Source organism: Syngnathus typhle, linkage group LG1, assembly GCF_033458585.1.
Source record: "Syngnathus typhle isolate RoL2023-S1 ecotype Sweden linkage group LG1, RoL_Styp_1.0, whole genome shotgun sequence".
NCBI lineage: Eukaryota > Metazoa > Chordata > Actinopteri > Syngnathiformes > Syngnathidae > Syngnathus > Syngnathus typhle.
Window position 1 is genome coordinate 21451422 of NC_083738.1, and position 139685 is coordinate 21591106.

The 139685-nt window shown below is 42.3% G+C and overlaps 4 protein-coding genes across 24 annotated transcripts; 1 reads left to right on the forward strand and 3 right to left on the reverse strand.

Moving 5' to 3' along the window:
• Positions 1-1152: 1152 nt before the first annotated feature.
• On the reverse strand, positions 1153-60756 carry fgf13a (fibroblast growth factor 13a). 6 transcript variants are annotated; one of them, XM_061288342.1, is made up of 7 exons: positions 60565-60756; positions 59015-59173; positions 30827-30994; positions 13992-14102; positions 9680-9783; positions 4256-4454; positions 1153-3002 (listed from the first exon to the last, which is right to left on the reverse strand). In XM_061288342.1, the coding sequence occupies exons 2-7, from the start codon at positions 59061-59063 to the stop codon at positions 2866-2868; spliced, it is 768 nt and encodes a 255-aa protein (XP_061144326.1). In that variant the 5' UTR covers positions 59064-59173; positions 60565-60756; the 3' UTR covers positions 1153-2865. The 6 variants fall into 6 exon arrangements, with proteins under 6 accessions (XP_061144326.1, XP_061144316.1, XP_061144343.1 ...); XM_061288332.1 differs by lacking the exon at positions 60565-60756 and adding an exon at positions 59393-59873; XM_061288359.1 differs by lacking the exons at positions 30827-30994; positions 60565-60756 and adding an exon at positions 59393-59875.
• Positions 60757-64575: 3819 nt separating this feature from the next.
• On the forward strand, positions 64576-67645 carry f9a (coagulation factor IXa). Its single transcript, XM_061284093.1, has 8 exons — positions 64576-64689; positions 64778-64947; positions 65040-65064; positions 65215-65328; positions 65403-65537; positions 66010-66146; positions 66338-66461; positions 66689-67645. The coding sequence occupies exons 1-8, from the start codon at positions 64632-64634 to the stop codon at positions 67300-67302; spliced, it is 1377 nt and encodes a 458-aa protein (XP_061140077.1). The 5' UTR covers positions 64576-64631; the 3' UTR covers positions 67303-67645.
• A 176-nt stretch (positions 67646-67821) lies between these two features.
• mcf2a (MCF.2 cell line derived transforming sequence a) lies at positions 67822-87244 on the reverse strand. Of its 6 annotated transcripts, none has more exons than XM_061284045.1 (30): positions 86870-87244; positions 86556-86811; positions 83268-83336; positions 83071-83185; positions 82238-82328; positions 79646-79765; positions 79277-79393; positions 78828-78977; positions 78168-78289; positions 77967-78081; positions 77764-77883; positions 77504-77695; positions 76848-77039; positions 76602-76773; positions 76141-76217; positions 75975-76060; positions 75400-75466; positions 75211-75326; positions 74969-75038; positions 74605-74871; positions 74160-74285; positions 73864-74085; positions 72921-73013; positions 72771-72849; positions 72531-72594; positions 71171-71271; positions 70995-71101; positions 70069-70181; positions 69795-69925; positions 67822-69617 (listed from the first exon to the last, which is right to left on the reverse strand). In XM_061284045.1, the coding sequence occupies exons 2-30, from the start codon at positions 86662-86664 to the stop codon at positions 69577-69579; spliced, it is 3444 nt and encodes a 1147-aa protein (XP_061140029.1). In that variant the 5' UTR covers positions 86665-86811; positions 86870-87244; the 3' UTR covers positions 67822-69576. The 6 variants fall into 6 exon arrangements, with proteins under 6 accessions (XP_061140029.1, XP_061140042.1, XP_061140053.1 ...); XM_061284058.1 differs by having other exon boundaries at positions 74605-74697; positions 74779-74886; positions 86556-87243; XM_061284069.1 differs by having other exon boundaries at positions 74605-74697; positions 74779-74871; positions 86556-87242.
• A 684-nt stretch (positions 87245-87928) lies between these two features.
• Positions 87929-118201, reverse strand: atp11c (ATPase phospholipid transporting 11C). Of its 11 annotated transcripts, none has more exons than XR_009713717.1 (31): positions 117607-118201; positions 108801-108920; positions 107755-107844; positions 103816-103896; positions 103011-103118; positions 102648-102776; positions 101676-101764; positions 101293-101343; positions 100922-100986; positions 100764-100845; positions 100516-100666; positions 99987-100184; positions 98931-99128; positions 98445-98641; positions 98285-98356; positions 98122-98195; positions 97935-98038; positions 97668-97849; positions 97217-97483; positions 96830-97004; positions 96630-96732; positions 96415-96560; positions 96275-96334; positions 95369-95496; positions 94910-95045; positions 94767-94832; positions 94580-94683; positions 94345-94501; positions 91962-92092; positions 90924-90955; positions 87929-90103 (listed from the first exon to the last, which is right to left on the reverse strand). XR_009713717.1 is itself a non-coding variant. In XM_061272272.1 (31 exons), exons 1-29 carry the CDS (start codon positions 117631-117633, stop codon positions 92097-92099), a joined length of 3465 nt encoding a protein of 1154 aa, XP_061128256.1. In that variant the 5' UTR covers positions 117634-118200; the 3' UTR covers positions 87929-90103; positions 90924-90955; positions 92093-92096. The 11 variants fall into 11 exon arrangements, 4 of the variants coding, with proteins under 4 accessions (XP_061128256.1, XP_061128306.1, XP_061128290.1 ...); XR_009713718.1 differs by having other exon boundaries at positions 90884-90955; XR_009713715.1 differs by lacking the exon at positions 91962-92092 and adding an exon at positions 92093-92201 and having other exon boundaries at positions 90884-90955; positions 117607-118200.
• Between the last annotated feature and the right edge of the window lie 21484 nt (positions 118202-139685).

Here is a 139685-nt window from a genome sequence, read left to right on the forward strand (position 1 = left end):
TCCAACCCTCAGAGGAGGGGGAGGTGCTACGGTGAGGATGTGGAAGCGCCACATCGACCAGCTACTTTTTTACTCATTTATTATTGCCTCTAACACCGAGGTGATGTTGGCACCGCCATTTATTTGCCTGTAAGCAAAAAAATTATTGTGTGAAATGTTTTGTGATTTTGTTCCACAGGAAAACATTCTATGGATCATGGCAAAAGATTTTGGAATATATATATATATATATTATATATATATAATATATATATATATATATTTATTATAATATATATTTATATATTTATAAAATATTTATAATATATATATATATATATTTATAAAATATATATATAGCATTTATTTTTAGATAATTATGTGTTAGTACAAGAAAGACTATAAGAAAGACTTTAGATAAAGTAGCATGCATTTTTGTGGATCATAGTATTGGTATTTGATTGACAGCATACATCCAAACCAATAGACCAGCACCAGAAATTCTGTGACCACACTGCGTGTAATACTCTTCAATGTGCAATTTAATGTTAACATAATGGCAAAAGACATTAAATGTCTCTTTCACACCTTTTTGAAGATAGCCAAAAGCTCTCAATATTTCCAGTTGATTCTCTATGCACTTTTCCCACACTCTTCCTCTTTGCATGCCATTTTGACAGCCTTCTACCCTCCTTATGGCTGACATTTAGAGTGGTCATCCACCCGAGGGGGACTCATCATGAACAAAGCCCCCAATTAGCGAAAGTGCTCCTCACCGCGACAAGACAGAGCGAGCTGACCTCAAACAAAACCTGACCTCCTTTACATGTCCTGCCTCGCCTTTGCGACGGCAAGTCCCATAATTGCCACCCTGAAACGTATCGCCCGTCTCCGCTTTTAAAATACACTTTTAAGTAGCACTCAAGTGTAATTCTCCTAATTATAATACTGGTAACACTGTTGTGTGGAGACATTATTGCAATGCGTTGAAAAAGAGTTAGCTTACTTTTAACAGCTCACAAGGCAGGCTTTGACTTGGCTTCGGGGGAAAAAATAATAATTGATAATACAGACAGCTAAATATTATTTCCCAGGGTAATATCATAATTAGCTTGAGCAAGAGGCAACGTGTGCAGAGTCAGCAAAGAGAATCAAATAAGAAACGGTGACACGTTTTAAAAGTATATCTTAATATAAACCTTTAATTTAGTGCATTTTTTGTGTATACAACAAATAATAAACAACTGGAAGTCATCAGGCAGCATGGATGTCTGCCTGCATAATGTTGTTTAAGTTTATCCTGGTAGCTTGGAACAAATGATCCAACATGGGTTAATTACATTTAGCCTACATCATGCAGCTCTAGACCAGATGTCCCCTGCGTTCTCCCATGCAACAGATAGATTCACCCAAAACAAACCACCCGGAGGGAACCGAGAACAGGAAGTCCTGCAAAAAGCATGGATCAGAAAGAAGTCATACGTAGCTTCGACGGACACAAAAAGGTCCTTTTTTTGTACATCATTAAGTTTGTACATGCCCTGTGCAAGAGAGGGAAGAAGTCAATTTAAGAAGCCCATCCCACCCATCTTCTTTTCATACTTTTACAAATATGACATCCCTATAAAATGTTAAGCCACCTAAAAGTCCACAGTATTTTTTTTTTTTAATTATAGAAAATATCATCACCACAACAAGTTACTCAAACATAGAACGAGCATTCTGGGGAGCCATATTTCAATGGTCAAGCCAGAAGACGTTGAGCAAAAAGGATGACGAGGAGTTATGACACGAGCACGGAGGAAACAAACCACGAGGACGAGAGACAGACTTTGTGACAGAACAAGAAGAGAAACGGGGCCTGGGATGGAGGAGGGGGGGCACATAATACTCATTTTGTACCTCGATCGTAGAGCGGATCCTCTCATAAAAAAATCAAACACTCCAGTGTGACTGACATCATCATTTCCTTTTGCCATGTTTGCACTAGTCCCCCCAAAAATGTACATTGGGGTGAAAAACAAAAAACTAAACAAAAAAGTCCAGTTTTGCCTTCGTACTGGCTTTGTCGGCTTAAAGGGACACTCTTTCGCTCAGTCTTTGGTTTGCCGGAATCCTTTCAACGGTGTGACCAAAAATACTGAACAACGGCGAGGGTGGGACAACAAGAGGGGACAAATCAATGAAACGTTCTTGGCTAGTTGTGGGATTAGCAGAGAGAAGGGCAACTGCGGCGTCTCCACGCCAGGACCTGGCGTGTCAGGTCAGCCGAGCGTAGGCTGGGCTTCCCCATGCTAGAGAGCTCGCTCTCTGAGCATGTGCACGAAGACGCAAGGAGAGCTACTGTCTGGCCGAAGCCTCGGGTCACCGGCAGAACCGGGTCGGGCCAGGTTTATAGGCTTTGTATTCACAGAAGCATGGATGGGACACCGATCGGGGCTTGTACTGTACGCCCGCAGCCTCCGAGACCCGCGCCCGGTTGCCCCGAATGGCCGCTCACCGCCGGTCCCTGTCTGACGGACGCACAAGTGCCTGCAGCCGAGCGAGGTGAGCTCCGAGATGTTGTTACGTGCGATGTAATAAGAACAAATAGATGAGCTAAGTGGTGAGTAAATAGATCATAAATTAGCCCCAAAGTGACTGGATTTGTGTTCAGAATGGGTAATGTGCCATGGCGTCTTGCTATTAATGCGCTTGTGTTGGAAACCGTGATAAATGCTTCTAAGTGTGCGTGTGCCTTTTTGTAATTATAGTTATTGATGTTTTCTAGCTGTTAATGTGTGGTATGTGGCAGCGAGTGCTGAACCGCTTATACAAGAGAGAGGGTCTGCTTGGATTCACGCTCTGCTGGAGGTAAGGTTTCAAGGTGGAGTCCGGCGGGCGGCGCTACGTCGACTCGTTCTGGCTCACAGCTTTGCCGCCGTTCAGCATGGCCGAGGCACTCCGACTCTTGGTGGGCGTGCCGCTACCGGAGCGGGAGAATTCCGTTAGGTCGTGGAGGGACGGCTCTCGGTACATCGCCACTGTGGGAAGTGGAGGGGGAAGAAAAGTCCATTTGAATTCATGCATGGCGACTGGCTGCAAAGTGCTGAATCAAGACGTCACAACAGATCAAGTTGGTGCTGCACTTAAAAACAAATCCGATATTCACAGCCCGGCATTTTAAATTCAGCACTCGCATGTGCTTTGCCTCTGCTGTGTGTGCAGCATTGGCCCAATTTGCATCTCAGCAGCCACAGAAATCGCTGGAATCTTGCAGATCTTCCGCGGTATTTGGTTTCAGGATGCCGTCAACATCCTCCTGCCTAGAATGCTACTCCATGCTCATCCCAAAGGGAGGCTACGGCGGAAACAGCAGACGCGTTCCTTCGCTCGCTTCACTTAGCCCAGCATTTTGGGGTGAGAGCAGAGATCTTGACAACATTGCGTAATCACATCACTCAATGTGTACAAGCCACCGGGAGAATACTGATGACGGCGACGTCTCTCGTTACCCGTGCCGACTCAGCTCGCCACACTAGCGGCTCTTCATTTCAAAAGATGTTTCAAGATCCTACACCTCGTTGAGCACCAATTTGAATCTTTTTTTATTGTGCAAGTGTATTTAATGGAATGTTCGCTCAGGAGATCCGTAACATGATTATTTTGATACAGGACAAACTAATAAGAGCTGCATAAAATGCCTTTTTTTTTTTATATACATAACCAGAAATAAATATTAGCTTGTAGTAATGAAGATAACTGACATTTTTTGTCCTTGTGCATTTCCCGCATATGACACTTCCCTGCCTTCATCTCATCTCAGTGTTTTCTGTTCTTTTCCTGAAGTTGCCCTCTCGCAGTATAAGGAAAGGCAAACATTTCATGGCCATTAATCCTTAAATGTATTTGGGACCCCCTGGATGGCCGGTTAAATGAAAGCGAAAGGCTATTACAGCCGTATCAAGGGGTGCGCACGTGGACTCCTAATGAGAGGCCGACCAGAAGAGACGAGGACGCGGCATCACAAAATAATCTCTTACATTCATAGAGTGGCTTATGTAGTATGTCAAAACAGGATGTTGTGTTGGATTAATGACTTACTGGTTGATTTATTACCCCTTGTAAAACAATAAAAAAAAAAATTTACAAAAGTGTTAACTCCTTTTGTGAATAAGAAAAAGTATGTTTAGATTTTAGAATTCAACGTTGATCCAAAATGAAGTAGGAAAATCGATAGAAAATCCAATCGCGATCATGACGTTAGGCAAGATGTCGAACGAGAAGGTTTTGTCACCTTTTAGAGGTTTTGGAAGGAAGTGGGCCGCCGGCTTGTTCTTCTTGACGTGATTGCCCTTCATGATTTCTCCCTCCTTGTTCAGACCAAGGTACCAGCCCCTGCCTGACTGCTGCTGGCGGTAGATCATGGAGGAGTACGTCACATAGTAGTTCTCAAACACAGACTCCTTGAATTTGCATTCCGGCGTGAAGTGTTCCTAGAAGGGGAGGGGGGGGGGGGGGGGGGGGGGCGGTGAGCGGCACAATTTAATAGCCTGTATAAGCACAAAGAGCCGAAAAGCAATCAATTGAACTGCATTGAATTGTGCTACGTCATACAATACATGGACACATTTGCATTCAAGCCGTTGCCTCTTGAGAATCTCTATTCATAGCATTTACCGTAGAGAATAATGCGGCACATTACTGCACAGATAACACAAATGACAGATACAGATGCGCATTAATAAAACATAGAGTAGCGATAATGACCACATTCTTATTTTGCTCCGAGCTGTTAATTATGCATGGCTACTTCATTATGATCCAGGCTCAATGAATTTTTGATTTCACAGGACACTATCATTTATCTTCATATGACATTTCCCAAAAACGAAACATTACTGGATATGTAATTCTGCAGTTGCCGTTAGTCATTATTTTGCTTGACGTAAACATATCCTGGATTGATAAATGATGGAAGACAAAACCTTTCCCTCAAAAAATATTTTTTTAATTTTATTTTTATATTTATGTATTTTTATTTTTTTAAGTGTTATTTAAGACCTTGCAAGGCACAAGACAAACATTCGAAAACTCTTACTTGTCTAACTGCATTTTAGCGCACTCTCGGGAAGAGAGAGACTTTTGCCCGCCAAAATCCAGCGCGAGAAATCTACCATGCGTCGCCGCTCTCGGAGATGTTCGCCATGCACGAGTGGAGGTTGGAAACGCAGCAAAAAGATTCTCAGTTCTCAAGCCAGTCGTGCTGCTCTACCTCTGGTTATTAGCTTATGTAGATTTGGCTGCTTCCATTCAACGGGCCCAAAGAAACAGATCCATATCCAGGCTCGATTGAAGACGAGCTGCGTCTTTTTGGACAGGCTTAGGGTGACACACTTGCTCTGACTGACAAGGAGGGGACAAAATGGCGGGGATCCCCATTTCTATTCTGAGATGCACCGTGGTAGCCAGAAACTGTGAAATTCTTTGGAACACAAGCCAGCAGAGTGACGGTTTGCCAGTGGAGGTAAAAATAAATAAATCAAATCACGTACATCAGTGGCAGATGGAGCAAGGGCAAATTATTTAAAGGAGGACAGAACAATATAGTCATTGTAATAATATTAGCCAAGTGCTTTCCCTCCCTCTCAAGTTTGTCTGCTTTGTTGAGATGGACTTTTAATGAGCCCCATTACATCAACTAGATGCGTAAATAAAAAGTCTTGCAGGGCCGCAGCCAAATGGTGGAATGCTGCTAAACCTAACATCAAGGCCCGGATATCATTTTACTTATTATGTCGATGAGCTGCATTTGAAAAATGAGAGTCGAATGTTACAGTGGTGCTTTAACAGCCAATTTGTTCTGTGGCTTTAATCATATGGCAAATATTTCCCCAATGAAATGAACAGAACACGATTGTTCCATTTCAGCCATCCATAAATAAATTAATAAAAAAAGCAGTCAGTAATAAAAAATATATATACATATATTTTATTTAAAAAAAACAGACCTAGTATTTACCTAATTGAAAAAATGTCAAGAACTTAAACAGTTCTTACTTCAGTTCAATAGTAATTGTTTTACTCTTCTACGTGTTGGTCACAGCTGCTCTTCACAGAGGATAAATAATACATGCCGGTGATTAATGAAATATATTTCCCATCTGTTCAAATATGGATTTCTTTTATAATAGACAGCCTATAATAGTTTAAACTACATGGCTCACTTTCAGCCTTTTCTGTCCTACTTGTGATTTTGGCGGCTGCAGCAGCTTGTTTTCTCCCCCTCTGTACTAGCTTGTTGTTATCAACACCCAGCGGCATTTCTCCAACACTCGAGTCTTTTTGGGCCAGTACAGGCGCATCAATGTCGGCTTCCAGTATGACTCACTCCAAGTCAATTACAATCTCACTTCCTCTTTCTTTTGCATTGCCTGTGCTGCTCTAACACGCAATTAGCATTTAGCAGCCGACTGTTAAGTGGATGCTGTGGTATCAATTATAATCCACTCTTAAGCCCCGTTATGTTGCCTTCTGGGGAGTAATTACTGCCCAGTAATATTTTCCTGATCCAATCAGAGGCAGGAGAAATACCTGGATTTGATCGCCTCGAAGGAGATAACGGCCGCTCGGCTAATCTTCCACAACATTGGCCAAATCGATGCCCAGCGAGGCCCCGTGTGTATTCGGCTGCCATATCCGAGATGAAATGACACCCATCGCGCCATTGGAACCAGCTCGGTGTGCAATTCCAGACAAACAATGAAAGATAAACCTTGCCAAGTCTGGTTTTTTTAATTCCCTGTCTGCAATGTAGTGGATTAGAATGTAACTTTAGTGAGCTTTTAAAAAAAATAAAAAATAAAATCCACACTCCTCATTCCAGCCAATACACATGAATGACACAGATCACTGGAGTGGAACGTGACAGCGATGCTTATTTACCAAACCTTGCACGGTTGAGAAGGCATGGATGTGAGCAAAGTACATATTTAACAAGATGGGAAAACAAGGCCAGAGCACAATGACGGGCGCTTTGTTTTGGAATGAAGTCGGGATGCTGTATTGATACAGCTCCACATACACGGTATGTATCATGAAAGGGGGAAGTTCAAGCACACCGATAGAACCATTTTCGGTCTAAAAACAATATTAAAAATGAAAATTTGCATATTTATTGAACATATTACAATGTTTAACGCAAGATGTCTTCATTGGTGATGTTGATAAAGCTAATTTGGGTAATTTTTCAGTTTTGTTTGTGTGTTATTGATTTTGTTAGTTGAGTGTCTTTAGAAAATGCTTTTGGAGATGACTAAATGTATTTAGAACCAGTTGTGGGGAACTTTTGTTTAACGTATTATGTTATCATTCAATAAATGGTTTGTCATTTTGTTCACGAGATGATATTTACATTTTTAATTTCATTTTACAAAAACTATCAGTAGTTATTTTTCATCACAGCTACGTTAATGTTTAGCCTGCGCATTAAAGGTTTTAGGCGTTCAATAATTGCACAATTTCTAGTGAGTGTAATTATATCAATTGCTCTGTTGCAATTAAGTTTTAACAACTGTGGCTGAGCAAAAAAAAAAAAAAACTTCTTACTCAAACCTTGCGACTCATATAGACTTTGTCTATATTTACTGACTGGATTAAACTCAAAAGTAGTCTTAGCCAAATAGTGAGCATGCATCAGTCACATTGACCCACGTCACCTCATAAAGATCTCCTTCCAGAAGGCCTTCACTCTCATTTTTTCATTCGGTCCAGACGAAACAAGAGCATCGGTGAGTCAGTGTAATTGAAAAATGACAAGAACTTAATAACACCATGTGAAACGTGGGCGCTAAGCACCACTTAGCTCATAATTGAACAAAACTACATATTAAGCCTAATCAGCTTGCTTTTCTATATTGAGTGCATTTGAATTTTTTTCTACTTGTTGCAAAAGTCCAAGGTAGAGAATGCAGTAGTAAAGTGAAATACATATTAATTGCCGTTTTTTTTCTCCCACACATTGACGCTGCTGGATGAATATATTTTCACTGGTACATTCTGCCTCTCCCACACATGCTCTCTTCTCACGGCTCATGCTCTCTCACGCTCTTGCTCTTTTTACTTCATGTATGCTTCTACAGCATATGTGCAAAAAACTTACATATAGCATAGCAAGCTCACATATGACAGCAAAATAAATTTGAAATGGCCCAAAAGAAGATCATGGGAATTATTCATTTTGGAAATTTATAATTACAATCCGAACAACTCACTCCCTGAAATATTGGCCACATTAATGCGTGGTTTCAAGAGAACATTTATATTCTCCTGCACCGCATAGATGACGAGCATAATCGGTGCCACCCATTACACGGTGGAAAATGTGAGCTCCAATTTAGCTTATTTAATTAGACGAAGACTTAGCATGGAACCTTGCAGAACTCCAAAATGTGTTCTTGAGTAGGATCAAACTAATTAATACTCTCAAGACTTCTCTGTTTTATTCTTTGTATGACAGGAATGGCAGGAAACCGCTTGATGCCACCATACGACGCTAGCGTGTAAAAAAAACAACAATCAGCCGAACGACAGCTCATATCCGAAGGCACCTTGTAAAACTACTTCATCGTAAAACAAATGAAACAAAACCAGTGATGCACATCGCTGTTCGCCATAAGGATTTTTATCTCGTAAATCTTATATTATGCAGCATAAGTTTTTTTTTTATATACACACTCAGCACACATTATTGAATCTCACTCACTGGGATACGTGGACTCCTGTAGAGCTAAAATATAAATAGTGTGTAAATGTGTGGGAGGGGCTTCAGATAGTGAAGTCTATCGAAATGAGTGTGATATTTTGCTCATAGGTGAGCTAATTTGTCAAGCAATTGCTCACTCCTGTCAATAATCATACATTTGATTTATTTTCTCGTAAAACATTTAACTTTTAAATTGAAGTCACTCAAATCGAATGAGTGCCGGAAGCCAAATTAAATTAGGGTGTATATAAATCAATTTAAACATAAATGAAAAGGGCGTGGGAATCCCTGAAGGCAACTATTTCCTGGAAAAGAATATAAACAAAAGAAACTTTGTTAAGCTTGTGTGCTTCAACAGAAGATTGACGCAGCCAATTGCGACCTTTAGTGGAGCAGAACAATCTTTACTAATTTGACTACAAGGATTGTCTGTCAAGTGCATGTTTGTGTCTCGTCTACGCGCTTGTTTACCCAAACACAAACTCGTTACATATGGCAGAAATGAAAGATACTTTTTTGCTCTTTTTTTCCCCCCTTTGCAGTCATGCTGACAGCTGCATACAAATGAATTGTAGCATCTGAGCATTTCCCGATAAAAGACACCCCAAAAGAAATCTACATGCAATACTCCACTTTGGCCTCTTTAACATTGTTTACGATAACACACAGCAGCTGCCATGTTGTTCGAGGCATAAACGCCAACACAGTGCGAGCATGAACCGTCTGATCTCATTAGCATGACTGTGCTAACAACGGCAGATGACATTTAACAGCCCGACACACAAGAAAGTCCATCTGTTAGTCCTTTGTGATGTACAGTATGTTAGTCTGTAAAACTGTTTGAATGCAAGTACAGTTGACGCCAAGCAGCAGATGTCCTCGAACGCAACATGTTTTCAAATCCAACAGTTATTTGTCAACACACACAAACTCGGGTGCACGTGGCCCGACACTCACCGACGTGTAAAGGTAGCCCTCACTGTTCATAGCCAGGTAGAGTTTGGTCTGCACCCCCTGGATGGCCACCACTCGCAGACCCACCGGAATAAGGTTGAACACGGCTGGAGGGAAACACACAAGAGAACCATATGTAGAGGCAATTGTAAAAGGACTTAGTGCAGAACCCTGCGGAACACCACCAATAAATAAAATATGACATGAAAAAACAATATCAATAAACCAATGACCGAGTTTATGTATTAATTAAAAAAAAAAAAGCTTTTGCAAAACTAAAAATGATTTTTTTTAATATGATCCTCTAGAAAATGGTTCAGGTGTCATTTGATGGGGAAAAACTGGAGAAGAAAAAGTAATTTAAAAGAATCAATAGAATGAGAATCGAAAATAGAGCTCAAACATTAGATTGGAGAATGTTTATTTCAAGACTCGCGACCTTGACATTTGTAAACAATTGGGTTATGGCCAGCAAGTAAACGGAGCATGTCTTTCCCCATAAAAACAACTTTTTTTGTGGTTTAGTAGCGAGTGGGTATCAAACGAATTTCAACAAACATGCAATGACTGCAGTCAATCCATATTTACAATAGCAGTATGAAATCAAAGTACACCTCACAGCCCCAAGGCTAACACAAATACAACTATTGCTTACTCGTGCTTTAAAAGGCCCCATTAAAGGCTTTAGTACATGTTGCTAGTTTATGACCCTGAATGCAAATGTGTCTACAAAAGCTCAACAGTGTCATGGATGCATGTAATAATTTTTTTTTTTTAATATATATCTATATAATTGTGTGTGATTAATCTGTTAGCTTTGTTTTGTTAGGTTTTGTGTGCATAGTCACAAAACGATTACCAACTTGTTCAAATCTTTTTTTTTGTGCTTTTTACACACTAAAGCGCAAACGCATTGTGTGTGAGTTCTGTTTGTGTCATCGAGAGCGCAACTCGTGCGGCTGAGAGCAGCAACAGCATCCTCGCCAGTCAATGAGGTACATCTAATTAATATCGGTCGGCCTTGGGTTGTATAAGAGCGTCTGTGCTCCATAAAATGCTGGCAGGGAACCTGCAAGCTGAATAAAGGCAACAAAACACAACCAACAAAGAGTGAAACTTCACTGCTGTGGGTTCTTTTCTGGATACGCTCCAAAACAGTGCTGCTTTAAAAAATGATGATGAGAACAGTCGCATTGTGAGTTGGATTGAGGTTTTCAAAAAAATAAAAAATAATGATAAAAAAAATAAAAAAACAGCAACAAAGAAAAATGATAATTTGCAACCAGAACAATATCTTGTGGCTTTAAAATCTGACTTGAATAATTATTATTATCTTCAAGTTTAGCATTGAAATAAACATGCAACAATATATGCGTTCCATTCCGCTTCTCATATCAGTTGAGCCATAGGTCATGCATGGCGTGTCCTTGCAATGGTGTGCGTCTTTAGATATCTCAGAGCAAAGTGGCCCCTAGAAGCTTTTAGATGGGCCATTACATTCATCCTTATCGCTTGAACGGCGCAGACACCCACAAACTGCAAAGGCTCGTCAACGGTCAACTCTTGGTGGGCCGAGAGGCTCGATAGCCGTCACCCGGCCCTTCCACTCTCTCGGCTCCACATGTCTCCACGTCCAGCTGGAATGGAGCATGACACGAAGCCTTGATTGCTCCGGGGGGGGGGGGGCGGCACTGCGACAATCGCCAACACAGCACAATCGTGAGGAAAAGGGGATAGAGGGCATACCGAACCGGGAAAAGTGACCAGACAAAAAAAAGTATTGGGACACACTTTTTTGAAACAGGAAAAGAATTATAATTTCATTTGATGTCATTTATGTAATTTCAGGTTGGCATTGATCCTTTCAGTAAGCTTCCGTTGGGACGAACCTGTTGCGTAAGAAGTCGACCTTTCCGTAAGAATGGAAGCATGTTGTTCTCCATTTTCTCTTCCTTGATAACATGTCAACATCTCTCAACGAGGAGTCTTTTTATAAATGCCCTCCTCCTCACTGAGGTGACTGCGCTCATGTTGCAACACACGCACGCACACCATCGGTCCTCTTCAGTTCACATGGATTACCAGCCGCTCAATCTCAAGACGGGGGAGCCCAATTAGTTCCTGGCTCCGGGAAAACACCTGAAAACCCTGAAGGAGGGGAGCCGGTGCTGGCCTCTAACTAAACACTGACCTTTGCAGGTGCAGATATTGCTGAGGGGGGTGCTAGAGGACACATAGATAGGTTGATTGCGCAAAAAGTCCATCTCATACTCTGGACTTGAGCAACTTGTGTCTGTTGATGACGTCACGCTAAGTTATTAGAGTTTGTAGCTAATTTTATTCATGATGTTGAGTCTGTGATTATTTATTTATTGGACCAAATATCAGTTGCAATATTTATGCTTGAAAAAAATAGTTATTGTGATATTAGTATCAATCAAAGGCCCTTGAAGACCCTTGGTATGGGTTCTCAACTGGTTTTGTCGGAATATTATTTTATTTTGCACCAAAGGAGTGTACATCTATACAGCTTCTTGGGGTCTATTTCGGGAATCTCAGCTACGTTTGACACCATTTGGATGGGTAAATGATTCACAAAATTAGCTGGGATAAAAATCATATCTAAATAATAAATCAATTTTATTTTTGAAAATGTTAAAATTGTTTTCCATTTCCAATTTCGCGGACCACCTGCGATACTACCATGGACCACTAGAGGGCCGCGGACCACTGGTGGACAATCATTCTCTTTTTGGGCTCCATTATTCTGAAATGGAGTATCTCTGTCAAAATCTCGATTTGAGACGTCTTTCTCCTCTCTCACATTTCGAATGCAGCAAGTCCTTCTTCCTGCCTTCCCCACAGACATATAGAATTTCATCCTGTCTAATTGCCACTTCTCCAGACGCCTGCCACTCCAAAATAGTTTGTTTGAACTAAATTGATGGGCTATGTTGGAATCTAATTTGCTCCTTCTGACTTTGTTCTAGCGACGGGAAGTGCGCCACGCTGGCGAGGATCAAACCCTTGTTCTTACTTGTATGTGCGTGTGCGTTTGAGTAGGTCCTCTCCCACCATCACAAGACACCAATAGCTCCAAGAGGACTGCGCTCCCCGTCACCATGGAGACAAGCGCACCCAGCACCCAACAACGCTATTTTTGGAGTCCTGCAAAGTCTTCACTCTTCCTCCTTTTTCCAATTCAAGCAGTACTCTTTCATTTGATCCTCACAACTATCGCAAGGTCACTTTTTACAATGCAGGTGTAGTGTAGTATAATTGTATGTCTTTTTTTTTCATTGGCACTCCCGCTGCTTGCTGTTTACTAAATGTTGCTGCCATTTCATTTAGGCAGAAGATTGGACAAAGTGTTATTTCAGTGCGGATTGCCGATCTTTTCCTCGGCAATCTCTCACGGCGGCCAAAGTGAATGTATCAGACAGGTTCATTAAACAGTGTGCTGGTGGAAGAGCACAGCGGCCCATTGCTGCTGCTGCATTATGGCCACGGCAGACAAGTGGCTACGCTGTTGCTTTTCCATTGATCTGCTTTTTAATCTGTTTATTGGAAAACAACGAGTAGGTGGGTGGAGAGGCAGTCATCGGGACGTATTGGTTTACACAAGAGTGTGGCACACAAAAGAACTTTCTCGCGGCAGTAGAAAACACCCAAACACACGCACACACACATAAGTTTCAAAGATAAAGAAAAAAGAATGTGGAAAATAAAAAAATTACATGACGTGAGATCAGGTGAACGGTATGCCCATTGGAGCGACCCACTAACTTGGGTCAATTCGACCCAACTTTCCAAAACAACCCAATTCCTTTGCAAGAAAAACAACCCAAAGTTAGTCGCTCGGTCCAAGTTTGAAAAAGTGTAAAAACAGTTGGGTCAAAAATAACCTTAATGAGACCAAAAATGAGATTCAATTTATCAGTTTTTTTTTATTTAACGCAAACAGTTGGGTCGAATGAACAACCCAAAACAGCAGAAAATGTTGGGCTGTTTCTGGGGTGAGTCATCGGCCCCAATTTTTTAGATTAAATGAATAGCCCCCAAAATTAGCTTAGTCTTTTTTTTTTTTTTAACTTTTCTTTGAACCCAACTCTTTATGAAATCTGTGTGCCAAGACTGTCCGCTGTAGCATTTCCCAACAAGCTGATGAGGTGAGCTTCCTGTTTAGCCATCATCAACTGAGCAGCCACCACTGTTTTTGTATTTGTGTAGTTTTCTCACAAATGAAAATGAAAAGTAAATAAACAAAATATAATTTAAGAGACATTTACATAGCTGGCGTTCCTCGGAGACTTACTGTAGCCGTTGTCTTCCTCCTTGGTTCCATCAATGGTTCCGTCTGCCTGCAGCTGCAGGTGGAAACCTTGTCGACTGTACAGCTTGGTCACGATCCCCTTCAGCTGGGGCTCTGTGGAAGCAATGGAAGATGGGGCTTTAGGTTTTTATCGCCAGCGGGCTTTATGTGAGAACACTCTGTTGTGATGACTTCATTTTTACCTTCATAGTCACCAAAGCAACAACATTTCATTTGCCAGGGCATGAGTGCTAAAGACAAGAAGCCGCCCGACTGTCTTCCATCAGCATGTTGTCTGATAAGAGCCAAATGCTCTCTACGCTTTTGTTAGTGTCCCAAGTGTAGGTGCGGTTAACCAGGCCTTTCATCTTACTGATACTCCCGTTTGACTTTCACTCAAAGCTTTCTTGCCATTCCATCTCGGTGGCGGGGGAAACTGTAAATATTCTATTAGATGCAAATGAAAGAAGTACTCGTGTTGGAGGATGTTCTCAAACAAACTTGGAGTGATTAGTCAGCAATTTGTTGAGTATATTTCAAAACAAACTACAAGTAATGCTGCGGTTTAATATTAACATATGCAAAGTGGATCTGCTTCAAGTCTCCTTGTGTGTGGGTTCACCAGTGAAGTGGACCAGAAATGGATTTGGATTCGCTTCCAAGAGCAATGTAAATGCACATGGTCACATTTCTTCCGGCTCTCGTGTTGAGGATTGAGTTCGACAGGATCAGTGTTTGAGGACAGTGCATATAAAAAGTCAACACACCCCTGTTCAAATGGCAGGGTAAAGTGAGATTTCAAAACGTTTTCCATTATTATTATTACCGATACAGCGTTTTAAAATCTTTGAGAGGAAGTAAAGTATAAATTGGAGTAATGTGGTTGCACAAGTGTGCACACCCGCTTAGAACTGGCATGTTTCTGAGAATGAACCAGTCACATTCAAATTGTCAATCTCAAATGCTTCATTTTACACAAGAAAGAAATGAAAGTCAATTAAACTTGAACCGATCTTTGTGAGTAACGTAATTATTTTTAACAGTTATTCGACTTGCATTATTATTTCTTTTTTGCTGATAACTTAAATTACTCATCATGAAGGTTACACACTGAATAAGGATTTTCTCAGCAAACTGAGACCAGATTATCATGATTTTGTTCCACAAAGTATATATAATGTGATGGTGAGCCGAGAGATTTTTGTTAAATTAAATTTATATCTTGACCCAATAAAAGTTGGTAAACACCGAGTATGGTGAGTGTAAAGCAATTGCAATGTCTTAAATGATAATCTTCTTGTTTCCAACTAAAGTAAACAATTAAATGTTTTCCAAAATAAAGGCAACAAATTCAGCATCAAGTATATGAGCAGGCTGTATCTAGGGTGATTTTTTTTTTTTTTTGGTGACGCAGGTTGACTTCTCAGTGGACCCTTAACACCAGGCGGGATTTCTTTGACTCCAGCCCCAACTTTGTCAGATGATTAACAGTTTCACTCACGGATATAAATGAGTCCTATATTTCACATTTCTCCCGATAGTCGAAGAGAATGTTACGCAACAGACCTGGCCGTCTCCTGCGCCTCTTCTTGGATCCGAAGAGTTTGACTCGGGAGAATACATTGAGCCGGCCGGGCTTGTCGCAGCTTCCTTTGCTCTTACTGGGGCTGCTGACGCAGCGGCAGGCGTTGGACTTTTCCCGCTCCCTCGCCTGCCTTTTCTGCCTGATGAGGGAGCTGGCGATGGCTGCCGCCATGGCCACTTTGGCAGCTGGAAGATTGTCTTGAGTCCAAGTCACAAGCTGAGATGGAGGTCCCGCTGCTTGCTAACTAAATCTCAGTGAAGCAGCTTCAGTCAGTCAAATGAAATCCGGATCCCAAGTCGGGAATTGACTTCACCTAGAAGGTGTTCCATCGTGGACCATCATTTTCTCCGCAAATGTTCTCTGAAGCTCTTTTGCATCATCCTGCGGCTGCACTCGCTCTCCTGCAAAGCGAGGCTCCACCGTGCCGCCGCACTGGCAAACACCTGTTTGCAATGTGCTTGTCTTCACGAGTTGATGAAGATGAAGCTCAAAGCGGGAGAGAGGCTCAACCTATAAGCGACATGGCTTTTTGGTTGCTCTCTCGAAAGGAGGTGAGGCCAAGTAGCAGCGGTGCGCGTCTCATGTTGGAGGCGAAGCGCAGACTGCCGAGCGCTGCCTGAGAGCATCCCACCTCCAACTCGCACAATGAGCAGCAAGAGGGGAGGGGGGGGGGTATGTGAGAGCGCACTCAGATGCAGCCGGCACGTGTGCGAGGAATGGTCATTATAAGGAATATCTGATTTGATCCTTTTGGAAATGAGCAGAAAGGTGGCTAGGTAGCAGATTGAGCAGAAACCCTAAATTATGTGGACTGTATTTATGTTTTTGAGAAACAGGGGGGGTGGGGGGTGTAATATTTAAAGTGTACATGCCATATGTACTTCTCATAACAGAAGATTCTTGGAACCGTCCCAAGAACTGTCTGTATTCCCACCACGATTGCGCTGGCTCCCGCAGTAGCATGCACTTGGTCTTTGAGAAGTCATTATTAATCTTGAATCAATAAAAATACATGAGGAAGATCAAACACACAAAATACTATAAATTATTCAATAATTCAAAATACGTGTGGAGTAAAACTGTACGTTCAAATTTGACCATTCAAATGTGTTAATTGATTGAAGACATGTTATTAGTACGGTTTGAAAACATCCAGAGTTACTAAGTTGAGGCACACTGTGATGTTGAATTTACTCATTTTTCTTCATCACGTAGTTTTATGATTTTTGTTTATTTATGTAAATCATTAGATCATTTATTATATGTAAGTAGCTGTATTGTCTAGTTTAAAACATATCTGGAATCAGATGATGTTATCTCAGAGAATCTGTGCTAACCACTACGTCACAATGTTGCCCATGGATTAAGAAAAAACATACAAAATTCGAAAATTATAACCAATGACCATTCTCATCAAATATGACTGGCCACTGAAAAATGTTACGTGCAAATTGTGGTAGTTTTGTTCCTTGAAATAAAGAATAATCATTCTGAAAATGATTACAAAGTGATTCTACCGCACTCACTCGCTGAGACTGACACTCAGAGCTTGACTAACTGACGGACGGCTCCCTCTGGTGTCCATAGGTAGAACTGGAGTAATTGACCCTCCACACCCCGACTACCAGCAATAGGAAAAAAGGGTTCCATTTCAATTTCCAAGCATAGGGGTTGTCTTAATGTGTTAAAATTACTAAAATGACTGAACCGATTTGAACGCTAATCCATGATCAAGCGATCCGCTCACTGAGAGATCCAGCCAGCATTCCAAAAACGTTTGGGATATATATTTATCAAATAAATATCAAATAACACAATTTTAGGCGAAGGATTTTGGGTCAAGTGAGGAATTTGGGTTAAATAAACCCAAATTCCTCACTTTTTTTTTTTTGGTACAAAATGACCTTTGGGGTCGCTTTATGCAAAATTTGGGTCAAATTCTTGATTCCTTCTTGACTTTTTTTTGCCAACTGTTTTTTTTGCGTGTATAACATGTCCTGCAAACATTGTCTTTATTTTACTCCAACTTCACTACACAGCAAAAGTGTCAAAAATGGCGACCAGCTTCAGGCCATCCAAATCCAATCTTCAGCCTATTCATCTGCGTCAACATTAACCCAATCTGCTCAAAATCTACAGCAACCCAGCAAGTGGGTTAGGAAACAAGCATGAACATTTTCTGTGTTTAGAGCAATTACCACTCACATTCGCAACTAAGAACAATTAAGCATCGGACCCAACATTCAAGTTTTTACTATGTTTAAGGAGGCCAAAGTATCTGGAGAAACCCCATTTTAAAATGTAAACCCACACAGTGAGGTCAAAGTCGAGATTCAAATCCTCAATTTGAAAACCACTAAATTCACCATGCGGCCTAAATCGCAGTGTCTCATAAAGCAACCAATATTTGATTTATTTCACAGAGGTTTATTTATGCTCAATCTGTAAAAATTAAGAGCCAAGTATACCTTAAAAGCAGTATTGACCTAGAAAAGCTACGCACGTTGGGCGTGAAACACAATAAACGTAAACACAAAGTTTAACCAGCCACAATCAGCCATAGATTCACATTTCAGCACCAAGGACAGCGCACACACATTTCGAAAGACACTCCGATTTGCAGCGCTAAAAATACAACACTATAAAAACATAATCAAGGATGCTAAAAATATACACCCCGCAGCCTACCTGAGACTGTTTTTCTTAAAGGGAAACTCATGGTCTGAAGACTTGTGGCGGATTGCAGTCGGCAGGCGTTGGGCGGAATGGAGCAGTAAAGTTGGAGCGGGCAGCCGACAACAACTATCAGAAGATGCGCGTGAGAAAGGAGCAAGCGTCGGTCGAGGCGTGGCCACCGACAGGAAGATCATTAAGCGACATTAGGACTTAAAGGCTCATTAAACATTCATTTGGAGGGCTGATGCGGGCGTGCGTGCGCGGGCATGGGCGGGGTGGGGTGTTCAGGCTGAGAGTGAAAGTGGTCGAAAAATGGACACTTTTTGTCATGCCGGGGAGCAGACAAGACTTTGCTCTCACGTTACACAGAGACTGTAAAGTGATCCGATAATGCGCCGACTAAACCGGTTATTGTGGGCCTTTCCACTCTGGACCGAACAAATATCGACGCAATCGAGTGAGACAACAATAGGGCGGCGTGTACCTTCCTCAAAGAGCGTTTATAAGGACATTTATCTCCTCTGGCAAAGCTGCAATGAGGACCTAACAAAACGCAGCCTGCTTCTGTAAACTTTGACAAATTGATGACAGGCAACTATTACACTCTAATCCATCATGTACTGGCTTTATTGCATCCCATAAACGTACTTATTGGTAGTTATAATCGTTACTTTGATGTTTTTTATTGATAGACTTATAAAGGTGACAAGAACTTTTAAATCTTCTGATTTTTTTTAAGCTTCATGCGCATTGGGTTGGGGATTTGACCTAGTAATTCACGATTTTGATCCAACAAGGGGTCTGCAAATATGCAGAGGTTGACTGTATTCTGGTTATCTCTGTCTGTGTTGCAGGTTGTCATGTTTTTTGCTTTGCCAATCTCCCAGGCTTCTTTGCATACACTAGCTGACAATAACAACCAGCTCGGTTCACTTTAGCGCCGGAGAAGCTGAAGGATGATGCCAGATTATTGCATTACTTGACACCATTTGTCATTTCTTGCTTCCTATGCTTAGTTATGTTTGCGTCTGGCTTGGTTACAAGCTGTGCGTTAATGTGGGTGTTTTGATAGCTTTTGTTACTTTCTATCTTTCTGTTGTTGCCACCTTTTAGTTTAGATTTGTACTGTTACACCTATTTAGGTTCGGGTTTGTTTGGAGAACAGGCATTTATTACTTATTAAATGAGTTTCTCAATTGGTTTTGATATGTGAGGTTCTATGCTTGCATTTATGTGATTTTGCTTTATTTATGCTCTCCTGTTCTGTCAAAGCGCTAGATGATCATGTATTTAAGGTGGGACATTATTAATGATTATCATTATTCTCGCCGAGCCATTTACCACTGCGAATAGATTGATCGGCACCGACAGTTATTACACCTTAACCCTTGTGACCACTAGATGGCAGAAGACAACTATCTACCAAGAGTTCATCTTGCAGCGAGCACACTGGCCACTTTATACAGGTTGTTCTCTTTCCTTTTTTTTTTAAATTAAATTTTAACAGGACTTATTCTCATTCGGGAGACGTTGTGAATGTGACATTGGTACACCAAAGACTGGTCGCCACTCAGGGCACACTTGAGATTCACACCGATGGACGAAAGCATTCAATGAAGCTGTCGTGCTGGATTACGGCAATGAAGTGAACTTTACGACTAATTAATTGCAAGTAGACATCAGGCCAAAATCTATCCCTGAACGGGAGAGGGAAAGAAATTCTACTGCCAAAGAAACGACACCGTTTCCGCTATTATTTGCTCTGTGTGTTTTTCAACCCATCAAACCACCGAAAGCTTTGCCTTCTCTCATTCTTGCTGCAAGCTCTGTTTTGAAATAAAATATGCCGAGCTATATTTGTCTCGTTTGAATTCTCTACTACAAACACCCAGACCGACGCGTCTTCATCTGCAGGTTGTCTGCCGTCAAATAAATAAATACAAAACATGGGCTCAGCTGTCACATAAAGTCAAACGATCAAGCCTGAAAATTATTCATTTAAATGCAAATAACATTAGAAGGAGTGATGACCACTCATAGTGACATTTCTGGAAGTCATCATTTAAATCAATAAGATGACAGACTGCTCTGTGTTTGCGTAAATTCCCAAGAATTACGGTCCATCTGCTGTAAGAGTCTGGACTTAACTTAAACTACAACATTCCTCACTTCTAGTGATTTAACACCAAGATGCCACAATATGGCAGCAAAGCACTACTTTTATCTAATCAAAGGACCCCAACTCGCCTCAACATGGTTCTTTGGGACACAGATACCACAAGATGGCATCAAATCATACCTTTTGTCCAGATGATGCTTCTGCACTTGATTCAACATAGTACCAATATGGTACAAGATCACAGCAAAGTGCTACTTTTGTCTAAAGGAAGCTCCTCAATTGACCATAACCTTTGTTCGACAATGGTGCCTTGTCCTTCTTGAGTGTTTCCAAATTATTGTGGCATTTAAATTTCAGCTGAAATATTTATTGTACAATGCTGCTTTTTCATGAATCCAAAATAAGTTGGGGTTTTTTTGGCTTTCATTTTGCGGGTCATTTCATTGCTGTATTTTAAAATGTTCCTGATTTTATGCTGGGATTCATCCCGATTTTAATCTTGAAAATGTATTTTTTGCTACAGATTAGCCTTGGGAATGAATGGTGCTCCAAAGATAAAGCTGCCTTGCCTTAAATATTCACCTTAGTTGGCCTCCGATGTCAAACCTACATTCCAAGTCAACCTAATGTGAAGGACAACACACCGGCTCCAAGCACGCTGTAGACTATGGATCCGCTTCTGTGTGCAAGACAAGACGCTACACCGCTGTGCACTACCGCGTGATACGCGTTACCATGGAGACTGCACATGCATCAGAGGGTGTGTGAGACATGGGCGGAGGGGCAAGGCAACATAACGTTGAAAGGATGGGGGTTGGGTATTGCCATGGAGAGCACCAGTCACTTAAGGTTCCACTGGAGGAGACGGGTGGCGGGGACTGTTATACACACTCAAGCTGACTGGGAGGTTCCTAGTAATCACGTCAACGCATGACCCGAAAACACACAAGAGCAGCAAGGTTACATCAAAAAAGGAGTAACTGCGTTTTGTATATCAAACACATGATTCATTTTATGCCCATCTCTTCTGCATATATTTTGCTAGCGCCACTGAAAAAAAACAACAAAAAAAACTCAAAATTAACCTGAACTAAGATTTATGTATACTTAGTGAATGTATTCACTTTAACGGATCATATCTCCTTCATTATTCAGTGGTTTTGTGCCACGGGGCAAAGCCATGTCTAATGCGAAAAATATTGCTTTGGCCCCATCTTCTGGCAACAAGCATCCATGTTGAAGTTTGGGGAGGAGCATCGTTTTGTCAAGCCATAGCTTTGTCTAACTAAAACAGTGCTTTGCTGCCTTTTGGTGGCATTTAAAAGGGTGTGCTTCAATTAGACAGACAGACAGACAGACAATCAGACAGACAGACAGGCAGACAGACAGACAGCTACGCTGCAGCTAATTAGGGACCGACAGAATTTATGGCATCCGTCACGTAACTTCTAAACTTTAGTTCAGCGCTGACTTCAAAGTGCTCATGATCAGGACTGCTTGCTTTTTTTCCCCCTCCGGCACAAAAACAACCAAAATATTTTTCACAGATCATCAATAGAGGCTAAATATGGCAGCGAGACAAAGAGCTGGCTGGAGCGCTTTCAGGATGCATGGCCGCTGCCAGACATTTGTTTTCAGCGAGTTTGCCTCATCGTCGCTCAAATTGTGGAAGAAGTATGAAAATAATAGTAGTCTGGACCTTTACTGACCACAAGCAAGGCAAACACAATCACATCTAACACTATCCACATGAACGAGATATATGACATTGTTCATGCGTGCGGCAATTTGCTGACCTTGCATTTATGGACAGAGATATACTTTATTAATCCCATGAGGGAAATTAAGGGATTGACGCAATAGGTAATGGGTGCCCGGAGGTTTTGTGGGTGACTGACTGATAGTTTCTGCTGGCATGCTCCCAGTACAATTGCGTGTAGAGAGACAGATGAATTAAAGCATGCACACACAAGCGCGCGCACACACACACACACACACACACAGCTAAAATAGTTGTAATATAAAATAGTACATTCGCTTACCTAGCTATAAACTGCATACACGTAAGCTACACTGAGGGATGGATCCATAAAATGTTTGTACACATGCAGGCAATTGGACAACATGCACAATCGAAACACACACAGTCCACCTTCCAAAAAGAACACACGTCTCTAAATGAGTGTTGTCAGAAGCGTGTCCAGTCTGGCTCGTGCCAGCAACACAACAGGAGCTAGCTGGAGGAGGGACATCAATAGCAGGAGATGGTCACTTGCCAAAGAGTGAGCAATAATAAGTGTGAATTATAGCTGGTGAGTCAAATGAGGGCCTTTGGCAAAGCTGGTTGGATTTTTTAAGAATTGAAAAGATCGTTGAAATAGCCCAGTCACTTTTATTCCCTTTTTCTCCTTCCGTTAATTGCTAAGAAACGGGCTCTCGGCTCGGCACAGTAAACGGGACAAAACGATAAAATGAAGGAATCTGAGGGGGCTGCTGTCAAAGAGTGCTTGTATTAATAAAACGGTGCTAATTTTACCTCAGCAATGGCCCAAAAATACAGCGAGTGAGATGATGCTGACCTATATGTGTTCCACTATTGTGTTACATCACAGAGAAGATAAAAGATATCATCTCAGACGCAAACCTGGTGTAAATGTTCTACTTAGGGCTCAATACACCAAGGGATGCGCGATTCGCTGGTGTTTGTAGACTATTTTTGAGAACTTTTTAAACTCTGTCAAACTTTTTTCAGCAAATCATACCTGACACGTCCCACATAGGAAAATGATAAATATATATATACTGCACTGAGAAAACAAAGTCGTGCCTTGTATGATCTTCGTTCAGTGACCAACTGACTTGTACTTCTCAAATCATCTTTCCCAATTTGAATGATTGGAAACATCCTTAAACTGTTCCAGCCTCAAGCCTCCCCTAAAAAAATGTAAATCTGTTTTTTAAATAAAAATGTAACTTGCAACTTGTAATTCAAACTTGGATGTGATGTCCACGACTTTTCTCAGTGGATTGTCTCACTGAGAAGATGTTTATTTTCACTTCACGAGGACTTTGAATTCTGAGGTTAATGGGAAAAAATTTCACCCTGTCATCAACAGCAAATCTTCATAAAAAGTGTGGGAACATGACCCATATGCTTATTAACAGCATATCCTCTACGTAATACAATTAATATAAAGTTCAGCACATAAAAGAATCAACTTTTTAGTGGCACCTTCTGGTGATATTATCATCCCGCCATGCTTGCTGATGACGTCAGCCTGGAGAGCAATCAATAGAAGCGTAATGGTGATGGATGGCGCGAGGTGAGTGTTTGGGAGGAGCAGTGCAGCACTGATAGAGAACCATCCAGAGCAGAGGAATGAAAAGTAGGGCAAAACGCAGCAGTGAGGAAAAAGTGGGTCTCTGTCTGCACATAGTGTGAAACGCCGCTAAAAAACAGATTGGCGATATTGCAGCTCGGGCTTAAATCCCAACACATTGTTCCAATCTAATCCCTTTGTCTACGTTACACGGCGATGGGATCTTAACAAGCCGCCTGAGGCGAGATGCTGGAAAAACAGGTCATTTTGAGGCCAACTGTTCCGTACTCAGACGGTACCAGAGCAAGACCAGGCGCAAACTGGATGTGATGTTGTTCGACACGTTGCGAGGACCTGCGTGCAAGCGGAAAGAGCGAGAGGCCGCTGCGGATGGTGACATCAGTAATCCGTTGACGCTCTCACGCAGCATCATAATCGACTGCGTCAACGGTTAAATAGGAACAAACCCCGTATGCTTCTTCGGTCCCGCTCTGCTAATGATGTCATCAAATAGCGAGAAAGACAAGCCAAATGATCCGATGGTACAAGTAAGTGCGTTATTACTATTTAGTTTGTTTGTCAATGTGTTAGTGTGTGTTGTATTTTGCCTCCTTCACAAGTGTCTTTTTTTTCCAATCTTCACATCTGCTACTCAGCTAACCCTAAACCACTCAGTGCAATCCTCGTCGTCTTTCGCTCACGCTGGTGTCCATTTGCCCGCATGGGAGTCCAACCCGCCCCATCAGAAAACACTTTATTTTGCCATGAGCAGCAATTCTGAAAACCTAGTCAAGAACACAGAGCACAAAGCACTTTTGGAAAATTTAAAGGGGGGGTTGCAAAATCCAAGGAATTTTAATGGCTGTCAATTATATGCTGATTTTTGTGATTTGCAGGCCGGTCGCTGTCCCCTGCTGATAGCAAATTTCCTCTGTCTAGATCTAACTTGTTATAACATCATTCACCACTAGATGGCAGACATGGTTAATTGCTTTTGCACCTGGTCTTACGATATTGCCCTATACTACAATGTGAACGTACAATAGGATGTATTTGGTCCATATTTGAAATGCGATGTTTGTCATGCAGCTGGTTAGGACGTATATGTGGGGCCCCCAGTAACACTGACGAAAACTTGTGCCCGCCCCCCTCATTTCTGAACCAATCTTTTTGCGCTGTGTGCAGAGGTCTCCGTGGCAATGGCACAGATACTACAGTATTCTCTTTAGTACCATTCAGTCTAGCGTAATTATTAAAGCTGTTATTTTAGTCGACGTGTTGTTGCCTTACAAGAAGAAAGCTCCGCAAGCACAATGTAGGATTACAATCAAATACGTGTCCTCCGCTGGGGCCTTCATAACAGTAGGCTCCATATCTTTGTTTGACCAGAGGGGGAGTAATTACACGATGTCGCCCGTTCCCTCCGGGCCCCTCCCATCTAAAGCCAGCTCCGTAAATTGTTCGGGGTAACGCTCTGCAGGTAAAGCAGGTTGCTGCTGTGCGTATTTACAAATTCACGGCTCCTCGTAGGGCAGGGATGTCAAACTCATTTTTATCGTGGGCTGCATCGTAGTCATAGTTGTGAGGGCCATTATGACTGTCAATGCCTTATATTATTTACAGTACACAACAAACTAATGATACCTAGTTTTGAAATCACAGACTAGTAAAAACTGTTCAAATATTTTTAAAATACGAATGCACAATTTGTATTTGCGGGCCACATAAAATTATGCAGCGGGCCGTATCTGACCCCCGCGCCTTGTGTTTGACACCTATGTCATAGGGTACGAAAACGGGGAAGTTCCTGGATCTCCAGGCTTGACCTGCGATCTGCACCGTCATCGTGCTGGGTCAAAGAGATTAGGACGTAATCAGCAACACGCTGGCATTCAAGAGCAGATTAGAGATGGTGGCTTTGTGATAATAATGATGATGAGGAAGAGGAGGAGGATGAAGATGATTTGCATGCGAACATCGGCACGCCCAGTTGGCGCATTACAACACATTCCTCGCAAACACGCAACAGAAGCCCACCGGATCACACGTGTCCGTGCACGCCCGGGAGCCTTTTTGGTGGCATTTCCATGATTACACTGAAGAGCCTCTGTTTCTCATCAAAACCCGCATGTTGCCCTTTTCCTTTCACATTATTAGCACATGACAGAATCCTACGCTAACAGTTTATATTAATTTTCCTGCCGGAGAATATGTGTGCAAACACAAGCAAAGAAAGTGCGAGTTTTAAAAAACAGTTTACGTCGGTCGATATGACGGGCTGTGATTAGATGTGTGATTAAAGTGGTCCAACTTTAGTCATTTTTAAGTTAGGGGCCGAAATGAATCGAGACACACACAAGGTTTTAATTTAGAACCACACAGGGCACCCAGTTATTGCACTCAGTATTTTTCTTGATTTATCAGTGTAACACTGGCCCAATTCCAATTTCCAAGATGGCAGAAAAGAAATCCCAGAGAGGGACAGAGATGAACAGAAAGCTCATAAATTAAACATTATTAAATATATATTTAATATATTGAATATTAGCTTGGGTGCAATGTCATCTACATGTCACTATAAGTGGATTTTGAATCACCTTTTGCGAAATATTGATTTGACAAATGTTTGGATTTAGACCACTATTGCATTCAATTTTTTCATTGGTATCTCAGCTATCTTTCTAGCGAATACAGTCAAAACACTATTAGCATTTGTTTTTCTTTCATGCAAACTTGATGATACCCAAACCAGGGTTGAATCTATAAAATCTATCTACTGCGAAATAACAACAAAAAACATCGGTAGCCATATCTCACTGGCACAAATATATTGGCACCTCTAAAGTCAAACAATCTGAATCTGGGATTTATAATACAAATTTGCAGTTTAGCATTTGCAAATTCACCTATTTGGGAATTTTTCAGGGAAATTTGGCTCTAGCTCTAGCTCGATCGTTTACCTGCCGGTTGAAGCCGAGCTGTGTCAGGGTTTCTATGTTCTGGACCTGCATTTGACCCCTCTGACAATTTTAAATGATTAGCATGTCAACCTTACCCAACAAAAGCGGCAGAACATTCCGCTGGGACTTGGTGTCACGGGTGAAGGGCACGTCACGCGACCCAAATGAGTAAGTCGCATCGGGGCTCATTTGCCAAATAACCTGCGGAGGCAAATAGCGTAGCGCTGCGGGCCCGGGTGAAGCTCGCCGCATGAGACACGCAGCCGGTTGGCAGACTTGAAGAATGAGCCTTTCATTAACACTATGCAGTATTTATATCTAACCTCTCCATTGTCTTGGCGAGGCATTTAAAATGACCTTGATCACAGCGGGCTCTTAATGATGCTGTGAAAGGGAATGAATATTTGACAAGACCACTCCACGTGAGCTCTGTTGAGTATTTTCACTCGTAAAGTTATCGAAGCGGCTAATTTACAGGACACATCTTTGTACATCATCTTAATGGGATCATAAATTGCTTGTATGCTTCTGTTATTCCCTACGAAGCTACAGAAGGGAAAATAGATTCTCCCACAGATCACTTGAGTCGACAGAATTGGCAAAAGCAAGCGTGGAACACCCTGGATACGCTCCAGACAATTAAGCACCATTATCAAGCAAGTAAACAAACAATCAGTGTCAAGGGCAGCACATTAAAAGGAAATGGGCCGAAGTTGCAGCCAGAACGCTATGGACTGGTGAACCTGACATTAAAGTCCCAATGATCGTCACACACACACCTGGGTGTGGTGAAATTTGTCCTCTGCATTTAACCCATCCCCGTGTGATTTTAATCCATCCCCTGGGGGAGAGGGGAGCAGTGAGCAGCAGCGGTGCCGCGCTCGGGAATCAGTTGGTGATCTAACCCCCCAATTCCAACCCTTAATGCTGAGTGCCAAGCAGGGAGGCAATGGGTCCCATTTTTATAGTCTTTGGTATGACCCGGCCGGGGTTTGAACCCACAACCTTCCAGTCTCAGGGCGGACACTCTACCACTAGGCTACTGAGCTGGACTCGCTAGTCAAATTCAAATGAGGCCCATTACAAAAGCTGAGATATCAATGCTCAAAATGATATCATTGGTGACTTGTAATACAACTTCAAATATGAATCGGAACGTTGTATATTTCTCCTTGAGTCTTTAAATAAAGCAGAGTCATGATTTTCAAGGATGTGATCAAATTGTCAAATGTTCCATTTTTACTGGCTTTTTTTAAATCTATTGTCTTAGATCAGGGGTGTCAAACAATTTTTTTCTGCGGGCCGCATTGTAGTCATAGCTTCTTTCAGAGGACCATTATGACTGTCTGCCCAAATAAATGTATGAGCACCTCATATTATATACAGTAAAAGCTACAAAACAAACTGACAAATAACTCGTTTTCAAATAAGACGAGTAAAAACTGGTCAATTAAAAAGAAAAAAAGATATTAAAAGTGAAGACAATTTGCAATTCTAGTAATGACACACAAATATGATGAACAATTTGTCTTCGCAGGACACATAAAAAGATGTGGCGGGCCGTATCTGGCCCCCGGGCCTTGACTTTGACACGTGTGTCTTAGATTATTTGGAACAAGACGTCTGAATTTTTAATGTTTAAAAACTTAGGTAACCTTCAACATGATGAAAAAGGCCCGAGTAAGCTTTGAGATGGTCCCCTAAAAAGGTCAGAGTAGCGCTGCCAGACTGCAGATGTGACATTGACACTTTTCTGCCAAGCTAGCCGAGCTTCTCCAGGCACCAAATCACATTAACGCGCACATTATTTATTCATCAGTACATAGACTTTGACAAACAAGAGTCGGCGCTGAGAAACAAAGGTCAACGGAAAAACGAAGCAAGTTATTATGCGCCTGTCCTAAGTTCCGAGGCCCGCGGTTGCCATGCGGGACCGGATCAGACAGTCCTGCAGCAGCCGTGGGAAATGAATCGAGATGGGCCTCACTTGCGGCGTACGACTGCTTACATTGTCGCGGCTGAGTGAGCAGCCAATGAGCTAGTTTTCTCGGTAGGGATGAGACTAATTAACGTGGACTGTGAACTGAATACGAAGCACAGCAGATGCTTAACTACATTCGGCCTTTAGGGAAAATAACTTATAGCTTTGATTTAGATTAACAAAATAATAATGATAAAAAGTTTAGCACTCACTTGATTTAATATTATAAGATTTTGACGGTTATGTAACAATTGCTATATTGGAAGAATACTGGGAAGGATAAGTCAGGGAGAAAAACTTCAAACTTCACTTCAAAACTATTTCTTTACTATTCAACTATTCAAAATGTGAACCATGATGAAACAATCACCGATGACGTTATATGGTCTGCCATGTGTCTGTACCGTGCACATCAAACAATCACAAAGACAGAGCAAAACGCCAGCCAAATTTTAAATTAGAATTGAAAAACATATATATATATATATATATATACATATATATACATATATATATATATATATATATATATACATATATATATATATACATATATATATATATATACATATATATATATATATTTTTTTTTTCAAACATAAGCTATAGCTTACACAAATACCAGTAGGTGAATTTGGGAATCTGGGAATCGACAGGGCTTCACTCTGAATGTTAACAAAAGCGTGCGAACAGTAATGGAGTTCCACAGGGCTGTGTACTCTGACCAATGAGGATTGAGTTGTTAATCAAAGTGGCAAAAGATTAGGGCTACTAAGTACAGCCATGGTTGGAGATCAGCATTTAAAACAAATGACCTTATAGAATGAGCATGGCAGGCTTGTTCCTAGCTTGCAGTGTTTGACGGCGGGAACTACTCATCTCATATGCTTCCGTGTTTACACGTCAATGTGGATATTTGTCGAACTATAAATCACAGAGCTTGCACATTGAAACACAAAGTCTCTCAGTCTCCTGCATTATGAATGCGCTATTTACACAAATCTGCCCCTTCAGGCGTGCGGTTTTGTTTCAGATGTGGAGAGACGGCGCATCGTAAAAGAGTGACACGCACCAATTCTCGAAGAAAGCTGACGAATCCAGAGGAGGTAAAACTCAAGAGAATGATGCAGAGAGCTGATTGATCGCAGGGGAGTCTGGTTGACTCTCAGATTTGTGTCCCTGCGTTTCTTTGCAGCTTCGATGCTGCTGTGACTCATCTGTGGTGCCACAGGTTCAAACCTGATTCACTCATTTGGGCACCATAATGGAAGCACAGAGTCGAGCAACCGTATTAGCTCTTGGATCCAATTGCCTACTGCAGGGAAACTTGATTACCCAAACTCCAAAACAGTACAGCCTGTATCTGTTTTTTTCCGATGATATAGTTTTAAGTATGACTTGATTTTTGCCACAGTCACATACTTGAAACTTAAAAGTTCAGCTTTTCAGTATATCTGCAGTTACATCTCCAAAACACTAGTTGGCAGCGGGATTTTACCAAAATTAGTAAATGATAGCAAGTGTGACAATTCATTGACAAGGAACTTCCATCTGAACGGGCCTATAAAAGGACGGGTGGAATTTGAAAGTGAAAATGGAGTGAGCAAACTAACGTATAGATTTTGGGAGCAACACACTAAAAGCGTTAATATAAACAAATGTGTTAATTGCATCTTAAAGGGTATATTTGATGATTGACATGGATACGGAACATCTAGATAAACATTATGGCAGAAGCCCTTTACTTCCTGATTGTAAAACAGCCACACGTTGGTATCTGTGACTGGTATCGGCTGCCATTGCAACAACCCGCTACGTTGAAATATTGTCCCGATACATCTATCGGTATTTGCCCACCCATGCTCCAAAACATCATTTTCACACCAAACCACATTTTGTTTTGCCCCCATCTGTTTTCACTTAAAAATGGTGTCACTCTGCAGGCTCTCTGCAAGGAATCATCAGCTAAACACTGACATGCACGCATATTTGAAAACAAACACACAAGGAAGAGGACAGCAGTTTCTTTCTACAAAATGGGGCAGGAATTAGAGTCTGGAGGAGAGTGAGCTATCAGTTCACACAGAATACGAGAGAGGGGTTGGTGGTGGGAAGAGGGGGAGGGGGCAGGACGGATACGGGCGAGGGGGGGGGAGGAGCATCAGCAAATTAAAACAACGAGGGGGTGCGAACAAACCTTCGGGCTCAGCGTTCTCTTTGTGGACGGCTTGCTTCAGCGGGCAGCAGAAGATTTCGTGACACTTAGCACGAAACGGGGACCCTTTACTCCTTATATCCGCAGAGTGGATGGAGTCCTGCCGTAACATAATGTACTCCTGGGTACCTGGGGCGGCATCATCCTGGACTGCGGCGATGCCATAACAGAATGAACTGAAGTTAGAAAACTCACCACACACATAGAAAGAAAAACAAAACAACAACAACAGAAAATTTACTGGAGAAAAAAAAACACAGGCTAAGAAAGAGTTCAACCAATGCAGTTTTAAATAAAGCAATGCAGGGGTTATTGATCGATCCCAGCTTGCCTTCATTTTAATATTTGAGCAGATCTTTCAAGGACTAAGGGAGGCCAGCCATTGGTTCCCTGGCGGCTAACCTAAAAATTGAAACCTGCTCGTCAGCAGGTGCCTTTGTTGATGGGCATGTTTTTATTTCATTTCCACAGGCTTGGGCACCAATTTAGTTTGCTGCACGGACCCACTGCCTGTTGATTTGAGCAAAGCATCTTTGCTAATGCTAATGGAAAAACGCATGATCGCTAATGCTTCAAATTTAGTCTAATTAAGTTTTAGTTTAAATTAGTTAAAATTTAGTTTAATTTTGTCTCTTTTTTTAACTATTTGAGTTGTGTTAATGCGAAATGTATTGCCACTTTCTAAGGGATGTTTTGTCAGATATGGTCATTTCCAACTTCACCTGCATACATCAATAATATATATTGTTTACATCAAAATCTACTTTTGACCAATTGAAACCAATTAAAAAAATACTTTTATGTAGTGGATTGAATCTTACATGAAGTGGGATCTCCCCTGCAGCAGTATTCAAAATGTCACACTGAGAATACATAACAAAATATATTTTGGGAGTTGTTTAACAACCCAACTGGAATTTGAAGGGTTTAAAATAAAGACGTAATAGATATTTTATATTGGTAATAAAATTTGTTAGTTAAGAACTTTAGGCAGTGAAATAATCTAAAATGTCCGGATGTGGAACCTAGAAGGACAGTAAATTCAATCAAGGCCTGACAGTTTATAAAAATAAAAAAATAAATAAAAAAGCACATCTAAAATGAAGGGACATAAACAGCAAAATATCCGACTTGAATGTTCATGTTACGGCAGTCATTGAAAACAGGGCTGCAGCAAAAGTTGCAACAAGCTGCAAGGCAAGCGTGCAAACTGCATGGTCAAGTCATTAGTAAGTCGCTAGTTCTCCCCACTTGGACTTCCACACGCATCCCATTTGCAAGCAGGCAGGCAGGTGCAAAAGCATGCACGGGACCCCCAGGTCACACCAGGCAACGATGTCATGCTCACCCATAGTGATGCTAAGCCCTTATTGTACACGCAACATATATGAACCTATGTGTCTAATCCTCTCCAGGGAGGCTGTAAAAAGCCCTGCGTGCTTGCGTGTGTGTTACATCTGTCCTCTTGTGGGCACAGGCCCAGCTTGGCGCCAATCACTGACCCATTTTTGAGCTGTTGGTGGATTAGCAACTAACAAAATCAGGGCAAATAAATGTGGTCCTCTCTTTTTCTAATGGGTTTAAGTGGGCCTCCCTCTGAATGGAAATGACCACTGAGGAACTAAAGAGTCGCCATAACCAACAACAATGCCACATTTCACCTCCATTTACAACACGTATGAATAATGCATTTATTTTCGTACTTGGGAGAGAAAGACTGAAAGAGTTCCTTGTGATACAAGTGATGCAATTTACGTGTTTTTCTATACCCCCCCACCCCACCCCCCCATGATCGTTCACTGAATATTACCTCTATTGATGTTTGTTTGTTTGTTTGTTTGTTTTACACATCTCGGGCTTTGGATCTAATAAAGGCACCTAAGAAAAACTGCAAGGTAAGACTAATACAATTATTGAAAAAAATAAACTCTCCTTATAAATACAATATGTATTTGTCACAAATTATAAACTTAATTATTGTTTGTTCCATCAGTAACAGCATGCAGAGAATTTCTGCTACTTTATCAGAAATAAAATCCCAACAACTTTACATTTGATATTCATCTTACTTTTGATCTTTTTAGGCTAACTACAAAATCATTGAGTTTAAATCACAGCAAGGCACGCATAAAAAAAAAAAGGAACGCCCAATTAAGAGCAACCCAGGCACAAAATTTACTTGCGCTCTCGTCATTAATAATGATGTCAAAAAATGTCTGACAGCTAATGTCAGAAAGAAAGAAGTCCCTAATAAAATCTCAAGTCCTTGCTACAGTGAGAGGAGACCAGTCGATGCTCAATATCAGCATCCTTTATGGGTACACTGTATAAAACATTCACAGACAGATAATCAGGGTTGCACAGGCGAAAACATTTCATCACTTAATCCATTGCACAATAAATCATCTGCATCTCCTGTTCCTCATACAGGCTTCTTAACCCAAAACCTAAATTCTGCACAGGCAGAAGGTCAAAACAAAGTGAGACTACAAAACTTGAATGGAGGTGAGGAAGGACTGAGAATGTTCCATAGTTTCTCCTCCATGTATTTGACCCCATTCAGCTCCAACTGAGTTGCTGGCAGCTGGTAGGTCCGCAGCCATCCATCAAGGTGAACTAATTCTCACACATCTCGCGAATTGATCGGGAAAAAAAAACTCAAATGCAATCTTTCCAGAAACTGGGAACACGTTACTACCACGTCCATAAAAAGCTCAGTAGACATTCAGAATCAAACTCCCTGGTGGACGATTGCTTCAATCTCATTAGCTTGAATTGCAATAGACAACGGAAGTCAATTCGAAAGGTTCCTGGACAAATGTGCCCGTGGACAGAAATCCGAAGCTGGAATTGCACTCGTGCATCTTGTTACGTGAAATGGGAAATGGGCAAAACACGACTCTGTACGGACTGCTCGATACAATATGGTTCAAGTGACAATCATGATTTATTAAGAAGACTGAAATGTACAGTTAAGTTAATAAAAAGGTTTTATGGCAGCGGACAACTTGGAGGTCAGCCAAGATCTTCTGCCTTAACTGTGTTTCATTGCAACCTTGCATTTCTCTCTTGTATCCGGGCACAACCCATCAGCAGGAGGCCTCCGGGGAAGAGCCAGGACAAGTTGGAGAGTCTCTCAGCTGGACTGGAGACATCTCCGGATCCCTTCAGAAAAACTGGATGAAGCGGCTGGGGAAAGTGAAATCTAGTTTGATTTCCCCTGCGACCAGAACAAGCAAACACCAGACAGGAAGGTCCGAGCCAGGATTCAAATCCACACTCACTGATGGCGATGCAAACATGGACGCTCCAATCTCGCTGCCCATCTTGATTCTTGAATCCCTAAACGCAAGTCTCATCAAATCAAGCTTAAGTCCAGCTTGTCTGCACGGACACGTGACGAAGTAGGCTCAAACGAGATGGAGGGTGGCGGCCATCAATTACAGCCCGTCTCCTTCATCTTTTGCCACAGCCTTGATGAAGAGCACATATTGCGATTGACGGATGACGTCGGAGTGCCCGCCATCTCACTCTCGATCAGCACAAGCGCTCTGGAGTGAGCCGTCACCAGGGTTCATTATAGTCGATGATCTACCGGCACCCGCGTTGCTCCTCTGGACCTTCAGCAGACTGCAAAACACATCCTTGCACCTCTGACAGAAATAAATCGCTCTTTAAGGGCGAGCTGAGTCCAAATAGAAGAAGCAGACTTGAGCTATATGTCACTTGGCTTACTGGCTCATTTATTCAAACCTCCCACGTTTGACAGAGAAGGCCTCTACTAGTTTTATTTATTGCCATAGCAGCTCTGATGTGATGGGTGCAAGCAATATTGACGACATGGAGTATAGAGCAAGTGATATGCAATAACTATCCTGCCCGAGAACGCTTGATTGTGTGTAGACAAGGTGTTACGTAAGGGGCCAACGAGAGTTCAAACCTGTCTTATCTTCAAGTGGAGTTCAAGGACGTGTCTTATCAAGTGGAGCCCCGCCGGCGCCACGGGAATGCCTTTCAATTTATAACGTGCAATCGGCTCAATTTACCTAAGTCATGGCTTCTAAGCAGCGGGAACATCCGTCAAGCGCTTGACAAATGGAACTCGCCAAAATAAAATGACAACGCTTGTGCGGTTTACCTAAGTAGGAGAATTAAGTATGGTGTCTTGTGGAATGGTTTTGGTGGAGTGAGGGTCCTCGGGAGAAAGTTGGACAAAAATCTGGTTGCCTGTCACCTTGCCGTTTGTTGTTACGCATAGCGGAGGTGTGATTGATACCAGCGCCTGCTTGCCAAGATGGATGTGATGAAATTGTCATGATGGACACTCATATGAAAGCATATTGATCCGGCATCAGAGAGAGGCCTTAGAGAGAGCCCAATTTGGCACACAGTCACACACAAACACACGCACACACACCAGTTGATGAGTCATAAATGCATGTCATCAGTCTATGAACCTGGTGGATGATGGAAGATGTGTGGGATTGAATTGTAAAACATCACACAAAGGCCCACTCGCAAATGGGACAAAAGTGTGTGTGACATGATTTAAAATAAATAAATTAAAAAAACAACTGTGGATGCATTCAAAGAGGGATTTGACAAATGTGGTGCCAAACATAATGCATGTGACTCTATGAATGATGGCTGCTGTGCTTCGATATTTTCACTCATGCTAATGTGGATAACGGAATTTCAGGTTTTGAATGTATTTCTTTAATACGTATTTAATTCAGTGATTTAGCGCATGGTATATTTGATCAATTTGCCTCAGTTTCATAAGAAATCATTTGCTCCAGGAATTTGTTTTCTGACACACTGCTAAAGGGATGCTTGACTAAAGAGGGTTTAAATATATATATATATATGAATAAATAAATATATATATATATATATATAAATATAAGACAAATAAAATAAAATAAATAAAAATTTATTAAAAATATACAATAAATAATACAATGCTAAATGGGCTTAACTCGTGCCACGTAGAATAAAGAATAATTTTGGGTTTGAAAATCAACCTTGGCCGAAACCTTTCATCGATGTTACACTCAGTTGATGCATGTATTGAATTTTCTCAAATCAGCAAGATGAGAGAACCCAGCCCAGTGACCACTCATGGGTCAAAACATTAAATACACAATCCAGTATGATCCAAATATGACAGATTATTATGTATTGATGACGTCCCGCGATCCCCGTGGGGACTAAGCGGTTCAGAAAATGGATGGATGGATGTATTGATGACGTCAATACCTATTGTCCACAAAAAGCAGCAGAATAGATGGAATGAGATCAACAAAACCTACAGCTTAAGTAAGCAACGTGCAGTGTTGCAAATCCACATCAAAAATCGTATAATGTACCAGTCCTATTTGTACCATTATCGCCGTCTGCTCATCACACAATTATTAAACCACAATGGCTAGCCTGCTGTTGGAGGATAATGTTTATAAATTGCATTCATCAAAGGTTTTTGCAGGGAACATCTGTCATCTTTTTATGCATAAGATGATTAGTGCAGTGACTCCTCCGCACAAAGAACACAACAGCATGGTCACACGTTACCTATAAATAATATTTGCTATTTGGAGGGCGGTGACATTTCTCTCCAAGCGGCTCATTTCTCGCTTCAACGCATATACGTCGGCCGTATGGGCTAATGTTAGATAACCATGAAAGCCAAATGAGTTGCTTTGCATCCCGTTATTAGATTTTGCATGGCGCAGAGAGATTGACAATATTACAAATGAATACATTATACTGTATTAATACAATATTTGCTATGTACATATATTGACACTTGGAATAGAAATTGGGGATGGGCCAATTATCAGATGGACTGATCATCGGGGCTGATATTTGATATTTTGATGCATATTAGCATCGGCTGGCCGATAAGCGATTCGAGAGAACTATTTCATGTTTAGAAGGGTGAACCTATTTAAAAAACAAGCTATATAAACTGAGCTTGTTCATTTTGTGAATCACTAACCGGGTGACACATTACGAGTGGAAAAGAGGCAAACAAACAAACAAAAGCGGTGTCAACGGGTCAATTCCGACCCACGAGTGCCAGCCAGCCTGGCCTCCGTGCAGAATTACATAAAGCATCCAAAGAGTCAAATTATCACCGTTTTTTTTGCCACTCCGAAGACATCATGACAAAAAAGCTCTAGTGCTCTGATTCAGAAGATGAATTGAAAAGCATTTAACAATCACATAGTGGTCTGATATCCTGTTGACACGCTGCCGCTCCTCCGTGTAAACATTTACTACTTCATCAGCCAAGCCATCACAGCTGTTAACACTCATGGACACGCAAACACACACGCACGCAAACACACGCACGCAAACACGTATATGAGAACGATAAAGGGGCGGAGCCATTGGTGGTAATCAGATGCACAGTTCCTTATTATTTAGTCGGAGGAGGCGGATGCTCATTTTCAATACATTTCTTTCCTAAGCTATGTGTTAAACAACTAGAAACAAACTAGAAACGGTTTCAAGTGAAGTGGCAAAATGTGTCAATTGAGTTTATTACAGTGTTTGAGTTGTCACTGCTGTTCTCTCAATAAAAAATGTAAACAACCAAAACAAAACACTGCATTAGGTACACCTGTATAATCTGAGAAAAAATAAATTCTAATACATTTTTGTAGAACTATAGTCTTACAATTTCTTCTGTGTGTGGTGGTCAAATTATGACTCCATGGAAGCCATTCTATAGTTGGAGAGTACATCAAGCAACGAGGGGGGGTGCGGCAGGATTTAGCTCAACGCCGCCACATGAATTATGCAGGTGGCCCATCCAGACATGTTGCTGTGTCTTTCACAAATGCTCGACAGCGCTGTTGATAGTTTACTGTAACAAGAACGAGGCGCAAGGATGGAGAAGCTCCTCGCGTCACCTGATGAGAAAATGTCACATCCAAGTGTGACATTAAAATGAAAATATTTCAATGTGTTTCATTGCTCCCATGCCGGCGCTGCATTTGAAGGAATTTCACATGACACAGAATTTGCTGTCAAGCGCTTCATAGTACACAAGCCCATCTATGAAAATTCAAATTGTTTGGAGAGGACAGAGCTTCGATCATATTTACCGTATTTTCCGCACTATCCGGTGCGCCTTATATATGGACCAATATTGAGCCACCACAGCAGGTGTGTTCAAATATATAGATTTATATATGGACAAAGTTTTAAAATGGGCTGTTTATTGAAGGTGCGCCTTATAATCCGGTGCGCCCTATAGTGCGGAAAATACGGTAGGTCAAATTTGACCGGACATCTGATAGCCAGACTAAAAGTCTGTTCGTATTCCCACCACATTTGCACAGGTTGTGTAAAACTACCCTTTGTGGGTGAATGTGTTCATCCAGGTAAGTATGTGCGGGTATTTTTTAGTCCCCCCCCCCCCAGCTCTGGGCTGGGTTTATGATTCGGTGTTTATCGGGAGGCTGATCAGAGAGATTACATAGGAACTGGTTAAGACAGCTGCTTTACTCAGCGCTATCAAACCACCCACGCACAGCAGACGCTGATGCCTAACAGCACACACACGATACACACACACATATATACACAGACGTGACATGGAAATCTACACTCCTCCAGGGACCTCGAAGCACTTCCATGAGCAATTGGGCGACTAACCCGGGCTGTTGCTAATCGCGATGCTTCTTCAATATAGGTTTGCTTTCACTTGTAGTGCAAATCCCTCATCGACTGACAACCACAATCCATAAGGAACAATATTTGTAGCTGAGTTTTATAATAAACATTTCCATAAAGTCAATTGGCCTTTTTTTATTTTTCATTTTCAGTGGTTTGCATGTTCTTCCCTGTGTTGAAATAAATGGTACATTAAAAATAGGGTGGACCATGCGACTTCTCTCAGCCAATCAGCAAACACAAGGATAGTTAATTGAGAAAAAAAAAAGATCGGTAATGTGGAACTGATTGTTGTTTAATTGCATATTGGAGCGAGTGAGGGGGAAAAATTGAGTGCGCTGCGAGCAGATGGCTGTTAATTCACTATCAACTAGTTTGCTGTGTAAATAAGATTAACATGATGTCAGCTATGGGAAGTTGTGCTACATCCAAGAAAACCTCCACTATGGAAACTCCAGCAGCATTATTCGAATGGCAATGACAAAGACACGGAAAAAAAAAACATCTGAATAGCTATGGAGGGAAGTTTGTGGGAAAACAGTATGTCGTATATTAGGAAGAAAAATATTGGAGTCAAGTATATAAATAGATTACCCTTTATATTCTAGATGGCTTAAAAGCAAAAAAAAAAAAGTACTTAAAAAAAGTAGCCACACAATAATTTAGGACATGTTACGCAATGTTTATTTACTTTCCACATTAATCAGTCGATCTGGCACAAACTACAGCCTCTTCACCCTCCTGACGCATGACTGCACTGCAACCTACAGCGACAACCGTATCGTGAAGTTTGCTGACGACACGACTCTGGTGGGTCTCATCACCAAGGGAGACGAGACTCAATACAGGCTGGAGGTTGACCTTCTGACCACGTGGTGCAGGGACAACAACCTCCTGCTGAACATCGACAAGACCAAGGAGATTGTTGTGGACTTCCGGAAGGGTCACACCCAACACCTGCCGCTGACCATCGACGGTGCTGTGGTGGAGAGAGTGAGCAGCGCCGAGTTCCTGGGGGTGCACATCAGTGAGGATCTCTCCTGGTCCACCAACACCGCATCACTGGCAAAGAAAGCCCAGCGCCGCCTGTACTTCCTGCGGAAACTCAGGCGAGCGAGCGCTCCTCCGGCCGTCATGACTGCATTTTACCGCGGCACCATTGAGAGCGTCCTCTCCAGCTGTATTGCTGTTTGGGGTGGCGGCTGCACTGACTACAACTTGAAGGCCCTGCAGCGCATAGTGAACACGGCTGGTAAGATTGCTGGTGCTTCACTCCCCTCCTTGAAGGACATTTACACCTCCCATCTCACCCGCAAGGCGACCACGATTGTGAGTGATGTGAGTCACCCCGCTCACTCTTTGCTCGAGCTTCTGCCCTCTGGGAAGAGGTACAGAAGCCTGCGCTCCCGCACCACCAGACTCTCAAACAGCTTCATACTCCAGGCTGTTAGGATCCTGAACTCGCTCCCCCGTTCTGCGTAGCGTCCTGTACTTTTACTGTCTGTACTGTCTGTATGCACACTGGCTCTTATTTGTTGTGTTATCTGTTTATTTATTATTTATTATTACTCTTATTATTTATTGTTTGTGCCTTTTCGTTTATGATGTTTTTTACTTTTGCGCTATGGTTGCTGGCTCCGTTTTGCTCCTCTTATTTATTGTGTTATCTGTTTATTTATTATTTATTCATCACTCTTACTATTGATTGTTTGAATTTTTGCCTTCTTGTTTTTATATTGTGTCGCGTACTTGTATGTCTATCGTGTTATGTGTCTCGTCACCGTGGGATAGAGAAAAACTTAATTTCGGTCTCTTTGTGTGTTGTGACGTGGAGAGATTGACAATAAAGCTGACTTTGACTTTGATGATTCAAAATGTTGGCCCCAATCAAATATTAGCTTTGGTGAGAAAAAGGAAACCACTTGAGACTGATTAACCATCAAGATATGTGGTGAAATCAGCTCCCAAATTGTTTTAGTAACCAAAGCAGCACATTACCCCGCGGGGCCTTTCCAGAGATAGCGTAGGTCAGTGGGTCACAGTGTCATATATGGCTCTGGTTTCTGTTCTGATTGGATCAATTTATTAAGGCAAAGTTCACATATCCCAGGAGTAAAATCTCACGGCACAACACCGCATATGTATTTTGGTGGGATTTCGGTGAAAATGATGCGTATATTACATAATGACATTTTTATTGTTACCAGGTACTGGCAATTCATTATCAGCTTCCAGGTCCAAACAATGAAAGCAAAATAATTAAAACCAAGTCAAATGAAAGAATAAAATAAGTTAATTAGTGTTGAGCGAGAAAACTGATTGTCAACTGGTCCTCACCAGGAGCACCAGAAAACGCCGGCCTGGGGGGGCATCAGGACAAACTTTGTGGAAAGATGTTCTTTTTGGTTGAAAGCGTTCATTTTTTTTTCAGCCACCTGTTTTGTCCTAATGAGAGCCCAAGTCTCTCCGCTTGACTCCAATTAGTTTGGAACGGCCTTCTCTTTAATTGACAACCCATTGAGTCAACAGGATTAAAGCATGAAGACTTTTTTAGGGGAAAATAAATGAGGATTTTCAGACCACTTAAGTGAAACTACGTAATTTCCCACTACACAACTGATTCCTCACGTCACGTTAATATGATTGGAAAACTGCTCAACGATTTCATGCGTCTTTCAGCGTCTGCACGGAGCGATTACTAAAGCTGCAGCACGTGCACGACTGAACCACAAGGGAGCGAACCGCTTGCTCTGTGTCGCCGATAATCACCATGACGACATCGACAAAAGCAACGCCGCAACGTTGCCAAAATGAAGCGCTTTGTTCCCGCGGGACGCCGGCGAGTTAGTGCTCCGCTCAATACAGGTTTAATAGATTATATACAAGTATAACAATCCTACATTAATTGCGACATGATCTTGTTATCTGTCTGTGTTGTCAAGTTGGATCTAAGTGGGCCTCACCTATGTAGTCATTAATGTCAAAGAGATGTCACACACTTTTTTCTTTTGGAGAGAAGTCAATGGATCTATTGAACCTTCGTGGGTAATTTCAGTACTAGCCTAGAATGCACTACAAGCTTTAGGAATTGACTTGGCTCGACTTTGTCTAGACTTTTGGGTAAACACATCAAATCATAAATGGAAAAATAGTTGCTTCTCTTCAGGAGAAATATTTCCCAATGACATATTGCGAGTGCTCAATATTTGAAGGTCACGTGCTGCAGCAATGTGTTGGCTCAATCACCGGCTGTGCACTTATTCGCAATACCTTTAAAACACTGAGAAAATAAAGTGCTAATGGCACACATCAAATATTATTGCTCATTAATATGCTACCTCTTAAAATGTTAAAACTCGTCCAGCTTTTGAATTTAAAGTATGGCTTACTGCTTGTACAGTCACTCGTACTAGTCACCTTGTACCCACAAGGGGTGGGCTCTTAACAAGAAAGCTGCAGCTGCAAGACACTGGAGATAAATGCCACAATTGCTTGAGAGGCAACACGCAGTCTTCATTTCCGTACGCAATCATTGCATTGCCACAAGGCCAGATGTCCCATTCAGCTGAGACGAAGCGGTGCTAAGAATAAACCCAAGACAGCATGCAAACGCAAACAGGGACTGTGGCATCTGAAATCAGGTCGCGACACTCGGGCTGATCCGTAGCAGCACTTGTTAACGAGTCAAAAAGATGCCCTCATCCATGTCACCGTTCATAGAAGCGACACAGCCCAGCTGAAATCAATGCCATCCGCTGGTAGGTCAAAAGTATTGACAAAATAGATGTGTTGTTCTTTTTGAAGTTCAAAGAATTTTGATTGCTAGGAATCATTCATTTGCTTACCTATTGATTCCTTTTACAGTTCAAACGAGTCATGACGTAACACGCAAGAAGGGTATTTTGGTTTCAGAACCTTTCTAATGAGTCAATACAATCGTGTGAAACGTCCAAAATGGTCCTCGTGCAATCCTATTGTTATTTTCATTTTTCATTTATGACCCTTACCCTAACCTCAACCCAAACCCTAACATGAGTCTACCGACAAAGCTAACACTGGCTTGTAAACGTGATCGGATCGCCTCTGTCTGTCATCGAAATGATTCAGATAGACCCTCGTGGCCGTGTAACCCCAATGACGTTTTTCGGCTTGCTTTATCATGCCTTCGCCAGCACCTCAGAGGTCCTGTGCAGCCCTCGCACTGCAGCCAAACTAAAACTTCCCAACCAAACCATTCTCTCCATCCGCCCCCATGCCTTGGAGTTTAACACGTCGGCCTGCCCCTTGACTCGACTTGTAAACGAGGATTTGGACTCATGAAAGAGCAGGAGTGTGAAAATGCCACTCCAAGGCCGAGTGCGTGATGACAGCTTAGCTAGCAAGCGAGCAAGCAATCAAAGCCTCAAATGAAAGGCAACTCAACAGCTGACCACAAGCAGGGGGCTGACAAGTAGGATTGATGTCAGGGTGCGGCAGGTGGAGGTTTACTATGGGTCAGGGGGGGACTCTGTTAGCTGATGACATGGTAGCAATTAGGCTTCTGACCTTGGAAAAGCAGTAATTCATAGACATAGTTGGGTACTGAGCATGTGAGACTCAGGGTGAGCTACCCTGCAATGCACTCATGGCAGTGACTCTGGTTAAAGTACGAGTACTGATTCAACTCCCAAATTTAAACCCATTCACTGTCATCGATGCTTATATTCGTTAACTGAAATCTGAAACCAAATGCCTCTTCCGTACATATTTGTCAAGTATGTAACATTTTGAACTGGCTAGCATTAATGTTAAATGAGCTAATATTAAAAGAACCAATTCATCTCACTTTGATGTGCTTTTCAACATCAGAATTTGGTTTTGGGCTAGCAAACATTGCATTCTTCTTGTAGCTGACATCAATCAACACCCCCCCAATTAAGCCAACGGATGGTGAATATCTCTTGCCGATATCAGGATCGGACTTTGCCTTTCTCTTTTGAAGTATTTTTTGCTTTGCTACTTCGCTTGTAGTGATCGCAAATCAAGTGGCCATAGTAATGGTCTTTGGGACCAAGCCCATATCCCAAAGAGGTCTTGGTGACCTTTTGTGACCTCGAACGAACCCTGATGAAAAAAACAACATTTGCAACACACGCAAAGCCTAAGAAAGATGGGCTTTGCTCTCTCAGTAACCCTTACAACTCTTCTCCACCGCAACCCGGTGTCATGGCTCATAAATAATGCAAGGACTCATGCAGCTAGACCTTATAAATGAGGCTGGCTCAGTCAGAACCATACGACCTTTACGTATAACTCAGGCGGTTGAGAGCTATGGCTTTCTCGCATAACGTAACCAATGGCACTCCGGTTGCTAGCCACTGAGGGGTAAGGAAGTGGCAATCCACTTTGGTAGAGACATTATATATATATATACACACATATATGACATATATATGTCAGGGTTTTCCAAAACTATCTTGATCATATGATTATGTTGGAATGTATGTAACCAGTAATAAATAACCTTGGTAGATTAGTTTTATGCTTATGTTGGTGTGTAACCAGTAATAAATAACCTAGCTTGTTCCATCCTACACAATGTCGTAAAACATCCCCTGCTCTGCTAATCTAGAGGTCAAGGGCTTTTTAACTTGTCTATTCAGTCTACTGTCACCCCCACCCTTTTTCTCTTAAGATGCTCTTGTGGGAAGCGAGAGTCAGACGTCATTCGATCATTGCTGTACGCACAGTGACGAATGGACTCTCCGCCTGCAGGTGCCCAAAAAGACTTAACTGTCTCCCATGTGGTTCTTGCAAAATAAGTTAGAGTATATACATATACATATATATATATATACACACATTTGTTTAAAAAAATGTTTTTATTATTAATAATAATAACCGACACCCCCAAATATAACTGACGTTACACCTTCAAAGAACCGTCTCCTCCATTCAAATAATAATGATGATGATGATAATAATAATATAAATTTAATACATTTGTTTGGGTGTGTCAAATCTTGGTTTAGGTGGATCTAAATCTGAGCCAGTTCTGGGTCTGTCTGTCTGTCTGCATGTCTGTCCATCTGTCCGTTGACTGGCTGGCCTTGCTCTGCTCTGCTTTTCCAGTCGCTACCCGGAGGCCCTGTTATTTTGGGAGCTCAGCTGAGAGCAGATGACAACATCACAGATATTTAAGCTGCTTACAGTTCTTCAAGCACTCCCACTGTGCCCTGGGATCCACACCCCGATGTTGTTCATATCATTTTCGTTTGTCACAATAAGAAAATGCTGAAAGAATGCAAAATTTGTGTTGAGGTTATTGACATGTTTTGTTGTTTAAAGTGCTAGGACACCAAAAACGTTCTTTTGAATTAGCCGGCCCATTTATCGGTTACTATCGGCCTTAAAAAGAAAAGCCTTATTACAAAGCGTAGCAAATTAAGTAGACTTCCTCGATCCTCGACATAATTCACACAACTAATAGTCGATGTAAAAAGTGTAAGCCTCAACTGACCGAGCGGCTCTGCTTTATCACACAAATCCAAGTAATGTTTGTCATCATTTGTGGCCCGCGCCGCACTCTTGACAAGCCACCCGATGCAAACGGCTCAGTATAAACCTCGGGCCGACTCCATTACGACCTCGTTGGCCACCGAGGCGATGTCACAACTTGACATTGTGAATTATAAGTATTGCTGAGCCAGGGAGCAGAGCATTTTAGCAGAGTGTTAACTTTGAGAGGCAAAGTAGACAGGCGCAATGATTTTAAGCCTTTCTTGAAAATCAAAAAAATGCTGGAGTGCATCGCAGGTAATGACGCAGAGGAAACTCAGCGAGGAAAAAAGACATGTATTGAATTTCGTTGTTACTGTTGAGGGAAAAATCCATGATCATCAATGACACGCTGCACAAATCGCATTCATGCTTTTGTCACCATGATGGAATATTTCATCACACTGCTGGCTGCTCACAAGAAAGCATTTTCAATCATTTCCGCAGTATGCGGGGAAAGTTAATACTGAATGACGTCCCGAATGTTCCTTCATACATGAACAAGTCTCGATAGGCACAAGGTGATGTTTGAGGACCAACACACAAGACTGACCTGAGCATAATCCGTCCACGTTATACTTGTAGCAGCTCGAGTCTGCCCCTCACACACACACACAAACAAACACACCCCAGATGGGAAATGCATTCGTTCAAGATGAACACCAATGAGGGAGGGTGTGTTTTTACACTGTCGCAAATACACACCCTTCAAACCAAAGGCTCTGATTTCGCTCACACAACCTGGTCCAAAAAGTCATTTCAGGTAAGAACATGTTCAGATAATGAGACAGTGGTGCTTGTTCTGTTGCGTGACCAGGCCCGTAACTTCATTTAGAATATCAAGTCGATGTTCCTTATTGCAATGAATTGAAATTCCTGCCAGTTGATGTTTTGATTAGTCAACTGAAATGATGGAACCTTGCCTGTGAAATTCAAGCTTAAGTATAATAATAAACATTCGAGCAGATGACAGTGTTGTATTATTTCGGATTTAATATCATAACAGCTTTTTTATTAACGACAAAGATTAGGGGATAAATTCAGTGTTACTTTTTTTTTTTTAATTAATTTATTCAATCAACTTTTGTAAAAGCAAAACGGAAACACTAGGTCCAGACTTTTTCCAGCGAAAGTAGAAACCGTTCCACAGTGCTTCTAATCGAGCTAGCTTCCAGGAACTCGTGAATAGCAGTAAGGAGTGGTGAGTCAGCAATGCAAATTTAGGAAAAAGTAGTAATGCAGTTCAGAGCACAAGCCATCGCTTATGGGCAAGTTTATTGCAAACTGCTCCTCTTTGAGGTTTTCTTTACCTCTAAATCAAAGGACTAAAAGTTTCAGCGAATCTCAACAGAATGACGCCTATAAAGCAGCCAGACAACTTTGCATTAACAAGCAGGAGCAACTGCATGAATATCCGCCACCATCGGGCCATTCTTCTTCCGTTTGTCGCCTTTTATCCCTCCTCCTTCAATCGTGGCGCTGCGACCCGAGCGCTCATTAACCGCCAGGCAGCGGCGGGCTTTGCAAAGACAAACGCCTCAATTAGACGCTGCCTAGTTGTAATAAGTTCAGAGCCAAACAGTTTTGAAAGGGGAGGCTCAAAACATACCAACAGCAACACGGCAATTAAATGCCTGCTGCATTTGGATTTCGGTTAATGAGGCCATACGTCTGGATTGTCATTCTGGTATAATGACATGCTGCGGGATTTCTTCAACACTGGCTACATGGGCAAATCTAACCTCGTTTCTTTTGTTTTGTTAACTCGAGTTAGGTGATTCAAATTATAAATGTATGGCTGTGATGGATGCGTTTGCTTCATATTGATCCAGATTACCAAGCCTGTTTGTGTGGGGGCCATTTGGAGTAAAAACTAGAAACAAAGCAAGCACATTATCTGTTACACCCATCGATAGAGAGGAAACACTTTGTGATGGAATGGAAAATACTTATGCACATGCGAACCTCTAAAATGGAACACCCTAAATAAAGGTCGTATGGTTTGGAGTCCATCCAGAAGAAAAAAAAAAACGGGAAAAATGTGTTGCTTAAAAGGTTACCACATTTTGCATTGTGTCTTAGCACGAAGCTAGCAGACCGCTTTAAGGCAAAGTTATGTGGTTTACTTGAATACACGCTGTGTATTTCGCTTTTATTTGTAAATGTATCGTAAACTTGAGACTACAAGCCTCTTTTTGGATGATTTGTTCAATAATTTCATGACGCCAATCCGCTGCTTGCTTGGATGGATGAATGGATGGATGGAATTTCCATGATTTCCTATGGGGAAATTCAAATCAAATGCCAGGATGTATTGCGCTTAACTTTAGAGATTCCACTGTCAGCTTTTTTTTTTTTTTTTTTCTCACCTGAGGAGAAATTAGGATGAACGAGAGCTGGAGAAGCCATCATAAATTTCAGCAAGAGCTACGGCCCTTTTCTCATCACCCAGCTGTCTCCCTCCGCTCCAAGATCGATAAGGTGAAATTTACGCCCCACACATTTTTCGAACACATCTTTCATTCATTTGTTTGCAGTCAGTGGATAATTATTGTCTGATTATTAAGGTCTGGCCTGACCACTTGAGATAATGTTTGTAAGATTACAGGTCGGAGAGTGATTTTCAAAAGCTGCCCTTTTGTAGCAAAACGTCCAAAAAAGGATTGATTTCGACGTTCTTGTTGCACTGCATCCTACTGATGGTTGTTTCTAATATTTTGCCTGTCTTGTGTCGCCTAACAAATTGATCAAAATCTGTGCATGACTCGAAATATTTCATAAAACATGCCTCAAAGCACAAATGATAAATAATAAGCTCCCTAAAAGCCATGCTCCTTTGATTGCTTTGAGTGTTATTGTGCCGTCAAGAGAGCTGAAAAACAATTAAAACACGTCACCCGGTTATTCGCATGATTGCTTGAAATTAATTGCAATTGTCCTCTGTTCACCTTAAAAGGACATTTACACTTACTCTGATCACAAAAGACAATAAATTTGCTATGAAAGGAAGGTTTCTCAATGACACTTGATACAAGTGACTCGTCTTCTACAAAGCTAATTTGACAGAATGCTGTCGTGCAGCAGGCGGGACCTTCTTGTTAACATGTTGCCGTGTGTCAGTATCAGAAGTTTTGGTTCCTTACATGACGTGGGATTTTACTGTTCCTGTGTTACTGATCATTTTAAAAATACTCATAAAGTCAAGTGGAATTAGTAAATGTCTCGGATTTTGTAGAAAACACAGTTAACAGCTTGCAATACATTTTTTTAATGATTTACTACTTTGGAATGGTGGTGTTAAAATATTTATTTGTACAACAATTTGACTGTTATTTACATTAACATATAAGGCAAAAATATTGGGAAAAAAATTGACACATTTTTTTAGTTTTTTGTAAAACAAATGAAATGTAGTCTTTTTTTTTGCTTGATCGGTTATCAGAATTTCATTCTGATAGATATCAGAATCTGCTTCAAAGAAGAAGAAAAAAATCCAACTGAGGCCCTAAACTGAGGAGAGAAGCAATCTTCTGAAGTCCAATGCAAGTATTTTGTACATTCTCCAACTATATTCTTATGAGAAGACTTTTCTCTCAGTTGCATGGTTTTACTGCTAGCACACGTTAATTTATTTAATTCCAGCATAGGTCAGGTAGAGGCAGCAGGATTTAAAGTATATCCATCCCAGTTAGCCTACACGCTATTTTGGGGGGTAGTGAAAAAAGGTGAAATGCCAGATACTCCACAAGACCTTCTGCGTGTGTGTGTGCGTGCGTGTGTATATTTATTAAGGTTGTGATGCTGCAGCCAAGACAGGATGGAGACCTGCAGCCAAACAGAAGTCCGGTACAATAAGTCACACTGAGCCCGAGTTGCCATCTGTCCCTCAAAGATTTTACAGCACTGAGCATACACCCACACACACACACACTGAATAACTTCACAGTTGTCAGTACCAGCTAACGCAAAACCTGCCCACAACCCATTTTACAATTTGCGAGTGAACACATGTATAAAAGTGAAATCAATATTTGTGCGTAATATTGTAGGGCTAAGTCACATTTGTGAATATTGCATCAAAGCTGAGCTGACGTTCTTTTTTTTATTTTTTTTTTTTATGGGCGCTACGTGTCGGTGGACAGGCAAGACTATACCGGTGTTCAAATACTTGTGCTGGGGGGGCTGATGAACAACATTTTTGTAGTAGTTGACATTCATTTTTAAGTTACCAATTTGCTATCGACACAACTATTTGCCATCGGCCCCTTCTGATGAGCTCCAACCCCAAAAATCGAGTTTGTGTGACTACTTTTGCCAAGATAAGGCTTCAGACATGTTCCCCATGTTTAGTTTCTTCATAACACATAAAGCAAAGAAAACCAAACACAAAGTCGTTCAAAAGGTGACAGTGACCTGTCAAGACACAAATAGAAACCGTTTTACACCCTCACGAGGAAAGAGGCACCTAAGTGTATCTATTAAGCGACTATGATGACTAATTGCGGCACAAGTGCCAGGACAGCCTCCACACCTTCTGCTCAAACCAACCTAAAGACCAACTTGCATAAAGACGTGTCTGAAATTCACTTGCGTGAGCATACTGGCAATATAAGGAATCATAGTACCTTTTATTATTCATGCCGCCAAGTGAATATGCGATTTCAAGTGCATTAAGACATTTCATTGTGTGGTATAGTGTCACCTTGATTTAAATTGAATTCATTCCATGACCAAGTTTGGAACTCAATTTATTGGAATATTAAATGAATTTCTCCAGCTGGAATACGGTTAAATGGAGTGCTGATGTAATTTTTGTGCTGATGTCATGGAGCACATCATCAATAGTCAGAACGTATTGTAACGCCATTGCTGAACTTGAAATCGCTTTATTGAACAAAAAGGTAAGAAAATATACAATTATACACAAGCTGATGGTGGCTTCAACTCGTGCCAGTCACTCAATACATTAGCCAATTAGCAGCTGGCTAATTTACTGGCGCCCACGTCACTCACCAAGCCAAGCCCCGCCTTTTAAAGCCATACACACTGAACATTTTTTCCTGGTGACTCAATGAGTGAATGGGATAGTCAGTGGAATACTTGATTCTAAAAATAGAATGTTTTTAAGATACTTGGGATTTGTTTTCGATGTAATTAGAAATTAAGAGCAAAAACATTTGAAAATAAGCGCAAGAAGCACTTGTAACACGCTCCTCCCAATTTCTCGTTTCGACATAAATATATCATATCACGGCCTTTGTATCATCCAACTGACAGTTGACAAATGGAAAACAGCCAAAGTAATAAATCAATATGAGGGCAATGGACGGTGACTATTGACCGATCAGTGCCGAGACGCCTGGCCGATCGTCTTTATTGATAGAATCATCTTTCTGACAGTGTCCCATAAGTCGACGCAATGGTGACATTTAAGCAGATGATCAAGTCATTATTTTACATACGATGTTTTCATCTTGCCCTTTATGCAAAGTAAACTCTACCACCGGGAAACTCGAGCAAGACAAATTGGAATCGGCAGCGAATCATCGTTTCCGTTCAATCGTCGCCGCGTGATATCAACGCACGAAAAGTAAATAAGCTCATACGAATAAAAGCAATTACAGACACATCATCGGCTCAGCTTCAATGGTGAGAGAAAGCAATCTGACACACACAGTAGATTGGAAAAGTCAACACACCCTTCTTCAAATGCCATGTTCTGGAGATAAAAAAAAAAAATGGAACCAACCGTTAATGTATAACATCAAAAATCAAATCTTTTGGGTGTGAAAATAAAGAGCAGCTGAGATAATGCTATTGCACAAGTGTCCATACCCTCTCATAACTGGGTGTGCGGCTGTTGTCGGAATGAATCTTTCACATTTGAATCCATTTTAAATGGAATCACACAGCTGCCACTCTCTTGGAGCTCACATCAATTTCAGATTTTCAAGTAGGCTACTTTTATTATTATTTGTTGCAGAAACCTGAAGGTAACGTTGACAAGTATCCTACACATACACACTTAGAACAATGCAAGTCTGAACTGTGAGGCAAGCGTTGTAACCAGCAAGTGTGTCATCAAATGAGGAAACGGAAGAATTTGAAGATTGTCCCCGTCTTAATTTCCCATGCCAACCTTTAACTCAAGCCAAAGCGCTTTCTTGTCATTGGGTGCAACCTTTCCATTTGGCCTGAAGCGCCGTTCATCTTCTTTATGCTTGTCACTTGCGCTGTTATAGATTAATGTTAGATCACTGGCTGCCAACTCTCACTCTCGCCCTTTCACTTCCCCACATCTCGCCCCCCCTCCTCCAAATGGCCCCATACTGCAGTGTGGGCACTGAACTTTATGATAAGTAGTCCACGTGTGTAAATTTTGCAGAAATTGACTGGATTCGACTTCATAGAGTTTAGACAACATTATGTGGGGGAGTGAGCTATATATCAAAAATTGCTTTCCAGATGGTCCGAAGATTTTTATTTTATTTTACAGGCTATTGATTTATCTGGAGGATCGTCAGCCAAGGTGGGCCTGCCACTGAAGGAAGAAGATCCATCCATTTCTATACTGCTTCGACTCATTAGGTTCACAGGTTATCTGAAGATGATTCCAGGTGACCTTTGGGCGAGATGCAGGGCACACCCAAGACTGGTAGCTTGCCAATGCAAAGGCATTTACATTCATGATCTCACCTATGCATAATCTTCAATGAGCTCAGCATGGACCTTTTCTGGAATGTGGCAGCGGGAAAAGCCACGCAACACGCAAAATCATTTATGAAGGTCTAAGCCGAGCTAAAACGCGTCACCTCTCAGAACTGTCTCTCGCTACAACTCAATACCCCGATGGTGACCCCTAAGTCAAGCCCTTGTAATATTTAGTCACAGCACGGGCCACATGTAGCCCACGTGCCGCCAGTTGCCCACCGCTGCTCTATGTGACTTCAGATTTTGGTGCCAAGTCTCAGCGTTTTCCCTACGTCGGGGTTAATACAAGTTCATGTCAGAGTCATAAGAGAATGAAACCACCCCAGAGGACAGCTCACTTACAGCTGCTCTCCCACCTTTTATTCCTAATCAAGCGTGTCTCTCCATGCGGAAGGCGTCTCTCGGGTGTTTGCGTGATGCCGCGGTTGCCGTGGCAGCATTTCATTATGTAAATGAGGTCTCCCTGATGAGAAGCAGGCAGGCGCGGCCGTGATGTTCAGCCTTCTCTAGACTCAGTCAAATTAGCTTCAGGGACCAGTGAAGGATCGCTGCTATATTTAGCCATCATGCGCACAATGTAGCGCTTCGGCGTTCTTTCAAACGTTCCTCAAATAGAAAGCGTCGCCACGGTGCACAAGGAGACGGCATATGTCTGCGTTTTATTTGAGAGGTTGCTATCTAATACCTCCGGGTTCTATATGCTGGGATTCCAATCCTTGTGCCTGTTCATCTTTCATCCTCTATCCTTTGAATATATCGCCAGGGTAGCATTAGCTTTCCATCTTTCCTTCTTCTCATCAACGCCGAATGGCTTAGCTTTCCCAGCAGAATGGTACTTTCCGCTCTATATCATCTTCCGTATTATACTTCAAGAAGAAGAGTTCTGGCCACTTTCAGACATTAAGACACAAATTTACTCGCAGGTGTCAAATTAGCTACCGTTCTTTCTTGCGTCTTGGCGCCAGATTGTGTACAGTAAAAAGAAAAATGTTTTTATATTGAGCTTTTCTACAAATGTCAGTAATTGCTTTTGCAGCGTCCCTTTTTTCATCCTCTCATCAGCCGTAATTTGTGGCTTTCTCGACTAATCAGTCTAGCGACTGCGTCCACGTGTCCGTCCTAATGAAGCGCCCTCTCTGAGTGAGCGCCCCGCAGATCGATGCACTCAATAGTATTAACCTCAAAGGAGCGTGGCATCCTCGCTCAAGGTTTAAGGGTCACTTAGCACCTTAATTAATGAACAGCTTTTCAAATTGCTTGCTCTTGGTCAGCATTGCATCTTCGTATCTGACAAATGTCAGGGCGGTTTTGTACATTCTTTTTTTTATTCACCAATTTGACTTTGCAGGAGGATCACTGAGTTAGTCACGGATGGTATGAACACAATCTGCTCCTGGTTAAGAATATTCCCCAACTTTGTCTTGACGCCCGCCTGGCTCGTTCACTTTTAGGCGGTAACCCGTGTTTATTAGCCCCCCCGGTCTCGCCCTGTCGCCTCGCTTTCCGTCTTTGCCTTAATCCCCTTTATAGTTTTCCCCAACTTTAATTAGTTCATGTCCGCAGCAACTATTAATCCTGGCTGGGATTTAAAATGTAGAAATCAGCATGCTGTAAAACCTGACTGGAACATGCTGGAAGCGTGACACCTTGACTGAGGAATATTTGTCCCGAGAACATCCATACACTCTTTAAACCACAATCATTGCACATGACATCATTCCGATTGCTCTCTGTCGTGTGGAGGTGGTCTCCTTATGGTTTCAGCATTAAGGCTCACGTCGATCACCGTGCCGTCGCATCCCACATGAACAACAGCAATAAAAAAACATTCTCCGCCGATTGCGTTACGTTTTGCAATCAATATTTCAACTGAGGCAAATGTGATGAAATAGTCTTAACCGGGTTACGTCCATGAAAAATAAACCCACGCCACTTTATTTCCAAGAGTGCAGAAAGATGATTTCTGAAAACAAGATTGAGTATTCTTAAAACTGAGATGTACAAGATGGATGAAAACCTTTTCGACAAGGTCACTCTGGCCAGTGAGAAAATAGATGCCAACTACTCAAAGGCACTTTTTGCTGAAGTCATCGTTTTTTAGGAGATATTAAGGCAGTAATGTCCTCACATATCCATCCTTGTCCATTAAAGTGCTGAGCCAAGTTGGCTTTCAGGTATTAGCATTGCAGAGAAACGGGTCAGCGATCGGAGCAATTTCTCGTTCGTTCAAGCCAACGCATCATTATTCTTCCTGGTGGTATGCGACATCACCATCACCGCAATTACGAAGATTATATTTACACGGGATTACCTCCAGTTGCACCACTGTGTTCATTTCTAAAACTAACATTTTCAGTTTTCCAAAATCCGTTACCTATCTGGAGTTCGAGACAAAGCTATTATTTGGAATGAGATGGCGGCGTTTACATGATGGACCCATCGCTAAAAACAAACAAAGCAGGTTGAGGATTAGTAAGCACGTCAATATCTGATCCAACAGATTCAAAGAGTCGGTGAAGACAAGAGCGGGAGCGAGGCAGCAATCAGGGTCACTCAAAGTCGAGCAATTGTTTTTGAGAGTTGTGCGGACGCAGAATATTAGCGGCAACTGGTTCCAGCGGGCGCTGAGCTCCCAAAGCCGTTCACCTCAGAAGCACTGTAGATTAGAGTCGCATGCTGACTAATGCACTAAATGCATATTCAAGTGTTTAGAGGCTTTGAGGGCAAAACACTTCTGGCATGGGTGACGTAACAACAACAAATACAACTTACAATACAAAAAAAATAAAAACTGATGCAATTATCAGGCTGGACAATACTTCGAAATACAGTAAAACGAAAACGCAATGTGCATGGAGGAGACACCATCGAGGGGGGAAAAAAAAAACGTGTTACTGGAATTCTTTTTTTCTATACTCCTCCGCCTTCTGTGACAGATTGTCTCAGAAGTGGGATGGCTGTCAGAAGGTGACTTGGCTAACCATGAGATGAACTCCAATTCAAGGGCCCTTGGGAAAGACTTGTCACTTGTTTACACAGAACTTCAGCTCCTCGTTTCAGTCACTGGCCACGTTTCCATGTCTAGTATTTTTAAAAACGCTACAGTGAAACTCTCAATAGCTCATAGGTGTAAATAAGATTTTTTTTTTTTATCTATATATATGTATATATATGTGCCCTTGCAATTGACCTCACTGCCATTAGCTCACAGCTCATCCAATGAGAACAATCGCTACAGAAATTGGATGGATGGATTTCCGGTAACCCGCTTGGATCTAATCGATAAACATGACCGATTCCTCTACACTGACAAATGTACAGCTCCAAACTCAAAACACACATCTGCGATGTGAAGGGGAAAAGTGATACATTGGCAAAAGAAGAGCATTGTCACAGATTTAAAAAAAAAGTAAAGCATTTGACAAGCACAGCTGTTTTAGAGCAACTTTAATTTAACGCCATCAGTGTTAGTGCTGTTCTGTACGGAGATAAAAATGGAACGGAGAACTGTGGGAGGTACAACTGAGAATTGTCTGCATGACAATGGTTGGTGGTATTATACATTGCTAGAAATAGACTTCAAAAAATTCATGCATAGAGGGCGCGGTCCAAAATAGACTAAGTGGCACTTTATGGAAGACTGTCAATTCTTAAATCAAAAAAAAGCAATCCACAGAGGGCCTTTCTTTTGACAAGACTAAAACTGCTCAGCTCTTATTATTAACACACGCAAGGATGACATAATGTTATTAAGAATTCTGAATTTGCTGTTTGAAGGTGCAGTAGAATAATTACAGATTAGGGGCCTTTTTCTAATGGAGATGTGATGTCAGAATTATGGGGTATAATTATTTCTGAACACCTATGGTTAATCCTAAACTACCAACAGAATATTTTTGAAAAACACCCCCAAAAGAAAAAAAAAATTGGGAATTACGCATGTCGTTGGTTTTGACATTTAGGGTATTTTAATTTGTGCTAAATAAGAATCAGGTCAGATTTGACCTGAAAAGTACGTATAGTAGGTCAAAGCTTTTCCATCAGGCTCCTCCAAAAACAAAAATCCAAACCAGCAATCACACGTCAACGGCATCACTCCCAAACCCGAGCCGACACAGGAAGCGAGGACGAGTCCTCATTGCTCCCAAACAAGTTATCAGCACGCCATGCCGGGACCGAGAGTGGCACATCTCTGATGCGAGGAGAGTCACTTTGCTCCGGGCGCTGCGGCCCGATCTGCGTCAGAACTGTGAAACAATTTTGACATTCAACCCATGCGCCAGGCCCGCACTTTCGCCGGAACACGTATTGTGGATGCGTTCAAGATCCCACCCTACTTGTCAGGTATCCATTGATTGACTCTTGTCAATGATAATATACACATGACTGTACTGATGTGATGTCTCGACACTCCAGGTCAAATGCCAGCTTTTTGTGATTTACTAAAAGAGTAGACAAGATATAACCGGTAACAAATTCTCCCAAACAATGTGGGAAAATGTTAAAGGTCCAATAAGGCCATGATTGAAGTTTTTGGACGTACTATTTACAAAAACAAAAAAATTGCTGGAGGGAATTTTGAAGAGCGCCAAATAATGGCGCCAGCAAAAAACCTTTAAAAAATGGCAGACTAATAGACAAGGTTGAACTATTTTACTATGAAGCGTGCCAAAAACCAGTCAGTGTTAGCACAGAACATTAAGGCTTCTGCTGCAAAGCTAAATAAAACCTAAGAAGGTGTGTGCTGCCTCCAATTTAACATGAATTTGAACGAGATTGATCAATTTCTGTACTACAGCTATGTTTCAGTTATAAGAGGGTGTGAACACTTCTGCAACCCCATTTTTTCAGATTTTCCATCTCGTGTTGAGATGTTTTTATCTCAATCAAATTGTACAGGTCAAAGAGTCACATTAACGGCATTGCTCTCAAACAAAACTCGACTTTTCCGGCTGAGGAACGAAAACGCGGCAGAGGAGGGAGTGCGTGAGTCATGCATCCGCACATCACTTTGTCGCCCTGCGTTAGCTTCACAAGGACAGCGAGGACGCTAACACGAGGTGATTCACTGGTGTTGATATAGGCGGCGATCCTTCGCCACGTTTGTTGCGCCGCACCGACAAGGACGAAGAAGAGGAGGGGGCCCAGCGTGGCCTTGACTGGATGACCCGCACGGAGGAAATCACATTACTGTCACTAAAGAGGCCACAACATTAACTTACACACTTTGAACAACACGGCTGTCATGTAAACAGGGGCGGACACAACCACGCACAAAGGGGTGCGTACAAACATGGACGCTACGGTTTATGAAACAAATTAAATAGAAAAACTATATCCGATAAAATAAAAACAAGATTCCTTAAAAAAAATCTATTACCCAGGCTATCAAGGTTCAATTTAAATGTATTTATTTTGGTTGAGCTGTACATAGCTACAGATGAAGTAAGTTTGTTCGACAATTGTGGTTGGTTTGACTACACAATACTATTTTAAATCTTCCACTTAAAGTACCAACAAATGACCACCGTTCTCCTCAATATGCGTAGCACAATTTTAGCTGCAGCTAACAATACCCGTAGCATTCCTTAAGGTAAGCTAACGTCATCCCAGATGTGTGATGACCACCGTGCAAGAATGAATGATATATCTGAATTCTGCTTACGTCAATAAAAACTGTCAAAATGAATGCCAGCGTAAACATCACATGACTTTATACAGCTGATGTCATGTGCTTTTTTAAACCACAAACTATTTGAGGCTACCATAATCAACTATCAAGTCCAGACTTTTTGTTTAACGCCGTGCCTTTCTGCGAATCCTCTTGTGCTTTTATGAAGATGTATTTTGGATCGAAACTTGAGTGAGTCAGCCATTCACAGGGGCCATTGATTTAGAGGGGGAGTTTAAGAGGGAAAGATACTCTTGAGGTTAATCTCGGAATCAATTTTGCCAGCACATTTCTCTCACTCGCTCGTCAGCACAAAACAGACGCACGCTTAAGAGTTGTCTGATTTCAACTGTCACGAACTGAGCAAGGGGTAATATTCCATTTGAAATTACGAAAAGAAAAAAAAAAAGGAAGATTTTCTTGGTACAAGTGTCTATTTTGTCGTTTTGTCTTACGTGCTTTCCAATGTTCACACACTATTGCCAAACAATAAATTTTCACAGTGTTGCCCAAGGACATTTTACAGTAATTCGGGAAGATGAGATAATACATCAAGGCATGGAAATTTGCCAATAAGACTGAAAATGAATGCAGTGGAAATTATATAAAATGATCTGGCGCAGGAAATGTAACAGCCTGGCTTTGTGGCAAACGTTTTGTGACTTTGACGTTAAGATTTGGTCAATATTCCACGATTGAATTCTAAATATCAGTAACTTTCCTCCGTTAATGCCTTAACGTGGAATATGTTGCTAGTTTGCAAATGAGGCAATGGAGCCCATGCCTTTTAGCAACAGAGACTCTCCACACTTTGCTTTCTAGCCACAGGCTTATAGTATAAAATCATAAATATTTCCTTAGATTGACCGAAGATTTAAATCTGATGTGGCCGACGCTCAGGCAGGGTGCTCTTGCCCCAAAGACACTTTACACTCCACTGCTCTAAAAGTTAATAAAATAATATACATTGTGAAGCCTATTTCTTCACAAATTCAGCATGGTTTATGGGTTACTTGGGTAGGCTAATATCAATCTGGCAGTGAGCACTTCAAACTTTGGCAAAAAAGTCCAATTCCCCAAAGAGTCTCCATGCATGCATGCCTGTGTGTGTCCTGTTTGGCGTGCATGCACCGGTTTCTCTGGTAACTCCTCTGTGTCGCCATGGCGATAAACGGCCACTCCAGCTTCCTCAATTGGGTGCAAAAAAAAAAAAAGAAAGTTCATATGTATGCCGCCCTCCCCTGCAAGGAGATTAAGACAATTCAACAGGATGCCAAGTGGAGACAATGGACACACCTCCACCTGTCCGCTTGTATCCTGTTTTTTTCCCTTCCACAATCGAGTACATGCGTGTTATGATTGGCTGCGGCATCGCAATCACCTAAACAAGCTCATCGTGCACAATGTGGGCCTGCGGCGTCCACATGCTGACAACAGCTCACCATCATTGTTCACAGTAACCCGGTGCACCATGCAAGGGGGAGGGGGAGAGGCGAACAACCTTCTTTTATTGTTATTATTTTAAACTGGGGGGGTGTTAATAAAGCATTTAGTGCAAGGCCACCTACCCTTGGAAGCATCCTTGTCTTCTTTAGGCTTCGCCACTTTTCCGCTCATAGATCCCAGTTTGGATGCGTAATTCCCGATTTAGACAAGAATCCTTATTGATGGCTGCTTTGTCATCAATCAAATCCTTCCACGGGCTTCCACGTGCTGAGATAAGGGCTCTAAAAGGAGGGAGGAGGGAGCAAAGGGTCACCCGAATTGCATTTTCAACCCCTTAAGCTTTTTCACGCGCAATCGGGAAGGCAGTGAGGAGACAATGGTCCCTCTTGCTCGTGTGCGCGTGGAGGGGTACCAGCAGTAAAAACAAACATTGTGAGGATGCTGCGTGGACCATAAATGTTACACACAAAAGCAAATAACGTGTGTTTTCACTCTCCTACCTTATCTCGTCCTCGTTGCGTGCTACATCAATGCACGTGGATAAAAGCACACGCTCCCACTATCGATGCTGTTCATTTGCATGGGCACGAGCGTGAGAAAAATCACGACGCGCAGTAAATGGCGCTCAAATAAAAAAGAACGGGGGGGTTCTAAAAGCAGAAAAAAATAGATTCTATGTAAAAACAAAAGCCTGAAGTGGGGCCATCAAGTGTGGGTTCTTGTCGTTGGAGCTTCGACTGTCTGTCTGAGCCTTTTTCCCCGTCTTCGGTCACAATCAACAGGATACGCAACACCAGCGCGCTCCACGTCACGCACACGACGATTGGCTGCCCCCCAATCGGTCTCCCCGATCTAATTCTAATTCGAATAATCACCCCCGTTGTGCTTTCGTGGATGTGGCTGGCAAGTGAGGTTTTTTTCGGGACCTGGTGTCGAGATGCTGCGTCTGGTCGCGGCGCTCTTTGCGCATTTTCGCTCTCGCGGTGATCACGTGACGGAGATGATGTGATTGAATGGATGGATGGATGGATGGATGGATGAGTGAGAGAGGTAGAGAGAGAAAAAGAGAATACATAGATTTTTAATTATTATTTTATTTTTAAAGAAATGAAGACAAGATTATATGCGCAGAATATACCTTTCATATTACAAAATGATATCAAAAAGAAGGCGACAGCTATGTATCATACAAATGTACAGACGAGCAAGCAAAAGAGCCATGTTGTCTGCAATGCGTTCAGCAGGACAAATAGATTTTTTGAAAGCACAGAATTGAACAAAATTCCATTTTTTCCTCTAAGCTGATAGTAAATGTCTAAAATAAATGATATGCATGAAATATCTTACCCAGATTGACCTAGCAAATAAAAATACATTTTAGTCATAATGCACTCCAAGCATTTATATAAACCTTACAAACACACATATCTTAATGGCCATATAAGAAGATGGATGGAATTCATGCATTTCAGAAAACTGGCATGGTTAATTAATTGTAGGGAGGGGAAATTGTTAACGTTCACAAAATTTGTTTTTCATAAACTGCTCAGCCCATCAATCTTCATCTCAAATAACTTGAAACAATATCCATGCCAAGGCTGGCAAACATGTAATCCTTTAAAGAGGCCACACATATACACACACACACACAAAATCACCAGGCCGTGCTTACCCTTAACCCTAAAAGACGTGCCACATCCTTTCCCTCACATTCACAACATGGAACGAGGTGGTGGAAAAATCCCGGCTATTTACGCACATCATAAAAGTTCACAGAGGTTATTTTTTTTAATCATCTCCTATATCGTCAGGTTTATTCCTCCCGTCTTGGCCTGGAAGGTTTTCCACACCCAGTGGTCACCAAGGAACAAGACCTGCAGCCTTGAGGGTCACACGATCTTTATGTCTGCTATTTTTAGAAGAAACTGGATGCCTGTCAAACTTTTCGCCACACTCTAATCTGGTTGAGATGTTTGAGACACGCTTGCTCACTTTCAATTACGCAACATCACCATGTTATTTAAATAAATAAATTTAAAAAAAATGTGAGAACCGTTTCAATCTGAAGTCCAAAAACAGACACCATACAGCAGATTGTGGGTTTTTTGCTATTTTTTTTTGCAGATTACAAGTTACATTTTTAAAAGTGACCAAAAAAGGTGACAATTGATTTGAAACGGTGTATTTTATATTATTCTCCCCGCTTTGTGGCGACAACCACTATTAATTGAAATGAGTATGGGACATTGTCTGCCATTTCATTTTGCTCCACTTTGGTCCTCAAAGGATTATTCAAATAAATCAAAGCAAAGCAGGTTAGCCAGTTAACAGCCAGCAATGTCTACACTCATTGGCTGACACCCATGTCACTCACCAGGGCAGGACTTGCCTTTTAAAGCTCTACACACAAAATTTCCACATTAAAATATGAAGTTGAGGACCTGGACATGTTATTGTGTTTGATAATAAAAAGTCAACTTTTTCCAAATGATTGATGTGATAATCGATCCAATACTTAATACTAAAAATAATTGCCAGCTGCAGCTGTACTGCATGTCTTCCAATAGTCCGCAGTTGTGGTACAATACAAATTCTGACTTGCCTGTAGAGTGTAAAAACTCATGAAATAATACCCCATAGAGCGAGGCTTCGCATTTGCAGATTGGACGAGTGCAGCGAGGCAATGATTGGCCTGGTGATGGCAGAGAGCGAGGAGAAGAAGACGACTAAAAATGTCACTGGGTTGTGTTTCCACTGCGAGCATGGCCTGTGGCCCCCTTTGCCCTTTGCAAGGCATCGCCACTTTCCCGGCCCGTTGTAAGCGTCGCCCCGCAGCCCGGTTCTGGCCTTCCCTAACATGCACTCTAATGTGTGATGTAACTGAACATGCACTGAGTACAAAGTCTCATTAGCTGAGACTATAGCGGGACAATTTGTGTACACATGTAAATGAGAGGGAAGAATATTTGTTGTCTCGTCAACAACTAAGACTAATAAAAAAAAGAGTTGATTGTCCCTGAAAAGAATTTGCTTCTGTGTTTTAGTAGAAATGTAAGGCTACTAGGGTGTGGATTTTTCAACAAAATGTGATACGATATTATTTTGAAGTGTTTTCTGTTGCATCTGTATGCGGACCTTCTGTCCTGGCAGCCAGTAATGTTTGTGAAGGAGATCCATGCTGACGTCATGCACAGGAGCAGGTGGATGCTTGCCGTGTGATGAATATCCCAATGGCACACGTCGTGGTTATTTATCCGCCTCTGATTGCAGATTGTGCTCCAGTTCAAGCTGACCACGGCGGATATGCTGAGCTTTTCGGACACATGATTCCAGTTCAGTCTAGTAGCCAAGAAGTAGGTCGTGCTTTCAAAAATGTTGGTAGCCCAGATGATGTTGAAGTGAATTGAGAAGCACCTTTTAGACAAAAGTAGTACTTTTCTGCCATCTCGCGGCCTAACGATGCCAAGGAACTATTCTGTAGTGAATTGAGGAACTTTAATTAGACAAAAGTAGTGCTTGGCTGCCCTTTTGGTGACTCGAGGTTGTTTATCGAAATAAAAGTAGTGCTTGGTAGCCATCCTTGGGTTGAAGTGTGATGAGGAGCTTCATTTAAATTGATTTTTGCTTTTTGTCTGTTAGACAAAGCTATGGCCTGTTGTGTAAATGAGGCAGTTATAAATGAGGTGCTTAGCACCAGATGGTGCCAAAGATTTATTTTAAAATGTGAGGCTATGCAGAACAATAATGAAGAATAGGCTAAAAAAAAAAATGGGAATTTAGTGTTTATTTCTCCTATTTATGCAGCATCTACCAACTGTGACACCTACTGTGAAACAAACTGGCTTGTGTCACTTGAGCCATGCAATGTAAATGTGATGAGGAAATCTGATGTAAGCTAAGCTGCAGGTAAGATGCTAACGGCCGTTCCGGGATGGTGTTGGCTTGACAGGCTTACGCATTTAAGTGATGGATGCCATTCAGCACGGCTCCTCATTTCGCACGGCTGCACCTGCTCCTTCCTTCTATGCGATGTGAGCCGTCCGCAAAAGGTCATCCCGGGGTCAGCGAGTTATTTCAAATCCAAGGGAGGTCGGGGTCGAAAGCGGCGACGGAGTCTTGTATTTCTGCCACGCAGGCCGCCGTAATTGATTTTGCCCGTCCCTAGATTGCGTTTTCATGTCATCGAGTTCAGGTGTAAATTTTATCAGCCTGACAGCTGATCTGCATGGATAGTATGCATAGGAGCGTGTGTGTATTTCTAACGTTTTTGCTCGGGACATGATGGACTCATCCACAAATCTGGTTCCCAGCCTGGCCTATCTCACCCTCCAGCCCGAGGGAAAGTGTACACAAAACATGAATAGCACCAAGCTAGTTTGAGTAGTGAGCCTTTTGTGGAGACAGAGCTACAGTAATTAGACCCGACACGGCTTCCCCAGTCGGGGCGAGCTGCCACAGATTGAGTGAAGACAGAGACGTCGAGGAGATGTTTGCCAATGGATTGGTACACGCCACTCATCCATTTGCGCAACTGCGCTAGCATGTTTGGATTCTCAACTCACAACACAGCGGCACTTTGTGGTTCAAACATCTGATTCGCAGTTCGAAAGTTCTGCTCCGGACTTACAGTGTTAAGATTGTTGTGTTACAAAACCTTTTGTTTGTGTGGCTGCTGTTATTGTCTTTATATTTTTCATTTGTTAACGTGACAGTTGCGGTTATTAGGTTTTTTTTTTTGATGATGTTATTATTGTTGGTAGTGTTCTTATGTTGTGGATATGGTTGACGTTAAACTGCGGCTTCCTCGCACATTCCAGAAAGAATACATCTCGGTTAGGTTGAAGACTGCAAATTGTCAGTAGGCGCGAATATGATCGTAAACGGTTGTTTGTCTAAAGTTGCAGTTGGTCCAGGAATGAATGAATTATAAATTATAAAGCACTCCGATCAATAACCGCCAACACCCAAGATGCCTTTGTATTTCCCCTTGGAGGGGAGGATTTCAGAGCTACTGATCCACGTTTACACCACAAAATGGCGCAAAGAAAGTGTTACATTTGCAGGCGTCTTGGGCCACAGTTTTCACGATTTGCTTGAAAGTGGAGGGGGAGACTATCCCAGCTTGGCAAACATCAGATATTGACCGTTTCTGTGTATTACGCAATGCAAATAGTCAAAAACTTGCTTGAAATTCGAGGAGGGAGACTATCCCAACTTGGCAAACATCAGCTCTTAATATCATCCCAACTTGGCAAACATCAGCTCTTAATATCTTGAAGTATATACGTTAATTAATATATTGGCCATTTCTATGTCTTACGCAATGCAAATAGTCGCGTCATCGTGTTGCCTGAATTTATGTTGCAGGTGTTTGTCCGCCCTCTTGTGGAGAAAAGGACAAAGTGCACGCCATCTAAAAAAAATACAAATAAAAACGACAATCAACGAGGTGTCAGTGACATTGTGATAAACTTTAACTATTTGACTATTAAAATTAACGCAGTTAGTCATAGAAAAAGATGACATTAAGGTAGAAATTATATATATTTTATAATTATCTTTATTATTATTATCATAAGTTGGACTGGCTATTGGTTGACGGACAATTGTGACGACGTCAACACACCCCACGTTGGCCCATATAGATGTTTCCAAACTTACAAAATAAGTGACTCACGTTTAGTCTAACTGGCGTGTGCAAACAGTCATTGTGCACTTTGGAGTTTGCGTTTGTTCGTGATGGCGAACATCTTTCTTGTTTGTGTGCTGTTGTCCTCTTTTCAGCTGATTCCTGGAGGTACGATCATGAACAATAGGTCAAAACATATTTTGTTTATCGTATTTTATGAGTTTGGTTTTGAAAGTTGACCTGCTTTTGGCTGCAGGCCCAGTGTTCCTTTCTGGCAAAGCGGCCGATGGTGTCCTGAAGAGATACAAGCGGGCGAACACAGGCGTGTTTGAAGAGTTTCTGGAGGGCAACCTGGAAAGAGAATGTAGGGAGGAAGTCTGTGACGCTGAGGAGGCCAGGGAGATCTTTGAGGATTTCGAATTAACTGTGTGTCTTTGCCCATTGTTAACATTTTTCACCATCAATGCACATCTTGTTTGCTTTTGTGGTCACTGAAAGGGGTATCATTGTTATTACAGGAGAAGTTCTATCGAGCGTATGCTGGTAAGAATGACAAAATCGATTTTTTTCCTATTAACAACTATTTTATAGCCGCCTCACATATACATATATATGGCGGCTCGCCTGAAAAGCAGTTGGGGGGGGGGGCTGTTCTGTGATCTTTTGCGATCGTCGTGTGCTGGGAATCCCCAGATGGTGACCAATGCGAGTCGAATCGTTGCTTGCACCAGGCCGCGTGCAAAGACGGCATCGGCTCATACACCTGTCTCTGTCAAACCGGCTTCACCGGCGACCACTGTGAAATTGGTGAGCTGAAAATCTCCCAGCTGACTTTCCGTTGGACTTTTGTCAGTTGTAAAAGAAGAAATGTCCGCTCTTAGATTTATTTAAAAGGTGTGATCTCAATAATGGAGACTGTGGGCACTTCTGTGAGCCAGCGGAGATTGCGGGAGGTAAATGTTACTGTGCGGAGGGATACAAGCTGATGCAGGATGGGATCAGCTGCGAACCAGAAGGTAGATCAACGTCAAATTACAATTACCGTATTTTCCGCCCTATAAGGCGCACCTAAAAACCTAAAATTTTCTCAAAAACCAAAAGTGCGCCTTATAGCAGGGTGCGCCTTATATATGGACCAAATTCCGAAATTTAAACTGGCCCAAAGCATTGTGTCATGAAAGTGGCCCGCTGAAGACTATGAATCATGACTCAAAAAGACTATGGATCATTGTTTTATGATTATAAAGTAATTTGTTTCCGTCTGAAGTTGAAATAAAAAAGATAAAATAGAGAATGATTTGATTTGGATTAAAAATCTGACATGATGCATTAATGGTGCGCCTTATAGTCCGGTGCGCCTTATATAAGGATAAAGTTTTAAAATGGGCCATTCATTGAAGGTGCGCCTTATAGTCCGGTGCGCCTTATAGGCCGGAAAATCCGGTAATCATTTAAGAAAATTACAGTACTAAATATTTGTCTTACTAGCCGAGTTCCCGTGCGGCGGGACCGCTCTGATGAGATCAGCTCGGTCTACGTTGGCCACCCTTAACAAAAATGGGCTGTATCCCAGAACGCGCATTGTTGGCGGAGATGTGGTGTTGCCAGCAGAGATCCCCTGGCAGGTAATTACAAACTCTCCAGTTTGGGTGAATATCATTTACCACAAAGAATGCTCATGTATCTGTGGCATAGCCCTCCTGTGACACTTTTGTCATCTGTTGCGCGGTGAATTTCCCTGATGTAAAATAATGACAAAAATGAAGACTATTCATCTTTTTGCTTCATAATCTTAGACTGCTCTCTGTCCGCGCAGGTGGCCTTGGTTTACAGAGCGAATGGTGAGGTATTCTGCGGGGGCTCCGTTCTGAGCGAGCGCTGGGTCGTCACCGCTGCCCACTGCATAACAGAGGCACCGGGCCCCTTCTTCGTCAGAGTGGGTACGAACCCCTTTTTAAGATCCTCACTCTGCTAACCCTTCCATACTGCGATGAAAAGGACTGCTAGTTTGTGACATGGGCTCAGTAAAACATTTTAAGGAGTGCCGTGACCCGGCTAGAGAACACCTTGTACCATGTAGTACCTCAGGCTGGATATGGAGATTAACGCTCAAACGGCATCTTCCTCGGGATGTCTGATGTGGCCGTTCATGTCTGTCTTCCTGCAGGAGAGTACAACATAAAAATCAACGACGACAAGGAGCAAGACATCCAAGTGTCGCAGAAGCACACATACCCACTGTACAACGTCAGCGTGAACCAATACGATCACGACATCGCCCTGCTCCACCTCCAAAGCCCCATCAACTTCACCGTCGAAGTGCGGCCCATTTGCATCGGGCCCAGGGCCTTCACCGAGGCCCTGCCGAAGCGAGCCTCGCCCGCTACGGTCAGCGGCTGGGGCAGAACGCGCTACCTCGGACTCCCGTCCAACGTGCTGAAAAAAGTCCAGGTTCCCTTCACGAGCCGGACAGAGTGCAAGTTGAGCAGCAGCGCTAGGATCACCCCCGCCATGTTCTGCGCCGGCTACTACAACGAGGCCAAAGACGCGTGCCAGGGAGACAGCGGGGGTCCTCACGCCAACAAGATTAATAACACCTGGTTCCTGACGGGCATCGTGAGCTGGGGGGAAAAATGCGCCAAGGAAGGCAAGTACGGGGTCTACACGCGCTTGTCCCTTTATGTCGACTGGATCCACAACATGATCCACGGGCTGAACCATCACCTGGAAGCTCCTCCGCTTGAAGATGATATGGAGGGAACACAGTCGCGTAAAAGTTGAACAGCTCTTTTCTGCAGGGAAGAATTTTAACATGTCTTGTTTGAAAGATGAACATATGCATGGTGGGTGATTGGTTAGCAATTCCATTGTCAAAGCCACTGTAGACTTCCTTTTTTCATATTTTGTTTCTTTTGGACAGACATGAGAACACAAAAGTTAGTATTTCAAAATTCTTGGTGTGTTGAACTCAAGCGTGACATGAGCATTCTATTTCTCGGCAACTTGACAGAAATCATCCTACTTTAAGTCAGCATCAAAAGCCCAATGTTGAAATTTATACCCTAAGGTGAATGGTGATAACTTCATTCAGTCCAGAAATTCCAATAAAATAAAATTGGGGGGGGGGGGGGGGGATTTTTTTCCAAATTCAGCCCAACCTGACAGACAGATGGTGTATCGTAAATTGCTGCACCGCAACAACTTGCTGCCATCTGCTGATATATATATTTTATTTTTCACACAGAAGCATAATCAGTGTTGTTTTCTGGGCAAAAAGCAACAAAGAGACCACCGGCACAGTTTTGTTGTCTGTGTAGGCTTTAATCGAAACCCTGAAAATGGGACATGTCCAGTCAGTCAACGTTTCTGGACAGATATTGCATTTCTGAAACAGTGGAATTATCAAAAGGCTTATTTACACAGCAGTTATTGCAATAAATATCTTAGTAACCACTGACCACACTGCATTTTCTTTTTTTTTTTTTTAGCAAAAAATGTGCAAACTATTCTACCCGGTTGCAAGAAACATATGAATCCAAGTTTAGGCTTCTTGGTTTGACAAGATGAATACATTGAGCTTTTTTTTCCCCATGTTTGGAAAAATCTGTGCAAAACCAGCAGCATTTTCATGACAGTTACAAAACCACAGCTTGTTTTGTTACGTAAGCATTCAAGCAATCGTGGCTTTCGGGAAGAAACGGAGATATAATTTCATTTGGTAGCGTGGAGTGGGGGGGGGGGGGGCAGCTCGCAAAGACAAAATAAATATTTGAACAAACAATGTCATGTGACCAGGCTCCTGCCGCTTTCAAGATACATTTCAATATCAAAAGCCGCTCCCCAACAGGGACCCCTCACTCGGATTTGCTCAATTTATACAAGCGTGGCGTCAATGTTTAATGAAGCGTTGATCAACGCATGATGATGTATCATCAGTCTATCTCACATTAAAGACAGCAGGCTTGTGTGATGGAAGCCTTGAAGGCGGGGCTAACAACAGGAACCAAGAAGGCAGCACACAGCTTGATAACCCATCGGTTGCTTGCATTCGTGCCCGTCATGTTTATAGTGAACCCCGCTGTTCATCTTCCGTATCTTGGCTGCAGATTTTTAAGTTTTTTTTGTTTTGTTTTTCTAATGGGGTTTTACATTATACAAGCAAGTCCAAATTTAAAATTGGGTGTAGTACCATGTTAGGCCACAACAAATATAAAACACTTCCTCCATGATAAATGGGGGTTCACTGTATTGAATGAGCAATGTGCCGAAGGTAGGTGGTACACATGCCCTCTTCCCACACACACATTCACACACACTCACACAGAAATAATTCAGAAAGGCAACCACACACACACACACATAGGCGATTTTCTTTCCTCGTTGTGGAGATTGTCCTCTTGAAACAATTTGCTCACTAAGACATAAGCGCCCCAAGTTGAGAAGGAAAATAAAACAAGTGAAAACACTATTTTGGCACTTGAGGAATAGTACAGAAGGCTCGTTACAAATGGCTAGAAATTCCCTTAGAAACTGGGTATGATGTCATCCGGGTGTCCATATAAAAAAACAACAACAAAAAAAAACACAGCAGTTCTCAGATACTGGGAAAGTGCAGAATGTCCCCTAGTGTCTCCAGGGAGTACTGCAATAATATCAAGGCATTCTGATTGTGTGCAGGTCCATGATTTTCTTCAAGCCATTTTTTTCTAGTATGATGTTCACAGTCAAACATCCATATATTCTGTAGGAAATCGAACCCAGTCTTGGATCGAATGTTTCTTCAGTCAAAGCAAACACTCGTGACCGGTAAAGAATGGTTGCCAAAAAGTGAGGCATTCCTGCTCACATCTGCACTCTGGAGTCTTGGGAAAGGACGCAAGGCTTCCACAGCTTTTGTGCTGGTCATATATGACGTCTGTATGTGTGTGGAGGGGGCGACACCAGAACGGATTGTCAATCCTAACCTGTGAGGGTGTGAAGAATTCCAATGCCTTAAAGTGCCACAAAATCAGGACAGGATGTCCTTTTTTGGTCTGATCACGTGCGTTGATCTCACTATGGAGAACTGAGCTTTCTTGTCCTGACGTTGCCTGTTTCTGCATGGAAAACAAAGCAGAACAGAATTTTAGACATTTGGAAACTCAAATCCAGTGGTGGAAGGTAAACAGTATATATATTTCAGAGTCGGCCGCGTATGTTTTTCTTGGTGTCTTTTTTTTTTTTTTTTTAAACTGTACTTCAACTTAAGTAAAAAGAGTGAGTATTTTTGCCACCTCTACGCAAATGGAAACTCCTTTTACCCCTGAGTCTGGAAGAGCCTGCTCGACTGCTCTCTCTTACGGTCATTTGCAGGCTAGCAGAAGCAATAAAGCCATCTTGGTGGCGACTCAAATTCTTCACCAGCCTGACCGGAGAAATAAGGAGGAAAAGAATGACAAATACAGAGTGTTGGACATAATTTAGCATTGCTTCTCACACACAGATTGTTTTTTGTTGTTAATTAACACCTGACATGTTTTCAAATCCATTTGTAAAACGCATACTCACCAGCGGCCTTTGTTGTCTTCACACATCAGCTGGATGACATCGCCGCATTTGATGACGACGCTGTCCGGTCCGTTTTGTAGGCAGTCCGCCAAGGCCCGATATCTCCCTCGAGACTGACACGCAAATAGTGATTCCATCAGTGAGAATGCACTAAAGTAGTGATCGCCAACCAATATATGTTAGGAGAGACCGGAATGTAGTGCAGGATTTCACATACCGATTTTTTCCATGTATAATGCGCCCCCATGTATAATACGCACCCTAAAAATGGCATGTTGATGCTGGAAAAAAGCCTGTACCCATGTATAATACGCACCCAAATTTTGACTCCTACTTAAGTCGATTAACGTAAAATTATTTCAGAAAAAATATCTTTGGGAACAACCGGATGTTATTCTGCCGGTCAGTATCACTGCGCATGCGCTAGCAAACTCAATAGCGAAGAAATGTTTCGGATTTGTGTAGGGCACATTGTGACAGCAAACAAGCAGATGATCGAGCAAGCGTCTGATACGAGAGCATTGTGTTCGTATGGAGCGTGTTTGACGTGGACAGCAGAGAAGAAAGCGCATCTGTAATGGCGGCCTCCGTATCATATTTAAAATTTTTGTACCCATGTATAATGCGCACCCCAGATTTTAGGACAATAAATTCGTTAAATTTTGCACATTATACATGAAAAAAACGGTAATTGGACTGATTTGGAAATCTGTTGCGATCATCTTTTGCTGTTTACTACTGTATAACGCAAATGAATGATTGCATTTCACCTTTAATCTAGAAGTCTGCTTCACTTCGGAATTGTTTGTGCGGTCTCGCTATTTATGTCACCCAAAACACCAAAAGGTCTTTTTAGGTGTACACATACGTATTTAAAGGTTCTAGAAAATATTTTCTTAAAGAGGACTGCTTGTAAAGCGTCTCACCAGTTTCACCATTTGCGTGTCAGGCTGGTGGAAAGCATGCCGGCCGCCACTCGTGTCATCCAGACCCTCACAGATGGTTACCGAGTTTTGATGAGCTCCCGGCCAACCTGGAGAAACTTTCTGTTTAAGTGTTGAAAAGTGGTGGAAGGTTAAAAAAAAAAAAAAAATGTACGCACTCCTGCGGTTGAGCTGGTATTTGGGGGCGCGCCGCTGGGCGTCCGGGCTGCTCTTCCCCGACTCGGTGTCCTCCGAACTGAGCGACGCTCTCTCTTGCTTCCTGGTAGCAATGACACACAAACGACAGAGAGTGATTTGTTGGAGACAAGCTTAAGAGTCCAGATGGCCCTCATGGAATGACCTCCGTGCCGCTGCCTGCGCATGTATGAGCATTCAGACAGCCAGACGGCGTGATGGGAAATGGAGCAGCCGTGTGGTAGCTTCTGTAGAGGATGGACTGCGTTTGTGTGTTTAGCTAGCATGAGAGAAGCTTGTGACAAGATCCGAGTTGAGGGAAAATAAATAAAAAACCTTTGAACTGTCATTTTGGTTTCGGAAAGCAGATAACAGCCGCCTTTTCAAAAGTCGTCATGACAAAATAAGGAGAATGAAAGGGGCTAGCCTCAGAACTGTTCAGGTGGACAACATTCAGAGGACACAACATTTGGTACACCTGCAGAATGATGACAGATCTTCATTTTTTGAAGACCAGTCCAGGGTGTACGCCATTTTGTTCGACGTCAGCTGGGATAGGATCCGGCTTACTTGAGACGCAAAGAAAACGGCTGGATGGATTGCAGTGGTTGTACCCAATGTTGTTTTCACCCAGAATGGCTCAGTGAACACATCCCACAATTCACGTTTGCTCTATGATATGCAAAGCCAAGAGCCACTATGCAAACACGTGGGCTGAGTTTACCACTGAGTTTTTATGGGAGGTCAGTGGAACTGGGGGCGAAGATGGGGCCATTGCCGGGGGCTTCGGGGACGGGGGCTTCGGGAGCGAAGGCACATAAACACGTTTGACGTTGCGGAGACCAAGCGCAGCCCCGGCAGACAGCCCCTCGGTGCCCCTCCGGACGGCCGCAAGGCCCTGCAGTGAGGGGGTGGGTATATGGGGTCAGGGGCAACTACACACAGTTGGTCAGCTGCTGTGCCCATGCAAAATTGGATTTTGGTGAATATTCTAACACCAGCTGACCATGTGTGTTGGTATGGATAAGATCTGAATCGCAATAGACCTTTTCCTTATGATGTCACTAGTACTTGTGAGTGGCAAAAAAAAGTCAGAAGGCACCGTTAGTTAACCCCATTATTAAGTTGGAGAAAAAAAAATGTTACTTGATGGACATCATTTAAACAGTTCGCATGATCATTGATTGAGAAGCTAGTTTATTGATTTTCTTTTAAAACCGATAGGTCACTACAATGCTAGTCTAACCTTAGCTAACAAGGTAGCCATTGTTTTGCTAAAATACGCAAAGTTTACAAACATCGTGAAAAGGTCAGGAAAAAAAAATAAAGAGGGGGGGCACTGACCTCTCACATGGTGGTGGAGAAAGATGCATGTGCTCTACTGGTTGTCCATTTTGATGAATCTCATCTGGAAGGAGAACATACATCAGTTGACTATTTACCAGTGGTAGGTCACCAGTCTTAATCTTCGAGTTTCAAGCACGTCCAAAGATACTTTGACAAGGTACTGTTATAAAATACTGTAATTTTTATTTTTTGTCTTTCTATTATCTATCACTATTGGCATGCAAGTCCACCACTGACCTCGCAGTAACTTCTGCTGGTTGGTTAAGATGCGACGCAGCTCGCTGAGCCAGGACATCTTCACTGCCACGCTGGGGGCCTAAAACAGAACAACACGTGCATTCCACTGCGATCAATAGTGACCAATCACTATTTCTACCGACTCCTTACCTGAACCACGTACACCTCCTCCCTGCCACTGTACCAGATCTCAAACTTCCTAGGATCTCCTTTGACGTTCTCTGTGATCCCCACAGCAGTCATCTGCATACAGACACAAATCATATGTACGACATCTAAACAAAACACTTCAGAAATATCATAGGTGAAAATGTCAACCAGATATTGTCAACACATTTAATAGCCCATCAGCAGATCTTCTGAGATGGTTCTATAAATATGGACAGGATTTATTAAAAACTCATTGGCAATCTTATGAGAGGCACTAAAAGAAATGGGAAATTATACCTTAATATTTTTTCTCAGTTTTGATTGAAAGTTTTACAGACGTATTTGATTTGAAAAGAAAATTATTGTGGTGATTTGGTCAGGCATTTTCCCAAGGACTCCCCTCATAATCCTAACGTCAATGAAATGCAATTAGAATAAAAAGTGGGCTATGTTTTAGGAAAAACGTAGTAATGTCGACATAAATGTAAATGTTTTCATTGCTTTAAGAATGTCACTTTTTTTTTTTAAGTCCTAATCTTGTTTTAGGTTGGAATAACAAAATGGCCATTTTACATGAATGAAGCCTCTTTTTTTTCAACTTGAAGTCAGTTTAATGAGGGTAAAATAATTTGAGTACATTTCAAAAGTACATCTTAATTCAGGAAATGTGCTAGTTATTCTGAAAAAGAAGCCTGTACTCTTTTAAAATTGAATCACATTTTTGCATTTTTATTTTTACAATCATCTATGCTAGTATAAAGAATGAAATGGATGAATATAACACAAACGATGATCCCAAAACCCTTGATTCTCCTTCCAACATCATCCTTAAAACTCAATGCCTAATAACTCATACTTTCCTTATTCAGGAATGGCTTTGGTGACATTTTAGGTTTGACAATCTACTATAAAACGGCTGGACAGCTGGAATTGAAAGGCCAACCTTGATGCAGTGCTTGAAGCCGTACGAGGGCGTTTTGTCGCAACCTTCCCCATGCTCCTCCCTCTTCTTGCAAAAGAGCAGCACGCTCTCGTAGAGGAACAGATGGCGCTGCATGGGCTTGAAGCGGGCCAGCTCCTTCATGCGCGTGGACCCTTTCTTGTGGCTGATCCACACACTGAAAGAGCCCTGCATCAACACGCGGCCCAGCTCGCAAATGTCCCCCTGAAATAGCGCGAGAAAGATGAGCAGTTCTATAAAAGCAGGCAGTTAAAAAAAAAAAAAAATACAGGCCTCACCTCATATCCTGTGATAGAAATCTGATGCATGGAGTCGTTGACGGATTTGAGCAGGTCCAGCATGGCTGTTAGCGCTCCCTGCAGTTCAGATGATCCCTTGCAGTCAGTGCTATGTTTCAGGAGCTCCTGGGAGCATACACACAGATCAACATTTAAAGGAAACATTTATTTCCTAGAGCGCCTTAGCCTCACCAGGGTCGCAGGTATGTTGAATATTATGGGCAATATGCTTTTTACTGGCTGGAAGACAAAAATACTGTTACTTTTTTTTCATCTTGATCTTGACTGGGTCTTGTTGCAAGAAAAAAAAATTGACGTGATATCAAAGTAAGGGAGCATTTTTCTTTTGGAGTGTAGTACAAGTGTAACAAAAAAAGTACACAACATGCAATTGAATGGGCCTTCTGATTTATTGTTTATTGATATAATTGTTGTATTGACAAACCTTGAGCAGCAGTTGATACTTGGTGAGGCGTTGAACTGGTTTTAGCAGGTAAGAGTCCAAGCCCAGTTTGTGGCCCAGCTTCTTCTGACACTCCTGAATGAAGAAATTGTAAATTAAACAGACAAAGGATGACTGTATTATACGTGCATGCAGATTAACATGTGCACAAATGACCTGAAAGAAGGCACAATCCGAGAACTGCCGCCACAGAGCGTCAGAACGTGGTTTGTTCTGACAGTAGCATTCGTACATTTGGAAGTTCTCCTTCTGCTGGCACAAATCCTCATTATTTTGTGGGGGAAGAAAAAAAAAAAACATTTGCATACAATCATGGAGCCATTTTGGCCAATAATTTGCTTCTCACCCTGGCAAGAAAGCAAAGTCCGACACCTTCGGGAGTGTCCAGGCATCCCTCAAGGTCCTGGAGAAACATGCTAGGTTGCCCAGAATAAAAGGTACAAGCAAATACACATGATTTGAGGTAATACAATTAACAAAAATACTGGGACACTCTACCATTAAATGTCTAGCCACAATAATCTATAACAATGCAAGCAATGTAGTATTTTTTTTTTTTTTATGATGCCGCAGCCGCGGAGGACCTGCCTGCTGTGAAAGTTGTAGATGTCGGGCATGTTTCCAAAGAGGACTCCTCTTTTGGCGTGCAGGACGGGCGGCAGGAGGTCAGCCAGAAGCGGGTTGTCCATCTCTACCTCATAGCCCTGCAACGGCATCACAGTCACCGGGCCTGACGACCTCATTGTGTGCGGCGAGGATGGGGAAGTTTGTTCTCACGAGAAGGACCGACAGCAGCTCCTCCACATAGATCCTCTCCGTCTCAATGAGCTCTCTCATCACGTGACTGTGACAAATGCAAACAAAACATACCAAAAAAAAAAAACACAGTTAGACTAAGGAAGAATCACAAGGTTGTCATTACAGTCAATGTATATGTAAATTTTGTTTCTAGAAATATATTTAAGATGATTGTATTTGTTATATATTCATTTTATATATCAACAAATCTCAAAGGTATTTATACTCCCCCTAAAATACATTAGAAATGCTTAGGGATGGCATAAGATGGTGGCAAAGCACTATGTACGCATGTCTAAACCACCTCAACTTAGTTCAGCGGTACCAACATGCTTTTAATATGGCAGCAAAGCACAGATTTTGTCCAACTGCGCCCTCTAAACTCACATAGTTCCTCCTACACCAATATGAGGCTTGTAGATGTTCGGCAACTCACTCGTACTGCAAATACTAAGTGGGCCAAGAACATACTTTGCCCACCGTTGTTTTATATCGAATCAGTGAGTTGAACATCAACGGACCGACAGATGGTGAGATGGGCGTGTCTTCCTCACCGCTTGAGGACATCCGGGCTGTCCTCTCCCTCCACGCCGTACGACACACAACTGCGGCTCTCCTGGTAGTCATGAATGACCTCGATCTGGAAAAACACGGCTTTCAATTCATGTTAACTTGCCCCCCCCCCCCCAAATAAAACAAGGAAATGCAAAAATGTCTTACTTTGCGAGCATTGGGGCCTTTTCGGGATGCCCTCTTTCCAGGAAGTGGGAGATCAAATGTGAATTTTAAACCGTCAGCTGTAAAAAAAAAAAACAGATCCGGTTGTCAGCTTGCTGAAATACAGCAGTGCTAATGTGCACATTTGCAATCACATCAGTTTGTGCTAATAATAATTTCAATTGGAATGGAGGATGCAGTTATTTAATGCATTTAAAAAAAATTCTAATGAATCATCTGGCATCGATAATCTGTATTTGCATAAAACACAAATATCTGTATCAACTGTATCGTTTATAAGATCATCTAGAATAAAAAAAAATCCTTATTATTGTATGTATATGCACAAGAAGGACAAATTAATAGATGGATTACTGTATGTCTTAAGGTAAAAGATTAATTGGATGCATAGAGCAGCCAGGTACTTTTGTTTTTCCATGTCTTAACACACTCTTAGATTGTACCGTGCTTGGGGGAGAAAATTGGCGATTTTGAGCGAGGGGGGTTCTCAGCACGGGGGGCCACCAGCTGGACCGGTCGGACGTGTTTGTCGGCCAGCTTCCTCAGATCGACCCGTCGGTTCTGGATCATCAGTTGCACCGCTGCGTGCTTCTCAAACGTTTTACTTATCTTCTCCTGACAGATGAAAATAAAGATGATAAAGATTCTTGATGGTGTGGCACTTTGCAACAAATCCAAATCTGCCGTACCTGCAGCTGAGGAGTGATGACAGCCTCATACTCCAAAGCTAGAACTTCAGGTGCAGATGAAATTATGGAGGGCGAACCCTCCAGGAAACTCTCGATAGCCTTCAAAGCAGTCTGTGCTCCCTCCTTGGAGTGGAACTTCTCCACAAGTTGATTGGCCAGCATATAGGCTCCATCGTCACACCAGGACTGGGCCTGGGGGGGGGAAGGACAGGACATTAAAAAAACGGTTTCATCTCTTGTACTAAGACTCAAAAATGTACTCTATAAAAGTAAAATAAAAGATAACATGGCACAAAGGGGGAAAACATTGGAGACATTAATTTCCCTCTTTTGCTATGCTATCAAAATAAAATATTGACAAGTTCGCTCACGCGAAACAAGTAAAAGAAAAAAAGCTAAACTAGCTAATGATAACTGGAAGCAGAGATGGAAAAAGTAGTCAGCTCCTTGACATAGGTAAAATGTGTTCCTTAGCTTTGCTAACATTAGTCATAGCATTTCTAATGAGTGAAACATTCTATTCAGAATCTGAACCATTTTTTAAAAAGTAACAAGCTTGACAAACCACAGAGAAGAAAGTATAGGCTTCTGTTTTCAAATAGTAGCCAGAAAAATAAAAGTGTTTGTACTCTGTGACTTGACATTCATGGAACTACCTGGTCCAGAGACAGTAGGAGCTGCTGCGCTTGCAGGAGATGACAGCGTTTGTTCCCCAAAGCAGCATTGAGGCTATCACAGTGATGCCGCAGCTCGTTGCAGCGTTGCATGATTAGAGCCGTGGCGTAGTGGTGTCCCGCCGACAGCTGGTGGCCACGAAGGATGACGATCTGGGAGCGAGACACGGCTTCCTGTCCATCCAAAAGAGAGGTTCGCTTTCATCAACGGCGCGGGAGCATTTCGGACAACTGCGACAAACCTGAGCAAGTGTTTCCAAAGTCTCCAGCTGTTTAAGAGTCTGCTCGGCTTGAGCCAGCGTGTCTACCGTCGTGGAGAGCTGGCTCTGCTGAGACGTCACGCCAGACAGGCACGACTCCATCTGAAACGTCATCAACATAAAGTCACTAGGGAGAAATGAAGGGTTGGAAACTCTGAGATTTTTATTGAATACTGTATGTTTACCTCTTGAAAGCTTTGCTCATACGTGAGCAGCTGCAGGTACTGATGCAGTTTCAGACGGTGCTTCTCAAAGTAGCCATCAAAGGCCAATTCCATGTCTCGGAGTTGAGTCAGGAGCCTGAAAACAAAAACCAAGAAACTATATAAAGAACAAATGCTGTTACTTCCAAGTTATGCGTTGAAGCATCTCATCAATGTCTGTACCGTTGAACCGTCTCCCAGTCCAGCTGGACATCCCAGTGAGGGTCATTGTTGTCTCTGGTGGTGGTGGTCTCCAGGCTTGACAAAAGATGTTGACCCTCTTTTGATAAAGATCGAATGGCCTCCTGTCACAGATGACAGAGGTTATCATCATCCATCAAGACTTTACAATATATATTTTTTTCTGGATAATAAACTTATAGCAATGAGATGCTTGTTAATGAGGTATTTTATTGCCTTATCATAGTTTGAAGGGTTTGGTGCAACCTTGTTAGCACCTGAGAAACACATAGTTCAAAAAAACATTTTTGAATAAGACTTTTACAATTAAAGTAAAACTTAAAATGAATACTAATTCATTTTCATTATTTGAATTAAACTATCGTAGTTGCAAATCAGTGCTAATGTTTTTTTGCTCAGCAGTATACGCTAGCTGCATTAGCTGCTATGCCACCTACTCGAGAGCAAACTTCGCTATTTGATAAAAAGAAACTTTTCTGTTAATGTGTGTAAGAGAACAAATCAAATATGCAAAACACAAGAGAACATAGGCAGTGTTAGATCAGTTAGCTTGATGATGTCAGTTCTGCTGAGTCTCGGCTTGCAAATTTGGATTTATTCAAACATATACTTCTATCCTGGAACAATATCAATAAAAGGCACCTTAAGCTTTCTGTATTTTTCAGTGTGAGACTCCAGGAGACTCTGAATGGCATCACCCTCACTGGGCATGGCGGTCTCGGCCAGTTCAGTGCCAAAGGCCTGCAGCATGTGCGCAACGTCTTTCACTGTGACGGCAAAACTTTCAATGGCCTGCAACAGAAATAGAGTGGCTAGAAAGTAAACAATGTACAGTGGAAAGCTCTTTACTCTTACTTACATTTACAACTTGCATTAAATTGTAAATATTTACTTTCCACAGTCTTCTGTCTCTTCTTTGATGCCACACAAAGTAAAATAATGTATTGTACATTATCGTGTTAGTAAGAAGTGGATTACTAAAATCCCCTCTGAAGGCCCAGGTCCGAAATGCACCACACACTACTGCTATGTTGTAAAATATAAATATATCTGATGTGGTTTAGGTTTTGTTTAGCATCCATATACAATACCGTTCTTAAAACAATCCAGTCGCTGTGACAGTAGTCCAGGGTGCCTCCGAACTCTGACGTCAGTTGGTTTTCATTGATGTACTTCAGCAGATCTGTGACGGAGCTCAGCATCACCACCTGAATGGAATCCAATCCAGTATATAGATCATGTTGAAGACGAGACACCCAAGGGTGACAAACTCATTGGAGGTCAGGGGTCACATTTATTTGTCAAGCGGATCAATAAACTAGGGGCACTATCAATACATGCGAGTTGAGGTTTTCCTGTTTGTTCAACTGCAAAGCAAGTGGAGTCAGTTTCCTATCTATGATGCTTTCCCACCCTGGCAATAATAATATTCTAAAATAGTACAGCTGAGGCTGCCTTACAGGCATCTTCAGCATGAAGTCCTCCTGGGTGAAGCGAAAGCCGATGTCAGTGACGGTGCGGTGGAAGAAACTGGTGGGTCGGAGCACCAGGACCAGATGGAGGTTCCCCGGAAAGGAGGCCTGCAAAGAACACAAGAGAAAAATGACCTGTAATTCATGTTGAGGAACAGTTTGCAAACATCACCAGTTCACTACATAAACCGTGATAAATATGACCTGTAGAATAAATCGGGTGTCTCTGGCCCTCTCTGTGATATACAAGAAACGACCACACCTGAGGAAAAACAACCACTCAGAGTGGACATGACTTATTAGATGCCAATAAAACTACCGTAATTTTCGGACTATAAGTCGCGTTTTATTTTTTTTTCATAGTTAGGGTGGGGGGGGGGGGGCGACTTATACTCAGGAGCGACTCATATACATATACATGTTTTTTTTCACTTTCTTGGGCATTTTATGGCTGGTGCGACTTATACTCCGGTGCGACTTATAGTCCGAAAATGACGGATTTTAATGAGCACATACTCGGCAGACAGCTTGCAAATAGTTGCTTTTTGCATTTTTAAAGTCTTAGATCTCAGGTTCTCCTCTGGTTAATCATTCAGGCATGCCACACGAGTTCTTAAGCACCTTACGTCAAGCAGTCAAACGAGTCGACTAGATTCGGTACTTTTACGCTTGTCTTGTGTTACACTCCTGCAGTTTGTTTGCAAGGGCAGTGAACACTGACCTCCAATCACCACCCACCCAGCAATAAATTAATTACTGCGTAGAAAAATGATTTTACTCAGTCAATCCAAGAGATGCATGCGCAGCCAGCTTTAACACAATACATGAAGAAAGATCATATAAGAATACTCACGGGCATATGTTTATCATATGCGACAATATGTTTCATTGTCAACGTATAGTATTTCACTAAACTGTACACTGCCCCCTAGTGGCCGTGGTGTTCACCAGAAAGAGCAGCCTATTGAATTCAAATAAAGGACAAACTACCATACTTATTACATTCTATGGTATTTCAGTACGTTTTAATAAAGTGCAGCATTGATTTTATAGGTCAAGCCATACTAGATCTATTTTCCAGCAGCAGCAGGATGATGCGTTCGGACCAGTCGTAATGCTGACATTCATTTGTCCTGAAGTGACCGAGTGACGTCAAGCATGCACGTGTGAATGGAAGGTTGCAAACATGCATGACACACTGTTCCCAGATAAGTCTCCCTTTCCTTCCACTCGGAGCCTCTTGCATGACTAAGCAGAAGTGCCCTAACCCCTCACACACACACACAGCTTTCCACTCATTGCCGCATTCCCGCCCTCAAACTTCACCCAAACTCCTGCAGCAAGGGGGAGGGAAAAATCATCGTTACCGGGCTGGTCCGAATCTTTGCGAGTCCTCTCCGGCAACATGTCTCAGCCATGTTGTGATAGCGGGACATCTATCCGGCTTGTATTATTTTACAGCTCCACGAGGAAAGCATCAGCAGCAGCCTCGCTCCGGAGAAGGAAGGAAGGCAGGATGCAGGCAAACACGCGGTGTCTGCCGCATCATCATCTTCATCCTCTCTGCAGAGCCCGCGTCATCTCACCTTCTTTTTTGGGGAGGGGGTGTTTTACATTTCTATCGGTGCCAGGCTATCCCGAAATGCTAGAAACAGTCTGAGTGTGACTCAGCCGAGCAATTGTACGCCACTGCAAACTGTTTCTCAAAACAATATGGAATGTCTCGTCATCTGATTTGTCCTGTGTTGTTTACAACTCTTTACATATTGCTCTCGCCAGTCTGACCTAGTCCAAATCTGACGTGTTTTCTGCTTCTCACGTCCACCCTTGTCCTGAAGCTGTATGTATTAATAACATTAGACTGCTTTGTATAGTCTCTCCCACATTCCAAAGTCAGGCATGGTAGGCCGATTGAGAACTCCAAATCGCTCGTAGGAGTTATTGTGAGTGTGAATGGCTGTTTGTGTGCCCTGCGACTGGGTGGTGACCTGTTCTGGGTGCCTTATCCCGTATGCCAGGGATGTCAAACTAATTTTTTCATTAGGCCGCATTGTAGTCATAGCTTCTTTCGGAGGGCCAATACGACTGTAAACCCAAATAAAAGTATGAGCACCTCATATGTACAGTAAAAGCTACAAAACAAATAAGTCGTTTTCAAATAAGACGAGTAAAAACTGGTCAAATATTTAGAAGAAAATATATTATTAAAAGTGAGGACTTTGCAATTTTAGTATTGACACACGAATTTGATGCACAATTTGTCTTCGCGGGCCACACAAAATGATGTGGCGGGCCGTATCTGGCCCCCGGGCCTTGAGTTTGACACCTGGTCAGTATGCCATGTCCTGTCCTATTTGTCGGTCTTTACGCCAGATCTCGAGCCAACCATGCCTTACCATTTCGCAGTTGTTCTTTGTTTTTGCTCCCTTCTCTTTGTCTCCTATCAAACCTCAGTCTGTCCAATTAATAGTTATAAGTTGACAAAAAGGAATTATTCAAATGCTCTATGAACAACTCCATGACTAAGCAGTCGTTCAGGACAGATATGGAAAAATGTAATCGCTATGGAAATAAACTCACTGCTATTCTGGCCAATGCAGTCTTGATCGAAGCCCATGTGTCCAATCTTCGGTCTAAAATGATGATGAACTTTACTCCTGGTTGCCTCGTTCTGTGTGGAGGAGGGGGGGGTGATTGTCATATGGCAAACAGAATTTAATTCAATCAAAGGTGTTTCTATTAAACAGATCATGAATAGAAATCCTCACAACATTTAAGGGTTTACATGATAGTTGTTCAGGGGGGGGGGGGGGTGTTGGTACAAAAAAAACAACAACCTTGTAGGGGCTCTCTCAACCCAAAACGTTTGACAACATGCTGCTGTCGATTTGTCAAGAGACTGCAGAGCCAAGTGAGAATTCCCGACTGCTGCAAGTGCTGACATCAGCAGAACATCGAACACAGCGCCTGTCCGGGGAGGCCATGCTGAGGCTGTGCTCAGAATGTCAACTGAACACGTTTGGTGCACTGCAGCGAATTCAGGCTACATATGTCACGCACACAAAAATGCTAATTTGTAACTTTGGTATCATTGTAAAGAACCATTTTAATTATTGGGTAAGAACACTGAACGCATACGTATTTATAATAGAACATAGTCATTTATCTATCTATCTATCCTGGCTATGTATAGTGACAGGCGGGCAAAACAAATAATCTTCCACCAGAGGGCAGAAGATATAATAAACTTTCAGGAACTGAAAAATTGTTGGAAGAGAGACGTGAAGTGTCTTGATTGAGCGCAACACTTCAAACTTGGATTGGGATGAGAAGGAGGTAAACATGTCTACATTAGGGTGACATTCTTATGTTTTTTATGTCTTGTCTGGGCAATTTGTGAGAGCAAAACGCACCGAGGGATGAGCGTGAGGTACGTGAAGACTTTAGCCAAGGCCTCTTCCGGTATGTCCCTGAAGGCGGAGCTTTCCGGGAGCGTGATGATGACACTGGAGTCTTCTCCGCGGCCACCTGAGGAGGACACGTATACAATAAATGGACTTCTCCGTGGTGCCGCTTCACATTAGCATTTCTGAGTGGGATAAGAACTCACCTGACAGGTATGCGACCTGTTTCTCGATGTAGCCGCCGACCTCCTTCATGCTCACTGGAACCGTCACCTCTGCAAAAGAATGGAAAAGTCTCAAACACGAACAAAGCAATTTGTTTATATGTTGGGAGGTGTTTTACACCATTGGATTCTGTTTTATATTCATTCTAATCCAAATTCTCCAAGTGCTTCACAATTTCCACAATTGATATCACATTCAAGGAAACAAAATGCTTTGTGTGATTAAATAAATACCAACATAAACCTGCAAGAAACTATAAAAGCACATTTTTAAATTAGTTTGGGGTAGAAAAGAATTCATGATTCACACTATTAACAACTAAAGAAACGAGAGGAAAGATGAAAATGAACAAAGTCAATGAAAATTTAAAAAAAAAACTTAGCTGATGCAATTGGAATCCAACACAAATATAAAAATACTTTTTCATTACTAGTCATGATAACTGTCTTAAAAGGTATATGCATGGACATTTCTATTCCATTCCATTCCTTTTAAGCTATTTTCCTTCAAAATATGATTTGGCCATTTAAACAAGAACTTATTTGGTTTGATTTACAATTTAAATGAAATAGAAATAAAATGATAAAATAAATTAAGTATTCCTTAGGGTACAACAGCACTGCACGAGAGTTGAGCCCTTATTTGTAATGAACTCGGCCGCTAACTTCTGAATATTTGATGCGCGTGTGTAACTGAGAGTGTCTGAACCCGGGCCAGGATGAAGTTACCTAGGATAAGTTGACATTTACACTCTGTGCTGCACTTCAGGAACATGAGAAAGGATTGAAGATGGCTTTACAGTATATTTCCATCAAAGACAATCAATTGGATACATTCAATAAGTGTGAAATATTTCTATTTGTGAACTCAGCTAAACAGTGTGATCCGGATAAACAATCATGCACCCGCTAAGTGTGCCGGCCGGCGTTCCTCTGAACTTTGTCGCAATCTTTCCAGGTTTTGCAGAAGTGGGAACCAAATAATCCCCATTGGAGGAATGTTGGAGAAAACAAGGTTTAGTTGTCACCCCGTACAAATCCCCGCAAATCCCAGAAGTCTTGCAACGTAATCTGACATGGTGGCATTTATCCGTGTTGACCAAATTCAAACAAAACGTCTGATACAGAACAAATCTCGTAAAGATGTGACCCAATACAAATATAACAACAAACGTTATTCTTTGACCTCAGATTTGAGCATCATACTTGTGTCTGACTCCCAAACACGAACGCTTTTAATCCCCAGGTTTTTAATTCCACATTTTTTCTCACGAGTTTACACACCAGTGTTGTGTCAACAACAACAATTTCACAGACTTGCACAACATTTTTGTATAGAAACAGGGAAGGATGTTTTTTTTAAGATAAGAGTAGACAATTTAGGTATTATTAAATTGTGTAAGGTGATATGCTGTCCCAAAATACCTAAAATTAAACAAATAAAATTATTATATTATATGACAACACCACTTAAAATTAACCCATCAACATAATCGTAATTTATTTTTATTTTCTATATTTTGTTACTCTTGATAACGCAAGCTTGGGGTTGCATTGTTAGTTTGTTTGATGGAAGGTTCTCATTTAGCTATAACAGACTACCGTTTTTTTCCATGTATAATGCGCCCCCATGTATAATACGCACCCTAAAAATGGCATGTTGATGCTGGAAAAAAGCCTGTACCCATGTATAATACGCACCTAAATTTTGACTCCTACTTAAGTCCGTGAACGTAAAATTATTTCAGAAAAAAGATCATCTTTGGGAACAACCGGATGTTATTCTGCCGGTCAGTATCACTAGCATACTCAGTAGCGAAGAAATGTTTCGGATTTGTGTAGGGTACATTGTGACAGCAAACGAGCAGGTGATCTAGCAAGCGTCTGATACGAGAGCATTGTGTTCGTATGGAGCGTGTTTGAAGTGAACAGCAGAGAAGAAAGCGCATCTGTAATGGCGGCCTCCGTATGATATCCGGATTTAAAAAAAATGAAAATATATATATATTTTTTTGTACCCATGTATAATGCGCACCCCAGATTTTAGGACAATAAATTAGTTAAATTTTGCGCATTATACATGGAAAAAAACGGTATCCAAACACCAAACCCAGGTTACAATGCTGAACCCTCAATCAATGATAACTTGTAAGACTAACCTAAATAGCATGCTTACTGCATATATTTAAAAATAAAATAAAAAGCTTTTGATTCCCCCTGTGTGGTCTCAGTTCACACGCACACTAACATAAAATGCCAAGGTCCGTTAATTAAACAATGAGATAAGCTTGCCAAGGTAATCCTATTATTCTCGGGGGGAGGTGATAGTCTCCGTGAAACTCAAACTCGAGGGTTCAGTCCTGCCTTTGGTGACTATCCAAATGAAAAATACCAACGTTTGTGCCATATTAGGACAGAGCAGATTCATTTAACACGTCCACTGAGTGACAGTTTTCAAATATATGGCTCACATTCTCTAAACATTTTCAGTGTTTACAGCATTTACTCAACAATGAACTGAACTTTCAGTACTAGCAGTAGTCACTACAAACATTGTGTGTGTGTGTTAGATAAATATGCATTTAAGTGCAAACGGAGCATTATTATGTTTGTAAAGGCACATTTTCCAAATCGCTGTGGCGACAGAATATGAGTCTGCGAGGCAAATTATTAGCAACAAAAATTAGGAAAACATCTGTGACCGCTTCAAACGGGTAACCGAATCCCTCGAATGACATGAATAATATTGATCACAACATCCACGTTCATGTATTGATAAAAAAAAAAAAGAATCCAAAGTTACCTACCAGATACTCAGTGTATGCATTGTTTTTTTCCACAGATTACTAACTCATACTCGAGTTGTTATTCATAGAATGTCCTTTTTAATCACACTGACATGACCATGTGCTATACAAGTAAAGCAACCCTGCAGTACAGAACATTTGAACCTTATTTGCAGTGAATCAGCTCTTTAAATTGCAGCAGGTATTATGTGATTGGTTGATTGTTTACACAGCCACATGCCTCAGTTATGAGGGTGTGCGCACTTGTGCAATTACATTTTCTCCCCCTCCCCCCGCATCCTCTCTTATTTTCCAATTGAGTTTCCCGGCTCACATTAACAGTGGGGGAAAAAAAATATTAAATGATTTATCTCGTCATTTTTAAATATAGCAAAACGTGGTATTTGAACAAGGGTGTATAGACTTTTGAAAAATCCCTGCATTATTTTCCAGCACCCATGTAGTTTCTGTTGCCTGTACTCACGCTGCAGTGTGCTCTCCAGCTGGGATCGGGCCTGGAGGAGGCAGCCGTAGCTCTCCATCTCTTCCTCGGACTCTGTCATGGACTCTCCTTGCATGGAGGCCGGGCCCATTCCCCCCAAGTGGGCGCACGGCAGACGGCTGGAGTAATCCAAAGCTTCTCACATCCTGCTCCCTGTTCTACATACACGGCTGCCGCGTGTAAGCGAGCATCCCCCCGCTGGGCTTCATTCAAGCTGCCGGAACTTGCTGACCTTGAACTGCATGAAAGCAAACATTCAGTCAAGCAAACATTCAGTCAGCTGTTTTGTCACTCACAACAAACATGATTCCTTCCGTCTGACCACAGCTGCCTGCCGGGCTACTGCCCCTCCTCCAGCTTCCCTCCCTCTCTCTCTCTCTCTTTTGGAGCTTGAGTGCGTCAGCTTTGCACTATAAAGTCCTGACAAGAAGCCAACTCTTTGCCGTAATTCATGCTCCGGTGTTTTATGGCTTCGGCTTTGGGCTCTGAAAGCATTACAGTGGGAAGGATTGTTTGGCTGCGAGTCTTCTTGTAGTCACCGACACGAAGCAGCTGTGGAAGAGAGCGCTTTTGTGAGAGAGCATGAAAGTCCCAACACACCCTTAGCCAGCCACTGCACAATTACATACAAAGGGAACAACCGTTTCATTGTGAGCACTGCGACCCACACTTGAGTCTTTTCTTAGCTCAAATCGAAGTGGGCCGTGACTGCGATAGACACACTTCCTGTATGGAGTTCCAACTATGACTAGGCTTCCATTAGGTAATTTTCAGCAATTATCTTTGTTTATCAAGAAGCGAATCTTTGAATAGAATTTAAAGGATTACCGTCAACTTAATAGCTGTGTATTTCCATTTCAGGTTAAATTGAAGTGACTGGGCTACTCTAATTGGGTATAATTTCTTTTTGTTTTCAACAGCCTTTCAAAAAAAGCCTGAAGCAATTATGCTATTAAGGTCTTGGTTTCAGATGCGAAAAGTTTCCACTCATCCATTTTGGAAGAAATTCGAAACCTTTCCCAGACTTTACTGGCATCATGCACTCCTGGAATGAATTTCCAGGTGCCCTCTAATAGACACCCAACTCTTAAAAATGCATCAAGGTGTCTTAGAAAAGCAGGAAAAATCCTGTGGAGCTAGACAGAAGGAGTCAACAAATGCCTCGATGTTTTTTTTACTCAAAGTAATTGAAAAGGCCATTAAAAGACATAAATGAATTACTCCTGCGTAGATGGGGAGTCTGCAACCCAAAAGCAGCCACCCAGTTGATCCAGATTATCCTGCCAGCAGTCTCATTACTGCACAGCATCTGCTTGGTGTCCTCAAACACGCGCACACAGAAATGAGAACATGGGTTTTTATCTTCAAAAATGGTCTTTATTAAAGAGAAACTTTCAGAATTTAAATAGAATTTCAATACATTCATCTTAGAGGTCGAGGAGTGTTTTGAGGCTGGCGAGCCAAAAAAGGGCACAAGATGGTACGGTGTCCATAACCTCTTGGTTTTTGGTACATTTTGATTTTCTTACAGAAAAGTAGCTCGGGAAAAGAGAAAAAGGTTAAAAATACAATCTGCTGTTGAGATTTCTGTTTAGACATGGGAAACAAACTCCACAAAGGTTGAAAGCCGTCGGGGGGGGGGAAAGGCATTACTGATGCCACTTAAAGGTTGTAAAGTTTCATAACAAAGCAGACTTGACTTCTTTTGCCAGCACAGTGCAGTCAGGAGGTAACTCATAAAGCCTGAAAGCAGTTTTTTTTTGTAAGAATATCAAGACAGGTTTCCATAGTAAGACCTAAAAATAGAACATTTGCGAGTCAAATGATACCTTAATAAATACGGAAAAATATAGTCGTGGAAAAACTCACCCTTAATATAATGGCTGTAAAAGTAATTGCATGGTTGAAGGGAATGCATCATCATACAGTATATTTATTTTATAATATCACCTCCTCACAGTGGGCTACCGTGTACATAGTGAGGTTCACGTGCCTTGATGAACCATTGATGTCTCGAGAACAGTGCAGGAGTGGTCAAAGAATTTTCGTAGGATTTCATTTCAAGTTGCTTGTCAAACAAACCATTTGGCTAATTCTAGCTTCATTTAAAGAGCAACGTGTCCACGGCTGATTTGGCCCGATTTCTTTCCAAATACAGTGATGCCTTCAGATATGCGTGACCTGACTTGCTTTTGGAATTAAGAGCCAGCATTGGACTTTTGTTGTTATTTTGACTTGTGAGGAAAAATAAAACCAGAAAAATCCAAGTGTTGGTTGTATAGTGAAGTAAATCACTTCACAACAATATTGTTCATATTGTATATTATATATATATTCATATTGTTGCTAACACTATGAATGGGCTAACAAATACCCATGTCACTGTGGTTGATCTAATAAAACTGAAATGTAGCAAAAACTGTTCAATTTCTTTAGTTTTAATTTACTTGTGACACTACTGGATATCTTTATTGTGAAAAATATTTGATCTGCTGCTGCAATTAATGACATTTCCATTCATTTCAACTGCAAACAATACCTGAAGATAAGAGATTAGAGTTATAAGCATGGTCACGCAACTAATTAAATTTGTAAGTCAAGGCACCACTGTAAATGGCTAATTAATGCAAGTTTCCCACAGGCATTTGTGGCTTCTTTTGAGCCATTCAGGAATTTTGTGGGCATGCACACACCACACAAAAAAACAACACTTTCAAGTCACAAATGTCCGAGTCTTTTTTTGGCTTTCAGCATATGAGCTTCATACAGTGTAGCATATATTAAATCTCTCATCTTAATTGGAATCTTTAAATTAAACAAAAACACTTTTAAGGCGTGAAGATTGAGGTCACGCTATGAGCTTTGCCACACTGCCCCTAAATCGCTAATCTATTCCTTAATCCCCCCCCCTACACAGACACACACGTTTTTGGCTTTTTTTTAGAGCGCGTGGACGGGTTTCAGCAAACTAACAAACTTGAATGACAGGTTTTCAGACCACTGATTGAAAAAAAAAAAAAAAAGTGATGGCCCAGATACCTATGTTGGGGGGGAAACAAATAACCATTTAACACACCTCTTCCTTCTCTTGTCGTTTTTTCAAAACATTCCATTATAAAGACTTTTCCCCTCATGCAGTCGAGCATAAGAGTGAGTGGTAATGTAACTGCTTGTTAAAACACAGCAGTCAGAGTTTGGGACAAGGCAGCTGTGTTGCATTCATTTGTAGATAAAAGACAATAGTCAAGTCTCTCATCTGAGTACATACAAAAAAGAAGGGAAAAAGGTGAGCTGCTCCGCAGTCATGCATGGGTGGCGTGTTTGTGTGTTAGACTGTCAAAACTAATCGAGAGGACGGACAGTTGAGTTTTTTTTGTCTCCTTAAATTAGAGTTAGAGGTGCCGTTCCTCCCGTGGTGATCATGCGTCTGACCTGACTGGCACAGAACCCTGAAATATGGCCCCCACTGCCACGTCCCTTCACTGGTGAGCCATCAGTTGTTTGTAAGATATGAGAGCCACGGCTGCAGCCTGGACAAAGAAAAAAAAAAGTGGTCAATATATGCACCAGTGGAAAAGAAAGACCAAAACACAAATCAGACAAAACGTCACCACAGAGAAAATAAAATGCAACCAGAGGGCCAGAAAAAAAAATAAAAAAAAAATAGGGGAGGCAAATTATCCTGATTAAACAAAGTTTTGTGACACACACAGACGAGACACAGAGGTGGCAAAAATGCTCACACTGTACTTAAGTAGAATTGACTAAAACCATGAGTCAGGTCATATGGTACTAGTGCTAACTCGGCTCTAGACTCAACTCATCCACTGCTGTCGACCATTAAATTCAACTGGAATACATACGATTATTTGTCTATTATGTTTTCAACAGGTAAGCTTGTCTGTGAAATTCAGGTTTGTGGTGCTATGTGACAACAAACAGATTCATGGAGTTTTGACATTACCTATGGAGACAACAAGTAGGTGCAAGATACTATTTTCCCTTCTGCTAATTCTAGTTTTACGAATTAGCAGGCATTGGCACAACTTAAGCGCTCTCAAAACATGTTCCCCGCTAACTTGGTGAATCGGGTTACAAAAATGACACAGCCACTGGGAGAAGACATGTAAGCTGTTTTTACAAAATTAGATGAAAACATGTTTAACGCTTGCTTGTGGTTTTCAACGATCGCAATTCCCGTGATCACAATCTCAACTTTGGTTGAGTTGACCTTTTTCCCAAACACGTCAAGACACCTGCAAGTCTACTTAAGTACAGTCAGGAAGTATTTGTACTTGGCTTCTCCTCACCACTGCAAAAAGTGAATATTACTCTGTCCTCTTGCTTTACCTGGATGTGCACAGCTGGTCTTCGTCGGGCAGCTAGTTGGGGAACACAAATGGGGGTTAAGCGCCAGATGCCATTGTACACTTTAAAAGTCATCAGGCGATCACACGTAGCTCTGACTGACTACAGGATGTGGTCAAAACACAACACACACAAAAACAAAAGTATGGGCTACACCCTCTGATGTTCACATTGCAGAGAGAGAATAGGTGGAAGTTTGCAGCTTCCGAGGGAAGCGTGAGATAGGATGTTGCTCGTATCGTTGAGCAAAAATGTTGGCAAAAATACCACTCAATAGTTGCGACCTGCAATATGAACATTTTGGACACCGAAACCGTGTTAAGTGTGTAAAAAAAAATAAAAAACTATCATTGTTAGTCACCACCACTCATAGGAAAATTGCATCATCCCATTTCTTTTCACAAGTGTTTTAATTTGACAGCTTTTATGTTATAATGGTAATGTTGCTTTTTTTTTTTCATATTGTTAAAATGACAGTGGTGCCTTGATGTAAATTAATGTGTTGCGTGAGCATGCTAGCAACTATCGAGGGGTCAACTTTTGCTCAAGGCACCCCAGCATGTACAAATATGATGAAAACACCTACAGAATGAAATAAGGGTACCAATTTCTGATTGCAAAAAGAACCAGGATGAGCACTACTCTTTCAATCATGTGACCTTTCCACCGTGCCGATGTACTGTAGCTGCATTCTGACTGTGGTTGACACAAATAATGAAGGCACGGTTCCAACATGCACGCATGATCACGTCACAGCACAACAACCGCGAAGGCCGAAATCACACAGGCCAGCTGACCCTTGTGCGATCCCAACAACGGTGGCATTAGCACACTCGGAAGATTTGATTTAAAGCGGGTGATGAGGGGTGAGAGGTCGGGTAGGCATCAAAAGGGAGGCTGAAAAGACCCATTTGACTGATTTTAAAATGCACGTTTGTTGAAAAATGAACCAAATTTTGCAAGAAAGTGTGCATCTCTTCAGCCAACCAATATCAGCTTGCAGAACACAAAGCCACACACCACGTCGTGTATGGAATCGATGCCTAGTAAGACTAAGTTAGAAGCCAGGATTGTGGAGACATCAGCTGAAGGGGGCTTGGGTTGGTAGGCAGCTTTAGATTGGCTTCATAGGCCCAGGGATGGACCGGTACCTGTTTAAATGACAGTATTGGACTCATCTGTAAAGGTTCTCATGAGCAGGGGCCTGGTTGACGACCGTGGGGACGGGACGCCCCCCGAATTCGACTCAACTGGATTCCTCTGGAAGGGTGGGGTAAGAGGACACCAGAGACGTAACTAAACTGACAAGCATATGAAGGACCGCCGGAGACATAATTCAGGATTACCGCAAATACACACTACTGAAACACACAGGTGAAATGCTAATACAAATAATCCTTTTTCACACCATGCTCACACCAGTATGAGGACTCTTCCTTTGATTCGGAATGAAGTGATCTGCTCAGGAATGGGGTGGATCTATTAGAGTGGACTACGGGGCTGTGGGCCACCCCAAAACATTAAAAATGGGAAAAAAAAAAGAGAATCCTGAATTACGTCTCGCATGGCTCTACATACACCACAGGCACAAACAAACAGACAGACAGAAATTGTCGCTCTCAGTCTTATGAGTGCTGTCAGACAAGTGGAACGAATACACAAAAAGACTTAATACAGTGAGACACATGGACACAGAAAAAGCACCTTTTTGCAGGAAACCAGACTAGTAAAATACCTGTTCCTTAGTTGCTTACCTTAGTCAAACCCACTTTGTACATTTTTGACTAAAGTGGTTGAGATTGTAGCCACTCTGACATTCTAAAATGGCGTACTATGTAATTATAGGTGCAGCCTCTTTAAACCAGGGGTGGGCAAATTATTATTATTTTTTCCCTTTACCTCATCTAAATGTGATGTGAGAGTCTATTTAAAAAAAAAGAAAAAATCATATGTGGCTTTTGAGCAAGGCCGTCCCTTGAACTCCGCAGCAGACAAACATACACATGCAGAGACAAACACAATGCAGTGGCCAGAAGGGGGAGCTGCGGTGCGTGTCCATAATGCGGATGGCGACTTGAGCCTCATGCAGACCTAGATGCTCGGACGTATGCTGAACATGCGACAGGCGCAGCTGGGAGGAAACAAACGGCTGACTGATATGACCGCGCACATCATCACGAAAGACTCGAAGACACGCATAGATTCTCAGTCCTTCCAAATTAAGTGCTGAGATTCAAGGTTTGAACGTACTGGCTGATTCAATAGAGCTTCTTCCCACGTTCGTGATGACGTGGAGGGTAGAAACGGTGACTACAGTGAGGAAAGGAACGTCAAAGTGCACACATGGAAAAAGCGGGGCAGATGTCAACGCTAACAGAAAGAGAAAAGAGACCTCAGTCACTCCACGAGAAGCTGTGAGTGCTAGCGGTCTGCGACAACATGAAGATAGTAGAAGTCCCCGAGGAAGGAAGGCGGTGCTTCATCTTTATGAAGACCGGGAGTCCACGGAGGAAACGAGAGCAGAGAAAGTGAAGCAGAGTGAGGAGAAAGCGTTAAGTGCTAAAAGCGCTTTGAGGAGGGAAAATGAGTACCAATACAATTAGTTTACATTTGAAAGCAAGGGTTATACACTCCTCATGGTCAATAGCCAACACAATAGGTACACCTGCACATTTAATTGTTCTTAGAAACAAGAGCTGCATTTATAAAAAGGGAATGCAGATGTTTGGAATGACAATACCACACAGGTACTAATGTTTAGGATTGGCTTTTAAGTTTGTTGTTGTGAAGCAGTGCATCATATCCAAAAAGCAATGCCAACAATAAAAACAGGAATGAATAATTGACATTTTTCCTCAGGCACAATTTGTGATGCTGCTTTTACTGTTTGTGACCAGGAGACTTATCCTTAGATAAATCCCACCACACACCACCAAACAAAAACGTGTCAAAGAGAATATAGACTGAAATCACAATGTGTTTGTTGTAACTCATCACTAATTTACCTGACTGCTAGAATACAAATCGTTTTTTTTTTTTATGAAACGTGGGTGGTTGCAGTAATTGAAAGCGCATTTGCAAGAAATGAACATTAATATATTATTTGCAGTAAATGTTTTATCATTGTTACACTGAAAATGGCTCATTTCTCAGGGCACACCTGTTGATCGCTCCGGTTGGCACAATACAAGTGTACCTAATGTTGTGTCCCGTTTGAATTTCTTAAACAGCCAGTCGTGTGGACTAGCACGTTCACATAAAATAAAAAAATTAACCCATCTTCAACGCACCTTAGATGTGCTTAAATCCAACAGAAAGAAAGATGCGCAACTTAGCAGGTTTGATTACACAAAAAAAAAAAAAACTGGGAAAGAAAAAGTGTTTGCATGCGTGTGTATGTTACCTGCTGAGTAAATGGGTTGAAGGGCTTGCGGAAGGCGGCCAGAAGGATCTCTGGCAGGAGGCTGAGCACGACGAGCAAGATGATGGCCAACCAGGCTGACACTGATCTCAGCATGGTGGCAAACACAAAATACATACGCTGCTGCCTCAGGAATGGCCTGCGGGAGGGCAGAGAGCACAAAAGGTTGACACCAGTTGCAAGAAACAACAACAGTCCAGATCACCTGTTTACTCACCAAATAATTCCTCCCCAGAAGAAGCTGAAAAGCATGTAAAATGCAAGGGAGCCCCATATTACTAAGTGGTTGACCCATGTCCAGTGTCGTGTGTCCAGGGCAAGCTAGGAGAAGACAGGGCACAAAAGAACAAGATGAAACATTTTCCCGCCAAACATGCGTGTTATTACTCAAAATAGCTACTCACCTTCAGTGTGACCGTGAAGACGAGGACGGTGAAGACAATTGTGCCATATGACCAGTTCCCATAAACCTGGATGCAAAGATACACATAGCACATGAGCTTAAGAAATTCACAGAGTAAAGCGTGCGAGGAGCAAAAAAACAAACCTGGCCGTTATCCGGCAGGGCGGCGTTCCTGAACAAACATCGCACACCGATGAAGAAGACCAAACCGTGGAAGACGCCCAGTAACGTCCAGTACATGAAGGGCCTCCATCGCAACATGGCATTCTTGCGAATCTCTCTGCACATGGCCCGTGCAAAAGTAACATCAGACATTTCACTTAAATGATGATTTATGCTTGGATGCAACTTTATCTATCTATCTATCTATCTATCTATCTATCTATCTATCTATCTATCTATCTATCTATCTATCTATCTATCTATCTATCTATCTATCTATCATGATGACTGATTACAGCATTGCAACAGCATAAAACAATATATTTTCAGTATTATTAAATAAATAAGTAACTTGTATTTCACAACAAACCCCCCCCCCCCTGCATTCCTGAAAATTATCTCAGCCTCCGACTGCGATCTAGGGAAGATTCCAGGGCGTACCTGTAGAGGGGAGCATTGTTCAGCAAAGCCTGGATACTGATGTGCTGCTCCAAGAGGCTGTAAGCCAGGATGGGCATAGAGGTGAAGCAGATGTTGTACATCGTCAGATAGGCTGCGTCATAGAGGGGCTGGGGAGGACGGCCACAATGGATGACAAAGGTGGGTGGGGGTGGGGCCAGGGGTTATTATCAAGGAGAGGACAAAACTGATACACATACGCTCATTAATCTAAAACACAACAGACAAAATGTATCGTCAACTTCACGACTCCGCAATGACCGCTAGAGTGTCAACTAATCGCTGACCATGAGGTCTTGAGGTGACGAAGCACAGTCACTTGCAAACACAGATGAGTGAAGCTGAATGAAATTAAGTCTGTCAACTTAATAGATTCAAATTATGACCACCATGCTGGAAACCGCTGCTGTGGTAAACCGGCCTCGAATTCCATTTCCACTGAACAAAGTTAAGCAAAAGTTTGCTAGCAAGCACATTGAGTGATAGGATATTTATTCTGCTGGAAATACCATCCAGGCCCTTCCTTAGTTAACATGTTTTCTTACTTGTAAACATCAGTTAAGTTAGTCCAAACCTTCCTAATGTTCATGAAAGACTTACAGCAAATCGATGTGACCTATTTAGAGTATAAAAGGTCACTTGATAGATTTATATGTCATATTTAATTGAAGAATTCTAGCTGCAGTCTAGGATACCGCTATGCTTACACGCCAGACATTTTTACTATGATTGAGGCAACATTTCTGCATCTAGCATGGATGGACGTGCAAACATCTGAGGGCAATAACAAAGGGTCAATCAGAGGGAAAGATGGGGCGGAGCGAGTTTAACAGCCACTTGACGATCACAACGTTTTTAAAACTTTCAGGGTTCTCATTGCGTACTCACCTGCTGAGAATGGCCGCAGAAGAACTGGTACAAAAATTGAGGTAAGATGAAGCACAGGTTCTGTGGGAAAAATGGTCGAGTGTGAAGATCATCTCAAAAGCATGTGCGGGGGATAGGATGAAGTGTTTTTGCTCTGCTACCTTGTAGAAGAAATACTGAACCAAGTGTGCAATGCGAACATAGTAGAGATGTCCATGGGCCAGCAGGAGTTTCTTCAGGTGCTTGAGTTTGGGGATGGCGTAATCACTGTTCCTCACCGCCTGCCGACCCTCTTTACCCTTGATGCCTGAAATATCCAGAGGAAATGAGAAGCCAAAGGACTTTCTTGTGTCAGATTTGGCATGAGAATTCTTACCGATGCCAACATGAGCTTCCAAAATCATGCTGACGTCATTGGCACCATCACCAATGGAGAGGGTAATCGGGTTGCCTTTAGAGTTCTTCACCAGTTTTACAATCTGAAGAAAAGAATGAGGCAAGCAAATGAGAACTCCGAAAGGAATTGAATTCTTTGATTCAGTAGACAATGGAGGAATGGCCCATGCTTTCCCTGACCTGGGCCTTTTGCAATGGAGCCATGCGACAGCAGAGCACAGCGGTGCAGTTTTGACAAATCTGCAGGAAGAGGTTCCTGTAGTGGCTGGAGTTGGAATCGGCGGAGTTGAGCACCATTGATAGAGTGGCTCCATCAATAATGAAACCATAGTCGTGGCTGGTAACCGACCAGTTCCTGTTTGAAGAAAACACAAAGGATTTAAGCACTGCAAAGAATGCCACACGCTCATTTTTTTAAGTGCAGTGATACAGTGTCACAACAATGAGTCATCAAATTAAATTTGGTAACCAAACTGCCTCAAATCAACATGAATTACATAAGATGGCGAGTTGTGTGCTCATGTTTGTGAGCTACTGTACATCACCACCAAAGTTTAGACAACCAACCCGCTGATGCCATTTTCTAAGGCTGGCGAATCCTGCACCGCTTTCTTGTGATACTCGAGTAAGAGCTCGTGCAGTCGTTCCTCGCGCTTTTGACCTCCTTCATCCAGAGTGCGCACCGTTAGCTCTAACAGCTCGGTGGTCATCTGAAACAAGCGACAGGCAAAACAGGTAGACTTTGCCGTCTCCATTTTGTCTCCCGTCAGGACCCAGATCTTAATGCCGGCCCCCTGCAGAGCCTCCATTGTTTCTGCGGCCTCCTCTTGAAGTCTGCAAAGGAATATTTGTACTTCATCAACAAAAGCAAACCTCCCAGAGAACATCCCTAACTTTGTGTGTATGTACTCGATTTAATCACAAGATGGCAGTATCATCTCACGGGAAAACAGTGAAGAGGGGACAGTGTCCTGAGCTTTGTGACGTTTCAATCTCACACAAAACAAAACACACCCACCTATCTTCAACAGCAGTCGCGCCGATGAGACTCATGCCGGTCTCCACTTCGTTATAAATGGCCACGAGCTTTTCCTCCCTGCCCTGCAGAGCCAGCCTGGCTTCCCTCAGGCTCGCGTCTACCTGGGCGTACTCCTCCAGGTCGAGTAGTTTGTAAGCCACACACAGTGTTCTGTAGCCCTCCTGCATCACAAATTACATCGCGTCCAAGAGAACTTGGAATGAATCTCTATTTGTCAGATGTGCGAGGATGTGTCAGCCAGCCCACCTTTGCGTTCCGCTCCACGTGCACACGTGTCGGTTCTACTTCCTCCTGTCTGACGCGAGGGAAAATGGAGGAGTCTGCTCCCTTGCAGAAGAGCACAATATCACCTGTAGGACATTGATAAGCACAAACGTGTTAAAGGTGGTACGTAAATAAATGAAACTCAAAATAGAAAGTTGAGACCATTCACCTGACTTGCATTTGACAATCACACTCATTCGTCTTCTCACTGGGTCAAAATTCAACACATGAAGCAACTCATAGCTGAAAAGAGAGAAACAAAAAAAAATCATCCAAGAAGACCCAGATGAAGAACTTGAGTTTTTTTTTGTTTTTTTATGTACTAAACTTACACTTCGATTTCATGGCTCCTGTTGAGGATTTTCATGGCTTTACTTTCCAGACCCAGAAATTTGAAGCCATACCTGGCAGGAGGAGACAAACCACCACAACTTTATTCTAAATGGTCATTGTAAAAATGAATCCTGCAGCGACGCACAGCCCCTTCCTTACCTCATGGCACCCTTGACCAGAGCGACCTCATCAGGTGAGGACGCTATGAAGCCCCTCTCATCCTTAGGGGCGCCGAGTACAACGGAATCCACCTGTTCGCCAAACCCGTCACCTTGGACTGGACTCTGCTCAGGGGACTCCTTCACCTGAACCGTGTGGCACAGACAAAGGGCGCGCAGAAACAGCTCCTCGCGGTCCTAGCGACAACATTCACAGGGAAAAATCAACTCAAGTGTTGCAGCAACCTTTTTCATATCATACACGTTGTGCCGCAGTGTACAAAGTGTTTTCAGGCACTCGTGCCATCAATACTTGAGAGCTGGATACATATGCTGACACGGCAAATACTGTATGTGGGTGACCTGTGAAGGGCCTTCCGGAGCACTGAGCAATATCACAGGCATCCGTATGTTGCTGCATGTGTGAGTAGTTGTTCCCCCCCCTCTCCTGTGTACAACAGATGGGGCGCCGCCACCAAACACCTACCTTGTCAGCTTTTTCCTTCAGTTTGGTCATGGGCCCATCTGTGACACAAAATAAATCTTCCTCTACTTCCGAGTTTAATCCGTCTAATTCTGCGTCAAAGTCTTGATGCTTGTACTGGTATCCATCGATGCAGCACTCAATGAACTCCATGTTATTCTGAGTGAGGGTCCCCGTCTTGTCCGTGAAGACATACTCCACCTGCAGGCAGCGCAAACACACACACAAAAAAAAAGTGTTGTCAATTTGAACAGTCGGTCCCATTGATAGAGTAACACTGCATTGATCATTAACCTTGCACACCGCATTAACTTTGCATCTCTGTCATCTCAGTCAGCGGGCAAATCTAAATGTCAATGGCAAATGAGGGCAATTACAAGTGCCATAAAACTAAATAAGACAAAATGACACAGACTGCTAGGGGTTACTTATTAGCCTTTAAAAGTGCATCGGTTGGAGATCACTGTTAGTTAAAGTTTCATCATTTCAGCACAAGAATCTAATAGTATTATGTTGACTTCTTATTAGGTTACACCTGCATAATTTAATTTAACAGCCACGCCTAAGACGTATGTTTGCAATCTGAGGGTGTATTCAGACCAGAAAAGTCCTTTAGTCCGCTCGTTTGTTCTGGGCCAAAAGCGGATTGAATTTTTTGCGTCTGGTGCGAAGTACAAACGAACATTTTGCAAGTGAAGTATACACATCCACGCTTGTGGCGATCTGTGCTCCCATTGGACAGCAACGACCAGGGCGGCACACAGAGCACAGACCCAGAAATGGCGGAAAACGTGCGAGTCTTACGCACTGCATTCCTGCTCGGCATATTTGGGCTGTTGGTGCAGACCTTCACTGTTTGTAGTCACACCTGAAGTGAAACGCACCAGAAGTTGTTTGGAAGCGAAACGAGACCACTTTAAAAAGTGGGCCTCGGTCCAATTCTTTAATCTGCACCAGGGTTCGGACCAGCGTTCAAGTCGAACCCTGACCCTTTTGAAGCGGACCAAACAGTCAGGTCTGAATACACACTAAACCCCAATAATCTTTGTAAATACTGACCTGTCCCAGTTCCTCATTGAGGTCGGAGGTGTTGACCAGCGCCCCTTCCTGGATTTCTGGGTCAAAGAAATCCTTGTCCCAGGCGATGAAAAAGGACCCCAAAAACTTTTGCATCTCAACGGTCACGTACATGGACACGGGAATGATGAAGTTGAAAAGCACCATGAATGACAGGAAGTCGGTGAACATCTTTAGATACTGGTGAGAGAAAGAGAGCAGATTAGACATGATAGATCTTACTTTGGTGTCGCAACAATGATTTTGTTGCAATGTTGGGGTAATAAACCACGTTGTTTGGATTGAAATGTTAATAGTTGATTGGTGCAAAAGGTTAACAGTCAATGAATGAAATGGGCAATTTCACAGTGTTGATGTGCGGTGCAGTTTTTACACTGCGTAATTTTATTAGAGCCGATCAGTAAAGGGTGAAGCTTGTAAAACAAGATTAAAAATATGTTGCGTGACGCTGCTGCCTTTGACGTTAGCATGCGCATTGTAAAATCCAAAAATAAAAAACAAAACCACTTGCCTGATTGGTGTCCTTCTCTTTCTGGGTTTTCGTATTGTACCAAGGCTCATCTTGTCCGGGCTTGCTTTGCCACACATACTTGAGCGTGGTGCACACCAGGGCCTTGCTCAACAAAATGCAAAGGTACACCAAAAGGAAGGCATTGATGGACCTGAGGGAGGGGGGGGGATGTAAAAATGCCTGGTTACTGAAAAGGTTGCTGTCACACATGGGTGACCGACCATACTGGCACCTTGGTGTGAACTTACTTCTCCACAGCAGAGCGTTTCTGAGATTTGCCCTGATAATTGAGAGCCATTTTGGTCTCCATGCCAGTGTAAATAGCGACACCTTAAATAACCCACAAGAGTACTTACACTTTGGTACTTTTGATCATAAAACATGATGCATGAGAACGTAGACTCACCGCAGACTTTCTCAGTATTTTTTAAGGTTGCTCCTTTAAGCAGCAAGTTCTCCGGGCCCAAAGACCTGCACAGGATCATCGGTTTAAGTCAAACTGGGGGCAGTGGATTCCACATTCTTCTCATTTCATAAAATGGAAACCTGGCAGCGCAGCTGGCACTGTCTCTAAAAGGTGCAGGGACACTCGTTCGTTCGCAGGGAGTCACTGGCATTTGTTTTGGAGTTTCTGAATCCAAGCCAGACCCTTTTAAGTTTACCAGAGCACTACTGTTACAATGAAGGATCAATAAAAGAATGATTGAACGCAAACAGTTTTTTGATCCGTCTCTGACTTCAACATGTGCTTGCTGGACTAATATTGAGTGCTCTCACCTTACTACAGTCTCCTGATTGCTTTTGTAGATGTGCATACGGCCGACGAACCTGGCACAAAAAAAGCACACGCATTATCGACTCTCTGAGCAGAGATACAGACGCGCACAAAAGCGTTGGCATCCTTTTTGTCCTCGTCTCCTTCCTTCTTGTCAAGATGCATTTCAACAAATTTAGTTTCAAGTTATTTCGGTAATGATTGGGAGTTAACAATGCCTCTTTTATATTACTTTCATCGGGTTAAAGTTATTGTGGTGATCCTTGTGTTTTTTTTCCAATAGGATAGCAGAAGATTTCTACATCTGTTCAACAACTCGGAGATATGACAGAAATCCTATGGATGTTTTTTGTAGACTTGCAGTGTGAATGCGTTAAATACCCACTTATAAAGGTCAGGCTGAGGCTGTTCACACTCCAAAGTGGCACTGAGGGATTCCAGATCCTTCTCTATGTCTGGAACAGTGTAGTGTGTCTGAAGATGAGGAAGAGACTGAGCGTCATGAATCCGACACAATGGGGGAAAGTAAAATCACCTGAACACATTGGCATGGTGACAAAAGATGTTTAAAAAAAAAAAGAAGAAACCAGGAATAACCAATGGAACCCTCGTTTTCATTCGATTCAGTTTTAACACTTTTTTTTTTTTCACCCACATTTTGGCGTTTTCATGAAAAGAAAAAACTGACTCGGGCCTAAATTTTTTTGGGGGGTAATTGATGCATGTCCATCACGTTTTTCAAGGTCAAAGAAGACTGCCATCACATGTTCCCTCTCACGTATAAAGGTCTCCGGTCGGACAAAATGGTCCACCCTACTCTTCCCCTTCCTGAAGTCACACTGATATTCAGTCAAATGGCAACTCATCAAGGCTACTGGGTTCGTGGGGTCAGAGTGGGCCTTGCCTGGTTTGGGGCTAGGAACAATAGATGCTTCTTGCCAAGACAGAGGAACATTTCCTGAGTCCCGAATCGCATTAAATATCGTCAGGAGATGGGCCAATGCATTGAGCAGTCACACTTAAGAAACAAGCACAAACTAGCTTAAACTGTGCTGCTAAATAAGACAACAGGTAACAAACCAAAGTGCAGTCAAAGTAAAATGTTAGATGTTCATTTACGTATTTCATTGGTCACTAGTATTGACCAATTTGAACCTCAATACTATGTATTGTTTTGTATTTTTACATAACATATTATTGTGATTTACATTACTTCCTATAGGAAATATTGCTTTGGTTTTTAAACAATCTAATTTAAACACACTGGAAGAGAGTAATAACAAAAACAAAGTTACTGATCCCTGTTTGTTATAGCCCTCTGTTTGGGACTATACGCCTGAAAACAATTGAAACTTACTTTATGGTTGGACTCGCCATCCAGACTAGCAGTGGTAACAAAACAGGTGTCATCATCCCGGCTGGATCTGAGCAGGATTAAATCACAGGGAAAGGTCTCATCTTCTTCCACCTCCAAAATGTCTCCCACCTAGATAAAAGTGACATTTATTTCTCATAAATGGGCACACATCCACGATGAATGTTCAAAACGGTGTTGTTGTACTTCATACGTTTGACCGACAAAAAATATTAGCTTCCTAAAACCATCAGCATAAAAGTGAAATCTATCATTTGTTTAGTGGTCAGTTCAACCACCAAAACTACACTTCCCGGGAAATCACCATTTCTCAGCAGGCTAGCTAGCAGTGACTATGTACGCTACCTTGATCTTCTCACTCTCCTTCCGTAGCCTCAGACCGTTTTCAAGCACTGTCACGGGGTACTTGTTCACCTCATTGTCAGCCTTGTGTCGGAGCCAGTCCTCATAGCCCTGCCGGGGACACATTTGGAAGGGCACATTTTCATGTATACAAGTCAAAGAAATTCAGATCTTCTGGGGCACTTTACAGTTAACACTTGAGAAGAAAAAAAAAAGTGGGGAATTCAAATAAAATAAATTATATTAGCGCTGCTTTATTTTACTATACAGGAACCTTAAACAAATCGCCCCTATGAGCCTTGCACACATTACATGGAAAAAGAATGTATGCCTTCGGTTTGTTTTCATATCTACATGGCTGCCAACAGCTGAGTAACAAGAGTCACCCAGAAGGCCACATTGTCTTTTTTCAAACCAAAGGCCATCAAGCTCTATCAGTGGGTCACACACGTTTACAGAAGGAAGTCCGGCCACCAGTGTGCATTTCAAAGCCTCAGCGGTGTACCGACTAAAAAGTCAGTTCTTAAACAATACATCTGAAGGGGGGGGGCACAGCGGTAACAAAGACAAGAATTACGCTCATTGAAAAGTTCCCTGTGGTCAGTCCTTCAGAGGCCCCTTTTTTTTGTCTTCCCTAATCAGAATTCAGCAGTAGCCCATTATTACAAAGTCCAGAACACATTAGTCATGTACATTTCAGCAGAAAGGACAAATGGAAATAATGAGGAAGAAGTCTATGATTAGGTGAGAAGTCTTTTGGGGGAATTAGCATATCCACACACACACTGCTTGCTGGCCAGGATCCTACCTGCTTGATCGCCGTCACTGTAATCACAAAAAATAAGGGTAGGCCACTGGTGACTGGGCTGGTGGGGGTGTCCACTATCACCTATTGGGAACAACAACAACAAAAAAAGGGGAAATCAAGGCTGTACTACTTTTGCAAGCTTCTTTGCTTTGAATTAGCAGATTGCAGAGTTTATCAGTGGCAGATGTGTGTTTTTGGGAGGAATGAGTGAGGAAGTAGTTTGGTGGGGGAGGCCTTCTTTCAGTAAATGCAGGGTGTAGTCTGTGTTTTGGAAACCGTGTTATTACCCCCGCTGAATCGTGAGAAAAACAGTTGAGAAACTGATGTTCAGCACGAGCTGGCTTAATTTGTCAAGCACGGTCATGCCGGAGCAGAACATCGTCCAACTCGCATTACCAGTTTGATTTTTGTGTGCACAAAAGCTGAAGCATGTGAATTCTATTTGACGCCAACGGCAGTGTTTTAGAATTTGGAGCAGGAATTGGGTAATCCCAAACAGCCTGTCACGGAGCACCACATGACCAAAGCTTCCTGCTAAACGCACACAAACGGCCTTCTGTAACCGTCATGAGATTATCATTGGAATTTATGATCCTGCTCTCACTAAACCAGAGCTCAATCACCTGTGAAAGCAGGAATAAAAGCAGAATACAAACACACAAACATTGATTTCTAAAATGTGACATGACGACTAGCACAGCGCACCAAATAATTTGTGTCGTAGTAACAAGATTGACCTGTGAGAGGCAGTGTGGTGCCACAGGACATCCAGACTGCCGTGGTGAAAAAAAAAAGACCAGAAAAAGTCCAAGTCACTCTATACTTTATGTAATCTGTCAATTCTATGGCCACTATGGCCAACTGGACGCAGTTTAATATAGAGCCTCAGTCCTGATTGTCTGTCTACATGTGTTACTGCACCGTGTGTGTTCAAGCATCCATTGAAGGTATATAAGTACATTAAGTTCACATGATTTGAGGTTTGCAATTCAACTAAAACTGCCTTGCCTCACCTCATAAAGTGACATCAGCGCTACTTGTTATCCCGTTTCATATTGCTTGTTTAACTTGACTGACTTTCCTCAGGCAACCCCATGTCTTCGTTTAACCCAGTGCTTCTCAAATAGTGGGGCGCGCCCCCCTTGGGGGGCGCCGTGCTATACCTGGGGGGGCGCGTGTGACCCTGGGGAACAGGCTTTTTTTTTGCAGTACTAGAATAAAGTGTAATTGCGCATCTTCCCAGCAGAGGGCAGTGGCGCTCTCATTGTTACTTCTATGACGTTTGCGACAGTGCAACATTTTACGACTTACAAGACAAGTTAGGAAAGTCACGTTGGGGAGGGGGGGGCGCGAATAGTTTTCTTCTTGCTAGGGGGGGGCGTAACAGAAAATAATTGAGAAGCACTGGTTTAACCGTCAACTTCAACTGGGAGCGGCAATGAATAACCTAAAATATAATCCCTTGACAAACTCTTCATGTGTAAGTGCTTGTTGTAAAGAGGGAAGAGTTCACTGCTATGATACAGCACTTGCATTTCAAATTTTGTTGTCAAGTCGAAGAAAAACAGGGGCTAGTCATTTGAACATTAAAAATGGGGTCATTCGTATCTCATAAAGAGAGGATACAATCTGGCCTCATGAAATACTATGGTTTCAGTCCTGACTAGTTTGTAGTCCAAAGAAGATCGTGCAAAGTATAGATGTATTTGAGGGTTTTTTTCCCCAAAAGTCCATAAACTTCCCCAGCCATGCTTGTAGACAAGGTCTTAGAGTTAACTTTCCAACCACCTAAATAAATAAATAAATAAACAGCGAAAAAAAGTTACAGCAAACCTTTAGTCACATGTTTAGAAAGGAGGATTGACTGATTAGGGGAAGTTTAAAACCAAAAAAACAACACCACAAACTGGGGACAGCATGTCTCTGTGATGCACCAGTCAGATGGTCAAACCACAGCACGGAAGAAAAACAAACCAAAAAAAAAAAAGAAAGCTTTCAGCCAAAAGTGTTGTTTGTTCATCATTTGTCATCTCTATGACAAATCTAACGATGAACGTGGTCTATAAAAAGCAATCTGTCTTCCTCAAAATAGTCCAGTATGGACTATCTTCAGCACAACAACCATATTTGGAATAGCGTTGTGTCAACTCCCTTTTTGGTTTTAATACTTTGAAAAACCCGACCAGCATTCATCAATTACATCATGACATAAAACAGATGTCCTTCTATTAAACAAAACACTGGCGGAGCCTTTGCAACCCTCGAGCAATACAGCGAGGTATGTTTTGCCCCTCTGCACCAAATGCAAAATATATATATATATAGATAAATAAATAAAATATAGTGGTGTTGTCGGTGTGCCGCTGTGGTATCAGCCCAGCACAAACCTCTCGTATCAGCTGCAAAAGTGTGTCAGAGTGAGAGGCAGACAGCAAGATCCCCTCAAAAGCCCCCACCCACCCACCCTCAGGTCCCAGGGCAACGTGTGCATGCATGTTTGTGTTTGCGTCATCTTCCTTCACTTCGCACTTCATCCCTCTTCACGCCACCCACCCTTCTTCTTCTTCCTGGTTCTGCCGCCTCTTTCCTCTCTGGAGCTTTCAGTGCCATGTTCCTGTGCTCTCACGCCATTCTACTATTCCCATTTGATCAAATTCGTGCAAAGACACGCAGGGCTATTTATAGGAGAGTGGCGCTTTTTTATCAGCCTGTGCCTATTTGTGGTGCTCAGAATCACACAGAGGACTTCCTGGATGCTGACGTTGGCAGTGCAGCGCTGCGGAGAGAAGTGTGTGTGTGTGTCTGTGTGAGAGGGAGGGACCGAAAAAGGGGAAAAGACACCAAATGACAAAAGGGGAAGAGAAGAGTTGGCTTGATGGCCAACACTTCCATGACGCCGGCTCTCACAAATGAGTGAAAAGGTTTATTTCTGTCCAAGAGATGAGGTAAAAAAAACGAGCGCATGTATACCTGTTGGTTAATCTTCCCTCCCTGCTTTCTCCGATATATTAGAGGGGGTAAAAATGAGCGGTTAGAAATAAGAAAACCCTCTAGCGACTTTGGATTAGTGGAGAAATGCCAGCCAGCCACGCTGCAGCTTGGGTTGTCAGCAAACCCGCAACACCCATGACGCCAAACGCAGCCGAGGCATTCCCTCGTAGGCCACAACATTAGGTACAGTGGCAAACTCACAACAGACCGAACCCAAGAACTTGAAGTCTGTGTTGGAGACTGGCATAATTTTAACAACGCTTCTTATTTGCTTTGTGGCGGGGTAGAAGTCACAACTGCGCTGCTTAATGCTGACTCTCATGCTGAGTTACTGAATAACCCAGTTCACGTTAACCGTTACTTGAACACAACTCTTTAGGATTGTACGCGCAAGACAACTGCATTTATTTTAAACAAGTATGGATGTTATTGTTTTGTTGTTTTTCTAAACAAAAAAAAAAAAAGGCACGATAAGCATACCGTTTGGAGTGGCAGTATTGGTCAAATCTAAGGGATACCTATCCCTACTCAAGTGTTAGTTGCGTCCAGCCAGCCAAACTGGTATAAGCAGGCTGTTGTGTCAACAGTTGGGCTAGGGAGGAAAGAGTCTACACCACTTGAGAATGACGGAATTTCCTTTGCGGCCCGGAGATGCTTCCGAGTTTACCACTTAGCTTTGGGCAGTCAGTCACTCCGCAGGCTCATTCAGTCAATATGTAATGTGAGGACGCATCGGGGCGACTGTTTACACTAGGACCTGTTTGTAGCTACCGTTGCGGTGACAGCTGCTGGGTGGGTGGGGAGGTTGATTTGCGTAAGCCGGAAAGGAGAGAGACAATGGAAGGGAGGCGACAAATGTTATGTTTTAAGACTGGTCGGTATAGACCAGAAAGCTCAAGAGGTAGACGGAATAATTGTGAATCATGCATTTTGTGAATGCTTCCTCACCTGCACCAGGAAGATGATAAGGAAGTAGAAATTGGCAATTCTTCTGAACTGTTCAAACAAGTTCTTTGGTAAAAAGTTCCACACGGTATACTGCGGGAAGGGAACAAATTAGTGATTACAAACAGTACAGAAATACAAATCATTTGACGCATATTTAATATTCACACCATGTTTGTATTCAGTCTGGGAGGGCGAACAGAGGCGACGTGCAAGAGATTAGACTGACTAACTAGAGAGAGGAGCCATGCTTTGCGCTGATTAAAACTGGAGATTTATCACCTTGAATTTTGATACTCTTGAATAGTGCCAAACCAGTAAACCAATGACATTGGCAACTGTTCCAGGGGAGTACTTTGCATGTTTGGAAGTGAGAATAACTGCTGCCGATGTCATTAAGAAGGTAGCAGTGCCTTTATCTGCCAACAGGCAGGCAGATGATCTTATTTGCCTTAGATTGGTGGGTTGCTAGGTTTGTGCGCATGATAATATCTTCATTATCTACATTTTTTTTACAACTTTGATAGATAATATAGCCTGGCTCGTCCCCACTTTTGATGGTAGTAGTATCTGGCTGTGTGGATTGAAAAGCAATGGCAATACGAGTGGTGGCGGCACAGGTACAGCGCAAAAAAAAAAGCAGGAAGGAATGCGGAGATATATTCTTCACACACAGACAAAGCAATAAGGTCGTGTTTATGAAGATAATACATCAGATACGGGGGAGGGTGTTGAAATGCAACCACAGCAAAACCGTCCATCTTGTTTTGCCAGAGAAACGAGAGGGGAAATTAATGAGAAAAAGCGAGAAAGGCGACGGCGAGGGTGGTGGTGTTGCTCTCAGTAGCATGGTGCGACAGCAAGCGAGAGTTGGAAAAGTGGCAATGGGCCAATGCAGACTGTGAAAGCAAAAGCAGGACAGAGCCCAGGTACGGAGGCCAGCGTAATTAAAGTTGCTTTACCCAGACACACAGCCGGTGCGACTGAACGTTTTTTTGCAATTACAAAAGGAGCCCCAATGCAAATGTCCACCCAAAACGGCGTCTTACCTTAGACGACACAATTCTGTTGTCACAAAACTTTGGCGGGATGAAAGGCTCGCTGGCAGAACATGGCGGATGACCGACGAAGATAGTCCGACTGTCGACTCTTCTTTCGTCGCCTTTAAACTGCGGGGAAGAGCAGGAGGAGTGAGCATGGCGGCGGGTGGAAGATGATAAAGACAAAACTACAGAGCAATTGGAAGGAATATTAAATCAATCTAGCACCAAAATGAAATGGACTACCAGTCAACTAGCTTGAGGTACACATGGCCGAGAAGACTCAATCCCAAACTTCCAAAGCTTCATTTGTTTTTTGGTCACTCATACTTTCCACATTTCCTGGCAATACCGTCACTGTAAAATTGTTAAAGGCAACTGGGGATCAGCTTTATCTAATAAAAAGCTTAACAGCATTTGGGTCGAGGGAGCCAATTACAATGAACATCGCATCATGGCCCAACGCCAGCGCCTGGGAAAATTAGAGCAACCCGGACAGCGATCTTACAGGATTTCAGTATCAAACAAACCTGAAGTGACAACAGAATTTCAGATGATGCAACCCTTTGCTGGGCATTACGGGTGAAATAAACATGGCTTTTATGCATTCTTTAAGTGTTCATACTATCTGCACAGCGGACAGGAGGAAGCAGCCAAAATGTTTGCCGCCATGTTCACACCTCAGTGTGTCTGTCAAATCTCCCATCTCCATCTTGGATGGCATCAATAAGCCCTTCTGCAGGACCACATGGACCCAGCTGGCGGCTGCCAGAGGATTAAGTGAGGGAGACGGAAAGACTGTGAAAGCGGCGAGAACAAAAGGGAGAACCTGCTTCTTTTATCGTCAAACGACGACTAGCCCTCAGTAGCAACGACGGCATCCCAAAGGACCCTTGTCATACATTTCTTACAATCAGACGGCTGAATCATTCTTCTCCTCTATGTTCTGAAATACTCACAAACAAAAAAAACACTTTTCTGAGATACATGTAGTGATTTCTTTTACCTACAGCAAGCTCTCGAGGGCGGTTTGCCCTTGAGCCATCCTCGTGTTCACAGTAACGAAAGGTTGTTGCAGGCTTTTGATATAGATTAAACACACAATTGCCGAAAAGCTGCATAAGCAAGGTCTGACTTTGCTGATGACATTCACCAAGAAATGTTGGAAGCCCCAAAGCTGAATTTACACAGTAGGCGACCATTACTCTGAATCTCAAGTGGCATAATTTGGAGATGCACCGTGGTAGTAAAAAAATAAAAAATAAACTCCTGGGATGAGATACATACGATTGGATTGGTATCAGATAGCTAGCAATATATTATTGCTGATTTGTTTTTCCATCAGCAGGTAAAACCTGTTTTTGTGTGTATATAGTCATCTTTTTTTGTTTGTTTTGTGTGTTTAGACATCAGGGCTCTCTTAAACAGTTGATGATTGGACGACTTATAAACCTGGCAATGTAGAGCGCTTTTTGAGTTTTTTTTAACAAGAGTCATATTTTATTAGCCCACATTTTGGTTGTATTCAGAAACTACCAATTATTTCCTTTTTTATGGTTATTAATATGCTTTAGGGAATGCAGAATAGATGGCAAAAAAATCCACTGGGTCAACGGCCGTGAAAAAACTGGCGAGCCGTGATTGATTGTGACCTGAGACCTGTGATGTCATGTTCAGTTGACAGCACGTAGCAAAATGGCTGCTGCCTGAGATGGATGAATTTTGACTGTTTAATTCATAGTCCACACTCAAAATATTAATAAGAACACAAGATTCGACTAGTTGGGCTGCACAGAACACAATTTTGGAGTTGAGCTCTAAGAATAGTGAGCTCGCCTGCATACAAGAAACTCCACTGATGACATTTGCCTTGACGTCAGATGTCAAAAAGCTGCGTTCAATGCTAACATGGTTAGCAAACACAGCCAAGAGTCAGGTCAATACTAAGTAGACGGCGTTCCTTGATGAAAGAGTCTGAGCGACAAACCAATTAGATCAATAAAGCATATAAGCAGCCCTTAATGGAGCTGAATTAAGAAAGGAACGGTGCATTAGGCAATTGAGTGATCTTGAAACTTTCCATCAAAGTACATTTAGATGCAATTACGCACTGTGTGAAGACGTTCTGAGGTTTACTCGGAACTGATGACCTGCCACACGCTCACTCTTTCGCCACAATGGCTATACTCTTTGTTAACTCCATCCATTTTCTGTACCACTCCATCACAATGAATTTATGCCAACAATTCAGCATTCTTTTAGCGCATTCCTTAAATTTAATATATAAAATATTAGCCAAAGGAATAATATGGATTTTTAGAAGGTTGACACCCCAACAACTGATCAGCCAAGTAAATGTCTCTAAAACACTTTTGTTCCTCGATTACAAACTGAATGTCTTCTAAAGGTTTGGCTACATGGATTATTTTTTTAAATATGCACTTTAAAGTAGCGTGATCATTACATGTATTAATGGGCACTTAAACCAGATTATTAGATGTGGACAATTGAGTGCAGGAGCTTGATTCATTTCAGATTCATCCAGTGAGCATGGGAGCTAACCTATATTTGATGGATGGTTCATCGCATCAGCTTGGAAGTGTGTCAGCGCTACAGATGAAAGTAGGCCAAACACATTTCAGATTCATATTTGTTACTTTAACCGCACAAGCAACCGCTTCCAAATGCACTACTTTGGGTATGAAACATTTGGCAGAAGCAATAAAGATCTACAGTTTGAATGTTAAATAGGTTTAAATACTTTTAGAACTTCCGAGTGCTAAAGTGGCATATTTTAACTCGGGATTTAAGTCAGGGGGAAATATTTGTAGGTCTTAATGTCCCATGGCAGACAATCAAGGGTTGAGCTATGTCGGCCTATCGGGTGGAGTGAAAACTTTTGGACAGTTGTACAATTTCATACAATGACATTTCGGAATATGTGAGTCACTGTAGGTGAATACTACGAATTCCTTTTGAATGGTGGACCAATTCAAGAATAAAAAGATTTCGTGTTGCGTGAGAAAAAGTGGGCATGCATAAAGTATCTAGACGCTAACTGTGCGTTTGGTAAGCTCCCGGGCAGCAAAGCGGGACAACCCAAAAGCAAAGAAAGGGTGTCATAAAGCTGCACAGAAAACCCACGAGTGAAATGTGCTTCAACACATTTAATGAGGTGTGAGAGGTTTGAGGGTTAGTGGGACTAAGCTCGGACTTCTTTATGACCTGCACGTGTTCGTAATGATGAACGGCACTTTGAAGACGGACGCAGCAGTTGATATGGGGCAAACGCCATCATGGCATACAAATGAGTGAATCAATAAACATTTAGTTCTTTACATTTCTATTACTAACTAATGCCACTTTTTTGATCTAAGTGGAATGTATGTTTTGAGAAGATTTATTTTTGAAAAGTTAAGCACAGGAGATGTTTGGATTTGAATAGGGAATAAAACCTTGAAGGACGTCATGACGGGCAGTCTGCGAGTCAATCTAAACGGCACTTGCGTTTGAACTTCAACAATTCTTTCTAGTCGATCTAAACAGCACTTCAACAATTCTTAACCACTACTAGCATTTATGTTAGTTGCTCCCCCTCATCAGCCAGTCGTCATTTTCTTTTCCAACTTACAAAGAGGAAAAAGAAATCTTGAGACTTGCATACCTAAGAGGCTTTAGGGAGCAACATCTGATCCTGAACCAAATACATACTTTTAAAATAACCTGAAGCTTTTAACTATATTGGTAGCAACAAACAAAAAACAATAACAACTTGAACTCAACTCTAACAATATTTCTTGCAAGCAGCAGGCAAAATGTACTCGGCGGTACACGAGGAGTCCATTTCTGCCCTTTAAGGAGTACACTCAACACTAATGTACCCCACGGGGCTAATTATTACACTCCACGGCAACTGCAGTACAATTCCCAGAGCTCACAGGGAACAAAAGTGAGGCGTCAAGGGTACAAAAGCATTACCGGGTACAATGGTGCCATTTCTTATCCTGAGGAGATGCGGTTGTCTTGTCTTGTGACTCTTGCAGACAATACTCTTACACAACTCACTGCGTGCTAGTTTGACAGTCTAAGGCAAACTAACACATTGCATCCTCAATTTATTTTTGGGTTATACCTCAAAGACATCAAACCCCAACAATAGTCTTTGTCACACCATTTATTCATCATTTATTCATCTCCTGTGTGACAAATTGTTACTCTGGGCTACAGAAATCCCTTTGTATAGTTGTTTTCAAAATAACTGGAGCTGAAATTAATCACAAACTAAATACCATTGGGTGTGTGTTCAGATTGTTTCTACCATTACAACTGACTAAAGTTACATTTTTGGTCTCTTCAAATGTATACGTCTTGGCATTAAAAAGTAATTTGACAGTTGAACGGATGAATGCTGGCGGACTACAAAGTAACTGCAATTTAATGAACACATTCTCACTTTAATAATCCACATTAATATTAATCAAGAATTTGATAGAAGGCCAGTACCACTACCCGGTGATGAAAAGGGGTTTACCTCCATCCTATCCAATGGCATAGCAACCCATATCAGAGGCCACTTTTGGTGTTTGCACACACTGATGACCCAAGTAACAACTTCAACTAAGGCCTGATCTGATAGGCGTTGTGAGGCTTATTGTTCTGTGAGGATCCCAGCAGCTGTACTAGACACTGAGTGTTCTGTACCATGGGCTGGTACTGGCCTACATCGCACTGAGTCCCTCAATGATTGGGGGGGGGGGGGGGTGTTAGGTCAGGGGCTGCTTCCACAGATTGTTCTTCGAAGCCTCGCAAAAGCTGCACTTGGTGTTGCGTTAAAGCTACTTGAGCAACTCACCTGTTGTGTTCAAATGCAACTGTGGAAATACAAAAGGCGGTTTGTGACAAAATAACAGTTGGATGTGAGTGTACTAAGATAGTATTTGGAAAGACCGTCGGATATAAAAAAAAAAAAATCCTAACCACAAATGTACGTGGGTTCAATGTACAGTGAAACCTTAGCAGTCAAAATGCCTGAGGTCATAAAGTACATCATAATTCCCCTCTTGATTATCCTCTCAAGGATAAAGACCAATATAAAAAAAAAAAAAGTTTCATTGCGACACCATCACAGAAAATGACAATTTATGCAACTTTAAATGGGGAAATTAGTTTAAAATATGAAGTAACCTGCGTCCTGAAATGTTTCACTACTTGGTTTTGCTGCTTGTTTGTCTTTGTGTATTGAAAAGGAATGAAACAATAGCGCTATCAATAAAAAAAGATAGAGTGAAGATAATGTAATGAAGATTACATTTGAGCAGACTAGAACTAAAGGATGATAAAGTGGAAGCTTTAACTGGGAATAGATTTTATATTCATCGGGAAAGTTGATCTATTAACTTGTTTATTTGAAAACATTTGATTCTGTGGGCTTGAGGCCTGGTCTGCAAATTAGTATGACTTCTCTGACGGCAACCTCTTGACACACTTGCTAGGAATTAAAAGAGGAACTGGCAAAAAAAAAATCCATATTCTGGGTTCATGGGGAGAAAAATCTCATTTACGCAAAAAGTAAGGACACTTCAAGCTGCAGTCTAGTCACACTTTAATCTATAATTAAAGAGAATTTAAAGTAGCGTGTGCGTGGCCATAAATGGAGTACGGTTTTTCAGCCCAAGCGCCTGGTTGCCTGCGCTCTCTGGACTATTTCTGTATGCGACAAATCGCCATATTCAGCTACACAACCAATCACGGCTCAGCTTCAGAAAACTGACAAGCCGTGATTGGTTGTGTCCTGAAAACTGGGAACAAGCAGGTGAATATTAACTAATTCCACTTTCTATGAATTGTGACTAGCTGAAAATCGCACGTTTACATGGAGATAATCGTTGTCAGCAGTTGCCCGAAGGGTGTGTTGACTATCTGAATGTTTTGTGTCCAGGAGGTGGGTAGCACGCATTTTTTTTTGGTTTCCCACACGCTCGTTAAATCCTTAAATGGGTGTTTCAGTTTCACCTTTCTTCTTAACGGGTACTGCATCATTTCAGCTGAGAATGGCGCATATGTATACAGACATCTCTGTATCTATTCTCTTCACGCCACTGTTTGAGCGGCAGAAATTCTCTGGAGGAGCCTTTATGCATATATGGATGATGAGGATGCATTTGGAGTGCCACAAGCCTGGCGAGGCAACGCGGGTCAGGCGGGAGCAACCATGTGCGAGATAATTCAAAATAAATGAAGAAAGCTGAATTATTCAGACGTACAAACTGAGAATTCAACCTGGCTTTTGAACAGAAATGGATGAGCGCCAAAATATGACGGCCGCCTTTTAGCCCGTCCATCAAGTAAGATAAAAATCCACCCACTGGTTTCACTCAAGGTTCTGAGTTGAGAGGAGTCAAGGCTGCCCGTCACTATATTTCATCACGGTACAATCAGCCAGTGAAACTGCGACATTACATTTTCCTCCCGTTTGTTGCAGACGGGCTCTGTAGTGCAGTTGGCCGACCGCACAGGCAGCAAAACAAATGAGCGATTTTTGAAGGTGGATTGGCCGGCCGGCTAACTTGCGCTGTGAGAATAACGGCGGTTAAACTGAGCAGTGAGAATCAATATGCATTCTAATCAAAAAGGGCCTAATAAATCACACTGTCCTGTCTCGCACTGTTTGTGCGGCCTTCGGACGCTCTCAGCATTTAACTATTCACCAAAGAGACAACTCTTGTCTGCTCAAGGACTATTGTCTCTTATCTGTCAAAGGATTCACCACGCGTGTCTGACGAGTTGCATGAAAAAGTCACAGACTAGACAGCAATTAAGAAAGAAAGAATCACTTTTAAGTAAGAGTTTCTTAAACTGTTCATTTTATTGATCAGACTGGAGAGTCTTAGTTCAAAAATCAAAATGTTTTTTGTAAGAAATGGTTTTTGCATGATCAAAAAACACCAATCAAAAATGAAAATGAGCAATGCAGGTATGATTAGCATTCTCCCATTCCACACTCTAGTATCTGGAATTGCTTCGACACTGTCATGGCCATTAAGAATTACAGAACGCATAATTCCGTTGAATAACTGTTATACTCTTGATCAAGGGAATGTCTGCGAATGTCCCTGCTCAGAATTTCCTGGATCTGGAATGCAGTTGCTTTCAAGCATTCATATGAAAGAAACAATACTGTGAAAAAGGATTGCGTTTGACCTTGAATGTTGCACAGTTGTGAGTTGTCGCAGGTTTGCTGCTACAACTACTATCGCCTTTATGGCAGGCTCCACCTCTCTGAGAACACAGCGTTGCCTTCAAGGGCTTCAACCAACATCAAAGGAGACTGTGAGATTTTGCATTCCTGTCAGAAACATTACAACCTCTGGAACCCAGACACCCTCACCCCCATCCCACTCGAGTGCCTGGCAAAGAGGGAGCAAAAGCCTTGCTCATTCTAATGCTATTCTCAATGCGTCTCCCAGAAAATACACATGGAGCGAGAGTCAAGTGAAAACAAACAACATGGCTCATCTGGTGATTTGGGGAGAAGCACTTACGCGGTTCCCCATCCCCGCTCGTCCTCCCCCGTGGGTGAGCACAGGGTGGTGTGATTTAGGAGGCCGAGATAACAGCGCTGTGCGCATCCATGTCTGAGGTCTCTGCACAAAATCTTATTTACAGCTCACAGCGAAAGGAAAGTACAGCAGCAATCCTCTCCCGCACGGAGCGCATTTGAGCTGACCTGGCAAGACTCGAGAGATGGTCACACATCGGCGTTATTTGTATTTCCTACCTACGCTTGCAGACGCTGTACGGTTCAGGTTGCTTGTGCCAACGGGTTACTAGAATGAACAGTGTGACTACATTTCTGCTTTTTCGTGCAACTCCGAAGTCATTTCTTTCCTGTGAAACTGACATCATCTTGAGCGATATGAATTTGGAGGATGGGCTTTGTCGACCGTCCATCCTCCAAAACCCTAAAACTATAGCAGATATGGTTTCTTAGTTACATTACGACTTCCTTGAAAGACCACTCAAGCAATCCCTGCCGTATTATACACTAATTTAGATGCGCTGAAAGTCGTACCATTTAACAAGATCTTACACCTGAGTTGTAATGATTCTGAAAAATGTTTAAAATACAAATAATAATGCATCAATTTGATTTAACACAATCACAATTTTACTACAGTGCTGAATTTGCCACTTTATACATGTATTCAAGGATGCTTCCGATATTGTAACGTTCTCTACTCAGTATCGGTGATAACTCGTAGTGGTATCGGATGCGGCATTGACAATATCAACATATATAAAAATCAGTAATAAACATCCTTACTGTTGTACAGTAAATCTAGGAAGGTGCTTCTTTTTCTTTGCTTTTAAATGTCTTAAAACATTTACTTAAAAATGTTTTGTTTTAAACGCATGTGGAGCACATTGAGTTCCGGTGTATATGAAATAAAGTTGCCTTCTTGCCTCTCGAAGTCACACACGTCTATATTCGTGAAGCATGGCTCCGTTGTACCAACAATTTGATCACTTCAGTAGACGTGGGTGAGTGAGCTGAAGGAATCCCTGCGTGACCTTAAAATTGGGAAGGGGTGAGGGGGGGTCAACTTGCAATGGTTCGTGACTCCCTGACTCACGTGAACTTGCCTCGCTAAGCCCTCTGCCTCCGATTGAGCCCAACAGCTGTGAGCAAACAATTTATACCCAGCTCGCAAGCAGCACTTAATAAAGCTAGCTTCGGATCCAAACCAGGCGAGAGATTCATGCGATAACCCCGCGTGTGTGCGGATGTCAGCCAGTCACACACACTGATACATACCAGTCGGTTGAGGCTTCTTCGTAGCATCTTGATTTCCTCAACTCTCCCCGGCGGCTTCGGTTCCACTGTTCCCCCGCCGCGCGCCCCAGCTCGAACAACTTTACATGTAAATATTACTGAAGCTAGCTCCTCCTCGGCTATCTATCTTCTACTCTACGGACGTTAGTTGGAAATTGCGCGGCGGCGACGCTACATCCTTTCCCTTCGTCTTGTAGTCGTAGACTCTGCCACCGAGTCACCATTCGCATCCTCTCTCGCCCAAGGGTCTCGCCGTCGTGGTTCTCCCGTCGCGCTTCTTCTTCCCTTCAAGGCTCCGGGCTCGAGCCGACGCGGACATCTCGCTCGCTGGTTGACTGGCGGCTCCCTGGCTGACTGGTTTGGGCGCCCTGTTGCTGCCGCCAGGAACCGGGTTGACTCGCGTCTTCGCCTGACTCACAGTGATACCGGAAACTGCCGTTAAAATCGGTGAACTTGTGATTACCGGCGACGCGTGCCGGTGGCGTCACCACCCGAGCGAAGAAGTCTCCGTGAGTGGAGTGGAGCGGAGTGGCCGTCTGCTGGTAGCGTCTTTTCCCAGTAAAGGATTGCTCGCCCCTCCCGACTGAAGGTGCGGCAACTTTGCCCCCCGGTGCACTCTGGGTAACGTGGTCCTGAGGACTACAAGAGCCGCTTCCGCAACTCCCTTCCTTCAAGTGAGCGTCTGATTTGAACGTGAGGTGTGACGTCAGGTTGAATGGTGTTTTTGTTTACGTCGTTACATTCAAAACTTTCACTTCTTTTCATCCAAAAACTACATTGCAGTACCTTAAAATTGGGGTTTCCTCTTAGCAGGTATGTCAATATTGCACCACTGTTCAAAAGTTTTAGGTCACTCACCATTGTCCTTATTACATTCTGTATTTGCATATTGTATCTCACGAAATGAAGTGCATCTTCTATATATATATAACCTGCTTTATCTGCTGCCCTATAAATGAATGAATAAACAAATAAATACATAAATTTACAAAAAAACATCCGTTGGAAATGGTGTACTGTGGCATTCCTTTTCATCTATTAAAAAAAAAAAACAATTTACTAGATTGTATGTATGTTGAGGCGTGGTACATCCCAACTTGCTTTGTAGTACTCCTGGTAAATAAATACTTGTTCCTTATATTGGCTTTGGAGTGAGTTGTCTGTGATGTCTTTGACAATGACAGTCAAAATAAAAAAATGTCTCGGATGAAAGGACAGGATGGAAAAATAAGTTTGAACGTCAAGTGGACATTCAGTGTGTAATGACTCGACGTGAGTAAATTGTGGCCCGATCTTGGGTCAATGTGTCAGTCTTTGGAAGGCCTTACATTGACTGCTTACTTCCCTTCAAATTCACATACAGACATAAAATAACTGAAGAATTATCCTCTGGTGATCAGTAAAGCGTTTTAATGCGAGAAAATTATAGTAACTATGAAATGTACACGACAAATTATTTGACCTTCCCTTCCATCACACACACGCACGCACACACGCACACTCTTCTGCTTATAACTTGTAGTGAACCCAATTGAAATAAAAACATATTTTGGAGTAAACTAAATAAACGTGGTTGTAGAAGTGTGAACACCCTTTTATAATCAATATAAGGAGAAAGAGCATGTGAATTGCCTCATTTCTTTTCCACAGCCTCTCCGTATTGAGCGAAGTAGTCGTTTGTCGCCCTCCAGTGGCAGTTATAGGCAATTACAAATCTCAGGGGTGACGCACAAATATTCACAGAACTTGTGTGTAAAAGATACTGCACTCTTACTAATCATTATACACAATTGAGAGTGAGAGTGAATGATAACACATACACTGTGCATTGGGTGTTGAATGTTGAGGTGGAGCTTGAAAGTGAAATTGGCACTTGCAGGTGGAAACTCGTTTGTATGGGTGTAGTGTGTGTGTAGCTGACTTTAGCAGCAATTTGCATGTGCCAAATGATTTGTAAGTCTCGCTGGGTGACCTGACCACTCCGTTTATTTGTCACAGGAATTAAAAACGCTCCATGTAATATGATTTGTAGAGCTGCAACATATTCAAAGCCCAAATCTTTTAAAGCAAACATGACAATCATAAGGCCACTGTGCAGTTCCAATCAATCAATCCAATTCACATCAGTTCCTCTACTGATTTTAGTCAGCATACAAAATCACTAAAAGCTATCACCACCCAAAAAAAGTTGGGCGAATTTAAAATGTCAAGAAAACACACTACATAAGTAGTGCAATTAAAAAAAAAAACTACTTTTTTAATGTGAAAATACGTTTTCAATTTCAACATAAAATAAGACTTTACAGAACTTATTGTCAATAATTTTTTATTTTAAATTGTTCCAAACTAGATTGCGGTTTTAGCCTAAAAAACAGTAATTTGTCTTTTCTCAGTACATTAGTATATCATCAAGAGAAAAAAAATACTGTGCGCCCAAATAGATGCGGCGCGGTCTTAAATTCTAGGCTCTACTACCACCTAGTGTCCTAATAGAAGAGACATAGATTTTTTTTTTGTTTTCATTTTTTATTTAATTCATAAATGTAAATAAAGCCAGTGGAAAACAATATGCGGTACATGTTTTCCAACATGTTTATCCAGTCTAATATGCAGTTTTTGACTATAGAAAATATTTTTGTCAAAACACTAGACACACTATATACATTTTGTATTATAATATAATCGATCTTAAATGAGTGAGATTCTAGATGACTATTCGGAGTCCACCTTTTGTGACGTTCAAACCAATTTTTAGTAATTAATTAATCATTTCAATATTTCAATTTATTTTAATTATATTTTTAGGCAAAAGCACTTCAAAGCCTTGAATATAAAACAAATAACAAATCCTAAATTCTTACACCGCGTGACAGACGCATTCATCGTAAATCGCACTCTGAAGACCGTGCAACAGATTGCTGTAATTCAAATCTCAATCCACAAGATGGTGACCGAGCAACACGAATGACGTACTGCGTCAATTCGGAGCTTGGAGGTGAAAGGCAAATTAAGGCCGCACAGTCAAATATACATTGAACAAAATAATTTTGGAGGTGTGGTGGGGGAGGGTCAATCAAGAACACAAATGTTATTTTTTAAATACGAATCATGAAAACATTAGGTTATATCCTTGTGTAAACCAGGATCATGGATTAATGATACTGCTTGTCAAGGCTGTTAACAGAGATAACAAATATAATAATAATAATAATAATAATAATAACAATAATAATAATAATAATAATAATAATAATAATAATAATAATAATAATAATAATGACATATTTAAAAGTATATATATTGCTAAGCAAGGTCTACAAACATGTACATGCATATTGGCAACAGGAAATCAAAATATTCCCTTGCGTTTATCAAATCCAGTTGGTATGATAGATACTTCCTATCCTATACATAAAAGCGTGTTCAGCTGCTAATTTAAAACGCAAAACAATTAGTAATTAAAATGGTAGGAGGCATATCCAATTCTGTGCTCACGCCAACCCCCAGACCGATAACCTTTAATACCTTACCTTTAAATACCTGACCAAGCTGTGTGATATGCCGAATTGAATCTGAATGCATTTGACCAATTCCCTCTGCATCGAAGCACTATATTTTTTAACAAAACAGGCATACTCAAATGTATCTAACCTCCATTAATGTCTTAAAAAATAATCCAGACTTTTCAACAAAACACGACAAAATGCTTTCATAGTGAGGGAAGATTTTTTAAAAACACTTTTCAGGTAGTTCCAAGCATTTAAGAGAGAGTAGTTATCCCAGTTCTTTTGTAGATAACTAAGTTCTGTCATACACAAGATATTAAAAGTTTTAATTTGTAGTGCATTAGAGACCAACCAAAAAAAGTCCCATCAGATGATCGACACTTTTGAATTGACGAACGGTTATGAGTCTTGGAGCAGGTGAAAATGCTCAAGAACGTAGAGATGATCGTGGACTTTGGGAAACATCCTTCACCACAGGTGTCGCTGACATTGTCCACATGCCGTGTCGAGATCTTGATTTTTTTTTTCTATTCACAACAACCTACTGACTCTTATTGACTCGCACGCTGTAAGAATGAAAACATGGGCAGGAAGAATTCTCTTGACCCATCACCTCTTCCAGTTCTTTCCCTCAGGTAGGTGCTACCAAACTACTACTGTACCGGAGCCAAATTGATAACTTGGCCAATAAATTTGGTTTGGAGTCACAGAATGTGCCCCAAAACACATGATGGATTTGTGAAAAAACACAAAAGGCCTTAGCTGTTGAATTAAAGTGCAGGCCAGTGAATTTTCTGGGCATTCCCTCTCCGGTTCTCCTCTGGTGTGTCTCCGTCGTACTTGTGAATTTAAACTGACAGCCCCTGTGGAAGAGTTGGGAGACTTCCCTAGCCATCTGTCTTAGAAGAGCCCCCCTACACACACACACAGCCGCAACCCCCGCTACCCCCTTTCCCGCCCTGCACGCATCCCTCATTCCCACACTGGGCCTTTGTCAGCAGTTCCTGTCCGCGGTCTAGGCGTGGCGTGCGCGGAGGCCGGGGCGACCGTGGGCGCTTTCAGAGGCACCTGCACATGGGACAAAGGGCCAAGGGTGCTGAGGCTGAAGACAGATTGATGCTTTGTGCGCTGGGCCTGAAGAGAGAGCGAGCAAGGGAGAGAGTGGGTTGTGGAGGGGCGGGAGGGGTAGTTAGCTGAGAAGTTTTCTGGGAGAGGATTTTGAGGGGTACGGAGGGGTGAAGGAGGTGGTGGGGGTTGGTCCGTCACTCCAGTCTGTGTGAGTCCGAGCTTTTCGCATGCACCCGGAGAGATTGACAGCCTTTGTGGGCCGCATCCCACGCACAATGGTCATGCTTTAATGGGCGGTAAAGCTAAGAGAAGAGCTTTTGGGGAAGTTTTTTTTTTTTTTCGGGTTTGGTGGGGGGGGGGGGGGGGGGGGCGTTTCTCGCTGGCCGCCACGGCAGTGTGGGGAGACACCGGGGGACAGGGGGCCCGTAAGGCTTTACTGCTTTGCTTGGCGAGGAGCAATTCATGGGCATTCAGTCCGAGGCTCGTTATTCACTGAATGCGTCCAGTGGAGGAATGCAGCAGCATCAATTAGAATGTGTTTGTAGATAGCAACGCCGGGAAGAAAATCTCTTTCTCTCCTTTTGCTGGCAGGACAACACGGTGCGACTATAGGAGGTGTCAGAGCCACAAAGCCTTTTTTGTGGCGCTCTCTCCATTACATTACCAGTGCAATATGTAAGGTGGGGACTCTTTTGATTGAAATTAAGTGGAAAAAAAACACTAAATCCTATTTTTATTCAAGCGAGATAATGGCGTTATACTCCATAAAGGTCTTTAACTACTTAGCTTAAAATCGCCTCCCTTTTCACTCCAGCCCAGTGTCTTACCCTCATTGGGGGCATTATATTTATTCAATGGCGGAGGGTCAAAGACAGTCTGTTAAACAGAGTTGCTTGTCGCCTTAACTGCCGCATCACTTCTAATTGTGTATCGGTGGGTCAGCGGTTTGTGGAGGTGTCCCCCTGGAAGAAAAGAGGAGCGGATATGAATTTAAACAGTATCTTGTAAGGCATTGTCTGGAGTGGGCTCGGGCCACCACTTCAGCCTCAGAGGGTCTTTCAGAAGGAGACTATTTTGTCTTTCTTTGACGACAACGCTGAACACGGCCGTATAAAAGGAGAGGAAAATACTTTGGTGGCGATCGCATGTCCAGGTTGACACTCTATTCAGTTTTTTTCAATGTAGAAGAGGCTAGCCGCATTGGACCTCCTTACTAATTGGGCTGTGTCTGTTTTGTTAAATCACACAGCATCATTTATGAATTTGAAAAATATGAACGTATAATGCTTCAAAACATTTATACAATACCAGGCAACAACATATGATGGTCAATTATCTGTTTTATTTTGATGATCGCTCTATTAAGGTATCAGAAAGTCCATTTTAACATCATTATTATTATTTCCTTTAAAAATAATTATATACTATATATTATAATACTATAATGAAATTTTCAACCTGTTGGTTAGAAGGATGATTTGGAGTAGATGTCATTAATAGTTGTGCCTGGTAGTGTAGTCACCACTTTTAAAGAGACAGACTCAGAAAAGTCGACACACCCCTGTTGAAAAGTGATTTGGTGATATCAAAAATGTCTTATTTTACAGCTATTGTGATCTCATTGGGGGGCAAAAAATATAGAGCATATCTTTTCAAAGGGGGAGAAAAACAAGTGTGCTTACTCTTATAAGTGTGGCTGTGTTCTGAACTAATCAATAAAATTCAAACTTATATTCATATTGGGACTCAGCCTACACCTGCCACCATTTCAAGTGCCTCTGTTTCATCCCAAATAAAGTTGGGTAGCTCTCAAAGGCTTTCCCTGATTTTTTTCTTTTATTCTCATAGAAGCTTGCATGTTTTATTGCCAATAGCGACTTTGCTCTATATGTAAGTGCAATATTTTTTTTAGAGTTACAAAGATATAGTTCCAACAATTTTTCCACAAAACAAATGTCACGCTCCGCATGGTTTTTAATTTTTTTTCTATCTTCAAGGGCGCAGGTTTGCATCCATTTCATCCCCAATTTCCTTGCTTTTAACACAAGATGATACAGATGGCATTCGTGCTGCAGCGTGATGCAATTGGATTTTTTTTTCTTCACGCGGAAGATTTAATGAGAATTAACTGGCAGGAACCTTCTCGTAGAAAGGTGTAGATTTCAATATGGGCAATTACGCGCCATTTCTAGCCAAATGTGCCGAATTTGCATGCTGTGAAAAGGGCGAGCCACAGTCGCACAAGTGCATGAAAAGTGCACTAAATTGGGGCAAACATCACGACGTGGGGAAAGGCATCTCCGCCGTAATTGATTGTGCGATTGTAGGGGGGGGGGGGCTCGTAACGCAGGCGGCAATTAAAGGCGCTTCTTCTGCGCCTCAAAGAATTGGCAGGTTATTATGCGGGCCAAGTGTCAGCACATTGACAAGGGGTGGCATCATTTGCAGCAAAATGTGCTCAAATATCGACAGATGTCTTCTTCATACATGGCTGTCAATTGGACTGCGAGAGGAAGGATAGATGGGTGGATAGATGGCCTCCTCTAAGAGACAGCGCTTCCTGCCCCAAGTACCGAGAGGGCACGAGAGGAAGAGGCTGAGAGGGAGGGGAAGGGAGGTGGGGGGGGGGGGGGACTTCCCTGAAACACCAGTTGATGGTCTTCTCGCACAAAGGCTGGAGTGACGCAGTCTGCGCTGCCGCAGAACAGCCTGCTCTCTGTCTGGATTCGACCCTGCCGCCGCGCACAAAGGGGAGCTCGAGTAAACGGTCCATGAATGTTGATTAATTGATGCCATTTTTTCGCAGCGTGCCATGGAGATTGAGAGGGGGTTGCGTCGCCCCGGAGAGAGCTTGCGAGCTTTCCATCCAAATGTTATACGAGTGTAGGGATGCCAAAAGTAGGCCCCGCTCACACTCTCTACCTAAGATTTTTTTTTTTGGGGTCCATTCTGTTAATTAAGGGCCTTATTGTAAGGTATCGGGTACTTGTAGAAGCCTCTGATACCAGCAACTGATACTGAAAACAAAAAGCCTGACGTTGAATTAGTGCTCCTTAGTATTTAGTTGGTGCTAGATTTGGCACATCAGCAAATCACCATGAGTGCCATTGGGATAAATGAAAATGTCAAAATGACTAAAGTTACTATAAATTACTAAAACTGATTGGCCAGAACAGGAAGATATTTTTTCACAATTATCCGTCTTAGTGTTCATTCATTCATATTTCTTGTATAAAAAAAATAAAATCGTAATATTGATATGATCAAACTTCCCCAAAAAAGAAGCGGAACCAAGCAAACATGTTTGCGTTGGCTTGCGTTTCTTGAAGCCCTAATCCCCTCAGCTTCAATCCGTGTGAGCGTTTGCCAGTAAACAAAGTTCTAAGAGCCGGGTCTCGCTGGCATCCTTTGCCTCCCGACGGCGCTCAGGTGGCCAAGTTTCCCACGATGGGACTTGAGGGGTACAGGTGTCCCTGGAAAATGAGGGTGGCCCGGGGCGAGAAGGGGCGAAGCGCTGGCCCGTAGCCCACCTCAATGGAGGGATCCCAGGGCCCGGCTCAATAGGCCGGGTTCCACTTGATGGGGAGAGAAAGGAGCGTTTTAGCCACTGCCCAGCAGGAAAGATCTGGTTGTGGGAGACCTCTTTCAGGACTCAGTGTTTGTCTGAAGGCTGTCACAGCAGATGAGTACTCAGCAAACAGCGTGAACAAGGATTTGAACCAGAAAACCAACAGAGCCTTGACAATATTGTGATTGGGCCTTGTCTCCTTAGAGGGGGCTGAAAGCTGAATTGAGAGCAGGAACAAGTGTGCATTCAGAGCGGGGGCCGACTCGCCTTTGGGACGTGTTTTATGGTTTTGAGGACTGTATGTGGCGGATAAAGCAAAGTCATGTTAATCTGCTCCGCTTTTCTTTCACCTGAAAGACGCCCACCACAAAGACGCGCAAAGTCAGACGTGAATGAGACCTCTGCGCTCTCCTGACCCAAGACGGACGACATCTTGTAAAGTTCTTTAAGTGGCACAAAGACGTCACAAAGAGCTTGTTTATATTGACCAAAAAAAACTCGACTAATGAAACCAATTTGGGCGCTATATTCAGGATGGGTGGACTTATTCGCGTTGCCTCAGATGTTGGATGCCGGCACTTGAGTTTGAGTTGTCAGCCAGTCAACAGGAATGCATTCCTAATTCTTCACTGATCCGTATCAAATGTTCCAATTTAGTTAGCGTTCCTAAAAGGTTGCAAACGGTTGCAAACACTTTTTCTTGTCGTGTTGACGTCTATTAAAAGTGTTGGCGATTATCTGCCGAGCGTCCTTGTTACCGTTTGAACAAAGCGTTACGAAAATCAACATTCAGGCTGTGCGCAGATCCTCGCAAACCTTCCTCGCTCAGTGTGATACACACTAACCTCGACGGTCAACTGAGCCACTGTCCCCAACTCCGCAATTAATCAAACAATAATTGAGCCATGTGTTTTTGGAAAACTGCCAGGATGACGTTAACAATGTCATTGAGTTTGAAGGAAAGAACATTCCTGATTGAAAATGAATTTAGAGAGCGAGATGTGCGAGATTTATTAGTGAAAAATGTGGAAGGAGCTTGAATGTTAACGAAAGATGTGGAATCATTTTGGTGAAAAATAATTTTAACCACTAATACACCTTAGGCTTTGAACATGGCTTGTAGAGTTATGACGATAAAATAAAATCGAAGGGATCAATCACAGATTTTGCTTCAATTCAATGGACAATTTTTTTCTTCGCCTTTTGGGGTCGGTATAGTACAGACATCTTGATATAAAAAGAAACTGCATTAATACCAGACGGTCTTTACAGAGGATAAAGAATATGTGTGACTGTAAAGATTGTTTTATGCTAACGATCTTAAAAGTTGTTTTGTATACATTTGTAGCCGCAGATATTCAATATCATAACGAATATGCAAACTTCAATTTGTCCATTTAAATTTTTTGTTGTCGTTTTCATGCATTTCATTTTTTAATACTTAAATGATACTTCATCTTTTTATGCGTGATTCACCAAAACAAATAATCAGTCAGATTTTGGAGTTTAAAAAATAATTAACAATAGTTTTTCATAACAGTTAAGAATGTTGAAATATTTTTAAAAATGGCTCTGGCATCCGGGTGACAAAGAGAAAGGATTGCAAGTAGGGCAAATTTTTCTAATGCTAAACCTCAGACTTATTATCCTACACAGATGTAGTTGAACATTAAATTTAGGTTGCATGCATATTACAAAGAGTTTTGCAGGTAACACCTGAAACCTTTATCGCTTACGATAAAATGTATTACATTTAAATGTATTTTTTTCCCCATTTTTCTACATTTTCACACTTTTGTGACTGAAATTGTTTGCATATGGGCCTGCGAAAGCAACAGGTGGAAAACAAACAGAACTGGAAGTGCAAAGAAAGCAGATTACAGCGAAAGCAAACTGATTATGCACCCGGGTTTTTGTTTCCGCTCTGACTCGGTACACATTTACGAAGCTATTTACCCGTGTGTTGGTGAGGGAGAAGCTCGCACAAAGAGCAATGTGGTCTCTCTGAGGAGTTGGGCTAACTTTGAAAGCTTGTGAAGAGAGGGGGTGGGGGGTGTTGAGGGGACAAGTGATGGAATGGGCCGGGAAGGACTGTGACTTCTCCATTGAGAGCGCGGGGGCACGCTGGATTAGCTTGATTTGCCTGTGAATGGGCTCCGTCCATTCTTCTTGTTAGGGAGCTGTCACATCGAATTGAGAAAGTGAAAACCTCCTTTTATCAACCTTTTCCAAGTGAAACTGAACGGGCAATCAATAACTGAATTCAGCCTCGGAGGGGCAAAGTCAAGCAGAATGATATGGGCCGGTTATAAAACGACTGTTTGTCAAATTGTTAATAGGGGGGGAAAAAAGCAGATAAACTGATGTATTTTTTTATGGTCGCTGCGGATGCTGTTGGCTCTAACACAAAATTGGAATTAAGAATTAAATAAGACCCTAAAAGCAAAAAAAAAAAAAAATTTAGACCATTTAGATCAGTATGCATATTGTTTTAGGCTACGATATTAGTGGCATTACAAGTAGTGAATTGTAGTCATACAGATTTAATTGCAGTATTGCTGCAATAGAAATTAGAGTTTAAAATGGCTTGTGCATTTCCACTATTTTTCCTTTTTAATGTCTACTTTATGGATTTTGAATTATAACTACATATTTACGACACGATGATGATGCTCATTTTGCAAAGAGCTCACTAAAAGCCCAGCAAACAATCTGGGCTGGCTCCCCTTTTTTTTTCTGGGTCGAACAACACCATATTGTTTTGGAGTTTCATTATATTGACCTTATTGTGTCTTTGTGCTTGTACTGACACCATGATAATGCCTGAATACAGAGGGAATTATGCTCCGTATAAATAGATCCCATCGTGGAGGATCGCTTCAATTATCCCACTACACATTGACAACATGCGCGGGATAAAACACCCCAAAGCTTTAGTCCAAACTGCTCTCAAGGCGCTCTTCAAACATTGTTCGGGCTTTTGTCAGCGGGCCGCAGGAACATCACGGCCATCAATGGAAATAAAGAAAAGAAATACAACTCAGCTGATACATTAACTGCTTTTACACAATGCATTTTAAAACCATTAGATATATTTGTTTTTGCAATCTACGCTCCGATTCTTTAAAGTGTTATTTCTGGAATTTGACTTCCTTCCACACACTCACCCAAAAAAAAATAAATAATGCACTTAACTGATGGGACGTGGCTGCACATTCAAATCATTCATCAACAAAATTTCCTTTCTGTTTTCACGCCGCGTGGAGAAAATGAGTCGGATCATTTGGCCTCATCAATCAGACGGGTAATTGATGTCCGGAGTGTTACACACTTAATTGAGCACCTTGATTGTTGCCTGTCATCATTTCCATCATATTCTGATACATTACCGCACATTAAAGCAATCCATTTCATCGCCTTACGCGACCATTCCTTTCCTTATTAGTAGCTATTTTAAAACTGCGATAAAATAAACTGTAAAAGTGCTTTTAATTCTGCGGAACTGTCACCCATCCATCTGGTGTGCGAAGATAACGTGCTATGAAAAATTACAACTCCTGTGAACGGCAATTATTCACTTGTTCCACCGATTTTTCATATCTTAAGAGATTTATTTTGAATGTGTTTGGTGTAAAGTAGATGTGAAACACTACTTATCTGCCGTAATACCAGGACTGACCTGTGAGAGGCAGGATGGTGTCACAAGCCATTCAGAGAGAATAATAGGAGAAGAAGAAATACAAAAAAGCTTGCAGGTCTGTCTCGCAATGACAATTCATTTGCAAACTCTTCTGACTAATAATTTTCAAACGTAAATATTGACCGGGTTTAACATTATCAACCGATTGACTATTTCTGATTGTTGGCTCTTCAGAGGACTCAAATCTTCCAAAATTACACACTTTGCTTCACGGGATTATCACCCAAGGCCAATCTTTAACGTATCCGCTAATCAGGTCTTTGTAAAAGGGAAGTAAAATATCAAAATCCACCTGATTATTGTTTTACGTGTACCCCACTTTATCCGTCAAAAATCCATCCATTCATTCACTGGTTTAAACACTTGAAGCTCCCCAGGCCAGGAAAGAGGTTGCAGGGGTCACAAGCTTTAATACGGACACTCTCATCTCTCTTTTGGCAGCAAAGGTGTAAGGTAGCAGTCGCATGAGTGTGTGTGGGGGGGTTTTTTCAGGGGCTGTGGGGTCGGGTGGTCCTTAATTGAGTTACTAGATGACTGCCGTTTTCCACATTCTTGCCCTGAGCTAACGAGAGGGGTTAAAAAGGAAAAAGGAAAACGCTCCCGGTTCCGACTCCTGAGTGCAGCTGCGAGGCAATTATTATCAAGCATGCACGCATTTGTGTACAAACAATCCCACAGCTGCTGCCATTCACTCTGTGTGTGTCTTTGTGTGTGTGTGCGTGTGTGTGTGAGCACACGTTCACCCGAAGGCTCGTCTCCAACACCTTAGGAGGTGTCAGAGTTGAAAAGGAGCTGTGACGCATCGCACGCCGATGGCCTACCTGGATTGGTGGCGGCGGTAGCGTGTTACATGTGGACAAGCCTTATCAGCTTATACATCCGATTCATCGGCACCCGTCCTTGCTGAGTTAAAAATTTGACTTTTAACTCAGTTCTGATGGACATCGTTCACTCATGCTACATAGAAAGAATATGCTCGGGCCAACTTTTTAGAGTAAATGTTTGTCTATGGGGATGGGGGCGCTGTGCGGACTGGTACCAGGTGGCCTGCACATCTTTGGACCGGTTGGTGACTACACATTTTTTATTAATATTATAATGTTGTCCATTTGAGAGAAAATAAGTTTGCAATGTTACAAGATGAAATTTGATAATGTGACAGCTGCTTTACAAAAAAGAATCTTACAAAAAAACAAACGCCATAAATGTAAGTCGTTCTGACGTGAAAATTAAGCATGGTTGCTTAAGTCATATTTGAACATTTTCAGAAGACAAGGAAAACACAGTGTTCTTGGTAACAGTACAATGAAAGTGACTTGAGCAATTATGCCATGAGGCTAACGATTAAAACATGTGAACTGAACTACTTTATTTTCGTAAAATTAGACTTTCTACTCTGTAGAAGACACATTTAAAATCTATATTCCTGGAGTAATAAATCTACCTTGCAGTGAAAAAACATGAGGTGAGCAGTTTGTGAGTCCACTGGAAGAAGTGGCTTCATTTCGAGCAACCCACCTTTTTCCCCCCACTTCTGCAGATTCTAAAGAATGAAAACACCATTATCAAACATGTCTATTTTCTAGATTTGGTGTAAAAATAAACCTTTGAACAAAATATCCTCTGGTCTTGAAAATGTCAAAATGCTCTGAACCGGCTGGCAGTGAGCGTATTTTGAATATACGCTACAGTTCGCGGACCCCCGAACCCTAGTTTGAGAACCTCTGAACTCTGTAAGTGGTCCAGCGAGAGTGAGTCCTTGTGAGCCCAGCGTGACTTGCGAAGGTCCGCTGAAGGATGACTTTATGACACAGAGGGGACAGTTTCAGGGCCAGAAAAGAAGGTGGTGGAGGCGGCGGAGAGGAGGACGGGGGTGGGTGGACTGTCAGCCATGAGTGGGGGAGCCAGCGGGAGGCCAGCTTGGCCCCTAGGATGCTTCGTCACCACGGCAAAGCCCCGGAATGCGCCGGCACACAATGAGCTCCCGGGGCTCAGAGGGCACTCCGATTTGATAACCACATTAAAGTCCCGGCAACATCTGCTGGGGTGCGGGAGAAAGGCCTAGTGGCGGGCTTTAACCCCCCGAAACTGGGATCATTAACCCTCAGCCCTGTGAGAGAAGGGGGACAACAGCTCTCTTATTTGTCAGCCGCCCCGCACAGGCCTGCGGGGGCTAATATTTTACTAAAAACAGCGTGAGAAGAGAAGCGACCGTGGGCACCATGGAGAGGCCTCCTTCACACTTTACATATGGGCATTAGCGCCAAGCCGCAGTGTTAAATACATGCGGAAACCCGCAACGTAAACATTTGCATTGGCGCTCCCCGGGATTTAAAAAGATACAGTGAGATCACATTTTGAGGGATGCCGTCATTTAACAGATTTTTTTTTTTTTTTACTGGCGAGCAAACTTTTGAAATACAAATTAACACTAATGTAGTGATGTACTTGTAGATAGTGAACTTTTTTATTTTCTAATGGCACTTCTATTTGATCCACAATTAAACATGAAAAAAAGACAATTACAACTTGTTCAATTTAAACAACCACATAACATTGACTAAGGAATGCTCGCTAGCTTTAAGCTAACACACAAGGCAAAACACCATAGCCAGGCTGATAAAACAAACATCACTCTTACAAGCCTTTTTTATTATTATCTAATTCAATTCACTTGATTAAAAGAACATCTACTTGAGTTTTCTTGTTTGTTTGTATTTTTAATTTTCCTTACCATCTTGGGCGTTAAGATCAGGGGATGTCTTTAATATTTGAAACGTTTCTGTGTTTTGGGGCGATATAAATAAACAACTTGATATGATGTGTCAACCAATCAGCTGCTTCCAGCCAATCTTGTCTTGAGTTTTTTTACTTGAATGATTTTTGCCTCCTTACTTTTCTGTGTTTGAATCCTCCATCAACACCAAAAAGACAGGTTCCCTCATTATATTTGACTTTCCTTTATGACTGATAATTTCATTTAACTTATTTAACTTTTTCTCACTCATATGCTGGGAGAACGATCAAATGGTTCTACCCTCTAACGGTGCCAAGTCTCAAACTGCCAAATACGGTTACAGCGTAGACAAAAAGGAAATTACCTTTTGCACGCACAGGCGTTGTATGGTGGTTGTGTTCTCCTCTGAGTTGTTAATGCGCAATGAAGGATGGAGATATAACAGGTGTCCCGTCACAAAGGGACACGTTTCAGGCTTCCAGGATGTTCTGGTGCATCATGGGTCAGCGCCAAGCCTCATCCACCTCCACAGGTTTCAAAGCGGAGCCCACCTCACAGTAATGAATAATTAGGGAAACAAAGGCCGACAGGGGGTGAGTGGCTAAGGCAGGAGGTTGGGATGAAGGAGAGGATGTGGAGGGCCTAATGCGCCTACAACAGATGCGGCAAGGAGATGAGGTTTTTTTTTTTTGGCCTTCCCTTCAACCCCCCCCCCCCTGACCATGCGTCATAGAAAACATCATCCAAAATGTATTCCCTGGAGATGAGGGCCTGCAGGAGGTGCCCCCCGATGCACAAGGTCCTCAAGTGCCTCCGCACAAGTAATCCCATTCACTGCAGCTCATTACATGGGCAATTAAGTGCTGGGGTGGAGGTGGGTGGCAGGGTGAGGTGGGCCGGGGCGGGGGGGGGGGGGCACAGCTAAGGAGTGTGTGTGGGGTAGCGGGGTCGCTCAGGCCTATCAATTAGCAGCAATGGGAAGTAACCACATTCAAAAAGTTACTGTACTTAAGTAGATTTTGAAGTAATTCTGTGTGCAAATTATAATGTTGAAAATGTAGAATGTGTGTATGCCAGGCGTGACGTGGCAAAATATTACCCATCCATGGCCTTACTAAGAATTTTCGAAAAGTAACGGTTCCACAACTACTTTTTATGAGTGGCTGACGGCTGATAAACACTGTTGCAGTCAATTGCAAAAAAAGTGTTTGAAGCAAAAGGGTGACCTGCAAATACCTATATTGTGTTTTCGAATAGAACTTCTCTGTATTTATAGTAGTTTGATATGTGCCTGTGGCTAGAAAGCAAAGTGTGAAGAGTCTCTGTCACTGAAATGCAGTCACTGAATTGCGTAATCGTTCATTGACAACAGACTGTAAAAATGTGCTTTATCTTTATAATCCCTCGTTCATTCTCTCTTGGTTGACCATTATTCCATTATTCTAGGTTCATAAAAACAAAATCCAGTATACTGTGTATGGAGCCTTAAAATCTGAGTCAACTGTTTGGAATTTGGTGAGGGCTGACCTTACATTTGTACTTTAGATTTTTTTTACGTCATTATGTCCCATTTTACTTTTGTAAATACGCTTATCGATTTTTTTCCACAACCTTCTTGTACTGTATTTTCTGCCACCTCTGTCACGTTACGTATCGAAATCCTCATTGATCCAATTCCGCCCCGCCCGCTCTCCAGCAGTTTGCCAAACCGCCACCCACCCACCCATCCACAGCACCCCACACATACACTCACACACACACTCCCGGTTCCTTCACCTGGGCCGGGTCTCCATGGACACCTGCCTCCCCTTAATGAAGATCCATGGCTTCATTTCCATTTCTGGAGTCATATCAGAGACGAGCGAGCACAAAACAGGCCTGTTTCGGAGGAGGCCCGGAGAGCCGGATAGAATGACACGGCTAAGTGCTCTGGCAGAGCGGGGCAGCTGCGGAACCTGAAAAATAGGATTTGATCGTGGGCTTCTGAAGTGGGGGGCTCGGATGGAGAGGACTTGATGTTTGGATTGGTCACAATGGCGGCCATGTGCTAGCTCGCTAGCTCCTTGCCACTAATGAGGCTTTCTGCGAGAACGTTGGAGGATACCTCACGTGCGCGCACGCACACACACACATGCACACAGTCAGGCGGGCAGGCCGCACTCCTGCCCTCTTATGCCATCTCTTCACCACATTGTACAGCCTGCACAATGTGGCACTCTCACGCACGCCAGCGCAGATGTTCACACAGCCACGAGCTTCTCAAACTCCTTGGGTTCCGCTCAAACAAGGATGCCCTCTTAATTCAAACGGACAATGAATTACATGACCATGTGTACCACCAACCAAAATTCTATATTGAGTTCCATTTTTGAAACGTGACCCGCAAACACAAACTTGATTGTGAAATAACCTAACCCTATCCTAAATAACCCTAACCCCCAACCGTTTGTGTCCAGTCAACTTTGTGTGCAGGTGGAGTGTGTGTGTGTGTGTGTGTGTGCGTGCATGTCTTTCAATACAGTGGTCGAGACTATGCTTGTTAACACGTTCTAGCTCACTGACTCTTCTCAGTCCCACCCTGGGGGGAGGTAAAGTTTGTGCGCGCTGTGTGTCTGCTAAACTAGGTGATGAAGAGGAGCAGGAAGAGCAGGAAAAACAAACACGGTGACGCCTCAAAAGTATCTTGTGACCGACCTGAAATGAACTTTTTCCTCACTTTTTTCACATTTACAAATAATAAGGATTTAAAAAGACGTGGCAGGTCCGCCTCTCAGTTCAGAGTTTGCATGTTCTCCCGTGCCTGCATGGGTTTCCTATGAGTTTCCTCACACTTCCCAAAACATGCATGGTAGGTCGATTGAGCACTCTAAATTTGGCTGTGAGTGTGGGTGAGAATGGTCATTCGTCTCTGTGTGACCTGTGATTGGCTGACGACCAGGTCAGGGTGTCCACCTTAACCCAAAGTCTGCTGATATAGGCTCCAGCAAGCCACGCTCAAAATGGTTCAGCAAAAGGATGGATGGAAACTCAAAGTAGCTGACCTGCGTGCACGCAGGGGCGGGGCTTGATGCTGGTTTGGGGTTCGGGGGTGAGGTGAAGGTGGGTGGAGAGGTTCAACTAGGTGCGCACGGTGTCATTTTGCGGGCCCCTCTGCACTCACCTGGAACCGAGCACTTCCCCTCCCCGACTCTTATCAGTTCCCAGAGGAAATACCTGCTCCAGGTAAACACGACCCTTTGACCTCCGTCGGCCATCCGCTCTCAACACGTCTTGACCCGGAAACCGCCTCTTTCCCGAGCCGAGGATTAGCTCTACCCCGCATCTCCACACTGCGATCGGTGGAAGACCGTCACAAAATTGAGTCTGGGTTTGAATTCTTCCCTCTTCATCTCCCTTCTCCTCTTCATCCCTCTGTCTCCAATGTAATCTTATCAGGTGTAACGAAATATCTGCTCCTATCCAGCAAGGGGTCTCCGGGCCTGTTTGCGTTGTCCCGCTGAGTAATTTATTTGCGGGCACGCAGTATAAGCAACACCACAATCATCTTCATATTTTTGGAAATATGAAGTTTTTGAAGTGATTACGTTCAAGAATGATTGTTATGAAAATTGATTTTTAATGACTTTGAACGTAATTAATAATGGACTGCAACACTTGATTTAATTTTAATGGCTTGTGATGTAAAAAAATGACTTGATCGTGTAAAAAATGACTCAATCATGACAGGCCAGACGCCCCTTCCTCCTTTTTATACACTTGCATTAAATGCACAGCCGCATTGTGAATAGTCACTAGTGTATGAGAGTCGGTTTTAAAACCCTAAAACTAATCTGAAACCCTAAAGTGACACCATTTTTTTTAAACCAGGCAAATTAAATCCTAATTTGGAAGTCAAAACATAGGCTTCATCTGGAAACCCTCTTTGAAAACTTTCAGCCTGACTTAAAACCCTAACCCGATTGAAAATCCTCCACCAGACTTCATTTGAAACAACATTTGAAACCCTCATTTGAAAACCTAATCCGACCCCCAAATGTCCCCCTTCGGATTTGTAATTGCAATGTGATGTGACGTGCGTTGGGGCCGCCAGTGTGCCAGTCTCCCAGGGGACATCTATTCTTGAAAGAGGCAACAAGCCATCACAGGTCTGCCTACAAAAAGCGAGGAGATCCGGCCTGTCTGTCCCTCAATTCCACCATAGGGTCAGGGTTTGTCTTCACCCCTTGGGGGCACATCCAAGCACAATTCCACACCCCACTTCCTCGAATCGTCACCTGAGCTGTCCGTGCAATTTTAAAAAATATATATTTTAGTATTTGTGGATTTGTATTTGAGTACCCTTGGCATGGATTATCAAATTCCAAAACCAAAATTTAAAAACAGTGGTGAAGAGTTTTCAGGTCAGATTCAAATGTTCTGCCAATTTGAGCAGTTCTCAGGTGTTTTCTCCCCAGTTGAGGATCTTGGAAACACAATGCTGCTTCACTTTGTTTGCTCGCAGAAACCCTCGATAATTCTTGCACCCGACAGGCGGGTATTCGGTTTCCCGCCACGACAGTGATGTACGTGAATCCCGAAGCTACTCTTGGAACTCTGGTGGACTTTGGCACTGGGAGTGGTGATTTCCGACCGATAACCCGCCACCGCCCCGCCCCGCCCCGCCACTCTCTACGGCACTGCGGGGGGAAACCAGAGAGGATGAGCGAGACATCCTGTGTAAGGCACCTGAGTGAACGCCTCATCGGCCTGAAACAAAGACACCATCTTGGAAAAAAATAAAAAATCACCCCGTCGGGGATTATTGGAATACATGCGATTGCCATGTGATGGATTTGGATAATCCTGACCTCCTGGTGATAACTTCATTGAAAAAGTCTACACACCCATCTTCAAATGGGAGTATTTTTGTGATATAAAAAGTGAGATTAAAACGAGTAATATCTTTTTCCATCTATTATCTGTTCAATACAATTGAGGAAAAAGATTTTGGGGGGGGGATTTCTTTTTTTTTTTCTCGTAGAAGTCTGGATACAGTATGTTTTGCTAACGCTGACTGCTTTTCTGTACTGTTCACAACCTTCCATCATGCATTTCAGCTCAAAGAAAACTGACGTTTCAAATGCAATTTTTACGTAGTATATTATCATTATTGTATTTGCATTGAATTAAATTAAAAATCCTCAAAATACAAAAAAGGATCCAGGGATATTTATGGTCACTTATTTTTTCCAGATGTCTGTATTGAACTATTTACCCCCAAGTATCCGTACTTAGTATGAAATCAGTGCCTCTTTAATTAAACCTAAAGAGGTGGATTGTGACTTCCTTCATCAGAGCAGAATGCTTTCATGGAAAACGTAAAATTATGTGGATGACTCCAAACATTTAGTCTCGTACAAATTAACGCGATCGCCTTTATCAAATGTCACATTCCCTATTTTCCAAAAGCCCAATTTGACACTTTTGCTCTCCATCAGTGACGAGACCCCTGCCTTGGTTCTCCTCCTCCCCATCATTAGCGGCCGATAGCGCTTCATTAGAGATAAGCGGGACAATGGCCGGGGTGAAGGCCTAGATCACGCTGACGTCTTATCTCTCGCCTCATCTGCAGCCCGTGGTGTCTCTGTCAGAGGATGTTGTTTAAGACCAAGTCAAACACTCAAACATCCTGTGGCATCATCCAAGCCTACAAACACACGCACACACACACGCACACACACACACTGACATGCGCAAACACCTCTGCACAGCACTTCCTTATGGCACTTCACACTTGGCTGGTGACTGTCCACTGTAGCATTAAAATGTTTGAAGTCACAAAGCACTGGGCGGGAGTGAGTCACATAATGTCGCTGTCTGGCACAATTCTCGCATCTTTAGAACCATGACCTTTGAGTTATTGAAAGAAAAGAAAAAAAAAACAGCTATTAGCAGCTTATTCTATTTGTGTGCAGCGTATCGGCTCGATGCTGCTTCACAATGTTTCAATTTGAACTCTGGGCTCCACTCATTGACACAAGTCTACACAACCCTTTTGGGTTCACCTCCAACACTGACCTTGGTTTAAAACACTACTTTAATAATAACATAACATAACATAACATAACATAACATAACATAACATAACATAACATAACATAACATAACATAACATAACATAACATAACATAACATAACATAACATAACATAACATAACATAACATAACATAACATAACATAACATAAACATAACATAAACATAACATAAACATAACATAAACATAAACATAACAATGCTGGATTGTAAGCCTTGTTTAGAACCCTAAAGATAAAAACCCAAAACCTGACTAAGAACCATAATTTGAAACCCTAACCCAGGTTTGAAATACTAATTTGAAAGACGCACCTCAAACATAACTTTTTGTTTTCCAGGCTCACAAATCCTATTGTCATGTAAACTAATAAAAAAAAAAAAGGTCTTGTGTAAAGTTCTGGGATGAACCGTTCTTGGATCAACTTTCGCGAGCAAGTGTCTCACACACACACAAATGCACGCACGCACCGACACGCACACACACAAATGCCGTCCACGCCGTGGAGGAAGCCAAAGTGCAGGCAGGTTAATGTCGGGGAGCACTCGACAACAATGGTGCGTTATGAGGTGCTGCGGTTGTAATGAGGTCTTTGTTGGGACGTTAGTGCCCGGCCGCATCCCATCATTACTCATCCTGGGAGACCACTGGCCTGTCGGCATGGCAACTGGGACTTGACTGAGGCCACGAGCAAGACCTGAATCTCAATGGCCTGGTTGACGCACACATACAAAGAATGTGTGTGGTGGTGGATGACAAGTTTCACAAGTGAATGCTCCAGAAGCAGAGGGGGCAAAAGTACTCGGACTTTGTACAGATACCTGTACACAAGAATAAAAGTAGTGGTAAAAGTAAAAGTACTGATTTGGCTGCTTCAGCATCAAGAGTAAATGCACCAAAACTTTTTCATATTGCTATTACTTTCTTTTACATTTAAAACATTACCGACTGTGCTACCACGTGCACTGCACGTACTCTTGTCCATTTGTTAATATTTATACTTTTTTTTCATTTTATTTATCTATTTATTTATTTATTTATAATCAAATTGAAAGTCATGTTTCATTAAAACAACCAATTGGCTTTGGTCAGTTTTGCTTCATGCTAGCAACAATTCAAAATGCAATACAGAGGCTAACGAATAGCATCAACGTCACCGAATAGTGTTATAACTTTTAAAGCAAGCGATATTTGAACACGACTGGTGCAGTAGGATGTCAGTTTTCCAAGCTTATGTGCTCTACAAATGCAAAAACACACACACACACACGCGCATGCACACATGCACGCTCATCTAATGAATGTCCAGTGTAGGTATGCAGTGGTGTGAGAGTCATCATGCAGGTTGTTGGGTGCGTTGGGTCAGTACTGAGCGGTCAGCAGCTGCTGTCTGGCCGAGGTCCCACATTT

Excerpts from the sequence above, each read along its gene's own strand:
- fgf13a (XM_061288342.1), bottom strand. The coding sequence starts at position 59,063 with ATGAGCGGAAAAGTGGCGAAGCCTAAAGAAGACAAGGATGCTTCCAAG. Across the intron at positions 4,455-9,679 it reads AGGGCTACCTTTACACGTCG|GAACACTTCACGCCGGAATG; the intron begins GTGAGTGTCGGG and ends CTCCCCTTCTAG. Across the intron at positions 3,003-4,255 it reads CCTTCCAAAACCTCTAAAAG|TGGCGATGTACCGAGAGCCG; the intron begins GTGACAAAACCT and ends CACTTCCCACAG.
- f9a (XM_061284093.1), top strand. The coding sequence starts at position 64,632 with ATGGCGAACATCTTTCTTGTTTGTGTGCTGTTGTCCTCTTTTCAGCTG. Across the intron at positions 65,065-65,214 it reads GTTCTATCGAGCGTATGCTG|ATGGTGACCAATGCGAGTCG; the intron begins GTAAGAATGACA and ends GGGAATCCCCAG. Across the intron at positions 65,538-66,009 it reads GATCAGCTGCGAACCAGAAG|CCGAGTTCCCGTGCGGCGGG; the intron begins GTAGATCAACGT and ends TTGTCTTACTAG.
- mcf2a (XM_061284045.1), bottom strand. The coding sequence starts at position 86,664 with ATGGGCCCGGCCTCCATGCAAGGAGAGTCCATGACAGAGTCCGAGGAA. Across the intron at positions 79,394-79,645 it reads ACTTCATGCTGAAGATGCCT|GTGGTGATGCTGAGCTCCGT; the intron begins GTAAGGCAGCCT and ends GATTCCATTCAG. Across the intron at positions 77,040-77,503 it reads TCCTACTGTCTCTGGACCAG|GCCCAGTCCTGGTGTGACGA; the intron begins GTAGTTCCATGA and ends TCCCCCCCCCAG.
- atp11c (XM_061272272.1), bottom strand. The coding sequence starts at position 117,633 with ATGCTACGAAGAAGCCTCAACCGACTG. Across the intron at positions 98,357-98,444 it reads CTGGTCAAGGGTGCCATGAG|GTATGGCTTCAAATTTCTGG; the intron begins GTAAGGAAGGGG and ends TCCTCCTGCCAG. Across the intron at positions 97,005-97,216 it reads TTAGAAAATGGCATCAGCGG|GAACTGGTCGGTTACCAGCC; the intron begins GTTGGTTGTCTA and ends TTCTTCAAACAG.